At 49.9% G+C, this 135,608-nt stretch overlaps 1 protein-coding gene across 1 annotated transcript; it reads right to left on the reverse strand.

The window, feature by feature from the left end:
• Positions 1–12,692: 12,692 nt before the first annotated feature.
• ARHGAP18 (Rho GTPase activating protein 18) lies at positions 12,693–93,171 on the reverse strand. The gene is made up of 15 exons (XM_054393104.1): positions 93,092–93,171; positions 60,775–60,968; positions 56,800–57,035; positions 51,380–51,452; positions 42,653–42,822; positions 38,779–38,944; positions 35,113–35,204; positions 33,137–33,214; positions 31,499–31,658; positions 30,045–30,127; positions 27,474–27,680; positions 25,177–25,323; positions 16,879–17,003; positions 14,654–14,715; positions 12,693–12,811 (listed from the first exon to the last, which is right to left on the reverse strand). Exons 1-15 carry the CDS (start codon positions 93,169–93,171, stop codon positions 12,720–12,722), a joined length of 1,965 nt encoding a protein of 654 aa, XP_054249079.1. The 3' UTR covers positions 12,693–12,719.
• Between the last annotated feature and the right edge of the window lie 42,437 nt (positions 93,172–135,608).

Below are 135,608 nucleotides of genomic sequence, written 5' to 3' on the forward strand. Positions count from 1 at the left end.
TCCAGGGGATCTGTTCACCTCCTCCCCCACTCCTTCCCTCCTTCCGTCTACCTCACACAGTAGTCAAAACAGAGATCCCCTGGCAAGGCCATGGGAGAGAGAGAGAAGTTGCAAGCAGAAGCAACAGGAGAAGAGAACTGTTTATGCCTCTGCTCTCTGTCCCAAGAACTCCCAAGGAGTTCTACTGACCTTAGCATTATTCTCCTTTTGTATCCAAAGGTCATTTCCTTTCAGGCTTTGCAGTCAGGGACCAGGCTAAAGTTCCCTTTCCAACTGTACCACTGCCCTTGTCCCCATCCCTGGAGATGTTCAAGAAGGGTGTGGCCATGACACTTTGGGACATGGATGATGGCCATGGTAGTGCTGGGGTGATGGTTGGACTCTGTGATTGTTGAGGGCTTTTCCAACCCAAACAACTCCAGGGTTCCATGAATGAATGTCTCACAACACAGAGGCCAGCCCAGCTGCTCAGCCCCTTCCACCCCCAGGCATCACCCGGTTGAGAGAAGTGTTTCCCAGCCTCTGGGCTCTGTTCAGTGTGTTGGAGCCTTCTGTAGCCCAGGCGTGCTGGCAAAGGGGTGATGAGGGTTTGGGGTTCTTTGGGATTGCAGACTCTAGGGAAATTCAGACAATGGCTCTGAGTTAATCCCACACCTTGCCTCAGAGGCAGGAAATGCCCTCTGCTCTGCTCAGCACTGCTCTCTGCTCAACACTGCCCAGCTCAGCACTGCTCTCTGCTCAGCACTGCTCTGCTCTGCTCAGCACTGCTCTCTGCTCAGCACTGCTCTCTGCTCAGCACTGCTCTGCTCAGCACTGCTCTCTGCTCAGCACTGCTCTGCTCTGCTCAGCACTGCTCTCTGCTCCAGCACTGCTCTGCTCCTCCAGCACTGCTCTGCTCCTCCACACTGCTCTGCTCCTCCAGCACTGCTCTGCTCCTCCAGCACTGCTCTGCTCCTCCAGCACTGCTCTGCTCCTCCAGCACTGCTCTGCTCCTCCACACTGCTCTGCTCCCCCCAGCACTGCTCTGCTCCTCCACACTGCTCTGCTCAGCACTGCTCTGCTCCCCCCAGCACTGCTCTGCTCAGCACTGCTCTGCTCCTCCAGCACTGCTCTGCTCGCTCAGCACTGCTCTGCTCCTCAGCACTGCTCTGCTCCAGCACTGCTCTCTGCTCAGCACTGCTCTGCTCTGCTCAGCACTGCTCTCTGCTCAGCACTGCCCTGCTCAGCACTGCTCTGCTGCTCAGCACTGCTCTCTGCTCAGCACTGCTCTGCTCACACTGCTCTGCTCAGCACTGCTCTCTGCTCACACTGCCGCTCAGCACTGCTCTGCTCCCCCAGCACTGCTCTGCTCCCCCCAGCACTGCTCTGCTCCTCCACACTGCTCTGCTCCTCCACACTGCTCTGCTCCTCCAGCACTGCTCTGCTCCCCCAGCACTGCTCTGCTCAGCACTGCCCTCAGCACTGCTCTGCTCCTCAGCACTGCTCTGCTCGCTCAGCACTGCTCTGCTCAGCACTGCTCTCTGCTCAGCACTGCTCTCTGCTCAGCACTGCTCTCTGCTCAGCACTGCTCTGCTCTGCTCAGCACTGCTCTGCTCAGCACTGCTCTGCTCTGCTCAGCACTGCCCTGCTCAGCACTGCTCTGCTCAGCACTGCTCTGCTCTCGCTCAGCACTGCTCTGCTCCAGCACTGCTCTGCTCCCAGCACTGCTCTGCTCCTCAGCACTGCTCTGCTCCTCCACACTGCTCTGCTCCCCCCAGCACTGCTCTGCTCCCCCACACTGCTCTGCTCCCCCACACTGCTCTGCTCCTCCAGCACTGCTCTCTGCTCAGACTGCCTGCTCAGCACTGCTCTCTGCTCCAGCACTGCTCTGCTCTGCTCAGCACTGCTCTGCTCCTCAGCACTGCTCTCTGCTCAGCACTGCTCTGCTCTGCTCAGCACTGCTCTGCTCAGCACTGCTCTGCTCAGCACTGCTCTGCTCAGCTCTGCTCTGCTCAGCACTGCTCTCTGCTCAGCACTGCTCTGCTCAGCACTGCTCTCTGCTCAGCACTGCTCTGCTCTGCTCAGCACTGCTCTGCTCAGCACTGCTCTCTGCTCAGCACTGCTCTCTGCTCAGCACTGCTCTGCTCAGCACTGCTCTCTGCTCAGCACTGCCCTGCTCAGCACTGCCCTGCTCAGCACTGCCCTGCTCAGCACTGCTCTGCTCAGCACTGCTCTGCTCAGCACTGCTCAGCTCAGCACTGCCCTGCTCAGCACTGCTCTCTGCTCAGCACTGATCTGCTCTGCTCAGCACTGCTCTCTGCTCAGCACTGCTCTGCTCTGCTCAGCACTGCTCTCTGCTCAGCACTGCTCTCTGCTCAGCACTGCTCTCTGCTCAGCACTGCTCTCTGCTCAACACTGCCAAGCTCAGCACTGCTCTCTGCTCAGCACTGCTCTGCTCAGCACTGCTCTCTGCTCAGCACTGCTCTCTGCTCAGCACTGCTCAGCTCAGCACTGCCCTGCTCAGCACTGCTCTCTGCTCAGCACTGATCTGCTCTGCTCAGCACTGCTCTGCTCCTCAGCACTGCTCTGCTCCTCCAGCACTGCTCTGCTCGCCTCCAGCACTGCCCTGCTCAGCACTGCTCTCTGCTCAGCACTGCTCTGCTCCTCAGCACTGCTCTCTGCTCCAGCACTGCTCTGCTCCTCAGCACTGCTCTGCTCCTCAGCACTGCTCTGCTCGCTCAGCACTGCTCTCTGCTCAGCACTGCTCTGCTCTGCTCAGCACTGCCCTGCTCAGCACTGCTCTCTGCTCAGCACTGCTCTCTGCTCAGCACTGCCCTGCTCAGCACTGCTCTCTGCTCAGCACTGCTCTGCTCAGCACTGCTCTCTGCTCAGCACTGCTCTCTGCTCAGCACTGCTCTCTGCTCAGCACTGCTCAGCTCAGCACTGCTCTGCTCAGCACTGCCCTGCTCAGCACTGCCCTGCTCAGCACTGCTCTGCTCAGCACTGCTCAGCTCAGCACTGCTCTGCTCAGCACTGCTCTGCTCAGCACTGCTCTCTGCTCAGCACTGCTCAGCTCAGCACTGCTCTGCTCAGCACTGCTCTGCTCAGCACTGCTCTGCTCTGCTCAGCACTGCTCAGCTCAGCACTGCTCTGCTCAGCACTGCTCTGCTCAGCACTGTTCTCTGTTCAGCACTGCTCAGCTCAGCACTGCTCTGCTCAGCACTGCCCACCTCAGCACTGCTCTGCTCTGCTCAGCACTGCACTCTGCTCAGCACTGCTCAGCTCAGCACTGCTCTGCTCAGCTCAGCACTGCTCTCTGCTCAGCACTGCCCACCTCAGCACTGCTCTGCTCAGCTCAGCACTGCACTCTGCTCAGCACTGCTCTGCTCAGCACTGCTCTGCTCAGCTCAGCACTGCACTCTGCTCAGCACTGCTCAGCTCAGCACTGCTCTGCTCTGCTCAGCACTGCACTCTGCTCAGCACTGCTCAGCTCAGCACTGCTCTGCTCAGCTCTGCCCACCTCAGCACTGCTCTGCTCAGCTCAGCACTGCTCTGCTCAGCTCTGCCCACCTCAGCACTGCTCTGCTCAGCTCAGCACTGCTCTGCTCAGCTCTGCCCACCTCAGCACTGCTCTGCTCTGCTCAGCACTGCTCAGCTCAGCACTGCTCTTCTCTGCTTTGCTCAGCTCAGCACTGCTTTGCTTAGCTCAGCACTGCTCAGCTCAGCACTGCTCTGCTCTGCTTTGCTCAGCTCAGCACTGCTTTGCTTAGCTCAGCACTGCTCTGCTCTGCTTTGCTCAGCTCAGCACTGCTTTGCTTAGCTCAGCACTGCTCTGCTTAGCTCATCACTGCTCTGCTCAGCACTGCTCTGCTCTGCTCTGCTTTGCTCAGCTCAGCACTGCTTTGCTCTGCTCAGCACTGTCCTGCTCAGCTCAGCTCCTTCACACAAAGATGTCTGCACTCAAATGCTGGAATTTCTGCATAAATGAAATGGAAAGAAAACAAAAATAGAGAGGCCTTTATGTTCTTTGCTCTGCTGAGTTATTTTGTGGCCTTGCAGGAATGTGTGGGGTAGAGCTACAACAATGACACAATGCACATTGCTGCAATGCTTGAACTTCTGGGGGGAGGAAGAGTCAACCAACTACTGTCCTGTGCTAAAGGAAATAATTTCTGTAGGCTGAGACAGCAGTTGCCTCCCACTCAACTCTGCTCTAATAAGGCCTCATCTGAAGTATTGTGTCTAGTTCTGGGCTCTCCAGCTCAAGGGGGACAGGGATATACTGGAGAGAGTCCAGTGGAGGCTATGAGAATGCTGAAGGGCCTGGAACATCTGTGTGAGGAGGAAAGGCTGAGAGCCCTGAGGCTGTTTAGTCTGGAGAAGAGAAGGCTGAGAGGGGGATCTGATCAATAGTTACAAATATCTGAGGGCTGGGGCACAAGAAGGGGCCAGGCTCTGTTCAGTGGTGTCCTGGGATGGGGACAAGGAGCAATGGACACAAACTGGAACCCAGGAAGTTCCACCTCAACATGAGGAGAAAATTCCTTGGTGTGAGGGTGCTGGAGCCTGGAGCAGGCTGCCCAGAGAGGTTGTGGAGTCTCCTTCTCTGGAGAGTTTGCAAACCTGCCTGGATGTGCTCTGTGTGACCTGCCCTGGGTGACCCTGCTCTGGCAGGGGGGTTGGACTGGATGATCTCCAGAGGTCCTCTCCAGCCCCTGCAGTCCTGTGATTCTGTGTCTCTATGGTACAGCCAAGCTAAAAGGGAACAAACCTGCTTGCTTTGTTCTGGTAGATCAGTGAATGGATGCACCAAGAACCGTTGGTGAAACCTTCTGCCTCTGGGGAGTCAGAGAGCTTCTGTGAAAGCTGACAGCTGCCTTTTGCCATACAACAGCTCCATCAATTTCTAGACAACAGATAAAGACCAAATCTGCCTGAATCTAGCAGGCTGTGACCCCCAGGGCCATCTGCAAACAGCTGGAGGTGATGTCACTGGTGGCTGTGCCAGGACTGAGGTCAGATCTTCCACCTTCAAGACTGCCAACCAGTACAGATATACAGCACAGGAGTGTTCAAATCCTTATTTCAGGGGAACTTTGCATGCAGAAAGTGGAGGATTTTGCACAGCAATAAATACTCTGTTGCTAAACTTCAAAAGTGAAGCCATCACATCCAGGGGGGGTTAAAAATGTGTTTAAGATTGACCCTGTTGGCTGAGGTCACTTTTAGGGCAGTTATGACAAACACTCACTCTGGACAGGACAAATCCCTCTTCACCTCTATCACAGGACCACAGAGTTATTGAGGCTGGAAAAGACCTCTGAGATCTTCCAGCCCAGCCTATGACCTAACACCACCACATCAGCTACACCCTGCCACCAAGTGCCACATCCAAGCTTTTCTTAAACACCTCCAGGGATGGTGACTCCACCACCTCCCTGGGCAGTCCATCCCAGTGCCTGATTGCCCTTTCCATGAGGAATTGCTTCCTAACAGCCAACCTAACCCTCCCCTGGCACAGCCTCAGGCCCTGTCACAAGTTGCCTGGGAGCAGAGCCTGACCCCCACCTGACTACAACTTCCTTTTAGGTAGTTGTAGAGAGTGATAAGGTCCCCCCTAAGTCTCCTCTTCTCCAGGCCGAATACCCCCAGCTCCCTCAGCCTTTTCTCATCAGACTTTCCCTGCAGCCCCCTCCCCAGTCTCATCACTAGGCAAATAAACACCAGTGGATTTGGTTTAAAGTACAACCAAGTTTCAGCTCAGACTCTTTGTGCTCTCATTGGCAATCCATATTTCATAGAACTTTCTCAAGGGGAAGCATTTAGCAGGCTTAGTATTTTCCTTTAGAGGGTACAAGAAAAACTTAAAATGCTTGAAAATCCAAAGCAGTTTACCTGCCTCTGTCTTTTAACATAGAAACCAACAGCAATGTAGGTTCCACACTTCCCTTGTTCAGCTCTGGGGCTGCTTCTAGGAGATCTCTAGGAGCTGTTGTGGTTTAAGCTTTTCCCAGAGTCCAGAAGCCTAAATGGAACAGGTTTAGGTTGCCTCCCCTCTCCCTTTCTTCCTGGTAGGGAAAAGCAAATTAGACAGGAAGAGAAAAGAGAGGTAAAATTACAAAAGTCTTGAATTGATTTAAAAGTAAAAAAGGTAAGTTTAACAAAATATAAAAGGCATTTGAGCAAAAGGAAGGTTACGCAGGTGTAAGGAAAAAAGGTAAATAAAAATAGATACAAACACCAGGCACAGCTGGCAAAGGATTCCCTGGGTGCAATGTGGCTTCTCTTTATCTGCAGTCCTTAGGAGTCTGCAGCAGCATGGAGCAGGCCCCACCATGTGGTCACAGCAGCAGCAGGGAGCAGCAAGAGGTCTGTCAGGGAGGTGAGGGCAGGAGCAAGAGCCAGGAACTGGCTCCCCTTAAAAAGGGCTGTGGGCAGGAAGTGGGAATGGAATAGACTTTGACCAGAGGACACCTCCCCCTGGGAGGGGGGACCAAGTCTCTCTGCCCACCTGGGTCAGGTTTCTTTGTCCACCTGGGGCTGGGTTCTTTTCAGCCCACCCCTTCCTGGGCTGGGCATAGCCTGGCACAGATGCTAATGAAGGGTGTCTCGGGGAGTGCAAGCAGAGTGTTTCACTGACCTGGTTCTGGCCAACCAGAGAACTGTGTGCCACCTCCTCCACAGAGATCCCTACCCCCCCACACACACAGCAGCTTCTGGACCTTTGCAGAAGATCCTGCAGTTTGAATGGTTAGCCTCAGTGATCTCAGAGGTCTTTTTCAGCTGAAACACTTCAATGATGCTGTGATTGCTGAGCTGTCCAGGATTTTATGAAAGCCTATAAAACCCTTCAGAAAATCTCCCATGCAGTGACAAATGTTCTTTTTGGAGCAATTGAAGGAGATACCATGGCTAGACCACTGGATGTTTAACCTAGGATTTACTTTCATTTTCTCTATTTGTCTTTCCTAATGCCAAAACCCTACCAGTTCTACAGCCACCCACCCAGGCCTACAGCTACATAGCAGCACAGATCCAGGCTGGGTGAGGATGGCTCAAGAGCAGCCTGCAGGAGAAGGACTTGGGGCTGTCAGCTTGGGGTGGGTTGAAACTACCACACAGCTGATGACAAATTCCCCATGAGGCAGCAATGATGAGTGGATGCCCCCTCCCTGGAGGTGTTCAGGGCCAGGTGGGATGACACCTCCCACCAGCCCAGGTTGCACAAGGCCTCATCCAACCTGGCCTTGAACACCTCCAGGGAAGGGGCATCCACAGCCTCCCTGGGCAACCTGTTCATGAGGATGAGCAGAGGGCTGGAGCTGCTCTGCTCTGGAGACAGACTGAGAGAGTTGGGGTTGTGCAGTCTGGAGAAGAGAAGGCTCCCAGGAGACCTTCTTGTGGCCTTCCAGTGTCTGAAGGGGGCTCCAAGAAAGCTGGGGAGGGACTTTTGAGGGTGTCATGGAGTGATAGGACTGGGGGGGATGGAACAAAACTAGAAGTGGGGAGATTCAGATTGGATGGTAGGAAGTTCTTCCCTATGAGGGTGGTGAGAGACTGGCACAGGTTGCCCAGAGAGGCTGTGGATGCCTCATCCCTGAAGGCTTTTAAGGCCAGGCTGGATGAGGCCTTGAGCAACCTGGGCTGGTGGGAGGTGTCCCTGCCATGGGCTTGGAACTGGATGATCTGGAAGGTTCCTTCCAACCTAAACCATTCCATGGTGCTATGAATCTATGATTATTACAAATTCCCTCTGGAGCCACATCCATACCCACACAGACCTTAGGGCAACACTGATTAGACGGAGGGGAAAAACAAAGAACCTGAACGCTGTGGAGCCTTCTTACTGCTTTTGCCTTACAGACACAATTAACTCTAAGGAATTCCACTTAATATCCTACCAAAGCATCCTTCTCTGAGATGTTTCATGGTCGACTTCCAGCTCAGTGGCAGCAGGTTAGCACCTCCATAGGAACTATCCATCTGCTCTGTCCCTGCTGCACATCAAGGCACCTCAGATGCAGAATTCAAGGCTAGTGCAGCTTTCATCTCTTCAGAGAAGTGGCAAATCCCTCTGTGAATAAGTTCCAAATACTGGAACAGGAATATTTTGTTCTTACCTTTCCACCTTTGGTTTTCTTATTCCTAAGGAGCTGAGAGGGCCCCAAAAGGTGCAGGGCTGGCAGGCATTGGTGGATTCTGTATCCATGAGGGAAACGTTAACAGCCTGAATAAATGCAGCTCTGGGACCCTTCTGGAGTTACTTCCTAAGCAAGCTGATGGTTGGGAATATCTTTGCAGAAGGAAGCTTTCCCTTTCCACCTGCATCTGAGCTCTTCCACCAGCTCTGAACAAAGAGCTGTAACTCAACCCCCCCGCCTGAACTGCAGCCCAGCAAGACCACTGCTAGAAAGGGTTCTTGAAGGCATGCTCTGGGTTCTGGCTGCTGCAGGCACTCTCCTGGTGAAGGTGTGCAACAAAGCACAGTGCAGCCTGCATTGCAAATATCTCCCTTCTTTCAGCCTCACACATGGAGAAGCAAAACCTGACTGATTAGGAAGGCCACCAGCAGCCTGGCCTGGGTCAGCAATGGTGTGGGCAGCAGGAGCAGGGCAGTGATGGTGCTCCTGTGCTGGGCACTGCTGAGGCCACACCTTGAGTACTGGGTTCAGTTTTGGGCTCCTCACGTCAAGAAGGAGGAGCTGGAGAAGGTCCAGAGAAGGGCAACAAAGCTGGGGAAGGGTCTGGAGAACAGGGCTGGGGAGGAGCAGCTGAGGGAGCTGGGGGTGTTCAGTGTGGAGAAGAGGAGGCCGAGGGAGACCTCATTGCTCTCTACAGCTCCCTGAGAGGAGGTTGCAGTGAGGTGGGGGTTGGGCTCTGCTCCCCAGTTTCAGGTGAGGAGAGGAAATAGCCTGAAATTGTGCCAGGTGAGGGTCAGGTTGGAGATTAGGGAAAATTTCTTTGGTGCAAGAGCAGTCAGGGATTGGAAGAGGCTGCCCAGGGAGGTGGTGGAGTCACCAACCCTGAAGGTAAGAAAGATGTGGCCATGGCACCTGGGGCCATGGTTTGATGGCCATGGTGGGGTTGGGTTGATGATTGGACTGGATGATCTTAGAGGCCTTCTCCAACTAAACCAGCTCTATGATTCCCTGACAAATAATTCACTAAATGCAAGGAAAAAAAAAAAAAAAAAGAAAAAAGAAAGCAAAGTTGCTATTTTCTCTGAGCTCATTGCAACAGAGATTAATTCCATTACTAAGCTGCCCACCAGTCTCTCCCTGTTTAGGTGTCTCTGGGGAAAACTGGGAAGAACCACACAGTCAGAAACAAGTTTCCAGTCTAAGACATGCAGGGTAAGGAAGGCAGCACATCACAGACTGGTAGAAGGTTGGAGCACCTCTGCTGTGGGGACAGGCTGAGACAGCTGGGGCTGGTCAGCCTGGAGCAGCTCTGGAGAGACCTTAGAGCTGCATTTCAATATCTGAAGGAGACCTACAGGCAGGCTGGGGAGGGACTGTTCAGAAGGGCCTGTGGGGATAGGATGAAAAACAATAGTTTGAAACTGGAGCAGGGCAGAGTCAGGTTGGACATCAGGAGGAAGTTCTGCACAATGAGGCTGGTGAGACACTGGAACAGGCTGCCCAGAGGGGTGTTGGAGGCTCCATCCCTGGAGACATTCAAAGTCAAACTTGATGTAGCCCTGAGCAACCTGCTGCAGCTGGAGGTGTCCCTCCTGCCTGCAAGGTCCCTTCCCACCTGATGCATTCTGTGATTTTATGATCTACAAAATGCTGTCAAGAAAGCAGAGCTCCTCCTGCCTTGGTTTACATAAGCGCAGCTTCAAACCATCCCAGCTGCTGCAGTGTCAGAGGCTGCCACTTTTTCCTGACATGAATTCCAGGAGAAAATGGATTTGCTTTTGTGAAGGGAGACCTGCTGCAGCCAGGAGTCCAACTGAGACTGTCTGCCAAGCTTCAAAGAGCAATGTTTAAAAGGGAAAGAAAAGGACAGCTGCCTACAGGTGGCAATGGCATCCTTTGAGCAGGGCAGGGGAGGGGTTAGAAGGGAGCAGGACGCTTTGAGAGCTGCACTGATGGGGCTGAAGCAAAAACTGCAGAGACTGCAAAATTTCCTTACAGATAGGGAAGCACTGAAAGGCAAACTCCCTGCAGTGCTCTGTGCTGTAAGAGTGCAAAGGAGCACGCCAGCACTGCTGACCCCACAAACAATACCCACAGTGCTGGCTGAAGCAGCAGCCTCAAAGCACACCCTCTGTGCACTGCAGCTGGGAGAAGACAGACAAGCAGCTGGGGCACAGCTCAGTGAGCTACAGACACAGGGAGATACAGAGAGTGAAATGCAATGCTCATCACAGCCTGGTGTCTGTGCTGGATAATTACCTGTGCAGGTTCTACACACAAACATAAGCATTCCAATGAGAAAAGGAGTCAGAAAAATACCCATTTAATTATAAAAGAGATTTTTCAATTAAAAAAAAAAAAAAAAGGCAATGGCACTACACCACAGACAAAGTTATTGAAGGAGCTCACAGCAGCAGGGCTGCGGTGATGTTGTGCTGGAACTCCACAGCTGCTGCCATCACCTGCTTCCCATTCAAACACCAGCCAGAGTTCCAGTAAGGAGTAACCTCTGAGAGAGCTAGGAACACACACAGCATTCTTGTCTTGCATGGCCAAAAAAAAGCCTTCTCTTTATTACCCCAGAGCCATCAGTGTTACCTAAGCACTGCAGTGGCTCTGCACTCTGCTCCTAGCAGGGGAAGAACAGGGGGTGGGGTTTGTTCTGCTGCCCCAGGTGATGTCTCACAGGGCTCTCCCACCGTGGCATGGCACAACACCACCGAGGGGCTCCCAGCCAGGAGGAGCATGGAGGGCAGGACAGTCACATTCAAATAATCTCCTGGTTTACTCATCCTGCTGTTGAGAACCTTTCAGTGCTCTCTTTCCATGTGAAGCCAGCCTCTGACTTGACAAAAGCAATAAATACTTACAACCCCAAATTGCTGTGGATCCCTCAGCAGTAGATGTCTAATGGTTCTGACCTTTCAGAGTTCTGTTTATATACAGAGAGGAGAGTTCCAGTGGTTACTCTGGGGACACCACAGTCAGGACCTGTATCCAAAGCCCTTTATTCCTTTAATCAGCTTTGATCATGTCAAAAAGAAGGTAGTTCAGTCCTTGATTGAGTGGAGAGTATTAGCTATGAGGTCACTACAATGGTGTGTGTGCTGCCCAAGGGAGAGTTTCACAGGGGTTCCTCCAGGTAGCCACACACAGGTGTGAGCACTTCAGCACTGCTGAGCTGCCTCACAGAGCAGTCAGGGAGCCCAAAGCTTGCCCTGGGGCTGAGGCTCTGGGGCTCCATTTGGGCCACAAGAAGCCACCTTAGTCTAGAACTCAGTACTTAGTCTATCATTCATCAGTGAATTCCACAGGGAGCTTTCAGCCCTTCCCTGCCAGGAAAAGGATCTGCAAGACTACACCATCTGACTTCATTTTGGGATGGTTTAGCCAGCATCTATCAGCACAAGGAAACCAGAACTTGGGTCTCCAGCCTCATCCAGCACAGAGCAGATGCAGAGCTGCTGGCAGACACCATCCCCAAAGCCTGGCTGAACCCCACAGTGGCCTTTGATACTGCTTTGGAGTGAAAAGCTTGGTGGCTTTGCTACCTAGAAGACCTAGATTCCAGTTTCCCTCCATGGCTATTTTTATTCTTCCTGAAAGCTTTTGCTCCTGCTGGCAATTGGCAGGGCTTTGGCAGCTCACAAAATGCAACCCAGCAGATGTCCACACAAATGGGAGAGCAGCAGAGCACTGCTGGCAAACCTGAAGGCCTTTCTAGTGCACCACAACACTCCAGAAAGGACACTGCCATGAGTGGGGGAGCTTTAACAATGCCTCACCTTGTTGCACAGTTCCTTTTGTTTGTTTTTTTCCTTTCTTTTTCTGTGGTTTTTTTCTTTTTTTTTTCCCCTCTCTTTAAATAATCTCAAGAATTAAATCAACTGGAATAAAAATAAAAAAATACCTCAAAGATCTAGTAAAACCAAAACAAAACAGAACAAGCTGCATAGGAAGCATTTTCACAGTTGTTTCTAAATAGTTTTTTTTTCATCCAACTAGAAATCATTACCTAGAAAATGACCCAGAGTAGGCCTTTCAAAGACAAAACTTATTGCATTGCATCTTTTTCTGTTTGGTTGTTTGTTTTCTTTCCTTCCCTGTGAATTCCACATGCAGTTGGGAATTTCCTATGACTGCTTTTAGGTGTTTTTAATACTGTACCACTCAGAAGTGCTGATCAGGATTTGCTCCTCCAGTGTCCTAGCACTGGAAGGACCTACATGAACACACAACCCTACACACACAGACTGGGGACCTCTCCTAGGAAGAGGCTCAACATCTGTTTGCAAAATAAACTCCTCTGAAACAAGACCTACCAGGAGGGAGGTAGCTTAGTGCCAGTCAAATGTTTAAGGTACTTATTTCAAACCTCAGTGGGAAAACTGCTAGCTCCAAAGGTTGTTTTTTTTTCTGCTGCAAGTCAAACTCAAAAGTTACTACAAATCACTGCTGGGTTTCCAGCACTTCTGCTTTAAAATCTGGGCAAGGTTCTATGTCTCTGTTGAGCTCAGGTGGATGCTGCAAGGACACACTACCCCTCTGAAACATTAAGAAGGAAGTCCACAGTTTCTTCTTTTGCCATTAGCTGTGACCTTAGCTCTGCTTAGATTTTATAACCCACTCAGCATTTGGGTTGAGCTGGTAGAGGTCCTTCATGTAGGTGTCATCATCAAGGCAGCGTTCTCCTGGAGATAGAAGAGAGAAAGGTGGTTACAGCAGTGCCAAGAAAGAAAGCACACAGCTCCCCAGGTCCCTCTCACTGTCCTACTCCATTCAAGCTTTCAAGCCTTCTCTTGGTATCAAACAAAGGACAAGGCAGCTAAACCCTAGAAGTGCTCCTACCCTTCCCATGTGTCCTCAAGGATCATCCAGTTCCAGCTCCCCTGCCATGGGCAGGGACACCTCCCACCAGCCCAGCTTGCTCAAGGCCTCATCCAGCCTGGCTGCAAAAACCTCCAGGGATGAGGCTTCCACCACCTCCCTGGGCAACCTGTGCCAGTCTCTCACCACCCTCACAGGGAAGAACTTCTTCCTAACATCCAATCTGAATCTACCCATTTCTACTTTTGTTCCATCCCCTCCAGTCCTATCACTCCCTGACACCCTCAAAAGTCCCTCCCCAGCTTTCTTGGAGCCCCCTTCAGATACTGGAAGGCCACAGGAAGGTCTCCTCAGAGCCTTCTCCTCTCCAGACTGCACAACCCCAACTCTCTCAGTCTGTCTCCAGAGCAGAGCAGCTCCAGCCCTCTGCTCATCTTCCTGGCCCTTCTCTGGACACCTTCCAGCACGTTCCTTACCAATTAGCATTTGTAAGGGATGATTAGAGTTGAAATTGTCTGGAAATAAACCACTCAGGGGAACATCTAAGCTCCTCTCCTGTTCCAAACCTGCCACTAGCCATTGCTTTCTCTCCCAGAGACAGTCTGTGACACCTCTGAAGGATAGCAGAGGCTGTTCTGGTGTCCCTGCAGTGCTGTTACAAAGCCTTTTTCCTACAACCATTACACCTCTCTCCCATAACCAAGATGCTCCTCTCCTTCCACAAAAGCCTTGCATCTGGGATCACAACCTGCTTCAACAGGCACAGCAGATCTTTGGACCTGCTGGATATGCAAGAGAACACAGAATCCAGCAACCTGGCATCCAGGTATCTCAGGAACCTCTTTTGGCCATCAGACTTAGTTAAAACTCTGAACATGTCTCTTGCAGGGAATGTTGGAAAGTGTTAGTTTTCATTCACTGTAAGATTTGTTTGGTCCAGGCACAGCAAATAAACAGAAATGATTTAAAATTGTGATTGGCTCCAAAGGAAAGCTGCTAGGAGTGGCAATTCCCATGCAGGATTTGAACTTGCAGAGCATCACAGTACTGGGCACTCCTGGAATTTTACAACTTCACATAGATTTATTAGGTCATAGTTAGTAAGGAAAAAGCAAATGTAAATCCAATCCAATACTGTTTGCCAGTTTGGGTTGGTTTTCATTGAGCATGGGATTAGAAACTGACTCCCAAAGCAAAAACCTTTCTGCATTCAGCAGAGGAAATTCCAGACCTGTTCAGAACTACCCACTGGGGCTGACTGCTGCTCTGCTATGGGCTTTAATCAAAGGGGCTGGAACACAGGGAAGGAAAGACTGATGCTGGAAAACTATCACTAATTACATTGCTCTGGCTGAGCAACTCTTCCTCCCCCTCAAAGAAAAAGGAACCTACAAGTGACACTGAAATGCAGAGCATGAAGGTCTATGAGTTCAGTTTTTGTGCCTCACTACAAAGAGATGAACTTCAGGCACCTTCCTGGCCATCCTCTCTGTGGTTCTTCACTGCACACAGAGATCAGAACATCTGGGACAGCTGCTGCATCCCCCTGGAAGGATGCTAACATGATGATCACACCAAGAGCTCTGCTTCCTTCTGCCCAAGGCTAACTGTCTTAGTGTCAGGGACAACTAGGAACAGCAATAAACCTGCAACCACAGTGGAGCCCATGGACAGCATGGCAAGGGATGTTCAGAAGCCATTCTTACCAATATTTCCTCCTATTTCATAGAGAAAGACCTCTTCTTTCTTGAGTGTTTGGACACTTCCACTGTCAGGAACAAAAAACCAAAGCATAACTGGATTGGAAAGAGCTTGTCCGTCCCGTGTCCAGGAGGTGATCAGCAGGGTACCTGTCCTACACCCTCAGGGCTGACTCATTACTGCAGCACAAAGTGAACACCACCCTTGCACACCAACCCTGCAGGGGAGCAAGACAGAACCACAGAATGCATCAGGTGGGAAGGGACCCTCTGAGGGCATCTTGTCCAACCCCCTGCACTCAGCAGGGACATCTCCAACTAGAGCAGGTTGCTCAGGGCCATATCAAGCTTGTCCTTGAACATCTCCAGGGATGGGGCTTCCACCACCTCTCTGAGCAGCCTGTTCCAGTATTTCACCCCTCTCATTGTGAAGAACTTTCTCCTGATGCCCAACCTAACTCTGCCCTGCTCCAGTTTCAAACCACTGCCTCTCATCCTATCCCCAGAGGCCCTTCTGAACAGTCCCTCCCCAGCCTTCCTGGAGGTCCCCTGCAGATATTGAAATGCAGCTCTAAGGTCTTCCTGCAGCCTTCTACTCTCCAGGCTGAACAGATCCAACTACCTCAGCCTGGCCCCACAGGAGAGGTGCTCCTGCCCTCTAATCATCTTTGAGGCTCCCTTTTGAACCTGCTCCATCAGGTCCAGGTCCTTCCTGTATTGAGGGTTCCAGAGCTGGACCCAGCCCTGCAGGTGAGGTCTCCCCAGAGCAGAGCAGAGGGGCAGGATCTCCTCTCTCCATCTCTGACCACACTGCTTTGGATGCAGCCCAGGCTGCCACTGGCCTTCTGTGCTGCCAGTGCCCATTGCTGGCTCCTGTCCAGCTTCTCCCCCACCAGCACCCCCAAGTACTTCTCTGCAGGGCTGCTCTCCATCTCCTCATCCCCCAGCCTGGATTCATAGTGGGGTTTGCCCCGACCCAGGTGCAATTGCCCTGGCCCTAAGGTAAAACAAGACAGACATGAGGAAACTGGGGGGTTTGGAAAAGAATTCCAGTTAGCAGCTAGCCTGATATTCAACCCCCTCCAACCCTCCCAGTTCTCTTTCACTGCTGCTGCAAAACTAAGCATTCCCTTCAAACATTTCATATGTCTCAACAAAAGCCTTATGGTTGGGTGGGAGAAACCACATCCTGGCTGGTTTCAATTTGGTTGCAACTAAAAGAATTAAAAAAAAAAACAAACCAGGCAGTGGAAGAATGAAGTCCCTGTCTTACAAAAGGATCCTATTCTTCTCCCCCTGTAACTGTGCTAATGTGTGCTAAGGCACAGACAGAAAATAACTGTCTGCCAAAAGTGTAATCCCCTAAACCCAGCATTTAGGCAAAAGCAGCTCCTTAATCCCAGCCAGTGTAGCACAGCACTGCTTGGGCAAGATTCAGCTCTTTATGATGCACAGGGGTCAGATACTTACTTGAATGCTTTATTGCTAAGCCCATTCTGATCTCTTATTTTGCTTGTGCATATAGAAAACAGATGTAAAAGTTTGATTAAAAATTCTCCCACTTGAACTGCTTGTGGATGGCTCACATGTAGCCTTCCCCTCCCATGGATGATATCTCACATGTTTATATCCCAGCTCCTACTCTCTGGCCATAGAGAAATGCTTGGGTTTATAAAATAGTTCACTTCTCTTTCCTTCATTCCTTTGTTTCCTAGACTTATTTTCTTGGGAGTTCCCTTCCTTGTTTCCAGAAATCATACAATCACAGAATGGTTTGGGTTGGAAAGGAGTTTGAAGTTCAGACAGTTCCAACCCCCCTCCCATGAGCAGGGACACCTCCCACCAGCACAGCTTGCTCAAGGCCTCATCCAGCCTGGCCTTGAACACCTCCAGGGAGGAGGCAGCCACAGCCTCCCTGGGCAACCTGTGCCAGTGTCTCACCACCCTCACTGGAAAGAATTTCTTCCTCATCTCCAGTCTCCATCTCCCCTCTCCCAGCTCAAAGCCATTGTTCCTCATCCTGTCACTCCCAGCCCTTGTCCAAAGTCCCTCCCCAGCTCTCCTGGAGCCCCTTCAGGTACTGGAAGGTTGCTCTAAGGTCTCCCTGGAGCCTTCTCTTGTCCAGGCTGAACAGCCCCAACTCTCCCCACAGGGGAGGTTCTCCAGCCCTCACTTGGACTTCACTTTGCTTGCTGTACCATCTGAAAAGCCAAAGGAGGATGTGTTTGTACCTTTTCTGGCTGAGGAACCTGGCTACCACATCACCTGCTTTCAGTTCTTCTGTCAGCTGGATTGCCATGGAAACTTTGGAAAGATGAGGAGCTTGCACCCGTATCACTCCCTGAGGAACATCAGCCTGCAAAGCAATAATGGGCTTGGAACAAAGCTGCCAGCAGCTGGCTTTGAGGAGCTTCTCAAACACAGCAAGGAACTTCACACAGTGCTCTGCACTAAACTCCTGCCTGCTCCCCAGCACTGCAGCAGCTCACTGAGTGACATCAGACCTTCCACTCTTTTCAGCAGCAGGGAGGGCTTTAGAGCAAAGGGACAGTAGTGGTTAATTATTTTTCAGAGGTGGTTAAGAATAACAACAGCAACCTCTGCTGTGCTCAGAACACTCTGGTGTGATGCAAGCACATCACAGAACCACAGAATGCTAGGGCTTGGGAGGGACCTCCAGAGAAGGCAAGCCCCTGAACCACCCCTCTGCTAAAACCTCCAGAAGAAGCCTTCCCAGCTTCATTTCATCTGAAATTCCTGCCAAAAAAAAAGGAGAAAAATCACAAAGTATTCATGGCTCAGCCTACTTGAAGGGAATCAAATATAATTTCATTCTGAAACAGATATTCACTGCTGCAGCTTTTTCTCCCCAGTTTTTATTTTAGTCTAATGGATGCAGTGAGTCAACCTGCAGGGCTGACTACAGAATGGATTTGTATTGATTTCTACCCAAAATTCCTTGGTGATGAGTATCAGTCACATGAGTTACAGAGAAGGGGGGGTTCCAAAGGACAGTTTGCCTGTTCAGCTTACAGTACATGACATCTGAAGCTACAAAAAGGCATCATGTATTTGTGAATAAGGTCCTAATGCCTGTTCCTGGAAACCTGGAAGTAATTTTTCTATTCATCTTACATTGTCCTTTACCTAAATGTGCTCATTTTGATAAGAAAAGAAATGTAGGAGCCTCTACAGTCAGGGTGGATGATGAGGACAAATCATTCTCTGCTTCTGCCCAGGGAGGAGGCATCCACAAACTCTCTCAGCAACCTGTTCCAGTGTCTCCTCACCCTCACTCTCAACAATTTTTTCCTAATCTCCAGTCTCAATCTGCCTCTTCCAGCTCACAGCCATTGCCCTTCTCCTATAGACAAGGAGGAGCTATGCTAAGTTTCACCAAATATTCCTTCTCCTTCTCTAAATCTGGCCCATCATAGAATCACAGAATGGTTTGGGTTGGAAGGGACCTTAAAGAATAGATTGAGTTGGAAGAGACCTTAAAGAATAGATGGAGTTGGAAGGGACCTTAAAAAATAAATGGAGTTGGAAGGGATCTTAAAGAATAGATGGAGTTGGAAGAGACCTGAAAGAATAGATGGAGTTGGAAAGGATCTTAAAGAATAGATGGAGTTGGAAGGGACCTTAAAGAATAGATGGAGTTGGAAGGGACCTTAAAAAATAGATTAAGTGGGAAGGGTCCTTAAAGAATAGATGGAGTTGGAAGAGACCTTAAAGAATAGATGGAGTTGGAAGGGACCTTAAAGAATAGATGAAGTTGGAAGAGACCTGAAAGAATAGATGGAGTTGGAAAGGATCTTAAAGAATAGATGGAGTTGGAAGGGACCTTAAAAAATAGATTAAGTGGGAAGGGTCCTTAAAGAATAGATGGAGTTGGAAGGGACCTTAAAAAATAGATTAAGTGGGAAGGGTCCTTAAAGAATAGATGGAGTTGGAAGAGAACTTAAAGAATAGATGGAGTTGGAAGGGACCTTAAAGAATAGATGAAGTTGGAAGAGACCTGAAAGAATAGATGGAGTTGGAAAGGATCTTAAAGAATAGATGGAGTTGGAAGGGACCTTAAAAAATAGATTAAGTGGGAAGGGTCCTTAAAGAATAGATGGAGTTGGAAGAGACCTTAAAGAATAGATAGAGTCTAATCCCCCTGCCATGCACCTCCCACCAGCCCAGGTTGCTCAAGGCCTCATCCAACCTGACCTTGAACACCTCCAGGGAGAGGGCATCCACAATCTGTTCTTTAAGGTCTCCAGCTCTGGACACAGTGGTTGCAGCCATCTGCTGGTAAGTTAACTCCTGCTTAAAGTCCTGCTTTCCAAACTGCTGGCATCTTGGCAAAAGGAGGGGAAACTCTGAGGGATGAGAGGGTTATTTACAGATGTCCTTAACCAGTCTCTCATCAAATCCAGCATGGTAAATTTGAGCTGCTTTTGAGTTTTGTACACCATTCTGCTTCATTTTGGCTCAGTTTTTCCAGCCTTCAGCTGGATAACAGGTGGGGGTTTTGCTATACAGCAGGCACATGACAAATGAATTTAAAACCTGCCTGGATTGAGTACAGGAGAGAAAAAACAAGAGATGGCCACAGAGCTGTAACATTGTGGCCAAACAGAATAATTACCGTTTATTCAGACAAACTCATCATTAGCTCAGCTAATGAATGCATGATGCCACTCTCCCCACCTGCCTGTACAAGAGAACTGATGCTCAGCTGTACAACCTATTCATGGTGCCCAAGTACAGAGAGAACAGACACTGAGACTCCTCTGCAAGCTGGTGGGGAGGAAAATGTGGCCATAAAACACCTGGGAGCAAAGTCACAGCAGGAGCTGTTCTCTGCACAGCACAGCTCAAAGCATCCAGGCCAGGGCCCCATGTCACAACATAGAAGCAAGCACCTGTCAGTGACTGACAACTTACTGATGGCTGAGCCACCTACACTGTTTACTTTGGGAGTCCCCTCTCCTGCCTCCCAGGGTCTCTCAGGATGAGGTTTACAAGGCTGAAACCTCTGGCTGAGTTTAAAAGCCTGAGGAGATGCTTCCTTAGCTGATGGAAATAGAGTGGCCTACACCATTCAGCCTGCAGCAGGCACAGCAGGCACCTGTGAGCACTCAGCTGCCTTCAAACCCTCCCTTTTCAGAGGGACTTCCACCTAGATCATTTGTAGAGTCATTCTGGTTGAAAAGCTCTTTAAGGTCACCCAGTCCAACCACTCTTTTCCTCTGCCAATGCTGGTGCTAACCCATGTCCCTCAGCACCACAGTTCTGCCTCTGTGAAACACCTCCAGGGATGGGGATTCAGCCACCTCCCTGGGCAGCCTGTGCCAGTCTTTGAGAACCCTTCCAGGGAAGAAGTTTCCTCTAATGCCCAACCTAAACTTCCCCTGGTGAAACTTGAAGGCCATTTCCTCTCATCCTGTCACTTCTTAGTGGACAGAAGAGATATTACAAAAGAACCACAGCTGCTTGGCTAGAGGATTCTATTCCAGACTTAAATATTCATCAAGCCAGACGAAGAGAGGGAAGAAGTGACTGTGTAGTACTGACAGAGAATCCTAGAATGGTTTGAGTTGGAAGGGACCTCCAAGACCATCCAGCTCCAACCCCCTGCCATGGGAAGAGATCTTCCATCAGCCCAGGTTGCTCAAGGTCTCATCCAACCTGTTCTTAAACAATTCCAGGGATGAGGCACCCACAACTTCTTCAAGCAACCTGTTCCAGTGTCTCACTACCACCACTCTAAAGAATTTCTTCCTCATCTCCAGCCTAAATCTCCCCTGCTCAAATTTCAAACCATTGTCTCTTATCCTATCCCTACAACCCTGTTGTCAAAAGTCCCTCCCCAGCTCTCCTGGAGCCCCTTCAGGTACTGGAAGGCTGTCTGAGGTCTCCCTGGGGCCGTCTCTTCTCCAGGCTGAACAACCTCAACCCTCTTAGCCTGTCTTCAACACCCTGGGGGTGTTCAAGGCCACGATCTTGAGCAATCTGGTCTAAGCAGGAGGTTTCTTTGCCCATGGCAGGGGGGTTGAATCCAGATGTCCTTTAAGGTCCCTTCCAACCCAAACCATTTTATGAATCTATGAACAAATGTCAGTGTCTGAGCAGCTTTACTTTCAAATTTGAGTCCTCATTCTGTGTACAGATTCCTTCATCCATTCAGAAATGACAGTAAAGCAAAATCATGCCTGGGGGATGGGGTGGGGGGTGGGTGATTCCTTGTGGACATTAAGAGATGTGTCAAATGTGGTATAAAATAGTGAGGGAGGCAGACTGCAACAGGACTCTCCAGCAGATACTGGATGCAGTTATCCAAAGGATCCAGCTCCTTGCAAGTGAAAAATAACAAAAAAGGCATTGCAAGATAGAGCAGGCAGACTTGGGGGACTTCACAGCATATTCATTGGCCATTCTCTGGGCTGTTTTTTTTTTTTTTTTGGCTAAATAGTTTTTTAAAAAGCCTTTATTAGAATATGACAAGCTCTTTCTTTTTTGGGGAGAGTTTACCACACACACACTCGCCGAGGCAAAGCCAGGCCACTCAGAGCAGTGCACTTTGAGAAGCTACCACCAGATGTCTCTACCTCACCACAATCCCAGCAGGACTCCAGGGCTCTCGAACACCTCTGCCTGACGTGGGCAGTGGCACTGAGTGCACCCTCAGCAGGTCTGCTGCTGACACCAAGCTGTGTGGTGCAGGGCAGTCACCTGAGGGCAGGGATGGCATCCAGAAGGAGCTTGACAGGCTTGACAAGTGGGCCAGTACCAGCTGAAGGAGGTTCAAAAATCAAACTGAAAGCTGCTGCAGCTGGGTCAGGCCAATCCCAGGCACAAATCCAGGCTGGGAGCAGCCTGGGTTTTAAAGCAGCCCCGAAGAAAGAGACTTGGGGGTGTTGGTAGCTGAGCAGCTCCCCAGGAGCCAGCAGTGCCCTCCTGCAGCCCAGCAGGCAGCTGTGTGCTGGGCTGCAGCCAGAGCAGTGTGGGCAGCAGGGCAGGAGAGCAGGAGAGAGGATTCTGCCCCTTGGCTCTGCTCTGCTCTGCTGAGACCTCACCTCCAATCCTGCCTCCAGTTCTGGGGTCCCCAGCATGAGAAGGACACATTGCTGCTGGAGTGAGTCCAGAGGAGGCCACAAAGATGATCCAAGGGCTGGAACTTTGTAGCTGCCTTCCAGTACCTGAAGGGATCCTGCAGGAAGGCTGCGGAGGGACTTTTCATAAGGGTGTCTGGAGACAGGACAAGGGAGAATTGTTTGAAGCTGAGGGAGAGCAGGGTTAGACTGGAGCTGAGGAAGAACCTCTTCAGTATGAGGGTGATGAACAGGTTGCCCAGAATGGTTCTGGATGCCTCCTGCCTGGAGGTGTTCAAGGCCAGGATGAATGAGGCCTTGGGCAGCTGAGTCTAGTTGTGAGGGGGGTTTCTGAGGTCCCTTCCAACCTAAGCCACTGATTTCCATGCTGATTAAGTCTGCCATAGAGTGGCTGTGCTCTCAGGATTCTCCTCTGGTGTTACCTCTTTGTGTATTTCAAAGAACTTTCCCTGAGACACCACCATGTGTAAGCTGATGGACCTCCAAGCCCTGCAATTACTAGCTGCACTGAAACCACAAACAAGAAGTAACTTCAAGGTGCATTTTGCAGAAGTTTTGATGTGAGTGGTAAGAGGTCAGATAAAATATTTCTACAAGACAGGAAAAAATAATAGTGAAATGCAACAGGCTTAGAATTTATCATTAAAAGAATGTGTCAGGAGTGTTACACTGAAACAAGTCTGGACATCAGTGAGGGGCCTGGCAGAAGTCAGCTGCCCAAGGGAGAGCTGCTGAACTGCAGCTTGCACCCACAGGGACACACTGGGAGGAGACACCAGCTGGATGAGAAGCACCTTCTCAGGCTTTGTTTAATATTTGTTTCATTTTTTCAGGGTTCTTGGGTGGGCAGATTATGCATGCCTCAGAATGCTGCACTTTTATAGAATCATAGAATTGTTTTGCTTGGAAGAAACCTCAAAGATCATTGAGTCCAACTGTAAACCCAACATCACCATGGCCACCAAACCATGGCCCCAGGTGCCATGGCCACAGGTTTCTTGAACACCTCCAGGGATGGGGACTCCACCACCTCCCTGGGCAGCCTGTTCCAGTTCCTGACCACTCTTGCAGCAAAGAAATTTTTCCTAATCTCCAACCTAACCTTCCCCTGGCACAATTTCAGGCTCTTCTCATCCTCTCACCTGAGACTAGAGAGAAGAGCCTAATCCCCACCTCACTGCAGCCTCCTCTCAGGGAGCTGTAGAGAGCAATGAGGTCTCCCTCAGCCTCCTCTTCTCCACTCTAAACACCCCCAGCTCCCTCAGCTGCTCCTCCCCAGCCCTGTTCTCCAGACCCTTCCCCAGCTTTGTTGCCCTTCTCTGGACATATTCCAGTACCTCAATGTCCTTCTTGGAGTGAGGGCCCCAAAGCTGAACCCAGCACTCAAGGTGTGGCCTCACCATGCCCAGCACAGAGGGACAATCACTGCCCTGCTCCTGCTGGCCACACCATTCCTCTTCCAGGCCAGGCTGCTGGTGGCCTTCTTGGCCACCTGGGCACACTGGTGGCTAGTCTTCAGCTGCTGTCAACCAGCATCCCCAGGTTCTGTTCTGTCAGGCAACTTTCCAGCCACCCTATCCCAAGCCTGGAGTGTTCCTTCAAAGGGAGCAGTTAAAGACTCATTGAGGCAAAGAGCTCAGTGGTGCAGGAACTCCAGTAGAAGGGCAGAAGGACTAAATGCTACCTTTGTTCAGCAGAATCACAGAATGGCAGGGGTTGGAAGGGACCTCCACAGCTCATCCTATCATATCCTATGATGCCAGAGCAGCATCACCCAGGGCAGGTCACACAGGAACACAACCAGGCAGGTTTGGAATGTCTCCAGAGATGGAGACTCCACCACCTCTCTGGGCAGTCTGCTCAGTGCTGTTCCCCTTCCATTAAAGAAGTATCTCCTCATGTTTAGATGAGACCTCTTATGTTCTAGTTTGCTCCCAAACACTGTCTGCACTGCAAAGAAATATTTATTTCAGTAAACTCATGCCCTGCTGTGCCTTCCATTGGGCAGCAGTGCACCTAACTGGGGGTCTGATGATACTGAGTGCTGCCATGGCACTTGCCCCACTCTGCAGCTGCAGACCTGATGATGCACTTTTGTTTCTGGTGCCTCAGTGGAACCAACCTGTGGAGCTCAGTGTTGAGAACAGAAATATTTTGAAAAAAAAACCTGGGGAAGCAGACACACAGACAGGCAGGCAGACAGACAAGCTGACAGACAAGCAGGTAGACAGACAACAGACAAAAAGACAGGCAGATGGACCGACAGACAGACAGGCAGACAAACAGGCAGCAGACAGACAGCAGACAAACAAATGGGCAGACAAACAAGCAGACAGGCAGACAGACAAGCAGACAAAAAGATGGACAAACAAACAGACAGACAAAAAGACAGACAGACAGACAACCAGATGGACAGACAACCAGACAGACAAACAGAAAGACAGACGAAAAGACAAGACAGACAAACAGACAAAACATGGACAAACAACCAGACAGACAGACAAACCAGATGGACAAACAGACAACCAGACAGACAAGCAGACAAAAAGACAGACAGACAAGCAGACAAAAAGATGGACAAACAAACAAACAGACAAAAAGACAGACAGATAACCAGCCAAAAAGATGGACAAACAAACAAACAGACAAAAAGACAGACAACCAGACAAAAAGATGGACAAACAAACAAACAGACAAAAAGACAGACAAACAGACAAGCAGACAAAAAGACAGACAGATAACCAGCCAAAAAGATGGACAAACAAACAAACAGACAAAAAGACAGACAACCAGACAAAAAGACAGACTACCAGCCAAAAAGATGGACAAACAAACAAAACGACAAAAAGACAAACAGACAAAAAGATGGACAAACAAACAAAAAGACAAAAAGACAGACAAACAGACAAGCAGACAAAAAGACAGATAACCAGCCAAAAAGATGGACAAACAAACAAACAGACAGACAAAAAGACAGACAGACAACCAGACAAAAAGATGGAAAAACAGACAGACAACCAGACAGACAGACAAACAGACAGACAACCAGATGGACAGACAGACAACCAGACAGACAAAAAGACAGACAGACAACCAGATGGGCAAACAGACAACCAGACAGACAGACAACCAGACAAGCAGACAAAAAGACAGACAGACAACCAGACAAAAAGATGGACAAACAAACAGACAGACAGACAAACAGACAGACAACCAGATGGGCAAACAGACAACCAGACAGACAGACAACCAGTCAGCCCGACCCTCTAAATGTGTCCTGCTGGTAACCCCAAAGCTCTGACCCTCTCTGGTGCCTAGGGAAACGCTCAGGTTAAACACAAGCAGCTGTCCCCTCTGCTCTGTCCTCCTTTCCCCCACCCCTGACAGCCTCTCAGTCCCAAGCCCTCCAGCTCTCTGTGTCCTTACATCATTAGTGCTCCTCTCCAGCTTCTCGTGCTTTTCCCGGTCATATGCCATCTTCTTCAGAAGTTTCTTCATGGCTTTGTCCTTTTTCTCCTTCCTCTGCTTCTCAACGTTTTGTTTTCTCACTTGGTTAACAATGAACTTGGGGATCTAGGTGAACACAGACAGTGAGCATGAAGGGCTGCATCGTTTCCTTAAGGAAGTAACCTGACAAAGCCATCTCAATGGACTTGGAAACAAACAAAAAAAAAGCATTTATTTCCAGCAATAATTAAACATTCAAATAATGTGAAGCTGTGGAACCATTTAAAACCCACCCAAGTTGTGAGGTTATAGCCCCCCCAGTAAGCTCTCAGGCCAAGAGAGGTGGAATCATGCAGTGGTTTTACTGCACAGTGGTGGTGACAACTTTCCCTCACATGCAGCAAAGAGCAAAACTGTTCAAAGGTGCTGATGGACAACAAAGCCCAAACTGCTCCAGGTTATCTAAGTCAGAACTTGGCATGAGACCAGGACACAACTTCAGGATTTCCCAAAAAGGAAATGGACTCCAAGACTCCAGACTCAAAAAGCCTGGAGAGGAGAGGATTGAGAGGGGATCTGATCAGTGTCTATCAATATCTGAGGGTTGGGTGTCAGGGAGGAAGGGACAGGGACAGGCTCTGCTCACTTGTGCCCTGGGACAGGACAAGGGGCAATGGATGGAAACTGCAGCAGAGGAGGTTCCACCTCAACATGAGGAGGAACTTCTTCACTGGGAAGATCACAGAGCCCTGGAGCAGGCTGCTCAGAGAGGTTGTGGAGTCTCCTTCTCTGGAGACTTTCCAGCTCTCTCTGGATGTATTCCTGTGTGACCTGCACTGGATTCCATGGTCCTGCTCTGTCAGGGGGTTGGACTGGAAGATCTCTAGAGGTCCCTTCCAACCCCTAACATCCTGTTCCAGTGTTCTCTTACCCTCACAGTGAAATAATTCTCCTCCTGTTTCCATGGAACTTCCTATGCCTCAGCTTCCACCACTGCCCCTTGTGCTGTCATTGGGCATCCCCCAGCAGAGCCTGGCTCCAGCCCAGAGGGCACTCCCCCTGCACATCTTTATCACCAGCAATGAGGTCACCCTCAGGCTCCTCCTCTCCAAGCTCCAGAGCCCTCAGCTCTCTCTTCTCATGAGGAAGATCTTCCACTCCCTTCATCATTTTCATGGCTCTGCACTGGGCTCTCTCAAGCAGTTCCCTGAGGTCCTTCCTCAAGTGAGGGGCCCAGAACTGGACACAATATTCCAGATATGACCTCAGCAGGGCAGAGTAGAGAGGGAGAAGAACCTCTCTCACCCTACTGACCACAGCTCTTCCAATCCACCCAAGGATGCCCTTGGCCTTCTTGGCCTCAAGAGCACATTGCTGGCTCATGGTCAATCTCCCATCCACCAGGACCCCCAGGTCCCTTCCCCCTTCACTGCTCTCCAGCAGGTCAGTCCCCAACCTATCCTGGTCCATGGGGTCTTTCCTAGGTGCAATATTCAACACTTGCCATTGTTGAACTTCATTAAATTTCTCCCTGCCCAGCCCTCAGCCTGTCCAAGTCTGGCTGAATGGCAGCACAACCCTCCTGTGTCAGACACTCCACCCAGCTTGGTATCTGTGTCAGTGTGAGCTGAAATTCCCCCACACCAACAATACCCAGGCTAGCTCAGTCTGGAAGCGAATGCAAGCTGTATTTACAAGCAGATCTACAATCTAGGATGAAATGCAATGAATATGTACAAACAGACACAATTCACAACATTTACAAATATATACAATCAACAGAAAAGCACAACCAAGCTCCCTTTGCTTCCCACAAAGGAGATTTCCCCAGGGACCTTCCCCCAGACCCCCCTGGCAGAAAGCAGAGTTAGGTAAAAGCAAAGAGGTTGTTAACTTAGCTCACCAAGGTCAGTGTGTTATCCCCAGCCAGAAGAGAAGAAGGAACAGCAGCCAGACACCCCAGCAAGTTGCCCTGACTGTGCCTACCTTGTTTTGAGTAGTAGTTCTTAAACATTTCTATCTATCCAATGGAAGTGTTTAGAACAATCATTATTTTGCTTTCTTACACCCAATAGTGACTTATTTACCCTCTTTAGCTTTCTCTACTTGAACTCTGAGAAGAAAAAATTAAAGAGGCAGTTTCAAACCATCACAGCATCATCAGCAAACCTGCTGATCTTCCCCTAAATGCTGGAAATGCTGGAAATGCAGGTTGCTTGTGCAGATGCCTTGCCTGCAGAATTCCTGCTCCCCCCTTCCCTCCAGAAGATACTCACTGTCCAGAGCAGGTCTTGGTACTGAATCATGGAGCGCATGACATTTGCTGTCCCAGCTGCCATGACGAACTCGCTCTGCTCAAGAGCCTTGGAGCCAAACCCATGGAAGGTGAAGAGGTTTGGGGCCATCACCATGGCAACGTTCTTCAGTGTCATTTTATTTTTGTCTCGATGGTCAATGACCCTTTGGAGGAACTCAAGCAGTACCTGAAACAAGAGCAGAACTTACATCTCAGCTCTGCACAAGAGAAAGCCCTGAGTGAAACACATTGGTACAGACTTCTGGGAGAAGCTTTGCAGTCCCGATAAAACCTCACTGAAACCTATCAGCAAGAGAGACCAAGAGCCCTGGGGCTGTTTAGCCTGGAGAAGGCTGAGAAGGGATCTGATCAATGTCAACAAATATCCAAAGGGTGGGTGTTAAGAAGGGGCCAAGATTTTTGCAGTGGTGCCCAGAGATAGGAGAAGGAACAATGGCTACAAGCTGGGACAGAGGAGGTTCCACCTCAAGATGAAAAGGAACTTCTTTGGTGTGAGGGTGCCAGAACCCTGGAGCAGGCTGCCCAGAGAGGTTGTGGAGTCTCCTGCTGTGGAGACTTCCAAGACCCATCTGGATGTGTTCCTGTGTGACTTGCCCTGGGTGATCCTGCTCTGGCAGGGGCTTGGACTGGATGACCTCCGGAGGTCCTTTCCAACCCCTAGCATTCTGTGGCTCTGTGAAAGGTGAGTTGTTCACAGGACTGCAATGCAAGTTTTGTTTCCTTTAAGTAATGAAGTAAATCATTAGGTGTACAAAGCTGTCAGTACCCCAAAACACTGACATGATGAAGACTCATATAGGGAAGAAGTTCTTCAGTATGAGGGTGGTGAGACACTGGAACAGGTTGCCCAGGGAAGCTGTGGATACCTCCTCCCTGGAAATGTTCAAGGCCAGGCTGGATGAGGCCTTGAGCAAAGGGCTGGTGGGAGGTGTCCCTGCCCATGGCAGTGGGGTTGGAACTGGATGGTGTTTAAGGTCCCTTCAACCCAAACCAGGCTATGATCATTTTTGTGGATAACATTCCCCAAACCATTCAAGTGTCTTTGAATCTCTGCCCAAGAAGAGTTTTTTCCACAACTCTCATTATGTGAGAGCAGAAGCAGCATGCCAGGGATGTGAAAACATCCCTGTTGGCTCTGCTTAAATTGAAAGCAAAGGCTGCAGTGGCAGCTGTCATGGTTACAGACACAGAGAGTGGCTGATTGTGTAAGGTAAGAGACTGGTGAGCAGAGCACTGCAGAGGGAGTGACAGGCAGGCAGTTAGAGACTGATAATCCTCCATTCATTCCCTTCCAGATGTTTGTAGCTCAGCTCAGGAGCTCTCCTCATTAATCCCACACCATAAATAAGACTCAAAAAGAAAGTATTGTTTAAACAACAAAACCTGAAAGAGCCTTAAGAGGAAAAATTTTTCATAATGCAAACAAATCATCCATTGGAATAATCTCCCCAGGGAAGCAGTGGAGTCCCCAGCACAGGACACAGATGGAACTGGACAGAGTGCTGGGCCATCTGAGCTAGACTGGGCTTTTCCCAAGAAAGGGTGGACTGGATGATCCTTGGGCTTCCTTCCAACCTGGTATTCTATGATTCTATCATTCTTTTTGCCTGGAAGAGATGTTCTGCATCCTGAAAGGGGTTTGTGAGAAAGCTGGGGAGGGACTTTTGACAAGGGCTGGGAGTGACAGGACAAGGGACAATGGCTTTGAGCTGGGAGAGCAGAGATTGAGACTGACAATCAGGAAGAAATTCTTGGCAGTGAGGGTGGTGAGACACTGGCACAGGTTGTCCAGGGAGGCTGTGGCTGCCTCTTCCCCAGAGGTGCTCAAAGCCAGGCAGGATGAAGCCTTGAGCAACCTGGGCTGGTGGGAGGTGTCTCTGCCCATGGCAGGGGGGTTGGAACTGGATGATCTTGAAGGTCTCTTCGAAAACACACCATTCCATAAATGTATGAACCCCTACTCAGATCCTGAAAATTCATTTTTGATTGTAGAAACTCTAACAGTTAAGCACATTCTGAAAAAGCTGCACAGCTCTGCTATAAAAGACCAGGCCCAAACTGGAACACTGCAGGTAACATGCTGCAAAGACCAAGAGGAAGAGGAAATTTCTAGTTTAATGAGAGCAGGAACAAACAGCACAGAGAAAAGGGAGGAACAAAAACGAAGCTAAGGCCATTTCAAAAAAGCAAACTCTGAAACTGTTTATTTTTTGCATTGGAAATAATGACAGCTGGGGGAGGAAAAAAAAAAAGAAAAACAGAAAGGAAGACAAATTCTAAGAGAAACGGTATCTCAAGGTCTCTCACTGGGAGATTATTATTGCAATCTCCTGGAAAAAGCTCAAGTCACATTCTTAAAGTCATTTGGGAAGAATTAGTGTCCTAAGGGCTTTTTTTTTCTGAAGGTCTGTGAAATATGAAAAGAGAAAGATTCACCAAGTTCAGCACTAAGTGGCAACTGAAAAATACCATTATTAAAAGATAGACAAAATATTTGTGCAGGAAAAAAAAATGTATCAGCAGCTCTAACCTTCAGAGTGTCTCTGTTTGCTTCAGGTAGAAGGAGAACCAAAAGATTCAAAGCTTGCAGTTGCTGTTTCCTCGTTGGAAGATCTGCCAAGTGAAGCACAGGAACCTCAGTATTTTAAGTTGTCTTTTATCCTCCCTCAAAGCACCACCTCCATGTGGGAGCCTCTCACAGAATGCTGAATAGGTGCACACAGATGATTGCCAGAGGATGACAAAGGGCTGGCAGATCCTTGTTTTCTCACTCATTCCCAGCTCCTCTCTTGGGCTTTGCTGGATGACTCAGCAGCCTCCTGGCACTGTTTTCTAGCTGCCTTGTGATTCTTTGTTTTGCAGTGTTACAAGACCCAGGCAGCTAAGGGTCCCTCCCTTTCTGAGCCTGTGCCCCACCACGTGACAGGGATGTTTGAAGCTGCTCTCACAGCTCCTCTGACTGCCTCAGCAGTTGTGTGGTCTCCAGGTCACCCATGAAGAATGAATGGAGCCCACGTGTTGCTGAGGAAGGCAGGTCTCCATGGCAGCTGCAGTGGCAGTGGGGACAAAGCCAGGAGCAGGGAAGCTTGGCACATTCCTACAGCAGTGAGCACCACCTGGAACGTGGCAAACTGCAATTACAGAGAGGTGACATCAGCTCTGCCTTTTCCCCACGTGCTCTCTGATGTGCCAGCCACCCAAGGTGCAGGATCAGGGCATCCCCACACTCCTCCACCTCCTAGAAGAGTTCTGGCAGTGTAGAGCAACAGCAAGCAACAGCTCTGTGCAATAAACTTCCTCCTGTCATGCTCTAGAGGACATGCTCTGACAAGTCTTCTCTTGACAAGACTCCTAATGAACCAGGCCACAGTCAGACATTCTTGACAGTGAGGGTGGTGAGACACTGGCACAGATTGCCCAGGGAGGCTGTGGATGCCTCCTCCCTGGAGGTGTTCAAGGCCAGGCTGGATGAGGCTTTGAGCAAGCTGTGCTGGTGGGAGGTGTCCCTGCCTATGGTAGGGGGTTGGAACTGGATGAACTTTGAAGTCCCTTCCAACCCAAACCATTCTATGACTCAATGATTAACTTTTCCTGGTATAAATGGATAAAATACCCTAAAGGAACATTTGCTAGATTTCCTGCAGAACTGCTAGATCTTTGCTCTTGATTTCTTTGGAGGCAAATACAGTTTATGAACTGATACCATCACACAATTTCTTTATAATCCATGCATACCCCCTAAGGACCAACAGAAACATCTTACCAGCAAGAGGCCGTGTGGCTTTCATTTGATTTGTAAACTACTAAAACAGGTGGAAAAAGCTCTTTGTACAGTAGCAAAACCACATCCAGCCTTTAGAAGTCAGATTGTTATCCAGTTTGTATCTGAGTTTCACATATTATTAATGAAAATGCTGCTCTGGCAGAGGCCCTCCTCTGCACTAGTATCCCTTCCTTGCAGCTGAGACAAAGGACACTACTCACTCTGTACATCTTGGAAAGCTTTGAGATATTCCACAGTGAGGAGGGGCTGAGGCAGTTCCCGGATGAAGAGCTTCAGCAGACTTGCTGCATCATGTTGCTTTACATTTTCCCAGTTGAATGTCCCATCATAAAATTTTGCTTCCAGCTCTTGGCAAAGACTCTGAAAGGCAGCAGAGAGAGAGAGCATCAATAACACTTGGCTGCTGGCAGCCATGCATTATACACGCAGCAGGTACTGTCCATACACCGAGAGAGGAAAAAAAGGGAGAGCTGACGTATCATTAACTCCAGCTGCTGCTGAGAGAGGGGATTCTGCCTCTCTGCTCTGCTGAGACCTCATCTGGAGCACTGTGTCCTGCTCTGGGGCCCTCAACACAAGGAGGATATGGACCTGCTGGAGAGGGATCCAAGGGAGGCCATGAACATGATCAGGGAGCTGGAGCACCTCCCCTGTAGGGACAGGCTGGTAGAGCTGGTAGGGCTGTTCAGCCTCGAGAAGACAAGGCTCCAGGCAGACCTTAGAGCAGCCTTCCAGTACCTGAAGGGACTACAGGAGAGCTGGGGAGGGACTTTTGACAAGGGCTGGGAGTGACAGGATGAGGGGCAGTGGCTTTGAGCTAGAAGAGGAGAGATTGAGACTGGAGATTAGGAAGAAATTCTTGACAGGCAGGGTGGGGAGACAATGGAACAGGTTGCCCAGGGAGGCTGTGGATGCCCTCTCCCTGGAGGTGTTCAAGGCCAGGCTGGATGAGGCCTTGAGCAGCCTGGGCTGGTGGGAGGGGGGTTGGAAGTGTCTGATCTTTAAGGTGCCTTCCAACCCAAACCATTCTATGAATCTATGAAAACTGCAAAAAAGCAGTAGCCAGTGGTAACTAAACAAACCCAACTTCCACAATCTTCCCTTCTTTCAGCTGTTTCTACTGTAGCAGCTGCTGGACCCAGGGCTACCCAGCAGATGCTGGCAGATGTCTTCAGACAGCTGAATCCACTTCAGTGGTCTTTTCTGTTCAGAATTTAAGGCCAGCTCAGACCATCTTTTTAACACACTGCCTCTTGGCATGACTCATAGCCTGTGGTTAGTTTCCTGGATGCAGGCAAAAGCCAGGGCAGAGCCTTTTTGTAGCTGGCACTCACTGCCAAGCATCGGTGTGCAGGGAGGTGCAGCGAGCTGAGGAGTTCTGCTGCTACTCATAAACATCAGGGTGAGAGGTGCTGCAGTGCATGCTGCTGCCTTGCCCTAAACACAGGGTAAGGCTATCAAAACAGGCTCACAATGCCTGGGAAAAGCTTCCTCCTGAGGGGTAAAGACTGTGGATGAAGTGTTGCCCGAACTGGGTGATGGTTCATGGAAAAAGCAAAAGCTCCTGCCAAGAATTAATGAGAGTTTGGCACAACTGAACTTAAAGCAGAGCCTTGACTCTTCTTCAGACTTGCACTCCAGTCTTCTCCCCAAAACTCCAGAGTGAAACCATCACCTTTCTAGCTGATACAACTCAGATATCTTTGTGAAGAGATTTTGCTCTCTGTTTTTGAGGGTTTTTGTAACAGCCTGGTGTTAAAATTTATTTGTATGGCAACCCAAACTCAGCAAACACAGAGAAGTGTTGGGGGGTGTTGAGAGCCTGTGCAGTGTTTCACCTTTATCCTTGTTGCAGCTCCTGGTATTCTAAGAAGTCCTTCTGTCTCCAGAGTTGCTTCCTCTATCTGGGTGATCAGCTGTCAAAGACAAATCAAACTGAATGAACAAGGATGCCAATTAAAAAGGTTAGTGGATAGCTCTGAGTAGTGGAGCCCTGACCTGCATCTGGGGCTGTGAGCATCTTGTGCCTGCACACTGCTGACAAGCAGACAGACAAACACTTTACAAATGGATTGCAGTTGTAGGTGCAGGACAAAACCTTCAAGATGGCTCTTACCTGGTTTATGAGCATTATTAAAGAAGAGGTTGTCTATTTCATTACAAAAGAAAACTGCATCTTTTATAGCTCCCTCAAGTCTCCTCCAAAGACAGAAGCAGTGAGAAGTAGTTGGGGATGTCCCTGCTGACTGCAGTCAGGGTTGGATTGGATGACCTTCAGAGGACCCTTCCAACCCAGACCATTCTATGATTCTGTGATTTTCCAAAATCACTCTGGCTTCAAAAATAAATCCCAGTTCTTACCCCTGTTAAAGTGTCTCTGAATCAAACAAACTGGAGTAACACTAGAGAAGCACTAAGTAACCTTCTCACAAATACTCTTCTTTAGGACTTTACTAAAGAAGAACTAAGTAAAAGCCTTGGGAGTGTTGGGTGCTGAGCAGCTCCCCAGCTGTGGAGGAGGAGCCCTCCTGCAGCCCAGCAGGCAGTTGTGTGCTGGGCTGGAGCCAGAGGAGTGTGGGCAGCAGGGCAGGAGAGAGCAGCTCTGCTGTGAGGCCAGGGTGAGGGAGCTGGGGGTGTGCAGCCTGGAGAGGAGAAGGCTCAGGGGGGACCTTAGAGCTGCCTGCCAGGACCTGAAGGGATCCTAGAGGAAGGCTGCAGAGGGACTTTTCCTGAGGGTGTGCAGGAACAGGGCAAAGGGGGAATGATGTGAAAATGAGGAAGAATAGGTTTAGACTGGATCTTAGGAAGAAGTTCTTCAGTATGAGGGTGGTGAGACTCTGGAACAGGTTGCCCAGGGAGGCTGTGAATGTCCTGGAGGTGTTCAAGGCCAGGTTGGATGAGGCCTTGAACAGCTGAGTCTACTTGAGAAATGTCCCTGCTCATGGCAGGGAGGTTGGAGCAGATGATCTCTGAGGTTCCTTCCAACCTAAGCCATTCTATGATTGTATCATTCTAACTTCAGGCTTTAAAGAAGCCCCAGTTTAGCAAATGCTGGCACTTTCCAAACAAACTCAACAGTCTGCAATTCTGCACGTGGCTCAGTTAGTAGCAATGATGTAAATTTCCTTCAAACACTTAGGAATCCTAAGTATTGTTTCTCTGAAAGATATGAAGGATGGATCTAAGAGCATTTATCCAAACCAAATCTGTAAATGCCAAGAGCTGCTGACATCATTTTAGCACCAATTGTTCTCACACTGTTTAACTAGGGCAGTGCCTTGGTTAAATATCATCCTGGCCCAGCTCTCCAGTCAGAAAATTGAGGCAACCCAGTGGTGTTTTCTCCAGTTACAGATACTAAAGAGTGTTCACCTACCACTGATTTCTGGAATTGATGAATGCCATGAAAACCAGCAGACAGAAAAAGCCACAACAGCACTAAAGGTGCTCCTCTGGTGTATTTTCCTTGTTTAAAAGAAAACCAAGTGGCTGCATCCAGCTCTCACTGTACCCAGCTACAATCAGAGCAGTGGCTGTCACCCCCACCTGCTGCACACAGAGGTGCTGGGGATTAAGGATATTTATTCTTTTATTTATTAAATAAGCAGCATTCCTGTTGGCTTCATTTGCTTCATTTCAGTGCTAAACAAGATACATTTTAAAAGCACAGAAAAGTCCTTGCTTGCACTTCTGTAAAGGTTTTGCTGGAGAGAAAAGTAAAAGGAATGGGAAACTTTTGGGTTGTAGTGGGAGCAGTGCTGTTCAGTATCTTCATCAATGATAGAGACAGCAAGGCTCCCTTGTGCACATTTACCTTTTGAAAAATCAGTGGAATCCTGGTTCCTGGCACCTTCTTCTGGTCCTGTTCCAGTAAAACTGACAGTGGGACACCAAACAAGCCAGAGTCTGAAGAACAAAGCAAAAGAAACAGAGATATTATCCCCACCTGTGATGATGGCAGAACCCCCACAGCTCTGCAGAGCTAAGCCTGTTCAGTGCACTCAGAGCTTCTGTTCACAGTGTTTGAATGCCTTTGCCAATCAAGTTACTGCACAAAGCATTCTGGCTACAAGGTTCATTCATCTTTTCCTGCAGCCATAAACCAGGAGTCTTCTGGTTTGACTTCAAACTGCCAGCCCCATGTCCTGCAGCACAGTTACAGGCTGCAGACTGGGGGTGATGCTGATCACTCTGCTCTGCAGAGCTGGAGATCACTCACTGCACATTATTGCAATTAACAGGCAAATGGCAGGAGGAAATTATCTAGAAACTTGGCTACCAAAATGAAACAGATGTAATGCTGGAGTGGGTCCAGAGGAGGCCATGAAGATGATCGGAGGCTGTAGCACCTCCCTTGTGGGGACAGGCTGGGAGAGTTGGGGCTGTTCAGCCTGGAGAAGAGAAAGCTCCAGGGAGACCTTAGAGCAATCTTCCAGGGGGCTACAGGAGAGATGGGCAGGGTCTTTTGACAAGGGCTGGGAGTGACAGGACAAGGAACAATGGCTTTGAGCTGGAAGAGGAGAGATTGAGAGTGGAGATGAAGAAGAAATTCTTTGCAGTGAGGGTGGGGAGACACTGGAACAGGTTGCCCAGGGAGGCTGTGAATGCCCCATCCCTGGAGGTGTTCAAGGCCAGGCTGATGAGGCCTTGAGCAACCTGGGCTGGTGGGAGGTGTCCCTGCCCATGGCAGGGGGTTGGAACTGGATGAGCTTTAAAGTCCTTTCCAACCTAAAGCATTGTATGGATCTATGAATCACCCAGCAGTTCCTCTCTGAGGGTTTGGAAAGAAGAGCTTTCCCACATTTGTGTTTTTGCACTACCCACCAGCAGCAGGACAGCAAGATCACCATCTTGCTAAAGGGGTTCTGTCTGCTCTTTTATTGAAATAAAAGTACAGTTAAGCCATGGTCAGAAAACAGCCTCTACAGCAGTGCTAAGGCAGGGCAAGCTCTTAGAAGTGGAATGTAGGCTGAGTGAACCTGACCTTGATGGAAAGTTGGCTTCAAGTAGATGGGACTTGATGTGTTTATGGCCCAGCCAAACACAAGTGAATGAGCACTGGCAAGTAGTGCCCAGAGCCTGCTGACACAGAACTGCTCTCAGGAGCACTGATAATTGCTGTCTGTGCACTCCTCCTGCAACAGCACTGCACAGAGCTAAAAACTGCTCTTGGGGTGATGCTGTGCCAAGGCTGAGCACAGAACAGCTGTAGTGACTAAAAGCTGTCAGCCCTTGAGGGACTCTGGTATTTGTCAAAGAAACAGCAGCTCCAGTGCCAAAGCAGGGAGTTCTGCATCACTATTAGCATAGCAAGTCTGCCTATAAAATAGGAAGGGAGTTCACACACAGTCAACATCCACACCCCACACTTTCATCACCTTGAAGATCTTGTCAATCAGAAAAGTTTCCACTGAGATAAAGTTGCAGAAACAAGGGGTAGGAGGTCAGCAGAAAGGCAGGGCTGGGCACTAAGCACTAAGGAGAATTCTGGTTTCATTGTCTCCACACACTCAAGCACAGAGGGGAACAGCCAACAGATCAGAGAATCATAGATTTGATTTGGTTGGATAAGCCTCTAAGTCCACCAAGTCCAACCATCAACCCAACACCATCATGACCACTAAACCATGCCCCCAAGTGCCATGTCCAGATGTTTATTCATTAAAAAAATTGGAGCTGGTGTATTTTGCTTTGTAGACCTGATGCTTCATACAGTTTGTTGGGTTGGGTGCTTGCAGCTCAGCTCTTTTGCAGACCACTCAAATTAGCAGTGCAGAACAGCAATTCCCTGTCACTTTGTCTCTCTTAACCAGCCACCTGCAGCCTTTCCCCTGCTTCAAAGCCAAATGTTGCTGTCCCTGGGACAGTTCCCTGGGAACAGGAGCTATGAGCACAGCTACTGCAGACCATCCACAGCTTTCCCACAGTGGTATAAAGAAACTACTCTATGGTGTTACACAATATTCTCACAGCAAAGCATGGGCACTGCTCCTGTTTCTCCTCAAGCCACATCCATCTCATACAATCACAGAGTGGCTTGAGTTGGAAGGGACTTTAAAGACCCACACCATATCCTGGTCTCCAAACTGGTGACACATGGGTTTGATGGGTGGACCACCAGATGGATAAAGAACTGGCTTGATGGGTGCACCCAAAGAGTGGCTGTCAATGGCTCCATGTCCCAATGGAGGCCAGGGACAAGTGGAGTCCCTCAGGGACCAGTCCTGGGACCAGTCTTGTTCAACATCTTTGTTGGTGCCATGGACAGAGGCATTGAGTGCACCCTCAGCAAGTTTGCTGATGACACCAAGCTGTGTGGTGCAGCTGACAGGCTGGAGGGAAGGGATCCATCCAGAGGGACCTGGACAGGCTGGAGAGGTGAGCACAAGCCAACCTCAGGAGGTTCAACAAGACCAAGTGCAGGGTCCTGCAGCTGGGTTGGGCAGGGACTGGCTGGAGAGCAGCCCTGAGGAGAGGGACTTGGGGGTGCTGGGGGATGAGAAGCTCAACAGGAGCCAGCAGGGAGCACTTGCAGCCCAGAGAGCCAAGCAGAGCCTGGGCTGCAGCAAGAGAAGTGTGGCCAGCAGGGCCAGGGAGGGGATTCTCCTCCTCTGCTCCACTCTGTGGAGACCACACCTGGAGTACTGCATCCAGTTCTGGAGCCTCTGTTCCAAGAGGGCTATGGACATGCTGGAAGGTGTCCAGAGAAGGGCCACCAGGATGAGCAGAGGGCTGGAGCTGCTCTGCTATGAGGATAGACTGAAAGAGTTGGGGCTGTTCAGTCTGGAGAAGAGAAGGCTCCAAGGAGACCTTCTTGTGGCCTTCCAGGATCTGAAGGGGGTTCCAAGAAAGCTGGGGAGGGACTTTTGAGGATGTCAGGGAGTGATAGGACTGGGGGGAATGGAATAAAGCTGGAAGTGGGGAGATTCAGACTGGATGTGAGGAAGAAGTTCTTCCTCATGAGAGTGGTGAGAGCCTGGAATGGGTTGTCCAGGGAGGTGGTTGAGGCCCCATCCCTGGAGGTGTTTAAGGCCAGGCTGGATGAGGCTCTGGCCAGCCTGCTGTAGTGTGAGGTGTCCCTGCCCATGGCAGGGGGGTTGGAACTGGATGATCCTTGTGGTCCCTTCCAACCCTGACTGATTCTGTGATTCTGATTTAGTTGCAACCCCCCTGCCATGGACAGGGACTAGACCTCTTCCAGTCTGGTGGAAGTGATTCCACCATGGCCATTAAACCACATCCCAAAGTTCCATGTCCAGACATTTCTTGAACACCTCCAGGGATGGGGACTCCACCACCTCCCTGGGCAGCCTGATCACTCTTTCATTCATCACTGCACAGAGCTAAATGCTGCTCAGGAATGGTTACTGTTCATTCATTAATGTAAGTATTCTGCTGGAAAATCATAAAGAAGCAGATGCCTTTGCTTTATGGGATGAAACCAGACCCATATGGTTCAGAGCATGAAACACCAACTCACCTTTGGTTTTGATTTTTACAGCTTTTTGCTGCTTGAGTTCTGTCCCAAGTACGTCATAGAGAGCAGTTAATTCAATCAGTGCTAAGGAATAGACTTTCTTCATGTCCTGAGGGGCCAGGTCACCAATCTTGGTGGTACCTGTTTTGTCCTTCGGCACCCTGTAATTCTAGAAGCAGAGATTGCAGCAGAGTGAAGAATCCATCCCACCACAAACCACTGAGCCCCCTTCAGGGCACAGCCTTTCATCACAGAGCCTGCTGGCACTGACTACATCACCAGACACCCCCCCAGACAGGCTGAAAGGCAGATCAGCCTAAAATCATAGGAGGATTTAGGTTCCTGCTCACTTCTGGAGGTCATCTAATTCAACTGTCTCTTCAAAGCAAGGCTAAACTCAAAGTCTGATCAGGTTACTGTTGTGCTGTCCAACTGGACTTTGAAGATCTGGACAGGCTGAGAGCTGGGTGCAGCCAAACCTCATGAAGTTCAGTAAGGACAAGTGAAGGGTCCTGCACCTGGGGAGGTGTGATGGTTTGAAACTGTCTTTTTAATTTTTCCTTGCAAAGTTCAGAACAGAGAAAGTGAAAGAATGTAAATAAGTCACTATTGGGTGTAAGAAAGCAAAATAACAATTGTTCTAAACACTTCCATTGGATAGATAGAAATGTTTAAGAACTATTACCCAAAACAAAGTAGGCACTCTGCACATTCTGTGTTCGGCAGTGGGGGCAGTTGCTGGGCTGTCTGGCTGCTGTTTCTTCTTCTCTTCTGGCTGAAGATAACACACTGACCTTGGCAGCTAAGTTAACAACTTTCTGCTTAACTAACTCTGCTTCTCTGTCCAGGGGGGTCTGGGGGGAAGCTCCTGGGAGAGAGAGAGGCCCCTTTGGGAGGGTCCCCTTGGGGGAAGCAAAGGGAGCTTGGTTGTGCTTTTTTTCTGTTGATTGTATATATTTGTAAATGTTGTGAATTTTGTATATTTGTACATATTCATTGCATTTCTGTGCTTGTAAATACAGCTTTCATTTGCTTCCAGACTGGGCTAGCCTGGTTATTGTCGGTGGGGGGGGGGAATTTCAGCTCACACCGACACAGGAGGAATAACAGCAGGCACCAGGACAGGTCAGAGATAGCCCTGCTGGAAAGCAGCTCCATGGAGAAGGACCTTGGAATCCTGCTGGACAGCAAGTTCTGCATGGGACAGCAATGTGCCCTTGTGGCCAAGAGAGAGGATTCTGGGCTGTAGCAAGAAGAGTGTGGCCAGCAGGGCTAGGGAGGTTCTGCTCCCCCTCTGCTCTGCCCTGCTGAGACCACAGCTGCAATCCTGTGTCCAGTTTGGGGCTCCCCAGGTCAAGAGAGACAGAGACCTGCTGGAGAGACTCCAAGGGAGAGCCATGAGGATGATTAGGGAACTTGAGCATCTCCCTGTGAAGAGAGACTGAGAGCCCTGGGGCTGTTTAGTCTGGAGAAGAGAAGGCTGAGAGGGATCTGATCAATGTCTATCAGTAGGTGAGGGGTGGGTGCCAAGTGGAGGGGGCCAGGCTCTTTGGGGTGGTGCACAGTGATAAGACAAGGAATAGTGGAGAGAGAAGGTTTCACCTCAACATGAGGAGAAACTTCTTTTTAGTGAGGGTGCTGGAGGCCTGGAGCAGGCTGCCCAGAGAGGTTGTGGAGTCTCCTTCTCTGGAGAATTTGAAACCCCACCTGGATGCATTCCTGTGCAGACTACCCTGGGTGCTCCTGCTCTGGCAGGGGGGGTTGGACTGGATGGTCTCTGGAGGTCCCTTCCAACCTCTAATGTACTGTGGTACTGTGAAGCTCCCTCTAACCCCTGTGGGTACCTGTTCCAGTGCTTCATGCTCTCATGGGGACTTCTGCTTTGCATAACACCACTTCCTCTGTGGTCAGCCAGTCATAGACTGGTATGAGTTGGAAGGGACCTTCAAGATCTTCTAGTTCCAGGGACACCTCGTACCAGACCAGCTTGCTTTAAGGCCACATCCAACCCGGTTTTCAACACTTCCAGGCTTGGAGCCTCCACAACTTCTCTGAGCAACCTGTTCCAGTGCCTCACCACCCTGATGGGGAAGAATTCCCTCCTAATGTCTCATCCAAATCCAGCTTCTTGTAGTTTGAAGCCATTGCCCCTTGTCTTCTTGTCCTTTTGCTGTGCACCTCCAAGAAGCCTGGCTTTGTCCTGCTTGTAACCACCTCCCACCACAACTCACACTCTTCTACATCCTTCTGCAATCACCCCTGGTGGAAATGGCTGTCATGAACAACTGCACTCAGGCACACAGAACAGCAACTTGGCTGCCACAGAAATCATACCCAAGGGGCTCCCTTCTTAGAGGAGGATCCTTCATTATGGTTCATTTCTCCTGCACTGCACTCAGCTGCAGTCAGAGACCAATGTAAGGAACTGAGCTGAGAGAGCAAGGGAGAGGGATTTGTGCTGCTGAGGCCTCACTTGGCGTACTGTGTCCAGTTCTGGGCACCCCAGCTCAAGAACTACAGGGAGAGTCCAGTGCAGGGCCACTGTGTCAGGGGACTGGAACATCTCTCATGTGAGGAAAGCCTGAGAGAACTGGGGCTTTGTAGCCTGGAGAAGAGCAGTCCAGCTGAAACTCCAGCTACTGTATGCAGGATGCATATCACCTGAGGTAAACCAGAGCACAGCTAGCACCTCCTTGGTACAGGCTTGTGCTAGAGAAACATCTCCCAAGGCCTTTGGAAGCCATTTGTAAATCTCCATTAGTGTCAGGCTGTTGATATTCAAACTAGGATGCATGGGGCACGAAGAGCTGCAGCTGTCCTTTTCTACAGAAGTGTCTGCAGAGCTGGGAAATAGGATGGCTTCAGCCTGGGTTTGCTCAGACAGCTTTGCATACACTGTCAGAGGGAAAAAAACCAAAACCAAACAAAACTGTTTTTCACACCAGCTTACAGGTCAGAAGTTGGTGCATGTTCAGGAACTGTTAGATAGAGAGAGATCCTGAGGATCAACAACAAAATGCTTTAGAGGTTCTTCTTGTGAATTTGTTTGCATTAATCAGGGGAGATTTAGGTTGGACATCAGGAGGAAGTTCTTCACAATGAGGTGGTGAAATACTGGAACAGGCTGCCCAGAGAGGTGGTGGAGAGCCCATCTCTGGAGACATTCGAGGTCATCCTGCCACCTACATGCAAAATTTCCTGAGAGAAATGCAAGTGCAAACCAGACAAATGTAAATCCTGTCTATAAGGATGTGGCAACCACCTCTGACAGCAGCCTGGCTTCTTCCCCCTGACACTGCCCTGCACGTCTTTATCTCCAGCAATGAGGGCAGCCCTCAGGCTCCTCTGCTCCAAGCTCCAAGCCCCAGCCTGGCCTCACAGGAGATGTTCCACTGCCTGCAGCAGCTTCATGGCTCTGCACTGGACTCTCTCAAGCAGTTCCCTGAGGTCTTTCTTGATCTGAGGGGCCCAGAACTGGACACAATATTCCAGATGTGGCCTCACCAGGGCAGAGCAGAGGGCAGGAGAACCTCTCTTGACCTACTAACCAGAGCCCTTCTAATCCACCCCAGGGTGCCCTTGGCCACAAGGCCACAAGGGCACATTGCTGGCTCACGGCCATCCTGTTGTCCACCAGCACTCCCAGGTCCTTTTCCCAACAGCTCACTCCCCAGCCTATGCTGGTCCATGGGGTTGTTCCTTCCTAGATGCAAGATTCTATACTTGGCCTTGCTGGACTCCCAAAAATGAGCTATCTTGGGCAGCTCTGTCTTCACAAAGCTGCATCTGACAACATTCTTCTCAATCTAATTCCCTCACTAGCAGATAAACCCCAGCCAGCAGCCCCAAGAAAGAGCCAGAAACAGGCAGCACCTACCGGGAGCAGAGTGTCCCCAGCTCCACCCCTGCAGATTTTGCCTCCTGAGAGGTCTTTGAGATTAGCTGCCTGTTCTGCAAATGATATCTCCAGGTTGATGTCAGTGTCTGAAGATGGCACATCTTCCAGAGGGCTCTTCTCTTCATCTGCTCCCAGACTGAACTTTGTACCTGAAAATAGAGGAAAAAAACATCATTACATCATTTTTTCTTTTTACCTAGCAGCATAATTAAGCTGCTAAGCATAACCACTCAGTGCATGAGAGTCACTTTAAAGCCAAGCAGAAGTTAATGGTGAGCCAGGGATGGGTTCTCTGCTTGCAAATGCACTAATTTCTTCTTTTTTAAATGGCTGTTGAAAATTTAGCTTCTTACAAGGGTCCCTCTTTTGTTGTTTTTCTGGAATAATTCTGCCAAGCCATAGAATCTTAGAAAGGTCTGGGTTGGACCTTCAAAGCTCATCTAATCCAACCCCCCTGCAGTCAGCAGGGACATCCTCAACTAGATCAGGCTGCCCAGAACCCAGGTGAGCATCACCTTGAATATCTCCAGGGATGGGACCTCAACTCCATCTCCCTGGGCAACCTATTGCAGTGTTTCACCCCCCTCACGGTGCAGAACTTGTTCCTGACACCCAATCTAAATCTCAGTCAGCTCTCATTTCAAACCATTGCCCCTGATCCTGTCACTGCAGGCCCTTGGGAACAATCCCTCTGCAGCGTCCTTGTAGCCCCTTCAGGTCCTGGCAGGCTGCTATTAGGTCCCCCTGGAGCCTTCTCATCTCCAGGCTGAACACCCCCAGCTCCCTCAGCCTGGCCTCATAGCAGAGGTTCTCCAGCCCCCTCAGCATTTTCATGACCCTCCTCAGGACCTGCTCCATCAGGTCCAGGTCCTTCCTGTACTGAGGGCTCCAGAGCCAGACCCAGCCCTGCAGGTGAGGTGTGAGCAGAGCAGAGGGGCAGGATCTCCTCTCTCCATCTCTGGCCACACTGCTTTGGATGCAGCCCAGGCTGCCCTTGGCCTTCTGTGCTGCCAGGGCCCATTGCTGGCTCCTGTCCAGCTTCTCCCCCAGCAGCACCCCCAAGTCCTTTTCCTCAGGACTGCTTTCTATCACCTCACCCCCCAGTCTGTATATCCAGTGAGGATTGTTCATGAGGCTTTCTCCTATTTCCCTGTTATGAAAAGATACAGCAGCCCATCTCACACCCCAGCAGACTCCCAGAACCTTCCAGAGCCAAACAGCTTTGGCTTCCTGACTCAAACACCTTCCAGCCTCAAAGACTGTTACATGCTGCAACCACACCAGCAATTCCTTCTGCTGCTAAAGATTCCAAAGCAAAAGAGCTTGTTTGCTCTGGGATCCAGAGCTCTCCCAGTTGAGAACAATTTACAGTACACCAATAATGTCTTTGTCCCAACATTTCTGTCCTTGTCTCATGAAGAGCCTAATCCATTCCTGACAGTCTGAACATGTTTCCGTGAGGTGGGGAAATTGAGACTGGAGATGAGGAAGAAATGAGTGAGAGCCAAGCAGAGCCTGGGCTGCAGCAAGAGAAGTGTGGCCAGCAGGGCCAGGGAGGGGATTCTCCCCCTCTGCTCCACTCTGCTCAGACCACACCTGGAGCTCTGGGTCCAGTTCTGGAGCCTCTGTTCTAGGAAGGATCTGGAGGTGCTGGAAGGTGTCCAGAGAAGGGCCATGAGGATGAGCAGAGGGCTGGAGCTGCTCTGCTATGGAGACAGACTGAGAGAGTTGGGGTTGTGCAGGCTGGAGAGGAGAAGGCTCTGAGGAGACCTTCTTGTGGCCTTCCAGGATCTGAAGGGGGCTGCAAGAAAGCTGGGGAGGGACTTTTGAGGGTGTCAGGGAGTGACAGGACTGGGGGGGATGGAGCAGAACTAGAAATGGGGAGATTCAGATTGGATGTCAGGAAGAAGTTCTTCCCCGTGAGGGTGGTGAGAGACTGGCACAGGTTGCCCAGGGAGGTGGTGGAAGCCTCATCCCTGGAGGTTTTTGCAGCCAGGCTGGATGTGGCTGTGAGCAACCTGCTGTAGTGTGAGGTGTCCCTGCCCATGGCAGGGGGGTTGGAACTGGATGAGCCTTGAGGTCCCTTCCAACCCTGACAACTCTGTGATTCTATAATCTTCAAGGCCTCTTTGACCCAACCCACTCTATGATACAACATACTGCAATGGCCTAACTTCTCTTTCTTTGTTCCTTAAAGGAATCAAACACTACACAAATATACAACATTTTTTTTGTTGAAAAAAAACCCAACCAACACAACAGAAGGAAAACCAGGGAGAAACAGTTCTGCTTTTCAACAAAGTCTAATTTCATAGCAAATCAACCATTGCTTTGCAGTCTGACATTAAAATATATCAAGAAAGAAACAAGAGGGAAAGGAGATTGTAAATAATATTTTAGAGAAAGTATCAAAAGTTATTTAGTCAGAAAAAGATTTTGATCTCTCCACTGTCTCTTCAAACTAGAGAAGAGCAGATCTGGATTGGATGTTAGGAACAAGTTCTGTACCATGAGGGTGGTGGAACACTGGAGCAGGTTGCCCAGGGAGGTGGTTGAGGCTCCATCCCTGGAGATATTCAAACTGAGGCTGGACAGGGCTCCGGGCAACCTGATCTAGTGGAGGATGTCCCTGCTGCCTGCAGGCGGGTTGCACTTTGGAGGTCTCTTCCAACCCAGACCATTCTATGATTCTATGATGTGGTATTTTTAAAGGATCCATCCAGGTCTAGGTTCCTTGTAGAAGACTTTGCAGCTGCTTGTGACGAAATTCAGACTTTCTTAACACCAGGGTAAACCTAAACCTAGCAACCTCCTCATTTCAGCAGGAGCATGACTCTGCCACTGGATCCTGCTCACTGGAAACCTCCAGGGAACTGTAGCCTGTTGAAAGCTCAGGTACCAGAAGAGCCAGAAAGGTGGCATGGAGTATCTGGAAGTGTTTAACACCAGGCTAGATGGGGCCTTGAACAACCTGGGCTTAGTGTGAAGTGTCCCTGCCTGTGGCAGAGGGCTTGGAACTGGATGATCTTCAAGGCCTCTTTCTAACTGAAGCCACTCTAGGAATCTATGAAATGGATGTGGCTGGAAGAGAACCATGAGGAGCAGCTGAAGGAACTGGGGATGTTTAGTCTGGAAAAGAGGAGGCAGAGGGGAGACCTCATTGCTGTCTACAGCTCCCTGAAAAGAGGTTGCAGTGAGGTGGGGTTGGTGTCTTCTCCCTGTAGAAGAAATGGCCTGAAATTGTGCCAGGGGAGGTTTAAATTGGAGATTAGGAAAAATGTCTTTGCTCCAGAGTCATCAGGCACTGAACAGGCTGCCCAAGGAGGTGGTTGAGCCACCATCTCTGGAGGTGTTCAAGAATGGTGTGGCCATGGCACTTGGGGCCATGGTTTAGTGGTCATGGTCGTGTTGGGTTGATGGTTAGACTGGGTGAGCTGAGAGGACTTTTCCAGCCCAAACAATTCTATGATTCTGTGAATCCTTATCTGTGTCCAACTGAAAGACACCAACCCAAGGCTCTGATGTTCTTTACAGTGAGTCCTGACAATGGTCTAAGTCTGTTGAGGTCAATCTCAGGGGATGTCACAGACAGGCCACCAGCTGCAGCCACCACAGCCACTCTCTGGCAGGGCACAGGGCTGTACACAACTGCTCCCAGGTCAGTGTAATGGATCTAAGCTCAGGCTTCCAGGGAGAGAAGGTGGATTTGAGTGAACAATTTGACTCTCCTTAAAACCAAGCAATTCACAGATTCACAGATTGCACTGGGTTGGGAGGGACCCTCAAAGGTCATCATGTCCAAATACCTCTGCACTCAGCAGGGACATCTCCAACTCCAGGCTGCCCAGGGCCACATTCAAGTCTGACTTTGTCTCCAGGGATGGAGCCTCCACCACATCCCTGGGCAACCTGTTCCAGTCTCTCACCAGCCTGATTGTGCAGAACTTCCTCCTGATGTCCAACCTAACTCTGCCCTGCTCCAGTTTCAAACCACTGTCCTATCCCCACAGGTCCTTCTCAACCGTCCCTCCCCAGCCTGCCTGTAGGTGCCCTTCAGATACTGAAATGCTGCTCTAAGGTCTCCCCACAGCCTTCTCTTCTCCAGGCTCAACAGCCCCAATTCTTTCAGCCTGTCCTCACTGGAATACTCTAAGAAGTAGAATAAAACACTTCCAAAACGTTGTGTAGGTTGCTCACTACTTGCTCTTTCCAGAGTGGCTTCTGCTCTCTTTCCATGACCTTGAAAGATGCCTGAGGCATACACTAAAGATTAAGCTGATCCTGAAACCAGAGCTTCTCCTTTGGGTACAGAGATACATGAGACCTCAGCAACCAAACATAGGCAAGGTTAAATTCATCCTTGGCTTCCAGCTTTGGCCTCCTCCTGTGTTTATCTGTATGGCTCATGTAAACTATTTAATGCATCTGAGATGGAGGAAGGCAGGTCCAGGCCTCCTCCAGACTTCTGTCATGCTAATGTAGCCTATACCTGACCTACATCCTTCCTGCCAGGCTGCAGGGATCTGGTGTTAACAAACAATAAAGCACTGGCTCCTGTTTCACTCCTCTGGTCACATGAAGGTGCTGTGTGAAGCAGATGTCTAGGGAATGCTGTGCACAGCTGAAAGGTCTGGAAATGCTGCTGCTAGGGGAGTTTCTTCTCAGTGGTAGAGCCCTGCTGCTATTCTTGTGCATTCAGGAACTAGGAAGCAGCTGTGAGAGGAAGCAGCTTTGGTGTTCTGCCAACCTGCCACCAACATGCAAAATTTCATGAGCAAAATGCAAGTGCAAAGCAGAAAAATGTAAATCCTGTCTGTAAGGATGGGGAAAGCATCTCTGACAGCACTCCTGTGCCTTGTCCTTAGGTCACAAGGCAATTGAGAGATGGCAGAGAGTGGAGAGAACTCTTCAGGAGTGCAGTGGGAAACAGGTTTTGGATATGGAAATATTGCAAGTGTCAACCTTGCTATTTCTTAGTCTGGCTAAAGAACCTAGAGCATGTAGGAGCAGATCTCCTAAAAAGAGAGCCTGGGAGAGTTGGGGCTGTTCTGCCTGGAGAAGAGAAGGCTCCAGGCACACCCTAGAGCTGCATTTCAATATCTGAAGGGGACCTACAGGAAGGGGGGGGAGGGACTTTTCAGAAGGACCTGTGGGGATAGGACAAGGGGCAATGGTTTGAAACTGGAGCAGGGCAGAGTTAGGTTGGACATCAGGAGGAAGTTCTGCACAGTGAAGATGGTGAGACACTGGAACAGGTTGCCCAGAGATATGGTGAGGGCCCCATGCCTGGAGACATGCAAAAACAGATTTAACATGGCCCTGGGCAGCCTGCTCTAGTTGTAGATGCCCCTGCTGACTGCAGGGGGGGTGGACAAGATGACCTTTGAGTCCCTTCTAACCCAATGCAATCTGTGAACCTGTGAAAACTAAACAAGACCAAAAATACTCCCACAAAAACTAACCAAGAAAAAAAAAATAATCTTAGAAACTGCTGAACTGCTCTGTTTGAGGAGGGTGAGGCAGAAAACAATGAGAACTTCAGGGTTTCACATTATTCCCTGAGCTTGCTGACACTGTTTATGTAAGCAACAAGGTGTGCTGGACTGGCAAAGAAAGGAGGAGTGAGCACAGGTTGCTTTATGGGCAAACCAGAGTCATCCTTCACCCTGCCAGAAGCACTTTGGAATGCAGCATTCAAATGAGCAACAGAGTCATCACCTTTGGATAAGGGCCAAAGAGAGTCATTCATGGTAACAGTCAGAAGACAGAGAACCAGAGAGGCACAAAGGTTGGAGAGGACCTCTAAGGTCATCCAGTCCGACCTTCTACCCCACAACTCCAAAACCACTAAACCATGGCCCCAGGTGCTATGGCCACACATTTCTGGAACACCTCCAGGGATGGGGACTCCACCACCTCCCTGGGCAGCCTGTTCCAGTCCCTGACCACTCTTGCACCAAAGAAATTTTTCCTCATCTCCAACTTAACCCTCCCCTGGCCCAGCAACTCAGTTTAAGCTTTGGATTACCTTTTTTCCCTAATGCCTGAGGTGATATTCATTTCGGGGGGTTTGGGGGGGGGGGGAAGGGGGGTAAAAGTTGTACAATTTCCCTGTCAAAGAGGGTTTCTATTTTAAAATACTGTCTTTGGACTTGGATTTCATCAATTTTTAGTATGTCTGAACTACTGGGCAACAAAGCTGGGGAAGGGTCTGGAGAATAAGGAGCAGCTGAGGGAGCTGGGGGTGTTTAGTGTGCAGAAGAGGAGGCTGAGGGGAGACCTCATTGCTCTCTACAGCTCCCTGAAAGGAGGTTGCAGTGAGGTGGGAGTTGGTCTCTTCTGCTTAGTGTCAGGTGGTAGGACAAGAGGAAATGGCCTGAAATTGTGCCAGGGGAGATTTAGGTTGGAGATTAGGGGAAATTTCTTTGTTTCAATAGTGGTCAGGGATTGGCAGAGGCTGCCCAGGGAGGTGGTGGAGTCCCCATCCCTGGAGGTGTTCAAGAAATGTGTGGCCATGGTGCTGGGTTGCTGGTTGGACTGGATGATCTTAGAGAGGTTTTCCAACTCAAACAATTCTCTGATTCCGTCAGGCACTGTTTACTTTGTCTGCCCTCCCTGTTTGTATAACACTGATTTGCTCATCTTTGTGGAGAAAAGTTCACAGCACAGCACTGAAACAGGTGTGGTGTTGTTGACATCACTCCACCTGTGTGGTTTGGCTGCAAATTGAGCTGATTTTCTTGTTCCTGCTGCAATCCTGGGAGCAGAGCCCACTGGAGCAAGCTGACAGGAGCAGAAGTGCAGCAGGATGTAAGCAGGCTTTCCATGCAGGCTGTGCTGTGGAGAGCTAGCATCTGGGATTTGCCTTTCAGAACTTCCCATTCCTGAAGGGTTCATCAGGGCCAATGGCAAAAAAAAAAAAAAAAGAGAACCAGATGTGATAAAAACTCTGCCATAATTGCTTGGGAATGTTCCAGCTCTGAAGCCTGCAGTGCAGTTTACTGATAGAAGCAGCAGGCATCTCTTCCTTCCCTTGTGCTGAACCAGCACTCTGGCAGCTCTCCCAATTTTTTTCCTGTTCTTACTGGAGTGAGGTTTGCTGAGAGGGAGGGGAGGAAGCACACAGGTTGGGTGTTCTTCAGGGCTGCTTTGTATTCATCTCTCTCATTTCAGCTTTCATCCACATCCTGTGCTGTTTTCTAAGTCTAACCCCAAGGCACCAATTTTTGCAGAAGCCTGCTGCTGAGCATGGAACTGGAGCACAATTTTAGTGCTGGCTCAATTACAGATCAGTTGCTGGAGGTAGGGAACTCGATCTGCCTGCTTGACTACGTAAGTGGCTACAGGGTTCAGTGTAACACCTCTGGGGGGGTGTAAGAGCCTTGGGGCAGCCCTGCTCCAAAGACACTTAAGGGTGCAGGGAAAGCCATCCTTTTACTACTGGGTATGAAAAGCAGCAGAATCAGAATGGTTTGGGTTAGAAGGGACCTTCAAGATTATCCAGTTCCAACCACCCTGCCATGGGCAGGGACACCTCCCACTACTCCAGCTAGCTCAAGGCATGGTCAGCCTGGCCTTGGAACACCTCCAGGGAGGGGGCATCCACAACCTCCCTGGGCAACCTGTTCCAGTGTCTCCCCACCCTCACTCTAAAGAATTTCTTCCTAATCTCCACTCTCAATCTCCCCTCTTCCAGCTCAAAGCCATTGCCCCTTGTCCTGCCACTCCAAGCCCTTGTCAAAAGCCAGATATCCTGGAGCCCCTGGAAGGCTGCTCTAAGGTCTCCCTGGAGCCTTCTCTTCTTCAGGCTGAACAACCCCAACTCCCTTAACTTCTCCTCATAGCAGAGGTTCTCCAGCCCTCTGATCATCTTCATGGCCTCCTCTGGACCCTCTCCAGCAGTTCCACATCCTTCTTGTGTTGGGGGCATCAGAACTGGACACAGTGCTCTAGGTGAGGTCTCTCTCAATCACCTCCCTGGGCAGTCTGCTCCAATCCCTGACCACTCCTGCAACAAAGACATTTTTCCTAATCTCCAACCTAACCCTTCCCTGGCACAATTTCAGGCCATGTCCTCTTGTCCTACCACCTGATATTAAGCAGAAGAAACCAACCCCCACCTCACTGCAGCCTCCTTTCAGGGAGCTGTAGAGAGCAATGAGCTCTCCCCTCAGCCTCCTCTTCTCCAGACTAAACAATCTCCAGACCCTTCCCCGGCTTTGCTGCCCTTCTTTGGACACTCTCCAGCACCTCAGTATCCTTTTTGGAGTGAGGGACCCTAAACTAGACACAAGGTTTGAGGTGCAAAACCAAACAAACCAGATGAGCTAAATTAAGGCTCAGAAAGACCTTAGCACAGCTCTGAGAGGAGACTTCTCCAGATGACTTGATTGTGAGACGATCACTGGTAACAAACAAGCTTTCCCAGATGGCTTGAAGTCATACTCACACTCAACAATTTTATACTGCAACAACACAGGCCAGAGCAGGTTTCTCCTAAGATTTCCATTTTGTTGTGATCAAAGTCACAGAATCACAGAGTGTCAGCTTGGAAGGGACCCCAAGGATCACCTGGGTTCAACCTTTCTAGTTGAAACGAGCTGCCCCCCTTAGCTGGGCCTATGTAGAGCTTGTGTAGTTGAAAGCCTACAGATTAAAAGGGAAGAAAAAGAAGAAAGAAAAAGGCAGGCAGCTGTTTGGCATTACCTTCTGTTCCATCCTGTGCTTCAGTTTTGTTTTCACTTGCTGGCACAGCTGAGGGGTCACTTCCATCACAGACCTAAGAAAGGAACAACAAAGCAGCATGTCTGTAAAACCCAAGTGCAGGTTGTGGGAAACTCCTTTGACTCTGTGGAGGATTCAGATGAGTCCTCCTGTAAAACCCAAGTGCTGAGGGAGCTGGGGGTGTTTAGCCTGGAGAAGAGGAGGCTCAGGGGAGACCTCATTGCTCTCTACAACTACCTGAAGGGAGGTTGTAGCCAGGTGGGGGTTGGTCTCTTCTCCCAGGCACCAGTGACAGAAGGAGAGGACACAGTCGCAAGCTGTGCCAGGGGAGGTTTGAAGTGATGTTAGGAAGAAATTCTTCACAGACAGAGAGATTGGCCATTGGGATGTGCTGCCCAGGGAGGTGGTGGGGTCACCATCCCTGGAAGTGTTTAAAAAGAGACTGAACGAGGCCCTTGGTGCCATGGTTTAGTTGATTAGATGGTGCTGGGTGATAGGTTGGACTTGATCATCTCAAAGGTCTTTTCCAACCTGGTTAATTCTGTGATTTTGTGAAACTCCTCTGACTCTGGTACAGGACTCAAATGTGGTCTCCTGCAATTCAGGGGCATGCAAAAGCACAGCTCTGTGTTTCAGAAGAGAGGGCTACAAGGAGACCTTCTTGTGGCCTTCCAGTAACTGAAGGGAGCTACAGGAAAGCTGGGGAGGGACTTCTGAGAGTGTCAGGCAGTGATAGGACTCGGGGGAATGGAGCAAAACTAGAAATGAGGAGATTCAGATTGGATGTCAGGAAGAAATTCTTCCCCATGAGGGTGGTGAGAGACTGGCACAGGTTGCCCAGGGAGGTGGTGGAAGCCTCATCCCTGGAGGTTTTTGCAGCCAGGCTGGATGTGGCTGTGAGCAACCTGCTGTAGTGTGAGGTGTCCCTGGCCATGGCAGGGGGTTGGAACTGGCTGAGCCTTGAGGCCCCTTCCAGCCCTGACAGTTCTGTGATTCTACGATTCAGCAGTAAACCCTGCACCAAAGCCTAAGGGGATCTGAAATCTAGGTAGTTAAAACAGAAATAATTAAGTCTATTCCCCCTCTTCCTAACAGGCCAGGTGGGTGTAAGACTTCATTTTCCTGAGCTGTAAAGAATAAGAAAATGCAGTCTGTGACCTGAACACAGTTGGCACTGGGAAGAATACAGAAAGGGGATCTGGAGGAGGCATTTTGACTGCCTCAGTCCAAATCCCTTCTTCCTGCAAAATCTGACATGGTTGCTATGCTTAAAATTTTACATGTGAACAAGAGTTAGACCCTTCCAGAGAATTCAGTTAAGGGGCTGGATAAATCTTTTCTAAGAGGCTAAGCAAAAGTAAATAGTGATAAATTTATTCCATTTCATTGGCTCTGCACATTCCTAGATAGTTTGGGAACACAAGTTTTCTTTCTCTTTTCTCTCTGCAGCTTCTTGCTTGCTTGGCTGCCTCATCTCCCTTCGGACCTTCTGAACTGACTTCTGGTGTGTCTGCGAGGTACAGGGAAGGGGTGGGGGGAAAAGAAGCAAAACAGTCTCCCTCTGGGCTGCCCAGGGCAGGGTGAATATGCCCAGGGGGTTACTTCTGATTGTTATTGAGCTGTAAATACATTTTGCACATGTCTTATTACCTTTTCTAATTTCATATTTAGTCCATTTTTGTAAATAAAACTTCACTTTTGCTTTCAAGTCCTGAGTTTGTCTCTCTGGTGATCCACTCCAGGGGTAAATCTCCATTCTGGGAGTGAACCTCCAATTTGTTAGGGTCCAAATCCAACCCAAAACAGCTGCCATCCCCAAAGAGCAATCCTATCCTTTTGGCAGGGAGGCCTGACATCAGGATCTGTGCTCACAGCTTGGGTTCCCAACAGCAAAACTCAGACATTTCGAAGAGGCAACCAAACAGGGAACTATTGGAACAATTCTCTCCCTTCTGCCCAGGCTCCAGACCTCTCCCATTCTAGGAACTGACACAAATCTGTGTATTTCCTTTTATAAAACCAGGGATTGTGAGAGGTGGAAAAAGACAACACAACTGCCCAGAAAATTACTCCTGTTGCACAGAGCAGCAGAAGCAGACTGGGAAGCTGTCAAGACTAGCTTGTCCTTGGGAATGTGGCAGGAAACTTAGGAGAAACAGAACACAACTGCTGTGTTGATGAGAAACATCAACCCCATTGTTTGACCTTTCCTCCTGCTTTCCTGCAGGTGAAGGGAGCTTACAGGATTTTAAAGGCTATTATTAACCTGGAAAGACTTCAATACAGCTGCAGATGGCTTCAGTCCTCCTTTGTTACATAGAAAGCTGTGTAATGATGGGAGAGCAGCAAAGCACTGAGACAAGTTATAGAGGGAAGCTGTAGAAGCTCCTTCATCACAGACTTTCTGTGACAGAGGAGGGGAATAAGCACTGGGTTTGCTGAAGGCTAGAGAGAGTCCAAAGGAGGCTATGAGAGTGCTGAAGGGCCTGGAACATCTGTATGATGAGGAAAGGCTGAGAGCCCTGGGGGTGTTCAGCCTGGAGAAGAGAAGGCTGAGAGGGGATCTGATCAATAGTTACAAATATCTGAGGGGTGGGGGGCAAGAAGGGGCCAGGCACTGCTCAGTGGTGTCCTGGGATAGGACAAGGGGCAGTGGACACAAACTGGAAGCCAGGAAGTTCCACCTAAACATGAAAAGAAACTTTGGTGTGAGGGTGCTGGAGGCCTGGAACAGGCTGCCCAGAGAGATTGTGGAGTCTCCTTCTCTGGAGACTTCCAAGACCCACCTGGATGTGTTCCTGTGTGACCTACCCTGGGTGATCCTGCTCTGGCAGGGGGTTGGACTTGATCTCTGGAGGTTGCTTCCAAGCCCTACCATTCTGTGATTCTGTGATCTTGCTTTAGAAAAAGGGATGCAAGGACAGATTTGAGAGCCTGCACTGGTATTATTTTACTTCAGTCATGAAGACGGGTTTAGAAAGATTTTTTTTTTTCTCCAGTTATTTCTATATTTAATACATATTGTAACCTCCTGGTTTATAAATCTTAAATGCCTACAGTCTGCTCGCATTACTTCTCACTGATGTCATCAGTATCAACACATGCAGTTTAAGATATACAGAATCACAGAATGGTAGGGGTTGGAAGGACCTCTGGAGTCCAACCCCCCTGCCAGAGCTGGGTCACTCAGGCCAGGTCACACAGGAACACAGGAGAGTTTTCAAAGTCTGCAGAGATAAAGACTCCACCACCTCTCTGGGCAGCCTGTTCCAGTCACCCTTAAATTAAAGAAGTTTCTCCTCATGCTTAGACGGAACTTCTTTTGCTCAGGTTTGTGCCTGTTACCCCTTGTCCTGTCACTGGGCACCACTGAGAAAAGCCTGGTCCTATCCTCCTGACTCTCACTTTTTAAGTATTGATCAGCAGTGATAAGATCCCCCTCAGGCTGCCCTTTTCCAGACTAAACAGCTCCAATTCTCTCAGTCTTTCCTCACAAAAGAGATGTTCCAGTCCCCTCAGCATCTTTGTAGCCCTTTGATGTACCCCCTCCAGCAGGTCCCTGCCCTTGAACTGGAGAGCCCAGAACTGGACATGGCATTCCAGAAGTCCACTGAAGCCTGTGCCATGATTTTCAAACATTCCCATGTGTAATTTCAATCCAAGGGCAGGAGTATTGGCTGTGCCTCCCTGTACTGATAAGCCTGGAAGGGGCAATCTTGCTGCTTGAGGCTCTGCTACCTGACCTCTATGGCTCTGCAATCTTGTGGCTTTTAGCTTTTATGGAGCTCAGCACTTGTGCAACCACATGCAAAGCAGAACAGTGAAAGGGAAGCTGTGCCTCCAGAACACACTTCTGAGCTTACAAATTCCACCCCCTACATTTCCTCTCCACTGAATTGGAAAGGAAGCTGGTGGGGGAAAGGAGGAAGTTAAATCCCCTCCAAGTCTGCTGTGCTTTCCACCACCACTACCACTGCTCTGGTGAGGAGGGATGGGGCTGAGGGCAGCTAAGCTGGCTGTGCACCTCCACCAGCTCAGTCTTCTCATGGCTGAGGAGCTCGTGGCTTTGGGGGGAGCAGACAGGACACACACTTCTCCACAGAAGAGAGATGCTACTCAGTCTCCATCTCCCTCCTTCCTCTTTCCTGCACAGAAGGGAGGAACCATCCCATTCAACACCCCATGAGAGTAAACTGGGACCCTTCAGGACCCACCAAAGCAACTTCCCACACACAGTTTAATGACACATACAGGCCCTGGGAGGTAGCATGAGCTCTAAGTCCCCAGAAAGATCTAGACAGAATAAAGCAGGTCAGGCTGGTGTCCCTCTGAGCTGCGTCAGGAGGGCAGCAGGGCAGTACCACCCAAAGGTCAAAGTAGGCTTTTGGCAGCTCTTTGGGTGATTGCTGGCATGAGTTTTGCATTGGAGTTAAAATTAATTCAGATTTGTATCTTGACCATGGAGTGGTTGTTTTAGTCACCACCTTTAAGTAACCTGAGGCCAGTACACATGCTTCTTTCTACCTACCAAAACTGCTTAATGCAATGTCAAGTCTAGACCCACACTGTTACCAGAAAGTCAGTTAAAAACCCCCTTGGAAACCAGGGAAAAGTTAGACACAAATCTGGGAATATTCCTTTTGTGCCTGTGTGTCCTTCTGTACCCAACCCCTGTGTGTTCCTCTCTTCTCCCCATCAGGATCAAAACCATACAATCACAGCATCACCTGACTGGGAAAGGCCTTAAGGTCATAAAAAGGACACAGAGCTGCTGGAGTGAGTCCCAATGAGGACCACAAAGATGATCCAAGGGCTGGAGCAGCTCTGCTGTGAGGCCAGGCTGAGGGAGCTGGGGGTGTGCAGCCTGGAGAAGAGAAGGCTCCAGGGGCACCTTAGAGCTGCCTGCCAGGACCTGAAGGGATCCTACAGGAAGGCTGCAGAGAGACTTTTCATGAAGGTGTCTAGAGACAGGCCAAGGGGGAATGGTTTGAAGCTGAGGCAGAGCAGGGTTAGACTGGAGCTGAGGAAGAAGTTAGGAAGAGTGGTGGGAGACTGGCTGCCTGGGGAGGCTGTGGCTGCCTCCTCCCTGGGGCTGTTCAAGGCCAGGTTGGATGAGGCCTTGGGCAGCCAAGTCTAGTTGAGAGGGTCCAAGCCCCAGGCAGGGAGTTGGAGTAGATGATCTCTGGGGTCCCTTCCAACCTAAGCCATACTATGATCAATCACCAAGTCCAACCATAACCTAATATCTCCCTGTACATAACTCTTAGACCATGGCCCTAAGCTCCTCATCCAAACATCATTGAAACCCCTCCAGGGATGGTGACTCCACCACCTCCCTGGGCAGCCTGACCCAGTGCCTGATGACTCTTTTGGTGAAGAAATGATGATGGATAAGAACTTACTTTTCCCTTTGAGTCATTTTGTAGCCTGAAGATATCTCTGACATCAGGAATGTGGTGCTGTTTGTTTTTTTTCCTCATGGTCTGGGTGACAGTTTCCACTCTTTTTTCCACTGCTGCCTTCTGGGTTCTGGTGAGGGTGGACAGGAACACCATGCTTTCCAGGGAGTCACCAGAGCTCTCAGCAAACAGATTTGACAGACCTGCCTCCTTCAGCCATTCTTCTTCCAGTTCTCCCTCTGAGCAAAGCAAAGTGAAAAAAAAGGCATAAATGTTGGCCTTTGGGTACTGTTAATCACGCTGGATGCTCACAACATGGGGTTGTTAATGCAGTTCACAGGGAAAGTACAAAGGGGATCCAGAATTACACAGAATGGGAGGGGTTGGAAGGATCCAGAGATCATCCTAATCCAAACCCCCTGCCAGAAGAGGATCACCCAGGGCAGGTCACACAGGAACATGGCCAGACAGGTATGGAATGTCTCCAGAGGTGAAGACACCACCTCTCTGGGCAGTCTGCTCCAGTGCACCATCACCCTTAAATGAAAGAAGTTCCTCCTCATGTTCAGATGGAACTTCTGATGTTCCAGTCTGTGCCTGTCACCCCTTGTCCTGTCACTGGGCACCACTGAACAAAGCCTGGCCCCATCCTCCTGACAGCCACCCTTTCAGTATTGATCAGCAGTGATGAGATCCCCCTCAGGCTGCTGTTTTCCAGACTAAACAGCCACAATTCTCTCAGCCCTGCCTCACCAGAAAGATGTTCCAGTGCCCTCAGCATCTCTGTAGCCTTTTGCTGTTCCCTCTCCAGCAAGTCTCTGCCCTTGAACTGAGGACACAATATTCCAGATGGACCTCACCAGGGCAGAGTAGAAGGGGAGAAGAACCTCCCTTGACCTGCTGGCCAACTCTTCTCAGTGTACCCCAGGATGCCCTTGGCCTTCCTGGCCACAAGGACAGGTTGCTGGCTCATGGCCATCCTGTTGCCCATCAGCACTCCCAGGGCTTTTTCCCCAGAGCTGCTCTCCAACAGCTCAGTCCCCAGGCTGAACAAGAACAATGACTTAGACTACCATGACATGGAAAAAGCTGTTGTTTCTACAGAGCTTCCAAAGGGTCAACATGATACCAAAGCTTTTAAAGTAGTTAGTTCAGTAGAGACAGCTGTGGAGCAAGCTTTATAATAATCTACAGCACTTCTGTTAAACCATCAGCCACTTTGTACATGCACCTAGACAGAAATGTGCCTGGGGGAGTCTGAAAGCCTCTGATCATTGCTGCTTCATTGATTTTCAATTCTCAATCTCTTTAGCTCCCTCACCTTACATGCTTCTGCCCATTCTTGATACAGTGATCCCACAGCCCTTCATTAGCTCCATTTAATGAAGGACAAACCAGGCTGCCGGAGTCACCTTAATGCCATTTTTTAATCAGTTCTTATGTCATGGTTTCCAGCACGCTGCCAGCCCACAGAACAATTGTTGCTTTAGTTTAGAGCTGATAAGGTTTCCTTTATTGACAGACCACAGCACATGACAGAGGAGAAAGCTATCAAATCCCCTTACTGATGCCAACATTTCTGCTTCTGAACTCAGTACCCCTCTCCTGACACCAAGTCCTGTCTTGTGGTGACTGCCAGTAACCCTCTCAACCATTCAAGCCACACTTCCATTTATCAGATATCTAACAGCACCCATGGCAGCTTCACTACTGACTGCAGCTGCCCACCATGCCCATTGAACATCCAAGTGGGCATCTGAATACTAACAGCTCTCAGAAAACAGACACAAAATTGTACTAAAAGCTAAACCCTGAGCTTCTCACAAAGCTCTCTTTGATTCTGTCACTGGGGCTGGAAAGAAAGGCTGCACCCATTCACCAGAGCAGATCACAGAACACAGACTGGCTTGGGTTGGAAGGGACCTCAGGATCATCCAGTTCCTCCCACCAGCCCAGGTTGCTCAAGATCTCATCCAACCTGGCCTTGGAACACCTCCAGGAAGGGGCTTCCATGACTTCCCTGGGCAACCTGTTCCAGTGTCTCACCACCCTCACTCTAAAAGAACTTCTTCCTCATCTCTAGTCTCAATCTCTCCTCTCCCAGCTCAAAGCCATTGTCCCTCATCCTGTCACTACAAGCCCCTGTAAAAAGTCCCTCCCCAGCTCTCCTGTAGCCCCCTTTAGCTGTGACTAAGGTATCTCTCACCTCTCTCCTTCCTTGCCTCTCGTGGCCCTGTCTCAGGTAAAGCCCCACTCAGGCAGGCCCAGCAGCCAGGTGCAGTGTTCCATACATTCAGGTGTGCTCCACAGCCACGTGAGGGGGAAGGGCAATCAGACACTGGGATGGGCTGCCCAGGGAGGTGGTGGAGTCCCTGGAGGTGTTTAAGGAAAGATTGGATGTGGCACTTGGTGCCATGCTCAGGTCAAGGTGGTGGTGTTAGGTCATAGGCTGGGCTGGATGATCTCAGAGCTCCATTCCAGGCTCAGTAACAATTCTGTGATTCTGTGTGGGGCAGAGCAACATCTGCTCCAGCTGGCCAGCAGCTCAACTGTGCTGACTCCCTTGGGCTTCACAGCAGGGCTGGATTAGTGACTAGGGGAAGAAGGCTACCCACAAATAACCAAAGGAAAAGGAGTGTCTTGGAGTGCAGAGCCTGAGGGCACAGCAGCATGGGTGAGCAGGGGAAGAGCAGAGGCTCCCAGCCTGAAGGAAGCTCTGCTGCTCTGGAGCTCTGTCAGATGCCATGATCCCAGGGCACCTGGGCTTGCAGCCTTCATGTTTCTTCAGGGGCCCCATTGCTCTTCAAAGCCCAGGGGGGCAGAAGTGCAAATCCCTTTGCAAGCAAATGGAGCACATTGTTCTGATCAAGCAGAGGCCATCCAAAATGCAAATCTCATCACTTCAACTTACTGAGCCTGTGGGACCCTTGCAAGAAAGGGAGAGAGGCAGGCACTGCACTGTTAGAGGCAGGTGTGAGAAAAAGCTTTGTTTACTGGAATTAAGGACATGATTTTTCTTGTCCTATCAGACAGCAGAGGAGTAAAGAAAGCACTCAAGATTCTAAAATCATGCCCTCAGGGTGCTTCTGAGAAACAAAACTAACACACCTGAACAGTCACAACACATACAAGCCTAGAAAGTTACTCACTAAACTCAACCCAGTTAAACATTAGCTTCTCTTCTAGAGCATGAGGTTCCTATCCACAACAGCTACCATAATGAACAACAAGCACAAAAACTAAGTCAGTTTAACAGAAAACTGCAAAGAAAGCTCCAATTGCTGGGGTTTGCTAGCACAGCCACCTTTCTCATCTTCTGCAAACACCATTTAAAGGAAACCCAGCCTTTTCCTCAGCTCTGGTCCAGCTCTTTTTCAGGGCCCTGCCTGTTTCTGGTGATACCATCAGAGGCAACAGAAATGGATGTTCAGCAGTGACCTCCTATGTGATTTAAGTATGTTTCATAGATTCATAAAATGCTTTGGGTTGGAGGGAACCTTACAGATAATCCAATTCCAAGCCCCTGCCATGGGCAGGGACACCTCACTCAAGGCCTCATCCAACCTGGCCTTCAACACCTCCAGGCAAGAGGCATCCACAGCCTCCCTGGGCAACCTGTTCCAGTGTCTCACCACCCTCACTGGAAGGAATTTCTTCCTCATCTCCAGTCTCAATCTCCCCTCTCCCAGCTCAAAGCCATTGTCCCTCATCCTGTCTCTCACAAGCCTTTGTCAAAAGTCCCTTCCCAGCTTTCTTACGGCTCCCTTGAGATACTGGAAGGCTGCTCTAAAGTCTCCCTGAAACCTTCTGTTCTCCAGGCAAAACAACCCCAACTCTCTCAGCCTGCCCCCACAGGGGAGGTGCTCCAGCCCTCACTTGGACTCCATGTATTTGAAACCTTTTTGCTTGCTGTAACATCTGCAAAGCCACCTCCCCCCAGATGCCTGCTGGGTGCACTGCCAGCAATGGACTCATTACCATCTGGCTCTTTCACTACTACTCGCTCCTCGTGATTAGTGCCTCTGGTTTCGTGGATGTTCTCAAGCTCTTTCCAGTAGTCGTCCATGGACAGCTCATCCAGGGAGTCCTGGGATCCGGAGCGGTCAAAGGATGCTCCATCAGGGGTCTTCCTGAAGTGCTCATGGTTCATTGTATACTGGCCAGACCGCCGGCTGCAGGCACAAACCAAAGGGCAAGGCTTGGTTAGCTTTCTGAGGTGCAGGAGAGATTAGTGTCTGTGAAGGCAGCTACTGATGGATCCTGCCAAAGGGTCAGAGAAAATTATTGTCCACAAGTCAAGCAGGATATTAAAAAAAATCCTATCTGGGATGTACTGATATTTAACATTGCTGCTATAAGCACCTCCCAGCCTGGACTGGCACAGGAACCTGTACAAAGGAGGAAATAATGAACCCAAGCTCTACTAATCTGAGTCACACCAAACCTCTAATTCAACTTGCAACAGTCACAGGTTCACAGATTGCATCGGGTTGGGAGAGTGAACCCTCAAAGGTCATCTTGTCCAACCCCCCTGCAGTCAGCAGGGACACCTCCAGCTACCGCAGGCTGCCCAGAGCCACATCAAGTCTCACCTTGAATGTCTACAGGGATGGAGCCTCCACCACATGTCTGGGCAGCCTGCTCCAGTGTCTCACCAGCCTCATTGTGCAGAACTTCCTCCTGATACCCAACCTTAATCTCCCCTGCTCCAGTTTCAAACCACTGCTCCTCCTGCTATCCCCACAGGCCCTTCTGAACAGTCCCTCCCCAGCCTTCCTGGAGGTCCCCTGCAGATATTGAAATGCAGCTCTAAGGTCTCCCTGGAGCCTTCTCTCCAGGCTGAACAGCCCCAACTCTCCCAGCCTGTCCTCATAGCAGAGGTACTCCAACCTTCTGATCATCTTCATGGCCTTCTCTGGACTCTCTCTCCATCAGGTCCTTGTGTTGGGGGCCCCAGAGCCAGACCCAGCCCTGCAGGTGAGGTGTGAGCAGAGCAGAGGGGCAGGATCTCCTCTCTCCATCTCTGATCACACTGCTTTGGATGCAGCCCAGGCTGCCCTTGGCCTTCTGTGCTGCCAGTGCCCATTGCTGGCTCCTGTCCAGCTTCTCCCCCACCAGTACCCCCAAGTCACTTCCACAACCTTCATCTTACATCTCTTCCTAGCATTACCATTCATAAAGAGCTTTTCCAAAGTGCCTTTCTGCCAGACTAAATTCATAGAGCTTGGCAGTATTCCTACTTTTTTATCCTTTGCTATTCTTTTAGTTTTAATTAATGTTTAGTCTGGTAGCTATGACCTTATCACAAGGACAAAGTAGAATTCCTGAGCTCGTGAACTAAAGGGGTGAGTCCTAATGTTTAATAAAGGCCGTATCTGTTCCTGTCCTGCCTTCTCTTCGACTCAAAGCTTACTGCTTTTATAGTTTGATGTTCAAGCATTTCACTCACCCTGCCAAATGGAAGTTGCTAAGGCTTTCAGAAGAGATCCTTCATCTTAAACACAGCTGTGACTAAAGAAACCAACAAGCTGAAGCCTTGAGGTCTCATCTTGACCTCGTGACGTCACTGGCAAAAATCACCACTGCCCTAGGAAAGACCTCCTCTGAACAAGTGCAAAGGTTCCAATGATGTCACTGAAGTTGCAGGTCATCCTTACCAGCAAGGAGACCAAACAAACAGCCACAAACTGATTCTGAGCATCAGTGGATCATGAGCAGCAGCCTGATCTGACTTCAGAGTTGGCCCTACCTTGACTGGGGAGTAGATCAGACAAGATGATTCTTAGTGGTCCATTCTAAACTAGGCTACTCTCCTGTTATGACAGTATATTAAAAAAAAAAATCTTCCTTGCATTAAAAAACAGTGAAGTTGTTAACACCTCAGGAAGAGCTTCAGATGTCTTTTATGTCTGAAATTGTCTCCAGAGCCTAAAAAAGAAGGCATGGTTTGGGGTTAAGTAATAAATATTCATGGTTCCTTGAATGGTTTGGGTTGGAAAGGACCTTCAGGATCATGTAGTTCCAACCCCCCTGCCACAGGCAAGGGACACCTCTCACTAGAACAGGTTGCTCAAAGCCTGCTTGGGCCACACTCAGCACCTGTGCTGGCTGCTGGAGATGGTTCTGGTGCAGCTGCATGAACATCTTCCTGCAGTGATTAGCACTGGATTCACAAGCAGCACAGCTCACACAGGGGACACACCTTCCAGAAGCTTAACAGCTGAGGTAGCTACACAGACAAAATGCATTTATTTGGCAAAGAATCATAGAATCTTTTCAGTTGGAAAAGACCTCTAAGATCGTTGAGTCCAACCATCAACCTAAGACCACCATGGCCATTAAACCATGTCCCCAAGTGCCATGACCACAGGTTTCTTGAACACCTCCAGGGAAGGAGCCCATCCACAACCTCCCTGGGCAACCTGTTCCAGTGTCTCACTACCCTCACTCTCAAGAATTTCTTCCTAACTCCCAGCCTAAATGTCTCCTCCTCAAGCTATCACTTATTCTGGGAGAAAGCTGTAGCAGATAGCAAGCACTGTGGATTTATTACAAGGCAAGCACAGAATCACAGAAAACATCTGATTGGAAGAGCCCTCCAAGCTCACCCAGTCCAACCTTTTACGCAGCACTGAAGGGTCAGCACCAAACCACGTCCCTAAGCACCAGGTCCATGCTGCTTGAACACCTCCAGGGCTGGTGACTCCAGCACTGCCCTGGGCAGCCTGTTCCAACACCTACCTTGACAGCTGGCTGACTTTGCAGCTTTATCCAGAATGAAAACAAGAGGCCCCCGTCCTTTGCATTTTCCCTTGGCCCCAGTGCCACTTGCTAGCTGCCCCCAAGTCACTAGAGCCATACCTTTCTCTCTGCAGATAAGTCCCTTGTGTGGCCAGGTCACAAATCCTTTCACACCATATGTGCTTGATTCTCTGATAAGAAATACCAAAGCTGTGGACTTTGCCTTTAAAGGTAAAGAGCGTTATGGAAGGACTGGGAGTTTCCACCCTTCCTGCCTCTCTGCTCCAGGTGCAAGTTAATAAATGACAGTGAATTACCCAGCTGATATGCACCCCAACATCATCCCTTAACCTGCCCTTACTTGAAAGCAAGGAAAGGAGGGGGGAAAAAAGTAGATATAAAGGAGGATTTGGCTTCTGCATCAGCAGCAATAACTACACCTTGCTAGGAGTGGAAATAGAGAAGAGGAGACTGAGGGGAGACCTCACTGCTCTCTACAGCTCCCTGAAAGGAGGCTGCAGTGAGGTGGGGGTTGGGCTCTTCTCTTTAGTATCAGGTGATAGAAGGAGAGGAATTGAGCCAGGGAGGGTTTAGGTTGGAGATTAGAAAAAATTTCTTTGCTGCAAGAGTGGTCAGGGATTGGAACAGGCTGCCCAGGGAGGTGGTGGACAGCCCCTTTCCTGAAGGTGTTCAAGAAACCTGTGGACATGGCACTTGGGGACATGGTTTAATGGCCATGGTTTTCTTAGGTTGATGGTTGGACTCAACGATCTTAAGAGGTCTTTTCCAACCAGAACAATTCTATGATTCTGTACCAAATAAATGCATTTTGTCTGTGTAGCTACCTCAGCTGTTAAGCTTCTGGAAGGTGTGTCCCCTGTGTGAGCTGTGCTGCTTGTGAATCCAGTGCTAATCACTGCAGGAAGATGTTCACGCAGCTGCACCAGAACCATCTCCAGCAGCCAGCACAGGTGCTGAGTGTGGCCCAAGCCAGTTGGGCTTCCCAGCCCCTGCCCAGGCTTTGCTTCTCCTGCAGGTGGAGGTGCTCAGGGCAGCCTGGGCCCATCTCAAGCAGCCTCTGCACAGGAACTGCAGGCTGAGCCAGGGCAGATTTCACCTTATCACCCCCCAGCAGTTCTCTGGTGGCCTTTCACCTTTGAAACAACCTGCTCTGACTGACCCACCTCAGCTGAAGTTTAACCACCACAGCACACCACCACAGGAGAAAACCAACAGATTGAATACGCTGAAAGCTTGCCCTGCTAGGGCCTCTGGCAGGATGAGGGGGGACACCCTGCAGCAGGATAAGGGGGGGACACCCTGCAGCAGGATGAGGGGGGGACACCCTGCAGCAGGATGAGGGAGGGACACCCTGCAGCAGGATGAGGGGGGGACACCCTGCAGCAGGATAAGGGGGGACACCCTGCAGCAGGATAAAGGGGGGACACCCTGCAGCAGGATGAGGGGGGGACACCCTGCAGCAGGCTATGGGAGGGACACCCTGCAGCAGGCTGTGGCTCTGTGCCACACTTCAGGGGGCTGCTCCTCCTCACCTTCCAGGCTCAGTACTCTCCCCAGACTGAGCTTTGGCTCAGAGAACTCTTCAGGCTGTTTAGCCTGGAGAAGAGGAGACTGAGGTGGGGATCCGCTCAGTGCTGACTAAAATCTAAAGGGTGAGTGTCAGGAGGATGGAGCCAGACTCCTCTCAGTGGTGTCCAGCATCAGGACAAGGAGCAATGGACTCAAACTGGAATACAGGGAAAAATTCTTCCCTTTGTGGGTGGCAGAGCACTGGAGCAGGCTGCTCAGAGAGGTTGTGAAGTCTCCTTCTCTGGAGGCATTCCAGGCCTGCTTGGACATGTTCCTGTGTGATTTCCTCTGGGGGATCCTGCTCTAGCAGGGAGGGTGGACTGGGTGATCTTCAAAGGTCCCTTCCAAGCCCTCCCTTTCCATCACCTTGTCAAATCTTTGTCCTGAAATGCACAGCTGACTCTCAGCATGGAGCACTTAAGGCCATTTTCAGGGTCCTGTGAGCATTTGCTGTGCATTAAAACCACTCCATTAACCCCCAGAGACTTCGCCCTCCCCTTCAATCCCCAGCCACAGGCCTGCTCTGCTTACAATCATAAAATCCTGGAATGGTTTGGGCTGGGAAGCACTGGTTGCATACCACACAATAAAAACACACAGGTGGCAATGAGATAAGGCCAAGAACAAAATAAAAACCAAAACAGAGAGAAGGGTGAAATCAATCAATCAATCAATCAATCAATCTTGGTGACAACAGAACCTTAGGACCACAGAACTGTTCTAATTGGAAGAGAGCTTTCAGATCTTCAAGCACTCCCCCAGAGCTCACAGCCCCAGCCCTGCTGCTGAGCCACTGCCACTGCCCCATGTCCCTCAGCACCACATCCATGCAGCTGTGAAACCCCTCCAGGGATGGGGACTGCAGCACCTCCCTGGGCAGCCTGGGACAGTGCCTGAGAACCCTTGCTGGGAAGAGATTGTTCCTAATCTCCAACCTGAACCTCCCCTGGCACAGCTTGAGGCTGTTTCCTCTTGTCCTGTCACTGTATGTGAGAAGAGACCAACCCCCAGCTGGCTCCAACCTCTCAGGGAGCTGTACAGAGCAATGAGCTCTCCCCTCAGCCTCCTCCTCTGAAGACTAAACATCCCCAGGTCCCTCAGCTCCTCCTCACCAGCCCTATTCTCCAGACCTTTGTTGCTCTTCTCTGGACCTACTCCAGCACCTCAATGTCCCTCTTGGAGAGAGGGACCCAAAACTAAACCAAATATTCAAGGTGAGGCCTCCCCAATGCAGAGCAGAGGTGAAGGATCGCATCTGTAGGCTGCTGGCAGGTCTGTAAAATATCATAAGGAATCTGGAAGAGAGATATATTTTTAAAAATAAGAATTCCCACATTCCAGACTCATTCAAAAACCAAACAAGCAAAAGTTCTTTTACAGGCCTTTCAAACGCCTGTGTGACAAGCTTTACAGTCGTGTAGGAGATTGCTTTGCAGAACAACTACTGGCAGGAAACAAGGAGGTTTCATTACAAGGAAAGCTGTTCCTGGGCTTGCAGATAAGAGGTTACTTTTGCAGCACATTCTAAACTTTTCATAGAATCACAGAAGGGGTTAGGTTGGAAGGGACCTTCAAGATTATCCAGTTCCAACTCCCCTGCCATGAGCAGGGACACCTCCCACCAGCACAGCTTGCTCAAGGCCTCATCCAGCCTGGCCTGGAACACCTCCAGGGAGGAGGCAGCCACAGCCTCCCTGGGCAACCTGTGCCAGTGTCTCACCACCCTCACTCAAGAATTTCTTTCTAATCTCCAGTCTCAATCTGCCCTCTCCCAGCTCAAAGCCATTGTTACTCATCCTGTCACTCCCAGCCCTTGTCAAATGTCCCTCCCCAGCTCTCCTGGAGCCCCCTGGAAGGCTGCTCTAAGGTCTCCCTGGAGCCTTCTCCAGCCTGAACATCTCCAAGTCTCCCAGACTGTCCCCACAGGGGACACTTTGAGAAAACGCCAGCTCCTCCTAACCTCCACAGCCACCTAAAGTCATGTTCAAGCCTTATCCCTGCAGCATTTCAGATTACTGTGCAGTAAGTTTCCTCTCCAGTCCTCAGAAAACTTGCATTTCCACTAAGGTCTTCACTAACACACCCTCAAACTCTCTTTAGGTCTTATTAATGTCTATTTCCAGTCACCAGTAAGCAGTTTACTCTTCCAATAGCTTTACAAGGAGCAGTGCAATACTCTCATTTCCAGTTCTGACCCCAGCTACTCAGACACCTGCCCTTTGCAGCTGATGAGTGTTGCCTATCTCTGTACAGATCTGAGCCCCAAGGTGTAGAACTTACTCCTCAACCTAATTACTGCAAGTGTCTTACCAGAGCTAATCCTCTTGCCCCTCCCCCCCCCCACCACCAGAGACACATTTATTTACTAGAAACACCAAGGATGTAAGAAGCAGCACTCCAGAGTGACCAGAGGGGAGCCATTGAAAGCAGTTCCTGTAAGGAACAGCATTTGTTATGGTTACAAGGAAAGACATCAGATTTGGGGTACTTCACTGAGCACTGGACAACTTCACAATGTCCAACCTAACCCTCCCCTGGCACAATTTCAGGCCATTCCCTCTCCTTCTAAGCCTGAGGCCAGGGAGCAGAGCCCAACCCCCACCTCACTGCAACCTCCTCTCAGGGAGCTGTAGAGAGCAATGAGGTCTCCTCTCAGTCTCCTCTTCTCCACACTAAACACCCCCAGGTCCTTCAACTGCTCCTCACCAGCCCTGTTCTCCAGACCCTTCTCCAGCTTGGTTGCCCTTCTCCAGACACACTCCTTCTGCCACTGGATCTCTGGGCATTAACAATTCAGGTCTGATCCATGCAAACTGCAAGGCAGATAAAAGGAAGCTCTGCTGATCATAGAATCATAGAATTGTTAGGGTTGGAAGGGACCTCAAGGATCATCCTGTTCCAACTCCCCTGCCATGGCCAGGGACACCTCACACTACAGCAGGTTGCTCACAGCCACATCCAGCCTGGCTGCAAAAACCTCCAGGGATGAGGCTTCCACCACCTCCCTAGGCAACCTGTGCCAGTGTCTCACCACCCTCATGGGGAAGAACTTCTTCCTAACATCCTGATGTGGGTTTGTGACAGACTCCAGCTCTATGACTCTAAATAAGTGGCACTCTCAAAACAGAATTATCCTGTTGACACAGGAGTTACAAAGGCTAACCAGATTTAAACAACCAAAGGATGCCTTTGTGGCTCATTTTGGAATCTACTCCCTGAGCAATCCCATGCCTGAAGTGCTGTGCTCTGAAACAAAAACTCAGGACTTCCCAAATCCCTTCAAATCTAAACAATTTACAAAGATATGGACAGGGAAACAATGTGGTCTCCTGTCCTGCTTTTCATCCTGAAGGCTGAGCTACAGCAGTGTGGGAATAAGTAAAGCTCCTAAGCCCAAAGCTGCCCCCATGCCTCCCCTCCTTTCAAGGAGCCAAGCACCACCACAAGGTCCAAAGAGTTCTTAGCTGAATTAGCCAAGCAGGCTCCAGTGTAATGGCTGCAGCAGCTGCCTGGCTTGAGCTCAGTGTTCTTGGCTGGGACACTGGATGGGGAAATGATTGCCAGACCTTCCTGTTACCACAGTGCCTACCAGAAAGGCATCCTAATCATGGGGTCATAGAATGGCTTGGGCTGGAAGAGACCTCAGAGATCATCTACTCTAGTCCCCTGCAATGGGCAGGGACACCTCACACCAGCCCAGGTTGCTCCAGGCCTCATCCAACCTGGCCTTGAACACCCCCAGGGATAGGGCATCCACAACTTCCCAGGCCAACCTGTTCCAGTGCCACACTCCCACTAAAGAACTTCTTCTTAAGATCTAGTCTAAATTTACTCTCCCTCAGCTTAATGATGGACATTTTAGTGTCCAGAACAACATAAACATGTCTCTCACCCCTTATAAAGTTCTTTGTAACTTTTAGAGGGCATTAGATAAACTTTAGCCTGGGCTTGGACTTCTGCTTTTCATCCCAGCTCCTAGATCTTGTCACCATGAAACAACTGCATCCTTTCCTTACTACCTTTCCTTTTCTTTCTTCTCTCCGTGACTGTCTACAAACTTTTTCTGCAACTCAGTCTTTTCAAGAGAGTCAAACAGGATAAGCAAAGGGGACAGAATCCTAGATCCATAGAATGATTTGTGTTGGAAGGGACCTTAAAGCTCATCCAGTTCCAACTTCATTGCCATGGGCAGGGACACCTCCCACCAGCACAGCTTGCTCAAGGACTCATCCAGCCTGGCCTTGAACACCTCCAGGGAGGAGGCAGCCAGAGCCTCCCTGGGCAACCTGTGCCAGTGTCTCACCACCCTCATACTGAAGAACTTCTTCCCTACATGAATCTACATCATGTCAGTGTTTTGGGGAACTGACTTAAAGAGCTTTTTCTGGCTGCTCTGTGACCTCATGGGACATTTTGAATGTCAATTGCAATCAAACTTGCCCAAATCCTCCTTAAGCTCCAAAGAAAAGCCAGAGAAGTGGGAACTGAGGCAAAGCTCTGTTCTCCTTCCCACAACAGAGCACAAAGTGAGTGCAGAGAGGGTATGAACCAGCACCCACTTGCTAAATGAGCATGAAAAAGGCTGAGCAGAGAGAATCAGGTCTCTTAAGGATTGTTTTGTAATACCATCAGCTGCTCTTAATACCTGCTCAAAACTGCTCTGGAGATTAAAACAAAGGGAGAAAAACACAAAACCAAACCAACCCAACCCCAAAACCCCAGAATCCCCCACAAAGTGGCATTTTAAAGCCCTCCACTAATAACAAATGCACAGCAGCCTAATGTTATGGCAGGGAAGGTTGAGCAGATGATCTCTAAGGTCCCTTCCAAGCTAAGCCATTCTGTCATATATGCACTGTCCTGCTTCCAGCCACATCCTCAGCATTAGTTATGTCAGATTTGATTTTTCACCTCAGAGAACATAACCTTCCTCTTTTGCCAACCCCAGCCTGCCACTGAAGAGAACAGGAAGGAAATCAAGGCAATGACACAGACTGCACTGAATATTCTAATCCACTGCACAAGAAACAGGGAGATTCCAGACACCATGCCAAAACTTAATTTGCCTGAGCTATATGCAGCACTGCTAAGAAGATTAAAATATTTCATGCCATTTCCTTCACTAGGGCCTCATGTTCCTACACTGCCATTTGGATCCTATTTCATCCTTCTGATTAGATGAATTATGGTGAACTACACATACACACCCTGTCTAAAATGATGGTACAGAGCACAGAATGGTTTGGGTTGAAAGGGACCTCCTCCAAAGCAGGGACAACAGGGACAGGTTGCTCAAGGCCATATCTAGCCTGGCTTTGAACACCTCCAGGGAGGGGCATCCACAACCTTGCTGGGCAACATATTCCAGTGTCTCACCACCCTCACTGGAAACAATTTCTTTTCCTTTTCCAGCTCAAAACCATTGCACCTCATCCCGTCACTGCCAGCCCTTGTCGAAAGTCCCTCCCCAGCTCTCCTGTAACCACACTCAGGCAGTGAAAGGCTGCTCTAAGGTCTCCCTGGAGCCTTCTCCAGGCCAAACAGCCCCAACTCTGTCAGCCTGTCCCCACAGGAAAGGATGCTCCTGCCCTCTGAGCATAGATTCATTAAACAGTTTGGGCTGGAAGGGACTTTAAAGATCATCTTGGTGGTCTCCTCTGGAAGGGTGTTGGCCCCTGTGCATGCCTGATGATGTGAACAAATTTCTCATCAAAAAAGCAATTAGAACTATAACAAGTCCAGTGCAGAAGAGCAGCAAGAAGATTGCTTTCTGCTATTCCACCCCAGGTTGTTTCAGATTAAACCTGATGGAGTTCCACTCCACACAATACCAGAAAGAATGCAGGGCTGCCAGCTGCAGCCACAAAACCTGCCCCCCACAAAGGAGTGCCCCAGCTGCTTCCTTGGGTTTGCAGGGACTGCTGCATTCCAGCCTCTGAGCTGCTCAGTTCAAGACTTCAGCTTTTTTCTCCAACAATGGAATACACAGAATCAGAGAATGGTCCAGGCCGGATGGGACCTCCGAAGCTCATCCAGTCCAACCCCCTCTGCAGTCAGCAGGGACATCCCCAGCTAGATCAGGTTGCCCAGAGCCCTGCCCAGCCTCACCTTGAATATCTCCAGGGATGGGGCCCCAACCACCTCCCTGGGCAACCTGTTCCAGTCTTCCACAACCCTCATGGTGCAGAACTTGCTCCTAACATCCAATCTCAATCTGCTCTTCTCCAGTCTGAAGCCATTGCCCCTTGTCCTGTCCCTGCAGGCCTTTGCAAACAGTCCCTCTTCATCCTTCCTGTAGCCCCCTTCAGGTCCTGGCAGGCTGCTCTTCTCCTGGAGCCTTCTCTTCTCCAGGCTGAACACCCCCAGCTCCCTCAGCCTGGCCTTGTAGCAGAGGTGCTCCAACCCCCTGAGCATTCTCATGGCCCTCCTCTGGACCCTCTCCATCAGCTCCATGTCCTTCCTATAGTGAGGGCTCCAGACCTGCACAAAGCACTCCAGGTGAGGTCTCCTCAGAGCAGAGCAAAGTGGCAGCATCACCTCTCTGGCTCTGCTGGCAATGCTGCTTTGGATGCAGCCCAGGATGGGATTTGCCTTCTGTGCTGCAAGCTCACACTGCCTGCTCCTGGCCAGCTTCTCATCCATCAGCACCCCCAAGTCCTTTTCCACAGGGCTGCTTTCTAACACCTCATCCCCAGTGTGTGTTGATAGAGAATATAGAAGCCTGCTTCTTTCCTTTAATGAGAGGTGAGTCTCACAGACCCACAGCCTTTCAACTGAACATCTGGCATTGTCAGACTTGCAATAAAATTATCACACTTAGCAAAACTGAGAAGGAACAGAAGACATCAGCTTTAATTTTGTGTTGAAAAAACGAAGTAGGCTATGCTGTCCCAGGTCCTGCCATCCTGATCTTTTTAATTGTCATCCCACTTGAATGAAGACTCTCAAAGGCTCTGCAAAAACATTCCTGTTTTTTACCCATACACAGAAGTTTCTGTGTCAAACACAGACATAGAGAGACAAAAAAGAGAAATAGTTTGGGAGGGCAAAACACACCAGAAAGGAAAACAAGGGGACAAGGGAAGCTGAGTGACCTGCATGCGTACAATCACACAGGTGGCACTGTCTTAGAAGCAGGTTTGCAGCTTGTGCAAAGCTTCTCTAAGTCCCATCTAAGTACGAAGATGCTGAGGAGATTGAAACATCTCTCTGAGAGAATTAGGACTTTTTAGCCTGGAGAGGAGCAGCCTGAGGGGGATCTCATCACTGCTGAGCAATACTGAAAGGGTGGGTGTCAGGAGGATGGGGCCAGGCTAAGTTCAGTGGTGCCCAGTGACAGGACAAGGGGTGACAGGCACAGACTGGAACATCAGAAGTTCCATCTGAACATGAGGAGGAACTTCTTTCATTTAAGGGTGATGGAGCACTGGGGCAGGCTGCCCAGAGAGGTAGTGGAGTCTTCATCTCTGGAGACATTCCAGACCTGTCTGGCCATGTTCCTGTGTGATCCTGCCTTGGCAGGGGAGCTGGACTTAATGTTCTAAGGAGGTCCCTTCCAACCCCTCCCATTCCGTGATTCTGTAAAATAGAAAGGAGTGTCCAAACTGAACAGACACCCAGCAGATTTCCCTTACACACAGCCCTAATTGTGTTTATAGCTCGAATTTTAAAGAAAACGTGTTGTTCACAGCTAGGAAAAGAATGGCCTCGGTTCAGCCTTCCCTTGCCACAGCTCTGGCTCTGACCCATGGCCAGTTGGTCTTTCTCATTTCATAGATTCACAGAATGGGTTGGGTTGGAAAGGACCTTAAAGATCACCCAGTTGACCCTCCTGCCATGGGCAGGGACACCTTCCACTAGCCCAGGTTGCTCAAGGCCTCATCCATCCCTTCCAAATGCCTTCTACATCACCTGGCTTCACATGCAGACAGAAGTTTCCCTCTGCAGTTTTGAGTCTTTTCATTCTCTGCTATCCATATCAATTACAACAATGGATGCAAAGTATCTACTCAGTAACAGCTCTCATGCTGCTTACTGCAAAAACATTCCAACAGGCCATTACAATTTTTTTTAACTAACACTTTTTGTGTAATTTTCTAAGAGAAACACTGGAACTAATCTTCTCCCAAAGAAGAGAATAAAGCCTGAGCGAGATTACTTCAGGCTCCACAGATATCAAAGAGAATAAAGCAGGAAGTGAAACAGATACACTATTTGTAATTCCATTATAGAGAGGCACAGGGAGGAAAGATTTAAATAATTTAGTTTTCTTTTCTCAATGGAAAAAAAAATATAAGCATGGCAGCAAAGCCTGATTGAAGCTCCCTGGGCAAATACCAGCACCCTCTAGTAAAGGAAACTTGCAGCCATGAAATGGGACTGGAGGCTCTTTTGTGCCTCTAAAAGCATCAGCTCTTACCATCCTAACCAGGATTTGAGGGGTGGCCTCAGCAGTGTGGAGTACAGAGGCACAATCCCTGCCCTGTTCCTGCTGCCCACACACCATTGCTGATCCAGGCCAGGATGTTGGTGGCCTTCTTGGCCACCTGGGCACACCCTGGCTCATCTTCAGCTGCTGTCAACCAGCACCCCCTTTCCTCCTCACAGAGCTGCTCCAGTCCCATCAGCATCTTTGTAGCCTCCACTGGACTCTGTCAAAAGTTCCCTGTCTCTCTTGAACTGGGGAGCTCAGAACTGGACCCAGTACTCCAGATCCCCTCTCAGTCTTCTCCTCTCTAGACTAAACACCCCCAGGGCTCTCAGCCTCTCCTCACCAGGCAGTGCTCCAGTCCCTTCAGCATCCTTGTAGCCCTCTGTTGGGCTCTCTCCAGCAGATCCCTGTCCCTTTGGAACTTGGGAGCCCAGAACTGGAAGCAGTATTCCAGGTGAGGTCTCACCAGGGCAGAGTAGAGGGAAAGGAGAAGCTCCCTTGACCTGCTGTCACACTCTTCTTCCTGCACCCCGGGAGACCAACCACTTGGCCTTCTCTGCCATGAGGGCACATGGCTGGCTCCTGGTGAACTCAGATGTACTCCTCTGTGTAAAGAGGGTAACAATAGCACTGACTGGTAGCACCAAGCAGCTGTGATTGCAGAGCCCAGGGATAATCAAGGAAAAGGAAACACCACACAACACATTCAACCTGAAATAAGACACAAGCCATAAGCAGATGCTTCCATAAATACAAATCCACTTTTTCCTTTGCTGCAGGTGCACAAACCACGTACAGGATAGAAAGAGCAAGGTTATGCACCTCCCTGGGCAGCACATCCCATGGCCAATTACTCTTTCTGGGAAGAACTTTCTCCTCACCTCCAGCCTGAACTTCCCCTGGCACAACCTGAGACTGAGTCCTCTTGTTCTGGTGCTGGTGCCTGGGAGAAGAGCCCAACCCCCACCTGGCTACAACCTCCCTTCAGGTAGTTGTAGTCAGCAATGAGGTCTGCCCTGAGCCTTCTCTTCTCCAGGCTAAACACCCCCAGCTCCCTCAGCCTCTCCTCACAGGGCTGTGCTCCAGACCCCTCCCCAGCCTTGTTGCCCTTCTCTGGACACATTCCAGTATCTCAGTGTCCTTCTTAAACTGAGGAGCCCAGAACCGGACACAGTATTCAAGGTGTGATCTCAGAGAATAAAAAACAATTCCCATGCCAAAGTAAGGCTGCTGAACAAAGTCTTCCATTTCCAGAGAGTAGACAAGTTGTGAGAGTGGCACAGAAATGGAAACACACGCTTGTCCCCATCAAAAAGGGTTTGAAACCTACAGTGGAAGCCAACAGAGCACAGCAAAGGAAGGAGGAACTCTGTTACAGAAAATGTACAACACACTTGCACACAAAGGTGGGAAGGAGCCTTCAAAGCCAGACAAATGCCCATTTAGCTCTCTAAAAGCAAAGCCACCGTGTCTAGGTTACAGCCTCTGCCACCCTGCTGGGTGTGTTCAGCAGAGCTGCTCAGATCCCTGCAGGCAGGAAGGTGCAGTGAGGACTTGAGGGATATTTTCACTGACCACATTTTCCCCTTCTTACTGTTTCATAGCACCTCCTTGGGAAGCAAACCAGTTGTACACCTCTGAATAAAGATGACTTTTTATTACAAGCATTTATGTTACTGGTTTAAAAGAGGTCATACACTGAAGCAGCTTCTTCCACACCACTGCCCCCAAGCAATGCCCTTTGGCTCCCAGTGCTTTGGCTTCACATCAATGCAACCTCAGAATGTCCCAGGGTAATGCCCCCAGGGGAAACACCTCAAGGCCACCACACCCTTTAGAACTTGCAAGAGGCAGACACCACCCTTTTGAGCACCCTTCTCAGAGCAGCCTTAATCCACACCCGAAAACAACCATGTGTCAGACCTTGGGCATCCCATCCTTACAGGCAGACCCTTGGAGGGCACAAGCAAGAAGGCAGCCAGCCTGTCATACCCCCAGTGCAGCAGAAAGGGAAGGGCATCCCTGTTTGCCAGGAGAACACATGGAAACTTTTCAGCTGCCAGGCCTGTCACAGGACTGTATGCCTTATCCCTGGATGTGTTTAAGACCAGACTGGATGAGGCCTTGAGCATCCTGGGCTAGTGGGAGGTGTCCCTGCCCATGGCAGGGGGTTGGAACCAGATGATCTTTAAAGTCCCTTCCAACTCAAGCCATCCTATGACTCTATGAACATTTAGAGCCAATGAGATGCATGATTCAGGCAGGCCACCAGCCCAATGCAAATCACCACCCATTGCAGCCACAGCAGAAAGAAACTCTTTGTTCAGAAACAGCAATGGGACTACATCCATGGGAAGGGCACCAGCATCATCTCAGCACTGCACCTCTAGCCAACAGCCAGGCTTTCCTCTGCTGGAGGTCACCAGCAGACATGCAAAGTACCACAGCCACCCTTCAAACAGCTGAGCCACTCCCCACAAACGAGCCCCAGTGCCATGGCTTTGGGTTCGTACTGCTCATCCCACCTGACACAGCAGAAGCCTTGGATTCCCAGAACTCTACAAAGGACTCAGATTGGCCCTTGTCATCTAGCTCTTCCTCAGTCCTAGAGGGACACAGTGAGATGCTGGACACCTGCAAGGTTCACCCACCTGCCCATCAGTCAGCCCACCACCAGCCTGCCCCAGCTTCACATGCCAAACACCCTGCCCTTCTTCCAAGCTAGCAAGTCAGACAATCAGGAGCAGACCTGGGTGTACCTAGCAGAAGGAACACACAAGACATCTTGCTCATAGCACAGAGTGACTACGGCTGGAAAAGCCATCAAGTCCAACCATTATCTAACTCTGCCAGGGCCACTACTGCACCATATCCTTGAGCATCACATCTGGACGGCTTTTAAACACATCCAGGGATGGGGATTTAACCACTTCCCTGGGCAGCCTGCTCCAGTCTTTGCAAACCCTTTGGGTACAGAAGTTTTTCCTAATGTTTAACCTAAACCTGCCCTGGTGCAACTTGATGCCATTTCTTCTTGTCCTATCAGTTGTGACTTGTGAGAAGAGCCCAACCCCCACCTCATTGCACCTTCCTCTCAGAGAGTTTGTGGTGGTTTTAAGGCTATGCCTTTAATTTTTTTTTCACAGAGCCTGAGCAGAAAAGTAAAAGAATGTAAATAAATCACAATTGGGTGTGAGAATGACAAATAATGATTATTCTAAATACTTCCATTGGAGAGAGAGAAACCCTTAAGATTCAGTTCTCAAAACAAAGGTCAGTTCTCTCTGCAGCATTCTAGCAGGGTGTTTCTGCTCTTCTCTTCTGGCTTTGCTGCTTTGCACACCAGCTATTGACCTTGAAACACTAAGTCCTAACACCCTCTCTGCTTCTTGTCTTTCTCCTTCTGCCAGGGGGACCTGGGGAAGGCAAGGAAGGGGGAGGCAAGGGGGCAGCTTCCCTGGCTTTGGCCAGGAGGGGTTTGTGCTGTTTCTGTTAATTGTACATATCTGTAAATACTGTAAATCTTGTGTATTTGTACACATTCATTGCATCCCACTGCAGACTGTAGTTTTTGCTTGTAAATACAGCTTCCTTTGCTTCCAGACTGAGTTAGTCTGGTGTGGTTAATGTGGGAGGGAAATTTCAGCCCACCACACTACAACAGAGTTGTAGAGAGCCATGAGGTCTCCCTTCAGCCTCCTCCAGACTAACCAATCCCAGCTCACTCAGCTGTTCCTCACCAGACCTGTTCTCAAGATCCTTCACCATCTGAGGTGCCCTTTATGAGATTCTCCTCATATCCTCAACAATGTCCTCAGTGTTATGGAGAGCTCACTCAGACAGAGAGCAGGCAAACTCCCACTTGCCTAGCAGCAGCAGGTTGGTTATGACCAAAGCAGGTACTGCTAGCACAGCAAAACCTGCGGCATGGGAGACCTTCAGGGATGGAAAAAGACAAAGAAAAAGCAATACCCTCTGCTGCTTGTAAAGGTCAAAGGTGTCCTCCTTAGGAACCAAAATGCTTAAGGACAGTCATAGAATAGTAGAATGGTTTGGGTTAGAAAGGACTTTAAAGATCATCTCTTTCCAACTCCCCTACCATGGGCAGGGACACCTCCCACCAGCCCAGTTTGCTCAAGGCCTCATCCAGCCTGGCCTTGAACACCTCCAGGGAGGAGGCAGCCACAGCCTCCCTGGGCAACCTGTGCCAGTGTCTCCCCACCCTCATTGTAGAGAATTTCTTCCTCATCTCCAGTCTCAATCTCCCCTCTTCCAGCTCAAAGCCATTACCCTTTGTCCTGTCATTCCAAGCCCTTGCCAAAAGTCCTTCTCCAACCTTCTTGTAGGCACTCTTCAGGTACTGGAAGGCTCATACAAGGTCTCCCTGAAGCTTTGCCTTCTCCTTTGAGCAGACTGACCCAGCTGACTGCCACATCACCCCTCCCTGCAAGAGTACTTTCCCACACTTGTCAGATGGAAACAAGTTGGAAGCAGGTTGGATGGCACATGGAGCTTCAAGACCTTTAAGGAGGTCTTGAACTTGCTGAGGTAAAGTTGCCGAGCTTCTGTTTGAAAAAAAAAAAAAACAACAAAAAAACCCCACAACCTGGAGGACAAATATCACTGATGTATACTCTGGGATCAGAATGCAGGGCTAGGAAACATCCTCTGCACCCCCAAGGCTAGAGGCCAACCACAAGGCAGCTCACATACCAATAAATGAACGTTCTGCTCTTGATCTGGAAGATGACATGACCCTCTGGGAGCCACTGGAAGTCATTTCCTTGATTAAAGTACCAGAAATGGCTTCTTGTGACAGCAGAAGCCTGAAATGGGACAAAGGCTCATCTCTGATAGCTCAAAACAAGCTGCAGAGCCAAAGTTACAGAGTTAATTAAAAATCCCAGCTTTAAACCACTGCAGTTCCCTCTGTGGTTACTGGAAGCTGCTTGCAGAAGAATTTCATGCTTTCAGGACATGTTTCCCTGAACAGCTTTATTTTTCCAGCTTAAATCAAACCCATCTGACTTCCCACTAACATTTTGACTCAGAGAAATCTCACCAGCCTGCAGAAAAACCTTGCTGTAACTTAAACTACAGGTAAGTGCAGTAAAGGTTCTTGGAACCAGACAGAAATCATTCAGTAATGATGTGAAGAGTGGATTGGCATAAACATGGCTTTCAATTAAAAATGGGGAATGCATCTTAAATATAAAACAAAGGATAAGTACAAAATAGTGTAGCCAGGTGGCCGAGAAGGTCACCAGCATCCTGGCCTGCATCAGCAATGCTGTGGCCAGCAGGAGCAGGGAGGCAATCATGCCCCTGTACTCAGCAATGGTGAGGCCACCCCTTAAGTCCGGGGTTCAGTTTTGGGCCACTCACTCCAAGAAGGACACTGAGGGGCTGAAGCATGGCCAGAGAAGGGCAACAATGCTGGTGAAGTGTCTGGAGAACAGGGCTGGTGAGGAGCAGCTGTGGGAACTGGGGTTGCTCAGTCTGGAGAAGAGGAGGCTGAGGGGAGGCTCTCTACAGCGCCCTGGAAGGAGGTGGTGGAGTCACCTTCCCAGGTGCTGGACAAGATGACCTCTGAGGGTCCCTTCAGACCTGATGCAATCTGTGTGTCTGTGAACCCTGTCCCATGCTGCCCTGTCCCCAGCCCCACTTCTCACTGGCATGGCCCCATGGAGAGGTGCTGGCCCACAGCCTGCCTCCAGCTGCACTCACCTCAGCTAACTGCTGGCTGCTAGCTCCCTCCTGCTAACTACCTGCATCTCCTTCAGCACCTGCTCCAGAAGTACACAGCAAAGCCTGAACCTGTGCTTTAACCATACTTAGGAGTGAAATGCATGCACAGCCTAAAGATGAAACTTCTGAAGAGTCTAACAACCTGCTCTGAGGTGAGACCAGCACCAAACGCTGCAGCCAATGGGCAGGGAGTGCAAACCTGTCAGTGAATGTTTCCTTTACACTCCCTGTGACCAGATGATTAAACTTCCTTTAACCATCACTTCAAAAGCCCAGGCAAGGCCCCAAAACCAAACCACTGTGCCATACCACACAGATTATAACACCATACATCTTCATTAGCTGCTTTCTGCTTTGAAACACAATCTGCCAAACACCAACTTTCACAGCATGAAGCTCATAAAGTTCCCTATAAACTTTCACGAGCTGCTCCTGCTTACCAGGAGAAAAGAAAGAAATCATGGTTTAGTTTGTTCTTGCATGCACTATGCACAGAAGAAGCTGGAAAAAAAATCAGCCTTTATCCTAGCTTTCACCTCAAAGAACAAGTACCAGAGGGTAAACACCCCCCCCCCCCAGCCCTGGAGGTGTTTCAAAGAGGCAGAGATGTGGTGCTGAGGGACATGGTTTAGCCCTAGCCTTGGTAGAGTTAGAAAACAGTTAGACTGGATGAGCTTAAAAGGCTTCCCCAACTAAAATGACTCCAGGATTCTCTGAAAGGAGAAGGCAAGCAGAATGTGAGTCAGTGGTTAGATGCTTAGACAATTTCATTAGCACATATAATGACCACAGAATGTTTGGGTTGGAAGAGACCTTAAAAATCATCAGCTCCAACCCCTGGAAAGAGTGGTCATGAACTGGAACAGGTTGCCTATGGAGGTGGTGAAGGTGGTGGCCCCTGGAGGTGTTCAAGAAATGTGTGGCCATGGCACTTTGGGACATGGTTTAATAGTGGCCTTAGATTGAAGATAGGGCTCCATGATTTTGGAGGTCTTTTCCAGCCAAACAACTCTATGGGCAGGGACAATGATCAGGGGGTGCTGATGGATGAGAAGCTGGCCAGGAGCAGGCAGTGTGAGCTTGCAGCACAGGAGGCCAATCCCATCCTGGGCTGCATCCAAAGCAGCATTGCCAGCAGAGCCAGAGAGGTGATGCTGCCACTTTGCTCTGCTCTGAGGAGACCTCACCTGGAGTGCTGTGTGCAGGTCTGGAGCCCTCAATAGAGGAAGGACATGGAGCTGATGGAGAGGGTCCAGAGGAGGGCCATGAAAATGCTCAGGGGGTTGGAGCAGCTCTGCTACAAGGCCAGGCTGAGGGAGCTGGGGGTGCTCAGCCTGGAGAAGAGAAGGCTCCAGGGAGACCTAAGAGCAGCCTGCCAGGACTTGAAGGGGGCTACAGGAAGGCTGCAGAGAGGCTGTTTGAAAAAGCCTGCAGTGACAGGACCAGGGGCAATGGCTTCAAACCAGAGAAGAGCAGATTGAGATTGGATGTTAGGAGCAAGTTCTGCACCATGAGGGTGGTGGAAGACTGGAACAGGTTGCCCAGGGAGGTGGTTGGGGCCCCATCCCTGGAGATATTCAAGGTGAGGCTGGGCAGGGCTCTGGGCAACCTGATCTAGTTGAGGATGACCCTGCTGACTGCAGAGGGGGTTGGACTGGATGACCTTCAGAGGTCCCTTCCAACCCAAACCCCTCTATCATTCTCTGATTCTCTGATTTCCAGAGCATTCCGTCCAACAGGACTCTGCAGCGTCACTCACAGTGAGAACTTCGCGGTGCTTCTGGCCTCTGTTCAGCCACAGGACTCTGAGTCAGAAAAAGAAAGTGTACACTCAGTAACTGCAGTTAAAAAGCTCTAACAGTGGAGCAGGGTGCTGGCATTGCAAATGTCACCAGAACACCCAGGGGTAGCCTTTGAAGCCCGATCAGCTCCAGCCCCATAGTAACAGTAATGAAACGAGCACAACACGGCAAGGGCAGCAGATTAAAGCAGTCCTGAGCCCAGGGCCAGCAGCAGACTGAGGATGCCAACAGTCTTACTGGAAAACAAGTGCAACAGTGCTGCTCTACAAAGGAAAAGACCTGGAGAAACACTCCAGAGACTTTCAAGGCTCGCCTGGACATGTTCCTGTGTGACCTCCTTTAGGTGGTCCTGCTCTGGCAGGGGGGCTGGACCTGAGATCTTCAGAGGTCCTTTCCAGCCACTACCATTCTGAGTGATTGGCAATCCCAAGCACCAATATAGGCTGGGCAGGGATTAGCTTGAGAGCAGGCCTGAGGAGAGGGACTTCGGGGTGCTGGTGGATAGAAGCTCACCAGGAGCCAGCAGTGAGCACTTGCAGCCCAGAGAGCCAAGCAGAGCCTGGGCTGCAGCAAGAGAAGTGTGGCGAGCAGGGCCAGGGAGGGGATTCTCCCTCTCTGCTCCACTCTGCTGAGACCACACCTGGAGCTCTGGGTCCAGTTCTGGAGCCTCTGTTACAGGAATGATCTGGAAGTCCTGGACAGTGTCCAGAGAAGGGCCATGAGGATGAGCAGAGGGCTGGAGCTGCTCTGCTCTGGAGACAGACTGAGAGAGTTGGGGTTGTGCAGTCTGGAGAAGAGAAGGCTCTGAGGAGACCTTCTTGTGGCCTTCCAATATCTGAAGAGGGCTACAAGAAAGCTGGGGAGGGACTTTTGAGGATGTCAGGGAGTGATAGGACTGGGGGGAATGGAGCAAAACTAGAAATGGGGAGATTCAGATTGGATGTTAGGAAGAAGTTCTTCCCCATGAGGGTGGTGAGAGACTGGCACAGGTTGCCCAGGGAGGTGGTGGAAGCCTCATCCCTGGAGGTTTTTGCAGCCAGGCTGGATGTGGCTGTGAGCAACTTGCTCTAGTGTGAGGTGTCCCTGCCCATGGCAGGGGGCTTGGAACTGGCTGATCCTTGAGGTGTCTTCCAACTCTAACAATTCTGTGATTCTATGGGATCACAGAATTGTTTTGGTTGGAAAGCCCTCTGAGATCATTGAGTCCAACCATCAACCCAGCACCACCATGGCCCATTAAACTATGTCCCAAAGTGCCATGGCCTCAGGTTTCTGGAACACCTCCAGGGATGGGGACTCCACCACCTCCCTGGGCAGCCTGTTCCAATCCCTTACCACTCTTGCATCAAAGAAATTTCTCCTGATCTCCAACCTAAAACTTCCCTGGCTCAATTTCAGTTCCATTCCAGCTGTGCATGACGTCTCCATGCTCACACCAACAATCCACTGTATTACCATGGAATCCACTAGATTTGTCCACACTCACAGGAGAAAGAGGAAGCCCATAATTAAAATGTTCAAAAGGGCTTTATGCTTCACATTCCTTGCAGCCAGACAAGCATGAGAACTCACTCTCTGTGCCATTCAAATGAAAAGAAAAAGACAGCCTACGTGCAGAGGGCCCTGCTTTTCCTTTCTGCTATCTCTCTCCACTGAATCAGCAGTGATTCGCATTCTGTACCTGCTGGAGGGCCTGACTCAGAGCAGAACTGCACAGATTGTTTGCACTGATAGTTGAAGGGCATTCAATCAAAGCTACAGCCACAATGTGGAATAATCTGGGTCACCCAGTGAACTGGCTTTGCTGAATTAATGGTGTTTAATCATCGTGGCAGATGTTAAATGGGGGTCTAAGTGCAAGCAGCAGTGCCTGTGTCTGTGCAATTAGGACTGCACTGCTTCAGCAGATCTAGGGCAATTCACAGTGAGCTTCACTAGACACTGAGAAAAGCAAGATGGCTCAACTGCAGCATAGACAGCAGGCTCTGGTGACAATCCATACACTCACAGATTCATAGAAAGGTTTGGGTTGGCAGGGACCTCAAAGATCATCCAGTCCCCTGCCATGGCCAAGGACACCTTCCCACCAGCCCAGGCTACTCAAGGCCCAAAGCCTTGAACACCTCCAGGGAAGAGACATCCACAGCCTCCCTGGGCAACCTGTTCCAGTGTCTCACCAGCCTCACTCTAAAGAATTTCTTCCTAATCTGCAGTCCCAATCTCCCCTCTTCCAGATCAAAGCCATTGCCCCTCATCCTAGCACTACAAGCCCTTGTCAAAAGTCCTTCCCCAGCTTTCCTGCAGCCCCCTTCAGGTACTGGCTGGAGGGAAGGAAACAGCATGGAAGTGATTCTACCTGTGCAGGTAGCACTCATGAGACTGACACTTAAGTACTGTTTGTAATTCAGGCTGGGATTGAAGGAGGCCTCGAACACAAGCCCTATGAGGAGAGGCTGAGGGAGCTGGGGGTGTTTAGCCTGGAGAAGAGGAGGCTCAGGGGAGACCTCATTGCTCTCTACAACTACCTGAAGGGAGGTTGTAGCCAGGAGGGGGTTGGGCTCTTCTTCCAGGCAATCAGCACCAGAACAAGAGGACACAGTCTCAAGCTGTGCCAGGGGAGGTTTAGGCTGGAGGTGAGGAGAAAGTTCTTCATGGAGAGAGTTGTTAGATGTTGGATGTGCTGCCCAGGGAGGTGGTGGAGTCACCATCCCTGGAGGTGTTCAAGAGGGGGTTGGACATGGCACTTGATGACATGGTTTAGTAGTCATGAGGGCTTGGGTGACAGGTTGGACTTGATGATCCTTGAGGTCTTTTCCAACCTTATTGATTCTGTGAGAAGCAAAGCAGCAGGGCAGGGCAAGTGTAAAGAAGGATGCTGAAAACGCTGAAGGGTCACAAAAAGGATTTTCAGACTGAAAAAAACCAAGATAATTATTTGCTCCTTGCTCCATCTACCAAGATAAAACTGAGCAGCAAGTTGCCAAGAGGTACCAGGCACTGGTGGGGGTGATCAATAGATCTGAAAGATACAGCAAGAACCAAAGGCAGGAGCAAGGCAAATTCAAACAAGAAGTAAGATGCAAGCTGGGGGAAGGAGGAACCCCACGGAGCAGGGATCAGGAATGAAAGAAGCAGGAAGTGCTGGGTTACCACATCTTGCTGTCAATAGATCAAGTTACTGGGATTACAGCAGTAAGGAAGCAACACATGAAAGGTCTGCAGTATGCTGTGCATTAACACCTGCAGGAACTGCAGAAGACACAAAAGCAACTCTAAAGAAAGCAATTCATGCATTGCTGCCCATCAGCTCTGCCTGAAGATGGTGGCAGACATCAGACAGCAAATGCTGTTCAAATCAGAAGGCAAATCCAAGGCAGGAAAGGTTTTTCTCATCTATGTCAGATACAGATTGTGCTCATGCAGAGCCTGCAAGCTTAGAAGATAAGACAAAAGGGCTGGGAGTGACAGGATGAGGGGCAATGGCTTTGAGTTGGAAGAGGAGAGACTGAGACTGGAGATGATGAAGAAATTCTCAACAGTGAGCATGGGGAGACAGTGGCACAGGTTGCCCAGGGAGGTTGTGGATGCCTCCTCCCTGGAGGTGTTCAAGGCCAAGCTGGATGAGGCCTTGAGTAACCCGGGCTGGTGGGAGGTGTCCCTGCCCATGGCAGGAGTTGGATCTTTAAGGTCCCTTCCAACCCAAACCATTCTATGATTGCTATGATTCTGTAAATTCAGCCCCAGCACGACAGATCTTGCTTTGCAGAGGTGAAGCAACAGGTGGAAGGTACTCTACTGAGCCATCCATACCAGCACCACAAAAGAGAGGTTAAAAGGGTTAGGGACAACAAATGCTGTGATGATATGGAGAACCTGAAAGCTGTGCTGTGCCAGCAGGTTGCAAATGAAGCTGCAGAAGGCTCCAGCAACCCAAGCCAGTTGTGACTAAGCAGCATGTGAGCTTGCTGCTCTGCTGCTTGTACACAGAGCTTGTACACATATATCTGCCAGTGCTGCAGCCCTGCATAATGGGTTTCACTGGATTTCTGTTCTGAGAGTGAGTCACTGGTGGGAAAAGAGAGGAAAAGGAAGAGCTTTTCTCTCTGAAAGAGTGGAGATGGAAACTGCCCTTGAAATAAGGCATCAATTCATGCTTACTACTAAATTCCTTCTTGGTTTCAGATGCAAACTACTGAGTCTTCAGATTAAACTGAGCAAATGTTTGAACAAAGAATGAGGCAGGTTATTGTGGTAAGGAAAGAATAAATCCCTCTTGTTTGTGTGATTTGTAATGTGGTCAGCATCTGAAAAAAAACATATTTTGTGGGGAACTCAGAGCAGCAGACTTTGTCATTCTCCCATGCTCAAAGGTCATCTGTCATCTGGTTTCTTTCTCAGGGAGATCAAACCATGAGTGCTTCAGACCACAGCTGCCTGTAGAAAGTACCAAGTATTTTATGTCCCTCACTTGTCACCATCCCCAGAGAGAACACAGAAGCTACCACTGCTAACTTACTAGAGCCCATATTGACAAAGATAGAGAAAAATGAGTACTTTGGTTTATGCAGACTTACACAGCAACCCACAGAAAAGGGCACTTCCCTACAACAAACCCAACCTGTCACAGAATGACAGAATGTCTGGGGTTGGAAGGGACCTCAAAAGCTCATCCAGTCCAACCCCCTGCCAGAGCAGGGTCACCTAGAGCAGGTCACACAGGAACACACCCAGGTGGGGTTTGAATATCTCCAGAGAAGGAGACCCTACAACTCCCCTGGGCAGCCTGTTCCAGTGTTCCACCACCCTCACAGGGAAAAAATTTTTCCTAATGTCCTAGACTCTATGAAAAGCTGGAGTCCTTCTTAACAAGTCGTTAGCAATATGAGGAGCCAGCAGTGCACGGTGACAAAGAGGCAGTGGCTTGCAAAGCTTCAAAACTCAAACTGCTCCTTTGATGGAAGGTAAAGAGGTGCACATGGAGTGTCAACCAAGGAGCACAAGCTGGCTGCTGGCGAGCGAGCAGTGACTCACTGGGAGCAGGCACGGGACGCTGTGACTCACACCACAACCTGCTGCAGCACAGGGGAGAGAGCACAGAACAGCACCTCCCAGGCAGGAAAAAGGTATGGAGAGAAAAGCAAAAACAGCCTCCAGTGCCCACCCCTTCTAAAATCATTTAGCTACTACCTGGTTTGCATTTGAGGCTCCTGAAAACACTCAGTGGCAGAAGCTTCTTTGCCTCATGCCCTGGGACCCCCCCCATTAGTGATTCAGTTGGACCCATAAGTGACCCCCAAACTGCCCCACAACCATGACATGCAGAGGTACTTTGCACGCAGTCATTTGTGGTTTTGCTGTAGCCTGTTCCTCAGCCACTGGATGCTCCACACTCGGACCCTGACCACATGTGTAAACTACTTCCTACAGATTCTATCCACATGCACATCATATCTATAGGCAGTACACACAGACTGACCACTCTGCAGGGCAGAGGAATGCTTGGGTTGGAAAAGATCTTTCAGATCACCCGGTCCAACCATTCTCTAACTCTACCAAGGCTCTACCCATGCCCCTCAGCACCACATCTCTGCTTCTTTGAAACACCTCCAGGGATGGGGATCCACCTCCCTGGACAGCCTGTTCTAGTGGTTGAGAATCCAGAGAGGTTGCAATCTGTGGAGGACTCTGAATGGTATTTTGTGAGGAAAAACTTCTTCCCAGCAAGGGTTCTCAGGCACTGTCCCAGGCTGCCCAGGGAGGTGCTGCAGTCCCCATCCCTGGAGGGGTTTCACAGCTGCATGGATGTGGTGCTGAGGGACATGGGGCAGTGGCAGTGGCTCAGCAGCAGGGGTGGGGTTGTGAGCTCTAGGTGAGTGCTTGGACTTGATCTCAAAGGTCTCTTCCATCCCCAGCAGTTCTGTGATTCTATGGTTCTCTGACTGCCCACAAAGCCACATGAGGAAATGACCAATACCTGAAACTTGGCTGGCAAACAAGCTCCAGGCCCTGCCACGGCAGATGGAGTCACGTTCCCCAGGAAGAAAGCTAGAAGGCACTGGAATTCTGTGCTTAAGGGTGAGGATTTCACATGGATGAGTGTGATCTGTCTACAGCGCCCTGGACTGAAGCCTATCTGATTCACTCTTAGTTTCCACAGTTCATTTAACAACAAATGGTTTCATGCAAAAAATGAGAAGAAATTATTTGAAAGTGGCCTTCCAGTACCTGAAGGGGCTACAGGAGAGTTGGGGAGGGAATTTTGACAAGGGCCTGTGGTGATAGGATGAGAAGCAATGCCTTTGAGCTGGAAGAGGGCAGACTGTGACTGGAGATCAGGAGGAAATTCTTTAGAGTGAGGGTAGGGAGACACTGGCACAGGTTGCCCAGGGAGGCTGTGGATGCCCCATCACTGGAGGTGTTCAAGGCCAGGCTGGATGAGGCCTTGAGCAAGCTGGGCTGGTGGGAGGTGTCCCTGCCCATGGCAGGGGGTTGGAACTGGATGATCTTGAAGGTCCCTTCCAACCCAAACCATTCTATTACTCTATGAAAAGCTTGTGCACGGACATCATAGAGAAAAGCAGATGACACCAAAATGCAAGTGGCATGCAGCCAATAGAGCGTTAATGCATTACAACTGGGAAGTGAGAAAACTGAAGCAATACAGATTAAAAAAAAAAAAAAAAGCTATTAAATTTGAGTTTGATACTGGGCTATCTGCTTTGGTGATTCCTCTAAGGAATTCTTGGATAAACACTTCAGGTATACTACAGAACTCACCCACAATCAACAGCCACAGAAGCTGTTCCTTTAACCACTACTTTAAAATGTCAAATAAATTTCCCTCTGGCACAGATGACAGCTCTGATGTTCTTCTGTGCATCACCACTGCCAAGGCAATACTCCTAAACTGTCAAACTTGGAAGGAATCACACTGAAGCTGTTCTAGATTTAGCCTAGTGAACCAAAGGTAAGGGAAGGTAAAGGAAGGTAAAGGAAACGTCACAGCCTCACTGTGCCTTGAAAGGGGAAACAAAAAAGCAAAACAAAAAAAAAAGAGAACACAAAAGTAGCTCAACAAACTATTAGATCAGTAAAACTCTTAAGTCTTAGGGAGCAAGACTTCTTGTATGCCTAAAGAAAAAAACAAATAAATGGTTAGGAAGTCTAGTCCTCCCCTAGGATGCCACTCTGCCTGGAGCACAGCCAGTGTATTGCTTTTCCCAGGATGTACCAGCGCCATGCTTCCCCAGCCCTTCAAAGCCATCTCTGGCATGCATTAATTTCAATGCCTGTGAAAAAATATTAGTAATTCAGCACAGATTACAGAATCACAGAATGGTTTGGCTTGGAAGGGACCTCAAATTTCAGCCAGTTCCAACCCCCTGCCATGGGGAGGGATACCTCCCACCAGCCCAGGTTGCTCAAGGCCTCATCCAGCCTGGCCTTGAATACCTCCAGGGAGGGGACATCTACAGCCTCCCTGGGCAACCTGTGCCAGTGTCTCACCACCCTCACTGGAAGGAATTTCTTCCTCATCTCCAGTCTCAGGCTCCCAGCTTAAAGCCATTGTCCCTTGTCCTGTCACACCCAGCCCTTGTCCAAAGTCCCTCCCCAGCTCCCCTGGAGCCCCTTCAGGTACTGGAAGGCTGCTCTAAGGTCTCCCTGGAGCCTTCTCTTCTCCAGGCTGAACAGCCCCAACTCTCTCAGCCTGTCCCCACAGGGGAGGTTCTCCAGCCCTCTGATCATCTTCATGGCCTCCTCTGGACCCTCTCCAACAGCTCCAGGTCCTTCTTGTGCTGAGGGTAGCAGAACTGGAGGCAGTGGTGCAGGTGGGATCTCACCAGAATCACCTCTCTTGACCTGCTGGTCACACTGCTTTTGATGCAGCCCAGGATAAGCTTTCCAAAAGGGCTGTTGCATTACAGCTGGCACTGTACTGCACTGCCTTTCCACTATTTTGATCCTTGGCAAAAACTACAAAGTTTTCAAGTTGGCAGAGTGATGCTAACCTAGATGCTGAAAGCTGTTCTTACTGTGGTATTTTTAAAAAGGCAAAGGAAGTTCCAACTTCACAGCAGTAATAAAACACAGAATCTGGAAGGCAGAACTGGTACATTACACACTGTGCAGAGCATAATGGAAGACTGCATCTCCAGAAGATATTTCAGAACTACACAGCTCTGGGAGTCTGCTCTGTTATTACCATGCAGCACTGCACTATCTTGGGAATGATGATGATGAAGGGAAGTAGTTAGAAAAGCGGCAAACAAAAAACCAATCCCACAGGAATATTACAATGTTTCAGAAAAGTTTTTGTTTGCATTTCAACAGACCAAACAATAACAAGAGGTCTTTCCTTCCCCTCCCTTCCCCCATCAAAATAATATTCCCAATCTCTCCCGCTTCAGAAGTAGGAATACCCTGGGGAGCCAGAGCAGGAGGGAGCAGATGGATCACAACCATGGAGCTGGGATCACAGAATCACAGAATGCTAGGGGCTGGAAGGGATCTCTAGAGATCATCAAGTCCACTCCCACTGCCAAGGCAAGTTCATCCAGGGCAGGTCGCACAGGAACATGTCCAAGAAGGTTTTGAATGTCCCCAGAGATGGAGAGTCCACCACCTCCCTGGCCAGCCTGCTCCAGGACTCCATCACTCTTAAATTAAAGATGTTCCTCCTCATGTTCAGATGGAATTTCTGATTTTTGTTTGTGCCTGTTGCCTCTTGTCCTGTCACCGAGCACCACTGGAAAAAAAAGCCTGGTCCCATCCTCCTGACACCCACCCTTGAAGTATTGATCAGCAGTGATGAGATCCCCCTCAGTTTGTTCTTTTGCAGACTAAACAGCCCCAATTCTCAGTCTTTCCTTACAAGAAAGATGTTCCAGTCTCCTCAGCATCTCTGCAGCCCTTTGCTGTACCCTCTCCAGCAATTCTCTGTCCTTCTGGAACTGGAGAGCCCAGAACTAGACACAGTATTCCAGATATGGCCTCACCAGGGCAGAGTAGAGAGTCAGGAGAACCTCCCTCAACCTGCTGGCCACAGCCTTTTCTGATGCACCCCAGGATGCCATTTGCCTTCTTGGCCAAAAAGGCAATTGCTGGCTCATGGCCATCCTGTTGTTCACCAGGACAACAAGATCCTGATTAATGAAGACAGAGGAAACAGAACTGAGGTTCAGAGTTAGAGTGGCACAGCAGAAGGGCAGAGAAGAGTCCTTCAGGACCTCAGTTCAATGAGCTAAATGGCAAATGTGCACAGCCTGGAAAGTAGCAGCAGTGCTGGGTGGAACTGAGGCCAATTCACCGTAGGGATCTCCTGTGGTGTGCAGCTTTAACATACACATTGATATGCTATAATTTTTCACATTCCTTCCCCCTTGCACTCCCTTCACCCCCCATCAGCACAGCTTGTGGAGTTTTCACATTCCTTCCCCCTTGCACTCCCTTCACCCCCCATCAGCACAGCGTGTGGAGGATCACCATTACTCACATAGCAATGTCCCAAGTTTACCCAGGAAGCAGTCCCCAGCAGCAGCTGCAGAGGAGTGGGAACCTGATGAGATCACTGCTCCTAACAGCACGGCTTCAGCACAGGAGACATGTTTCCAGGACACAGAGGGGCCCTCAGGACTGTGTTCATGCATCTGCCTCTGGGGGCTAGGAGCAATTGCAGCTTAGAGCTATGTACCCAGGCAGCCCAGCACTGAAAGGGAGAACTGACCCCTTTCAGAGACACAGATTATTCAGAAGGCATCCCAAGGAGCAGGCAGAGTGGTGTTCATCTAGAAATTTGAGGAGAGGGGTGAGAGGCAAAAAGACCACAAACAACAACAGAGAAGGTGGTGGATTTTGTGATTTCTTGCCAAAAATGCCCTCATTTTGCATTCAATAGTAAGCAGCTGGATCTGCAGTGCTCTTACCCATGGAGCTAAGGTGACATCTGGACTTAAAGCCAGGATGATAAGCAACATTACTGAGGGAGAAGGAAGTACCTCAATAAAAAGAGAGGCTGTACTTCAGTTCAGGTCTTGCCTTTGGCACAGGCTCCTGGTGTGACAGTTATCTTCCATCCAGGGTGACACACTGTACTTCCCTTTATCTTCTGCTAATCAGACTCTGATCTCTCTGATCAGACACAGGCTTCCTGTGGACTCATGGAAACAAGTGTGCCAGTTTTGACACCTTCCCAGTTTCAGCAGGCTTCTCAGCCTCCATCAAAGTCTCATTTTTATCAGTGGGACATTTCACAGAATCACAGAATGTTAGGGGCTGGAAGGGACTCCGAGAGATCGTGTGTGAGGTGTCCCTGCCCATGGCAGGGGGGTTGGAACTGGATGCTCCTTGAAGTCCCTTCCAACTCCAACCCTAACAATTCTATGATTCTATGAAGTCCAAACCCCCTGCCAGAACAGCATCACCTAGAGCAGATCACACAGGGACACATCCAGATGAGTCTTGAGTATCTGTAGAGAGGGAGACTCCACAATGCCCCTGGGCAGCCCATTTCATTTGTTGGCAGTTTGAGCAAGGAAAAGATGAGACTGAATGGGCCATGAAGAGGAAACTCTCCTCTCCATGCAGCAGTCTCTCTGGTCACAGCTATGGAAAAGCCAGCACTGCCCCTGCCTCTGTTAAACCGAGCAGCCTGAGAGGGGATCTTGTCAATGATGATCAATACCTAAAGGGTGGAGGTTATGAGGATGGGGCCAGGCTCTTCTCGGTGGTGCCCAGTGATAGGACAAGGGACAACAGGGACAAACTGGAACATAGGAGGTTTCACTTGAGCTTAAAGAAACACACTGTGAGGCACTGAGAGCTCCACAGCCCTGAGGGGAGTGGGCTGCTTTGTCCAGCTTTTAAGGAAAATGACAAATGCTCTACAAAGTTTACCCTGTCACTACCTGCACCTTCCTTCCATTTATCTCAGTAAAACAACAACAATAACGCAAAGTACAAAGCAGTAAAACACAGAGGTGACATGAAAACCACTGAGCTCTTTCAGTTGGAAAAGCCTCTAAGATCATCCACTCTAACCATCAACCCAACACCACCAAGGCCATCAAACCATGTCCCCAGGTGCTATGGCCACACATTTGAACACCTCCAGGGATGGGGACTCCACCACCTCCCTGGGCAGCCTGTGCCAATCCCTGAATACTTTCGCAACAAAGAAATTTTTCCTAATCTGCAACCTAAACCTCCCTTGGCACAACTTGAGGCCATTTCATCTTGTCCTATCACTTGTTACTAGAGAGACCAGCCCCCACCTCACTGCAACCACCTTTCAGGGAGCTGTTAGAGAGCAATGAGGTCTCCCCTCAGCCTCCTCTTCTCCACACTGAACACCCCTCAGCTGCTCCTTCCCAGCCCTGTTCTCCAGACCCTTCACCAGCTTCGTTGCCCTTCGCTGGCCACACTCCAGCACCTCAATATCCTTGTAGCGAGAGATTCAATCTTCACCCCACGCACCGCCTCACCTGAGGCCTCAGGGGTCGGTCCAACTCCCGCCGAAGTCACCGGGCAGCACCCACCCCCCGCAGCCTGCAGACCCTCCCAAGCGCAGCCCGGCACGGAGTAGCACGCTGCGGGATTCGCTCCACGCCGCGCCCGGGCGACCGGGGCTCTTCTCAGCTACCAACACCTTGACCACAGCCGGCGCCCGCCGCTGCCGCTCACCCCTCGCAGCCAGGCAAACGCCTGGGATTTGCACTGGAGGAAGAGGGGAAATCCCCACAGGAAAGCTCTTCTGAGAGGACGCGGACCGAAGAGTGGCGAAGGGAAAACCGCACCGTCCCCTGAGGCCCCACAAACACCTTCTCCCCGCGCAACAGCTTCCCCAGGAGCCGGCTCCGCTCCTCCTCGGCGGCACAGCCGCGGTTCGGCGGCCCCCGGGCGCACCTGCCGAGCCGGGCAGGGCCAAGCCCAGCCGGGCAGCACCCACCGCCCCCACCGGCCCGCTCTCCCCTTGCCCCACACTCACCCTCCGGGGCCGTCGCCGCCGCCCCCGCTGTGGTGGTAGGCGGTGAGGACCACGCCGCGGGAGCCGGATCGCCAGTTCATGGCGTGCGCCGCCGCATCCCTTCTGGCTACGCTGAGGCGGAGCGGGGCGGCCCGGGCCCGGCCCGGCGCGGCCAAGCCCAGCCCAGCCTCCCAGCGGCGGTACAGCGGGGCAGGGCCGGCTGACGGCAGCGCTTCCTGCGGCCCGCCAGGGCCGTGCCTCTGCGCCCGCCCCGGGCACTCGCGGCCGAGGGCGACAAGAGCCGGCGGCAGCGCCCACGGCCAGCGGCTTCCGGGGGCCTGCGGCGCACCGGCTACTGCCGGCTCGGACCGGGCTGCGCTCCGCTCCCGGCCGCTCTGGCGTCCCGCCCGCTGCCATGCCCCGGGTGGTGCTGGAGAGCTACCTCGGCCGGGCCGCAGTTCGGTTTGAGGTACAGAGAAACTGAGTGAAATGGAGCAACGCTGGTGCAGTGCCAGCTGCAGGTGCTGCTGCCACACCGGCCTGACGGGGTGGATAAGGAATGTGCCCCTGAAAAACTGAGTGAAATGGAGCAAAGCTGGTGCAGTGCCAGCTGCAGGTGCTGCTGCCACACCGGCCTGACGGGGAGGATAAGCGATGTGCCCAGTGTTTGCTTTGTACCTTGACCTGTTCACGGGATCACAACGTTGTCCTGCGTTTGGTTCAACTTTTCACGTGAAAAAAAATGGTTGTTTTTATTTTTAATGCCAAGCTCTCGCTCTAAAGAGCAGGTGAGGGCAGCAGGCAAGGTGTCAGAGCTCCTGCCACCATTAGCTCCAAGGTCCTACTCTGCCAGCCAGCGGCAGCTGGAGCAGGGCAGCCTTGGGGTGCCCTTTGCATCAGGGACAAGCCTCTGCTGTGCCTCATGCAACCTCTCAGGAGATAGTGTTAGCTCTGAACTGGTCGGCAGGATCTGCATCACAACACTCAAATCTGCATTTTTCATTCATTGCAGCTATAGCCCCTTCCCTGAAAGGGTTCTCAGACCCTGGCACAGGCTTCCCAAGGAGGTGGTTGAATCTCCACACCTCGAGGTGTTTCAGAGAGGCAAAAATGTGGTGCTGAGGGATATGCTTAGCACCACACTTGGTAGAGTTAGAGAATGGTTGGGCTGGATGGTCTTAAAGGTCTTTTGCAACCAAAATGATTCTGTGTTTCTATAACATAGTCTGTAAGTGTCTCTGTTATAGACACTGCTTAGGTGTCTGGACACATTCCTGTGTGACCTGCCCTAGGTGATGCTGCTTTGGCGGGGGGGTTGGGCTCAATCTCCAGAGGTCCCTTCCAACCCCTACCATTCTGTGATTCTATGATTCCATGTCAAAATGCTTGAATTATAATCACTCTGGGCCCAAACTGAACAGATTGACTTCAGTATGAGTGTATCTTGCATTTGCTTTTTCCCTTAAAAACAAAAAGAATTGTGCAACTGCTCTGCTTGCAGTGAAAGAGCTGAAAAGCTCAGCAACAGGCTGTGAGGTGCCTTCACTTATTTAAACCCCTGAGGTGTCTTCACTTTTTTAAACCTCTGGTTCAGCTAAACTGGACAGCTGTGAATGGTTATGGACCCACCAGGTGTTCCTCTGCACAGCACACAGCTGCCAAGCACAGAAACCTCCACTGAGGTTTGCTGAGAAGTTGATCCCAGGGGAGAAGCAAGCAGGAAGAACTTCCCTTTGTGTGTGAGCAAGATCAGTTTGTCCTTCAGAGTCCTTGATGCTTGCAGCTGCAGCATTTCTAGAGTTCACAGGTGATAACCAGACATGTCTGAATTTTATCATTGACTTAAGCTGATAACTTCACCCAGGAGGTTTCCTTGTAAAGGAGTGGTCTTCAACACAGTGCCAAACAGGACATCCCCCATTGCTTTAGAAAGGGTAGTGTCACCATGGAATTTTGAGAAGAGTCCCAACATCACAAGCACAGGAAAGCTTGGCTGGTGGTCAGCAGACCAAGCATTACACACCTGGGCACTTCTTATACCACTGAAGGTCAACTGCTGCCTTAGCTTTAAGTCCATGTAAAGAATGGAGGGTAGGGGTGGGTTTTCATAAAGCCTGCCTCTTAGACAGCTTTGAGTGGGAAAGGACCTTCCAAGCTCATCTAGTCCAACCCCCTGCAGTAAGCAGGGACATCTGCAACTAGGTCAGGTTGTTCAGAGCCCCATTCAACCTGACCTGGAATGTTTCCAGGAATGAGGCATCTATCACATACTTGGGTATGTAGCACGTGCCTTAATAGTATCACAGAATCACAGCAGCCTGACATAGAATCACAGAATTGTTTTGGTTGGAAAAGACCTTTAAGATCACCCACCCCAACCATCAACCCAGCACCACCATGGCCACCAAACCATGGCCCCAAGCACCATGGCCACAGGTTTCCACCTCCCTGAGGACTCCACCACATCCCTGGGCAGCCTCTTCCAGTCCCTGACCGCTCTTGCAGGGAATAAATTTTCCCTAATCTCCAACCTAACCCTCCCCTGGCACAATTTCAGGCCATTTCCTCTCCTTCTATCCCCTGATACTAGGGAGAAGAGACCAACCCCCACCTCACTGCAACCTCCTTGCAGGGAGTTATAGAAACCAAGGAGGTCTCCCCTCAGGCAAGAACTGCCCAAACCTCTCCCATAAGCACAGGGAGGAGACTCACCTGCTGGCACTGCTCATGTCCGAAGCACAGCAGCCTGAGCTGAGCCAACAGCCTCTCAGTGTGTGTCAGGACAACTATCTGCTGGTGCCTGTAGCTCCCTCTTTGAATGCTCACCTGATGAACTGTCACAAAGCCAGTGCAGAATGAAACACAGTATTTTCTAAAGGACTCGACTTTTTTCCTTTAAACTAAACCAAGCAAACTAAACATGGGAACACCAGGGGGCTTAGGACCTGGCCAGTCCTCTCACTTAACCTAACTCTTTGCATGCCAAATGCTCCACTTAATTATGAAACCCCTTGTAAAGAACAGCTGGAAAATAGCAGAGAGACAATTAAAACCATCCAAAGCATTCTGTGTTTGATGAGTGTTTTCCAAAGGGGTTGGTGCTGGGACCAGGACTATTCAATATATTCATCAGAGCAGGTTTGCTGATGACACCAAACTGGGAGCTGACACCCCCTCAGGCTGTGCCACCATTCAGCCAGACCTGGACAGGCTGGAGAGCTGAGCAGGGAGAAACTGAATGAAATCCAACAAGGACAAGGTTAGAGTCCTGCAACTGGAGAAGAACGACCTCATGGAGCAGTACAGGTTGGGGACTGAGCTGTTGGAGAGCAGCTCTGGGGAAAAGGACCTGGCAGTGCTGGTGGACAGCAGGATGGCCATGAGCCAGCAATGTGCCCTGGTGGCCAAGAAGGCCAAAGGCATCCTGGGGTGGGTTAGAAGGGCTGTGGTGAGTAGGTTGAGGAAGGTTCTCCTCCCCTTCTACTCTGCCCTGCTGAGGCCACATCTGGAATATTGTGTCCAGTTTTGGGCCCCTCAGCTCAAGAAGGACCTCAGGGAACTGCTTGAGAGAGTCCATCCCAGAGCCACAGAGCTGCTGCAGGCAGTGGAACATCTCCTGTGAGGCCAGGCTGAGGGAGCTCTGGGGCTTGGAGCTTGGAGCAGAGGAGCCTGAGAGCTGCCCTCAGTGCTGGGGACAAAGATGTGCAGGGCTGGAGCCAGGCTCTGCTCAGGGATGTCCAAGGACAGCACAAGGAGCACTGGGGGCAAGCTGGAGCAGAGGAGGTGCCAGGGGAACAGAAGGGAAAACTTTGTCCCTGTGAGGGTGCTGGAGCCTGGAGCAGGCTGCCCAGAGAGGTTGTGGAGTCTCCTGCTCTGGAGACTTTCCAGCCCCACCCGGATGTGTTCTGTGGGACCTGCTCTGGGTGACCCTGCTCTGAGAGGGGGGTTGAAATCGATCTTTTGAGGTCCCTTCCAACCCCTAACAGTCTGTGATTCTGTGAAAGCCCTCTGCCCAAACTAAACATACAACAGGTGCTATGAGAACAAAAACATGAACTCCTTTTTCTTTGATGCACTGTAATTAAGGCAGAACATTGCATGCTGCCCTGCTGCTGGAAAAGAAGCAAGCAGAAGCAAGATGTAGCCAGTGTGGTTAGCAGGCACTGCCCAGAGGACATTTACTGCATGTGGAGAGGGGGAAGAAGCTGCCTTGTTCCCAGGGAGGGGGTGGGTCAAGAATGGCAAAACCCAGAGTTGGAGAGCAAGCGAACTTTTGCAAGTGTGTCACAAGGGGGGTGGAAAAGGTAGCTAGAAAGATGTAAATTCAATTCAGAAAGGAGAATAGGGATTAAAATGCTGATAAAACAACCAGAGATATTTACTCCCCTCTTAAATCTGTCTTTAATAAAAACCATTGCAAACAGGGAAGAGGATTTAAGGGCTTAAGTCTAGGCACACTTTTCCCTTTGCTATGTTTGACACCTTGATGGGACCAAACCCTGTCCTCTTCTGACAGCATCACACCACTGTAGTTTTTTTTTTCTGGAGTTACTCCTCATTTACAGTGGGGCCAGCTCCACAGCTATGTTACTGCTGTAACCTGACATGAACATGGCCATGCTGTCACCAGTGTTCTGCTGCCCAAAACAGCTTCAACAAGGCCAGGTCCTACACCTGGGTCACAACAGCCCCATGAACGCTCCAGGCTTGGGGCACAGTGGCTGGAAACTACCCAGCAGCCAAAGACCTGGGGGTGCTGGGTGACAGCCAGCTGAAAATGAGCCAGGGTGTGCCCAGGTAGCCAAGAAGGCCACCAGCATCCTGGCCTGGATCACCAATGGTGCGGCCAGCAGGAGCAGGGGAGTGATTGTGGCCCTATACTGGGCACTGCTGAGGCCACGCCTTGAATACTGGGTTCAGTTTTGGGTCTGTCACTGAAAGATGAACACTGAGGTGCTGCAGCAGGTCCAGAGAAGGTCAATGAAGCTGGTGAAGGGTCTGGAGAACAGGGCTGGTGAAGAGCAGCTGAGGGAGCTGGGGGTGTTCAGTCCAGAGAAAGGAGGCTGAGGGGAGACCTCCTTGCTCTCTACAACCCCAGCCCCTTGAAAGGAGACTGCAGTGAGATAAAGGTTTGTCTCTTCTTCCAAGTAACAAAAGATAGAACAAGAGGAATGGCTTCAAGCTGCACCAGGAAACATTTAGCTGGACATTAGGAAAACTTTTTTCACCAAAGGGGTCATCAGACACTGGACCAGGTGGCCCAGGGAGGTTTAAAACCTTGTAGATGTGGGGGATATGGCTTAGTGGTAACCTTTAGGTAGAGTAGGGTTAATGGTTGGACTTGATGGTCTTGAAGGTCTTTTGCAACCTAACCAATCCCATGATTCTATGCTGCTGTGATTCCTGTACTGCTGCACCCCACCACACAAGGAACCACATACAACTGCAGTGTTCTGCAGCTATTACTGAGGAGGAGGAATGTGAAGAAGAACATCACAGGTCACATGGCCAGGGCCTGATTTCTTTGTATCTCCACCCATCCAAGAGATTTTGCACTCCACTGGATGAAAGAGGGTAAAATGCTCTGCCCTGTGCCAGCTCTCCACTTTAGGGCAGGGAAGAACCACACTCTAGAACTGTTTCTTTATTTCCATTGACTGGAAAGGTTGACCACATGAGTGGTCCACATGAAAATGTCCACATCTGTCAGATAAGCTCCACCTTTAATATTTTTATGTTGCCCTTCAAAATATGAAGACTCAAGGTTCAGTCCCCAAGTGCAGCCTGTGGCACAGGCAGTGTGAAGCAGGCAGGATCCTGCACTGTGCAGTACTGATGTGTGGAGGTGATTCAGATCCACTTACATGGCCCTGAGTATCAGAGCTGAGGATGAAGGCACATGGAGAGAGATGATTCTACCCCACCTGGAGTACTCCATCCAGCTCTGGAGTCCTCAACACAGGAATGACATGGAGCTGTTGGAGTGGGTCCAGAAGAGGTCACAAAGATAATCAGTAGGCTGGAGAGCCTTTCTGTCATGGTTTGAGCTGAAAACACCTCTGGACTAAGGAGCTACAACACTCTCCTATGGGGGCAGGCTGGGAGAGTTGGGGCTGTTCATCCTTGAGAAGAGCAGGCTCCATGGAAAACCTAGAGCTGCATTTCAATATCTGAAGGAGACCTACAGGCAGGCTGTGGAGGGACTGTTCAGAAGGTCCTGTGGGGATAGGACAAGGGGCAATGGTTTGAAACTGGAGCAGGGCAGAGTTAGGTTGGACATCAGGAAGGAGTTCTGCACAATGAGGGTGGGGAGACACTGGAACAGGCTGCCCACAGATACAGTTGAAGTCCCATCCCTGAAGGCATTCAAGGTCAAACTTGAGGGTGCCCTGATCAGTATCTATTTGGAGATGTCCCTGCTGACTGCAGGGGGGTTGGACAAGATGACCTTAAAGGGTCCCTTCCAAACCAATGCCTTCTCTGACTCTGGTCACACACACACATGGACATGGGAAGCAGGCAGTCAGCAGCATGTTTGCTAGCCAGCATGTTGTCAGTGCTGCTTATGGCCTGACCCTGCAAGTTGGAGTGTATCCTGCCATCAAGTTTGCATAGGATTTTTCATGAGAAAAAAATAACAATCCAGCATCTCAGTAGGTGAGAGAATTCAGCAAGCAGGCACAGGGCAACCAGAAGGACATGGGCACAGGTAAGAGAAGTGACACCCTCCAAGCCTTCTGAAAGCTTTCACCTTCTCCTCCACTCGTAATAATTAAACAGCTGATTAATTTCTGTCAGCAGAAAGATGAAAAAGGAGGGAAAAAAGAGGGACAGTCCCTCCTCCTGCCTTGCAAGTGGCTATAAAATGTATCTGGTGCACTCTGGTGGCTGCTTTGGCAATTCTGAATTTGGTGACTGCAAAAGCAGCTCCCAGCACTGAGTTTGGGATCATCCATACACAACCCAAGGAGCACCTGAGATTGTGCTCCTTTATCTGGTTTGATGTGTCCTGGATGCACCCCCTGGAGAACTCAGATCCTGCCCAGGACAGTCCATCTGCTTACCCTACATAAAGCACAGGGTAAGGGGGTTGAGGTTCTTATCTCCTCTGCTTTATGGATTTGCTGATGATCAGACAGCTGCAGAATTTCACCCAGAGGTGTAGCAGTTTCTGTAGGGCTAATTCAGCCCTGGTTATCTGTAGTGTGACCTTGCACAAGCCCTCATATCAATTCTTGCTCCCCCTTCCCTCTCCATACAACAGGGCTAATAATATCCAGCTGTTGATGAGGATTGTTCACCATATGTTCAGCCACACTGAAAGGTATCAAAAGACACAGCATGCTCCTGCCCAGGACATCAGGAGGTTCACCTGTGGTGCATTATTTAATAGGGATAAAGTGACACAGATATCACAGAATGGTTTGGGTTGGAAGGGACCTAAAGATCAGCCAGTTCCAACCCCCTGCTATGGGCAGAGACACCTCCCACTAGCCCAGGTTGCTCAAAGTCTCATCCAGCCTAGTCTTAAACACTTCCAGGGATTGAGGTGTCCACAACCTCCCTGGGCAACCTGTTCCAGTGTCTCACCACCCTCGTTGTGAAGAACTTCTTCCTAATGTCCAATCTAGAATCTACCCTGCTGTAGTTCCAAACCATTGCCCCACAACAGGAAAGCAGTGCTGGGGAGCAGAGTGGTCAGCAAGCCCTGGAGAGGAGCAAGGACATCTCAGTTCTTCTTCACTCCCCCAAGGCGTCACCCAGGTGTGGATACACTCTACTAGCATATGAACATGAAAGAAACATCAAAGAAAAACTCTGGAGCAGGCTGTCTCATGTTGCTGCTCAGTCCTGGCTTCCATTTATACCTGGCAGCTGGCTGTATAGCCTTCAGAAAGGGTTTCTCTGGGTTAGGCACTCTGCATGCTTTTGGTTTTCTTTCAAGGAGAGTTCTACTGTCCTTCTGACCATCCTTGTTGACTCTTTCTGCATCTGTTCACATTTTATTTCATCTTCCATGAGCATGAGGGCCCTGAACTCTGCAGAGGAACTGAGACTTTGTACACCACCACAAACATTCTCCTGACTACATCCCAGATACAGTATGTAGAGAACAGAAGCTTTTCCCACAGCTGCTTCTCACCTTGGTGCTTCTAGTCCTCCTATGACTGATTTGAACATAGAATCACAGAATGTTGGAGTTTGGAAGGGACCTCTAGAGATCATCCACAGTCCAACCCCCCTGCCAGAGCAGGTCATAGAGAGATGCATCCAGAGAAGGAGACTCCACAACCTTTCTGGGCCGTCTGCTCCAGGGCTGCAGCAGCTTCACAGTGAAAAAGTTTTTCCTTCTGTTCCCATGGCACCTCCTCTGCTCCCTCACAGCACCCTCACAGCAAAGCAGTTTCTCCTCATGTTGAGCTGGAACTTCTTGGGTTCCAGTGCATGTATGACACAGTTTGAACAGGTTTCCTGATCACTTTGCACACTGAAGCATTCTTAGGATGCTCATTCTGCAGCTTCTTATGAGGGATATGTACAGAGTGGTAGAGGACATTCACTTTGTGGTTGTGAGGGTGCCACAAATCCTGGCTTTGTCCCTTCTATTGGGCATTGCAACCAACACCAAACCCACTGGAGAGGCAGAAGCAAAGGGAATTCCTGTAACTCACAACTCCAGCTCTCCTCTCCTTTAAGACAGGAAAGAGATCCCTACATCCAGCATCTGGTGTGGAGATGAAGGGATGAGGTGACCAGCTGGTGAGATGGAGATGGTGCTGGCTCAAAAGCAAACCTGTGATGTGCTGCTTTAAAGGACAGCCTGCATCCATCCCCAGGTTCACAGCCTGTGGCAGCTACTCCCCCCCTGCTTTAGATCAGGTTTGAGTAGGGGCTGGCATAGTTTTGACAGCTTGCATCTGCCTAGTATGTCAGAATGCTGGAATGGTTTGGGTTGGAAGGGACTTTATAAAGATCATCTAGATCATAAAATGGCTTAGGCTGGAAGGGACCTCAGAGATCACCAGCTCCAACTCCCTGCCATGGGCAGGGACACCTCCCACCAGCCAAGGTTGCTCAAGACCACATCCAACCTGGCCTTGAACACCTCCAAGGAAGGGACATCCACAGCCTCCCTGGGCAACCTGTTCCAGTCTCTCCTCAGCCTCACTCTAAAGAATTTCCTCCTCATCTCCAGTCTCAATCTCCCCTCTCCCAGCTCAAAGCCATGGTCCCTTGTCCTGTCACTCTCAGCCCTTGTCAAGTCCAGACTCTTCTCTCTCTCACACCTTCACTAAGTCAGGCAGCAAACTGCCTGGCAGCTCTTCATCAGCCTTTTCATTTTGCCTTTGCCTGCAGATTTGGACACAGCTGAACTGGCAAGGCAAAGACATTTGCTGAGGTAGAACACAGAGCAGCCACAAAGGCCAAGGGTTTGTTCTGAGCTGAGTCAGACAGAAAAGCTGCTGAAGATGGTGACACTCCCAAAGTGAGCAAGCCAGAGCTATCCAGAGATGTTGCTCTGAGCAGAGGACAAATGCTTCAGAACAAAGAAAGGAACAATGGCATGAGTCATGGGCGGCAAGAAAGAATCCCACTTCTCTGGGAGGGCTTTGAAACTGAGCATTACCCAGGAAAATGTCAAGGGAGCACAAAGTCAAAATATTCTTAGCTCTTTTTTATTGACAAAAAATCCCAAAATATTCATTTTGCATCATTCTTTTTTATCCCAAACAAATCATAGCAAAATGTTTCCTCCTCTCACATTTTCTACTCTGCAATTAAATTCAGCCACACTTGTTAGGAGATATTTTAAGATCTCATCTTTTTTTGTTTGTTTTGGTTTGTTTTTTCTCTTTTGAATTGAAAGAATCTTCTGAATTCAACATGAATTAAAAAAAAAAATAGAAGGGCATTTTCTAGAAATTTAACTAAATCCCAAAGAAAAGCAGAATACTTTAACCAGGTGTGAAATCCTGACTGCACTTTGGGAAGTGTAACCTTAATGGGACAATGTCTCCTAAGACTGTGTCTGTCAGTGTCACAGACAAGTCAGAAAGGAGGAACAGGAGTCCCACATTCTTAGAGGATCACAGAATTGTTTGGGTTGGAAAAGACTCTAAGAGCATCCACCCCAACCATCCACCCAGCACCACCATGGCCACCAAACTATGGCCCCAGATGCCATGGCCACACCTTTCTTGAACACCTTCAGGAATGGGGACTCCACCACCTCGCTGGGCAGCCTGTTCCAATCCCTGACCACTCTTAGGAAGAAATTTTTTTTCTGGAGATTAGGGAAGAAATTTTCCCTAATCTCCAACCTAACCCTCCCCTGGCACAATTTCAGGCCATTTCCTCTCCTTCTATCCCCTGATACTAGGGAGAAGAGACCAACCCCCACCTCACTGCAACCTCCTTGCAGGGAGTTATAGAAACCAAGGAGGTCTCCCCTCAGGCAAGAACTGCCCAAACCTCTCCCATAAGCACAGGGAGGAGACTCACCTGCTGGCACTGCTCATGTCCGAAGCACAGCAGCCTGAGCTGAGCCAACAGCCTCTCAGTGTGTGTCAGGACAACTATCTGCTGGTGCCTGTAGCTCCCTCTTTGAATGCTCACCTGATGAACTGTCACAAAGCCAGTGCAGAATGAAACACAGTATTTTCTACAGGATTCAATGGCCACACCTTTCTGGAACACCTCCAGGGATGGGGACTCCACCACCTCCCTGGGCAGCCTCTGCCAATCCCTGACCGCTCTTGCAGCAAACAAATTTGTCCTCCTCTCCAACCTAACCCTCCCCTGGCACAATTTCAGGCCATTTCTACTCCTTCTATCACCTGAGACTAGGGAGCAGCCTTCCAGTACCTGAAGAGGGCTACAGGAGAGCTGGGGAGGGACTGTTTACAAGAGACTGTAAAGGTCATCGAGGAAGATACTGAACAAAACTGGACCTGGTACTGACTCCTGGAGAACAGCAGCAGCCAGAGGCCTCCAAGAAGACCATGCACCATTGATCACAACCCTCTGAGCTCTGTCAGTCAGCCAGCTCTCAACCCACCTCAATGTCCACTCATCTAACCCACACTGCCTAAGCTTACCAAGGAGGTCATTATGTGAGACAGTGTCAAAAGCCTTTCTCACCTGTTGCATTTATTTATTCATCTTTGACTGCAGAAGAATTGTGATCAAACCTGCAGAGGGTTGGAGAGCCAAGCTCAGACAAAGCTGCAGAAGCACAAGGCAGGAGTCTCCTGCCACTGCTGTGTGCTTTGGAAGCAGTGGCTGGTGGTACAGAAGGACAAACTCGAATGTTTGCCTACAGCAGGATATCATCTCTGGAGTTCCTGCAGGGAAAACATAACATTTGCACTGCACTTGGAAGATTTTCACCCAAAGCCATGGTATTTATGGCAGGGCAGCTGGATTTGAAGAATCACAGAATTAACCAGGTTGGAAAAGACCTCTGAGATCACCAAGTCCAACCTATCACCCAACAACATCTAATAACTGAACCATGGCAGCCAGAGCCTCATCCAGTCTCTTTTTAAACACTTCCAGGGATGGTGACTCCACCACCTCCCTGGGCAGCACATCCCAATGGCCAATCTCTCTTTCTGGGAAGAATTTCTTCCTAACATCAGCCTAAAACAACCCTGGGGCAGCTTGAGACTGTGTCTTCTCCTTCTGCCACTGTTGCCTGGGAGAAGAGCCCAACCCCCACCTGGCTACAACCTCCCTTCAGGTAGTTGTAGACAGCAATGAGGTCTCCCCTGAGCCTCCTCTTCTCCAGGCTGAACACCCCCAGCTCCCTCAGCCTCTCCTCACAGGGCTGTGCTCCAGACCCCTCCTCAGTCTCCTTGCCCTTCTTTGGACACATTCAAGTCTCTCAATGTCCTTCTTAAACTGAGGGGCCCAGACCTGGACACAGCACTCAAGGTGTGGTCTAACCAGTGCTGAGCACAGGGCAGGATGACTTCCCTGCTCCTGCTGGCCACACTATTCCTGATGCAGGCCAGGATACCATTGGCCTTCTTGGCCACCTGGGCACACTGCTGGCTCCTGTTCAGCTGCTGTCACCCAGCACCCCCAGGTTCTTTTCTGTCAGGCAACTTTCCAGCCACCCTCACCCAAGCCTGGAGTGTTCAGAGTGGTAGGGGTTGGGAGGGACCTCCAGAGATCATCAGGTCCAGCCCCCTGCCAGAGCAGGGTCACCCAGGGCAGGTCACACAGGAACACATCCAGGTAGGTCTTGGAAGTCTCCAGAGCAGGAGACTCCACAACCTCTCTGGGCAGCCTGCATCAGGGCTCCAGGACCCTCACACCAAAGAATTTTCTCCTCATGTTGAGGTGGAACTTCCTGGGTTCCAGTTTTTCCCTGTTGTTCCCTGTCCTATTACTGGGCACCACCAAAAAGAGACATCTCATGTAACATGTCATTATGCAACAGAATTGCTTGCCACAGGATGCTGGGGGAGCTAAAATCTTACAGGTTCTCAGCGAGACCAGATGTGTTTGCAGAAAAGAAATCCAGGGATTATTATTGTATCCAGAGAAAGAACATCTGGCTCAGGAATGGCCTGGCAGCATATGGCTGCAAACTGGTGACAGCACTGGCACTGGCAGCCCTGCTTTAGGGTCATAGAACTGTTCTGGTTGGAAGAGACTTCTCAGATCATTGAGTCCAACTGTCAAACTATGACCACCATGGTCACCAAACCCTGGCCCCAAGTGCCATGGCCACACATTTCTGGAATGTGTGGGGACTCCACCACCTCCCTGGGCAGCCTGTGCCAACCTCTGACCACTCTTGCAACAAACAAATTTTTCCTCCTCTCCAACCTAACCCTCCCCTGGCACAATTTCAGGCCATTTCCTCCTCTCACCTGAGCCTAGGGAGCAGAGCCCAACCCCCACCTCACTGCAACCTCCTCTCAGGGAGCAGTAGAGAGCAATGAGGTCTCTCTTCAGCCTCTTCCTCTCCACACTAAACAACCCCAGGTCCCTCAGCTGCTCCTCAGCTGACCTTTTCCCCAGATCCTTTACCAGCTTCATTGCTCTTCTCTGGACATGCCTCAACCATTCCCTAACTCTCCCATGTCTGGTGCTAAGCCATGTCCCTCAGCACCACATCTCTGCCTCTTTGAAACACCCCCAGGGATAGGGATTCAGACACCTCCCTGGGCAGCCTGGGCCAGGGCTCAGATTGCATTGGCATTCAAAATAACTTCTTTAAGAAGTGGCACATCCTGTTCACATTAAGATTTCAATTGCTTCAGCTTCCTGCAGATACAATGTTCTGGTCAGGTTTACAGGCACCACCATTCAGGGACAGCTGGGTCACTACTGATGTGCTGTGCTCACAACCAACCAATTCACAGAGTCACAGATTGCACTGAGTCATCCTGTCCAACCCCCTGCAGTCAGCAGGGACACCCCCAGCTAGATCAGGCTGCACAGGGCCACATCAAGTCTAATCCTGAATGTCTCCAGGGATGGGACCTCAACCACATCTCTGGGCAGCCTGTTCAGTATTTCACCACCCTCACAGTGAGGAACTCCTTCCTTAGGTCTCACTCTCAGGCACTCAGTCCCAGCCCTGGATCTTGTGATCACAGTGTGCTTGCTGCTGCTTTGCAGAAATGAAGCTGGAGCAGGTCCAGAGGAGAGGGACCAGACTGGGGAGGGGGCTGCAGGGAAAGCCTGATGAGGAGAGGCTGAAGGGGCTGGGGGTGTTCAGCCTGGAGAAGAGGAGACTTAGGGGGGACCTTATCACTCTCTACAGCTACCCAAAAGGAAGTTGTAGTCAGGTGGGGGTCAGGCTCTTGTGGGGGGTCAGGGCAGCTTGTGACAGGACAAGAGGGCATGGCCTGAGGCTGTGCCAGGGGAGGGTTGGATGTTAGGAAGCAATTCCTCATGGAAAGGTCAATCAGGCACTGGGATGGACTGCCCAGGGAGGTGGTGGAGTCACCATCCCTGAAGGTGTTTAAGAAAAGCTTGGATGTGGCACTTGGTGGCAGGGTGTAGCTGATGTGGTGGTGTTAGGTCATAGGCTGGGCTGGATGATCTCAGAGGTCTTTGCCAGCCTCAATAACTCCGTGATCCTGTGATTCAACTCTAACTCCTGTAGCTAAAACATTTTAAATGCAGAATAACCCTGACATACAGGTTGGAAGAGAAAGACTTTGCAGTGTCAGTTGATGTGCCAGCACTGGTCCCTGGCAGCCCAGCAGGCAGCTGTGTGCTGAGCTGCATCCAGAGCAGGGAGAGCAGCAGCACAGGGAGGGGATTCTGCCCCTCTGCTCTGCTCTGCTCAGACCCCACCTGCAGCACTGCCTCCAGCTCTGGGGCCCCCAGCACAAGAAGGACCTGGAGCTGCTGGAGAGGGTCCAGAGGAGACCACAAAGATGATCAGAGTGCTGGAGAACCTCTGCTATGGGGACAGGCTGGGAGAGTTGGGGCTGTTCAGCCTGGAGAAGAGAAGGCTCCAGGGAGACCTTAGAGCAACCTTCCAGTATGTGAAGGGGCTCCAGGAGAGCTGGGGAGGGACTTTGGACAAGGGCTGGGAGTGACAGGATGAGGGACAATGGCTTTGAGCTGGGAGAGGGGAAATTGAGACTGAAGATGAGGAAGAAATTCCTTCCAGTGAGGGTGGTGAGACACTGGAACAGGTTGCCCAAGGAAGTTGTGGACATCTCCTCCCTGGAGGTGTTCAAGGCCAGGCTGGATGAGGCCTTGAGCAACCAGGGCTGGTGGGAGGTGTCCCTGCCCATGGCAGAGGTTTGGAACTCGATGACCTTGAAGGTCCCTTCCAACCCAAACCATTCTAGGATTCCACAGAGTATATAATATCTGTGTACATTTATTGTGCTAATGATCCATGTTTACTAGGACATGTGATGGAGCAAACAACAATCCACCACAATGGCTTTCCATCAGATTAAGGAGCCAACAGCTGTTGTCAGATGGCAGCAGGATGCCAGCTGTTGAACAGGATGGATTACAGCATCCAAGTCATCTTAATCCTAGTGCAGAAGAATTAACAGAGGCTTTTCTTTCATCAGAAATGCCTAATGTAGCTAAGCTCTGACACTGGCCCAGACTCCTGACTTGCTGAGGAAATCTGGCTGCTGTTGCTAGCAGTGTCAGAGCTGAGGTAAGGTCTCCTTTAGCAAAGACATCATGAAGGCTGCACCCATCTGATGCAAACCATTCAGTGGAGAGCAACACAATGCCTAAAACCTTCCACTGTTGTCTCTGCATTACAGATTCATAGAATCACAGAATGGTTTGGGTTGGAAGGGACCTCTGAGCTCATCCAGTTCCAACCCCCTGCCATGGGCAGGGACACCTCCCACCAGCCCAGCTTGCTCAAGGCCTCATCCAGCCTGGCCTTGAACACCTCCAGGGAGGAGGCAGCCACAGCCTCCCTGGGCAACCTGTGCCAGTGTCTCACCACCCTCACTCTAAATAATATTTTCCTCAACTCCATTCTCAATCTCCCCTCTCCCAGCTCAAAGCCATTGTCCCTCATCCTGTCACTCCCAGCCCTTGTCCAAAGTCCCTCCCCAGCTCTCCTGGAGCCCCTCCAGGCACTGGAAGGCTGCTCTAAGGTCTCCCTGGAGCCTTCTCTTCTCCAGGCTGAGCAACCCCAACTCACTCAGCCTGTGCCCATAGGGAGGGGCATCCACAACCTCCCTGGGCAACCTGTTGCAGGTTTGTATTATTATCATCTGTGTTTTGCTTTTCCTGCTGCTGTTGCTATTCTGATAGCAGCAGTTTTCCAGTTCTTTGGATTGAGTCTCTCTCAGTGTTTATTGTCCACGCTGAGCACATCACTCACTGCTGAGAGCCACTGTGGGGAATGAGAGCTAAGGGCAGATTGGTTGCTGCAGGCAGTTCAAAGGATTTATCACACAGCCCAGTCCTTAAATTGTATTAGAAATCGATCCCTTAACTGAATTAAGCATCCACAGCAGGTTTTTATCCAAATTAAGTTTCCTTCTTAAGGTTGTCTCGAGGCAGATGGTAGTCTTTAAAGATTATTGGGGAAATAAACCATCCTGTCTCCTACCTGTGATTAGAAACCATCAGGTTGGTGGAGAACAGGTACTTCTGTCTGGCTAGAGAATCTTTTGTCTCATTATGCCCAGGTTTAATTGCATTTACAGTCATGAGAGCAAAATTTATCTGAGCTCTTCATCTGTTGCTAGTGCTGGCCACCAAATACAGCACTGTGTGGTTCTCTACTGTGAAGGGCAGAGAGGACCAAAATTCTTTCAACTGGATGAAAATTGCCTACTGGACAAATACAATGGCGGATGAGTTCTCCTCTCACACCCACCCTTCCACGTAGCCATCCCACACCAGCAGTGTGCAGGGGCAAAGGTCCCATAGATCACCTCTGGGGGGACTAAGTTTAGTCATAGAATCACAGCATGGTTTGTGCTGGAAAGGACCTCCAAGACCATCCAGTTCCAAGCCCCCTGCCATGGGCAGGGACACCTCCCACCAGCCCAGCTTGCTCATCCAGCCTGGCCTTGAACACCTCCAGAGAGGGAGCATCCACAACCTGCAGTCTTTCTGCTGCCTTTCTGTTCATGTACTGTCATTTGCACATATGGACCATGGACCTTGGGTGAGTGAGAGCCTCCAACAGAGTCCTTTTCTCCCAGAGGGTAAGGCTCATGAGGTACCAAATAATGCCTATTACTTTCTCTTTAGACAGCTAATTTCCTACTCCCAGCAATCAGCAGCAGTAAAGAATGCTGGGATTCTGCTCTTCCTTCACTGCTCTGACACATCTACCACTCACACTAAGCACTGAGCCACCAGGTCCAAGACAAAGAGGACAGCAAATGTATTCCTGCAACTGCAGGCATTTGCTTTATAAGCCTTCTTTAGAAGCAGTCTAGCCTGCTTAACGCTGAATAGAAGGACATGGATCTGTTGGAGAGGGTCCAGAGGCATCCACAAAGATGATCAGAGGGCTGGAGAACCTCCCCTGTGGGGACAGGCTGGGAGAGTTGGGGCTGTTCAGCCTGGAGAAGAGAATTCTGCAGGGAGATCTAAGAGCAGCCTTCCAGTACCTAAAGGGAGCTACAAGAGAGCTGGGGAGGGACTTTTGATAAGGCCTGGGAGTGCCAGGATGAGGGATAAGGGGTTTGAGCTGGGAGAGGGGAGATTGAGACTGGAGATGAGGAAGAAATTCTTTCCAGTGAGGGTGGTGAGACACTGGCACAGGTTGCCCAAGGAACTTGTGGACATGTCATCCCTAGAGGTGTTCAAGGCCAGGCTGAATGAGGCCTTGAGTAACCTGGGCTGGTGGGAGGTGTCCCTGCCCATGACAGGGGACTTGGGACTGGATGGTCTTGAAGGTCCCTTCCCACTCAAGCCATTCTAGGACTCTATGCTGGTCCTATGAAGGTGAGTGATTGTCCCAACCATGTAACCAGCTGGGATGGCTGGGTGCTTCACTGGCCTAGAATGCCCAAAGACTGGTGGGCAAACGAGTTGAGGATGTCTCTGCTTCCTGCAGAGGGGGTTGGACTAGATGACCTTTGAAGGTCCCTTCCAACCCAAATCATCCTCTGGTTCTGTGATTCTAAGTCCAGCTGGTGGCTGGTTACAAGCGGTGCTCCCCAGGCCTTGGTGCTTGTGTCAGTGTGAGCTGAAATTCCCCCACACCAACAATACCCAGGCTAGCTCAGTCTGGCAGCAAATGCAAGCTGTATTTACAAGCAGATCTACAATCTAGGATGAAATGCAATGAATATGTACAAATACACACAATTCACAACATTTACAAATATATACAATCAACAGAAAAGCACAACCAAGCTCCCTTTGCTTCCCACAAAGGAGATTTCCCCAGGGACCTTCCCCCAGACCCCCCTGGCAGAAAGCAGAGTTAGGTAAAAGCAAAGAGGTTGTTAACTTAGCTCACCAAGGTCAGTGTGTTATCCCCAGCCAGAAGAGAAGAAGGAACAGCAGCCAGACACCCCAGCAAGTTGCCCTGACTGTGCCTACCTTGTTTTGAGTAGTAGTTCTTAAACATTTCTATCTATCCAATGGAAGTGTTTAGAACAATCATTATTTTGCTTTCTTACACCCAATAGTGACTTATTTACCCTCTTTAGCTTTCTCTGCTTGAACTTTGAGAAGAAAAATTAAAGAGACAGTTTCAAACCATCACAGTGCTGGGACCACTTCTCTTTAGTGCCTTTGTTAATGGTCTGGGTGGCATGAAGCTGGGTGGGAGTCCTGATCTGCTGGAGGGTAGGAAGGTTCTAATGAGAGACCTGGACAGGTTGGATTGAAGTGCTGAGCTCAATGGGATGAGGTTCAACAAGGCCAGCTGTTGGGTCCTCCATGTGGGTTACAACAACCCTATGAATGCTCCAGGCTTGGAGCAGAAAAGGACCTGGGGGTGCTGGTTGACAGGCAGCTAGAGATGAGCCAGTATGTGCCCAGGTGGCCAAGAAGGTCACCACCATCCTGGCCTGGATCAGTAATAACGTGGCCATCAGGATCAGGGAAGTGACTGTCCCTCTGTACTGGGCACTGGTGAGGCCACATCTTAATTCCTGGGTTCAGTTTTGGGCTCCTCACTCCAAGAAGGACATTGAGGTCCTGGATTATGTCCAGAGAAAGGCAACCAAGCTGGAGAAGGGTCTGGTGAACAGGGCTGGTGAGGAGCAGCTGTGGGACCTGGGGGTGTTTAGTGTGGAGAAGAGGAGGCTGAGGGAGACCTCATTGCTCTCTACAGCTCCCTGAGAGGAGGTTGCAGTGAGGTGGGGGTTGGGCTCTGCTCCCTAGGAACAAGTGATAGGACAAGAGGAAATCGCCTCAAGCTGCACATTTCCATGGAACTTCCTCTGGCTCAGCTTCCACCACTGCCCCTTGTGCTGGCACTGGGCATCCCCCAGCAGAGCCTGGCTCCAGCCTCTGGGCACTCCCCCTGCACATCTTTAGCAACAGCAATGAGGTCACCCTCAGGCTCCTCCTCTCCAAGCTCCAGAGCCCTCAGCTCCCTCAGGCTCTCCTCCTAAGGAAGATTTTCCACTCCCCTAATCATCTTTGTAGCTCTGTGCTGGACTCTCTCAAGCAGTTCCCTGAGCTCCTTCTTGACCTGAGGGGCCCAGAACTGGACACAATATTCCAGATGTGTCCTCAGCAGGGCAGAGTAGAGTGGGAGGAGAACCTCTCTCACCCTACTAACCACAACCTTTCTAATGCACCCCAGGCTGCCCTTGGCCTTCTTGGCCACCAGAGCACATTGCTGGCTCATGGTCAACCTCCCATCCACCAGGACCCCCAGGTTCTTTTCCCCTTCACTGCTCTCTAACAGCTCAGTCCCCAACGTATCCTGCTCCATGGGGTTGTCCTTTCCCAGGTGCAAGACTTTCCCCTTGCCCTTGTTGGATTTCATTAAATTTCTCCCTGCCTCTCCAGGTCTAAGACCTTGAGTTGTCTGTTGTACAGTCCTGGATCACAGAATCACAGAATTAACCAGGTTGGAAAATACCTCTGAGATCATCAAGCCCAACCTATCACCCAGCACCATCTAATCAACTAAACCATGGCACCAAGGGCCTCATCCTTTAAAAAGTCTCTTTTTAAACACTTCCAGGGATGGTGACTCCACCACCTCCCCAGGCAGCACATCCCAATGGCCAATCTCTCTTTCTGGGAAGAATTTCTTCCTAACATCAGCCTAAACCTCCCCTGGGGCAGCCTGAGACTGTGTCCTTTCCATCTGTCACTGTTGCCTGGGAGAAGAGACCAACCCCCACCTGGCTACAACCTCCCTTCAGGTAGTTTTAGACAGCAATGAGGTCTCCCCTGAGCCTCCTCTTCTCCAGGCTGAACACCCCCAGCTCCCTCAGCCTCTCCTCACAGGGCTTGTGCTAGTCCAGCATCCTCAGAAGAAAAAGAGTTGGCAGCTCCACGAAGATAACTGACAACTGTGCAGCATCTTTAGTTGAAAAAATAAATGGATTTATCCAAACACTGTCTAAAGTGTGAGCAAAAAGCTTCCTAGAAAGGATGGGATGGGAAGGGACAGTGAGTGATAAGAAAACGGCCTCATGGGTCAAAAAGTATAGGGATAAAATGGGAATTGCCCAAAGTCAAGCTGAGTCCTGAGACCTGACAATCTAAATAAAAATCAAGGTACCTATTCTTTGACAGCAGAGAGAAAAAGAGAAATGAATTCCCAGAGTTGAGCTCAGAGATGCTGCTGGCATGGCCACCCCAAAGCTCGCTCTGTCCTGATCTTCTGTAAGGAGAATGGCAGCAAAAGCCAGACAAGCACTGCAGATGTGTGAGCAACACTGAACTGCATCTGAGACACAATAAAAGTTCTTAAAAAGTGGTGAAAGTAAGCCAGGCAGAGAGAGAATCTCCTGCCCCAAATACTGAAACACTCCATTTATGAATTCCCTGGCTCCAGCCATGCTTCATCACCAGAGGATCACAGAACCACAGAACAGTTCAGGTTGGAAGGGACCTCAGAGATCATCCACTCCACCCCCCCTGCCAAGAAATTATTAGAAACTTTCCATTGGCAGCTGCAGGGTGGAAATCAGAAATCCATTTCTAAACATCACCAGGAGCAAGGTCCCAGCACCCCCATCCAGAAGGATAAAGAACCTAAACTTTAAAACAGCTCAGTGTGGCTGGGAAATGGATTAGAGATGGGAGCAAGGTAGCACCCAGCGAGCCAGCAAGTCCTTCCCACCCTGGCATCCTCCTGCTGCATTCCTGCACTAAGGGAGAAGCAGCAACAGAGAGCAGCTACACTAAACTGTTTGTTTGAATCTTGTGTTAAAGATACTTCAAACTTCTAAAAGAAAATGAACTCAGGACCTTCAGAATTCAACATCAACACTTCAGGTCTGTGGCCCACGGTGTTTCAGTCTTTAATTTAACAAATGAAGCAAAATTCTGTACAAGTACCACCTTTGGCTTTGAGGGGGCAGGAGGGCTCGGGAGGAATCAAAGCACTGGTCCCATGCAGACCATTTCTGAGCTAGTGCAAGGGCTCAAGAGGCAGTAAAACAACCTGTGCTGTATGACCTCACCTGCAGCACTCTGCAGAGCCCAGCATCACAGCATCACACAATGGTGGAGTTGGAAGGGACCTCCAGAGATCTTTGAGTCCAACCCCCCCTGCCAAAGCAGGGTCACCCAGGGCAGGTCACACAGGAACACATCCAGATGGGTTTTGAAATTCTCCAGAGAAGGAGACTCCACAACCTCTGTGTGCAGCCTGCTCCAGGGCTGCAGCACCCTCACACCAAAGAAGTTTTTCCTCACCTCAAGGTGGAAATTCTGTGATTGAGTTTGCATCCACTGCCTCTCATCCTGTCTCTGGGTGTCACTGAAGACAGCCTGGCTCCTGCTTCTTGCCCCCCACCCCTCAGATATTTGTAACCATTGATCAGATCCCCTCTCAGCCTTCTCTTCTCAAAGCTAAACAGCCCCAGGGCTCTCAGCCTTTCCTCCTCACACATGTTCCAGGCCCTTCAGCATCCTTGCAGGCTCCATTGAACAGTATTTTGCTGTCTCTCTGAAACTGGAGAGCCCGGAACTGGAGATGATATTCCAGATATGGTCTAACTAAGGCAGAGTAGAGGGTAAGGAGAACCTCTCTCAACCTGCTGGAGGTATCCACTCGTTGCCCATCAGAGATGGCCACCAAGCCCCCTGAAGACTGGATATCAGGACACTCAGCTGGACTCAGGAATCATGATAGTTCCCTATGGGAGGTTATAAGAGGGACATGGAACTTCTGAAAAGAAGTTTCACAGGGAAACACTTTGTGTGAGCAAGACCAGCAGCTCTGGTGGACCTCTAAGCAGAAAGAAGTCTATTTCCTGATTCTCTCTCTCCCATCTGCTCCCTCAAGCTAACCATGCACAGCCACTGCTTAAGTGTTGGGGCAGTGGTACAGTGAATACTTCAAACTTCTTGCTTCCAGGCTCCTTTTAAAAAGCTTCCAGGTCAGCTAGAAACCTTCCTCAGGGAGGATTCAGTCCATCAGCCACATCTTGAACCACACCTACCTAGCCTACAGATTTTTAAGCAGCAGATGCTGAAGTCCATGCTCAAACCGTGCTGCTCCACTGCACAATCTTGCTGCATTTCATGTGCCCACTTTCAGAGGAGGGTTATAAGAACAGATTCATAAAAGCCACAGCATGGGTAGGGTTGGAAGGGACCTCAAAGACCATCCAGTTCTAACCCCCTGCCATGGGCAGGGACACCTCCCACCAGCCCAGCTTGCTCAAAGCCTCATCCAGCCTGGCCTTGAACATGTCCAGGGAGGAGGCATTCACAACCTCCCTGGGTAACCTGTTCCAGTGTCTCACCATCCTTACTCTCAAGAATTCCTTCCTCATCTCCAGTCTCCATCTCCCCTCTCCCAGCTCAAAGCCATTGTCCCTTGTTCTGTCACTCCCAGCCCTTGTCCAAAGTCCCTCCCCAGCTCTCCTGGAGCCCCTTCAGCTACTGGAAGGTTACTCTATGGTCTCCCTGGAGCCTTCTCTTCTCCAGGCTGCACAGCCCCAACTCTCTCAGCCTGTCCCCACAGAGGGGCTCCTCCAGCCCTCTGACCATCTTTGTGGCCTCCTCTGGACCCTCTCCAACAGTTCCAAGTCCTTCTTGTGTTGGGAGCCCCAGAACTGGAGGCAGTGCTGCAGTTGGGGTCTCAGCAGAGCAGAGGGGAAGAAACCTCTCCCCATCCTGGTGGTCACACTGCTTTCCATGCAGCCCAGGATACTACATCATCATCATTATCGTTGTTGCTGCTGCTACTGTTGTAATTATTTTATATATCTTACATATTAACCATAATAATGTACTAATAATAATAAATTATATTTAATAATAATGCTAATAATGTTAATAGTTATTATCATCATCATCGCTATAGAATACAATTAATTTGTGACAAACACTGAAGCACCCAAGCAGCTCTTCAAGCCTGAGGCTGCTCTTTTCCACCTGCCTGGCTTAATCATTTCATTCCCTAAAATGAGGCAGTCCCACAGCTATGCTTCAAATCAAATCTCTGCACTCTGATTTCCAGTTTGAACCTCCCTGGTGGCATCAAACCTTCATTCCCCTGGTGAATGCCTCACATTCAGAAGTCCACATCTTTGTCTTCAGTCTGCTTGTGCTGCCTGGTGCTGTCGTTGGGAGCTGCTCTGTCTGCTCCCATCTCCTTTGTCCCTTGTTCTCATGAGTTCATCTCATTTCCCCTGTGTGCTGCTCTGCTTTCACGTGGTGCACGATCTTTAATTAGAGATAATTACCCCAAGTATATTTATATGAAAACATCTTGCCTTGCTGAGAAGGTAATTTAGTATTTTTGTAATTATTTCCTTGGCTGATCCATCCCCATTCAGTGAGCTTGCTTTTGTCTGACTTGAAGCTAATCATTAGTTAATGACCCAGCTGAATGGGATTTAAATGGGCACACAACCATCCTCTGCGAGGGCTAATTAGCTGAGGCAAGTGTAAGAGACCGAGTACTGCTACATGATTTCTTCTGGCAAGTCTGAGTGCTGGATTTCACTGTGCTTTAGACATGAAGAGGAAGTTCTCTACAGTCAGAGTGGTAAAATACTGGCACAGGTCGCCCAGGGATGTGGTAGTGGCCCCTCCCTGGAGGCATTCAAGATCGGACTTGATGTGGCCCTGGGCAGCCTGATCTAGTTGGAGATGCCCCTGCTGACTGCAGGGGCTTTGGACAACTTGACCTGGGAGGCTCCCTTCCAACCTGATGCAATCTGTGAATTTACTTCTGATTTGCAGATTTTAGAACAGTTGTATAATGTTCCAGGCTGTAATACTATTTCTGTAGCTTCAGTATCCTGTGTTTTGCAAGGCATCAAATTCAGAGGTAAGATGTCCACATGCCTGCTCACTGTGCAAGTCATTGAATTAATTACATGCTTCACAGTAAGGACTGAATGAAGGGCATAATGATAATGCTCCAAGGATCTGATTATAGTAATTGTTTGGGCTTCCTGGGGTACTATCTTACTAGCACAGTCTAATCTTGTCACAAACTGTCCTTAGGAACTCACTAAGTACATTTTATTTTTTGCATTCAAGTATCTTTTTCTGATGCCATCTTACCACAGCAGTTACTCACTGGACTGTGGCAGAACCTTCAAATCCAGTTCATGGACTTCTGGTTAAGAACTTAAACAAGATGAGGATGGCAGCTGACCCTCAGCATTTCATAGATCACAGGATACTAGCGGTTGGAAAGGACCTCTGGAGATCTTCCAGTCCAACCCCCTGCCAGAGCAGGACCAGAGAATCCAGCACAGGGCACACAGGAACACATCCAGACAGGGCTGGAAAGGCTCCAGAGAAGGAGACTCCACAACCTCTCTGGGCAGCCTGCTCCAGGGCTCTGGGACCCTCACAGTGAAGAAGTTCCTCCTCATGTTGAGGTGGAACCTCCTGTGCTGGAGTTTCCATCCATTGCCTCTTGTCCTATACCAGGGTGCAACTGAGCAGAGCCTGTCCCTGTCCCCTCCCTCTTGGCCCCCACCCCTTAGATATCGATACACATTGATCAGATCCCCTCTCAGTCTTCTCCTCTCCAGACTAAACAAACAGCCCCAGGGCTCTCAGCCTCTCCTCACCAGGCAGTGCTGCAGTCCCTTCAGCATCCTTGTAGATTCCCTTGGAGTCTCTCCAGCAGATCCCTGTCCCTCCTGAAATGGGGAGCCCAGAACTGGATGCAATATTCCAGGTGAGGTCTCACCAGGGCAGAGTAGAGGGGGAGGAGAACCTCCCTGGCTCTGCTGGACACACTCCTCCTAATGCCCCCCAGGACCCCATTGGCCTTCATGGCCAGCAGGGCACATTGCTGTCCCATGCAGAACTTGTTCTCCACCAGCACTCCCAGGTCCTTCTTGTAGTAGTTTTAGGCTATGCCTTTAAAATTGTTTTACACATCTTGAACAGAAAGAGGTAAAATGTAAATAAATCACTATTGGGTGTAAAAAGGAAAATAATGATAGTTCTAAACAATCCTATTGGAGAGTTATCTACCTATTTAGATAGGTAGTTATCCAGATATAGATACTTCTATATGGACATAGAGATACACAGTTATCTAGATAGAGACACTTCTCCAGGGGGCTGCTCTCCAGCAGATCCCCTCCCAGCCTGTCCTGCTGCAGTTTATTCTTCCTCGCCAGGTGCAGGACTCTGCTCTTATCCTTGCTGACCCTCATTGGGTTCCTCTCTGCCCAGCTCTGAGCCTGTCCAAGTCTCTGAATGGCCTCACAGCCTTCAGGTGTCTCAGACAAGCCTCCCAGTTTGGTATCATCAGCAAACTTGCTGAGCAGACTCTGTCTGTCTGTCTGTCCCCTCATCAATGTCATTGATGAAGATGTTGAACAGAACCAGAGCCAGCACTGATCCCTGGGGGACTCCACTGGTTACAGCTCCCCAGCTGGACTTGGCACCTGTGTGCTGCACCCAGGGAAGCAAAAGGCTCAGTGCTGATGGCTAAGCATTCTCCCCAGCACTCCAGCTCCCCAGCTATTCTTAGTCACACAGCTTATTTTTAGCTTCACTTGCTGTTAATTGGGATTGAACTGTTTCCATCCTTACCTGTAGCAAAAAAAACCAAACCAAACCAACAAAACAAAACCCCAAACGATTATTGCTGCATGGCTAGCCAGAAGCCTGCTGAAATGTCTTGATCAGAAATAGGCATTTCAAGAGCATGTCAGACAACTTCATCTGCATGCAGTCTCTTTTCTGCTGTTTTTTGTTGTTGCATTGCTGGCCACTTGCTAACACAGGTGGAGAACAAGCACAGGGTAATGTCCAAGAGCAGCTGCTCACACCTGGCTGGCATGGATGCAAACATTGATCAACTACCTGGCATGGTTTAGTGATTTCACAGAGACACAGAATCACAGAATTAACCAGGCTGGAAAAAACCTCTGAAATCACCAAGCCCAACCTATCACCCAGCACCATCTGAACAACTAAACCATGGCACCAAGGGCCTCATCCAGTCTCTTTTTAAACACTTCCAGGAATGGTGACTCCACCACCTCCCTGGGCAGCACATCCCAATGGTCAATCTCTCTTTCTGGGAAGAATTTCTTCCTAACATCACTTCAAACCTCCCCTGGCACAGCTTGAGACTGTGTCCTCTCCTTCTGTCACTGGTGCCTGGGAGAAGAGACCAACCCCCACCTGGCTACAACCTCCCTTCAGGTAGTTGTAGACAGCAATGAGGTCTGCCCTGAGCCTCCTCTTCTCCAGGCTGAACACCCCCAGCTCCCTCAGCCTCTCCTCACAGGGCTGTGCTCCAGACCCCTCCCCAGCTTTGTTGCCCTTCTCTGGACACATTCCAGCATCTCAACATATTTCTTGAATTGAAGGGCCCAGAACTGGACACATCACTCAAGGTGTGGGTGGACAAAAGCAGGATGTGATGTCACTAAACTCCAGCTGCACCTCTAGCCTAGAGGCTCCCTAAAGATGACCAAGTGCCCTGCTCTGCTCTGCCTGCAGACGAGCTCTGCCTCGCTCATCTGTCCTGTTTCTAGGGAACACCTCCTGTCAGGTACTGCCACTATCTACCACTCCAGCAACACTCAGTGAGGCATCTCTGCTCTTATTTAGCTCTGACAAACAGAATCCTGCCCTGTCTTATGTTCATTCAGGACCAGTTACACTCACTTCTCCACTGACTGGGTTTACTGAGTCTCTTTGCAGCCCCACCTCCAACAGCTTTGCTTCTCCTGTGAAAGCAAATAACTGGACCTTTAAAACTCTTCCCTAATTTTATTGACTTCTTTCACTCAGTGCTAAAATAATTGAATTCTGCCTCCAGCCAGGCCACTGACCATGCATTTATTACATTTTCAGATAGGCTTATCAGACTTGGTCTCAATACTGTGATGCTCACCTTGCATGAGCTGAGCTGCCTTTCAGTTCAGTGCACTTGTCAACCTCTTTGCATCTCTGGAAAACATTGACAGTGATCAGGCTGCTGCTGCTTCAAGAACATCACTGTGTCACTCTCCTGCAGTCCCCTGTCCGTCTGTACTGTCCACTCCTTCCTAATTCCCTTTATATTATAAAGTATTAAGACTGACTGATTTTGTTTCCATAACATTTTTTCGGTTGGATAAGAACTCCAAGATCATCCACTCCCACATCAACCCAACACCACCATGGCCATCAAACCAAGTCCCAGAGTGCCATGGCCACACATTTCTGGAACACCTCCAGGGATGGGGACTCCACCACCTCCCTGGGCAGCTTCTGCCAATCCCTGACCACTCTTGCAGCAAAGACATTTGTCCTCATCTCTAACCTAACCCTCCCCTGGCACAATTTCAGGCCATTTCCTCTCCTTCTATCACCTGAGACTATGAAGAAGAACCCAACCCCCACCTCACCGCAACCTCCTTCCAGTGAGTTGTAGAGAGCAATGAGGTCTCCCCTCAGCCTCTTCTTCTCCAGACTTTTGGTTTGATGTTTATAACACAAATAGTGCCACAAAGCTCTGGTTCCAAACCAGCAGCAATATACTCATAAAGAAATAACCACTGTCCAGAGCAGGACAGGAAAAGAGAGACAAGCATAAGGACTTGACAGGGATTTTCCTTCTTGACTTCTCTATTTGCCCAGCAAAGGAAGAGCAGCATAAACCCACAGACATTTACACAACAAGAGCTGGGATTTGGTTAGACTTGCAGAATCAGTTGAGCAGTTTTAGCAGTTAAAAGATCTTATTGAAAAAAATCAAAAAGAACAGGTTAAAGCCTGGTGACAATACCTGCTTGTCTTGTGTCATTCATACCAAAGTTTTATTTTAATAACTGTTTAAGAAAATATTTATAAACTGTAGTTATCCTAAGATTTTAGTCCTAAATCATATCTATCAAAATTTCAACTTCCACTGATTGCCCTTCCCCCCCCTTGCCCCCCCCCCCCCCCCCCCATTCATTGCTACAGCTCACCTGGAATAATTTAGCTGATGAACCAAGTTCCCAGACCTGGAGCAGAAAACGCTGCACAAAATTATCACTGCTTTCACCAATTGTATTCCTGGATCAATGAATGAGCTTCCCCTTGATGCATTTTCATGATGTTTTTGATCAAGGCTTTGGATGCACATTAAGTGTTTGTGTATGGGAGAAAAACTCTGATTCAACAAAACACCAGCAGAACATCACCAGGACTGCACAGGAGGCTGAGAGGAGACCTTCTCACTTCTACAGCTCCCTGAAAGAAGAGGTTGTAGCAGCTGGGTGTTGGTCTCTTCTCACATACAAGTGACAGAATAAGAGGAAACAGCCTCACGTTGCACCAGGGGAGGTTTAGGTTGAATATTAGCAGAAACTTCTCCCCTGAAAGGGATTTTAAAGACCACAACAGACTGCCCAAGGAGGTGGTTGAATCCTCACCCCTTGAAGTGTTTCAAAGAGGCAAAGATGTGGAGCTGAGGGACATAGTTCAGCACCAGACTTCGTAGAGTTAAAGAATGTTTGGTCTGATCTTAAAGGATTTTGCCATCCAAGCCAATTCTATGATTCAATGTTTTTTTTTTCTCCACTCTATGAACAACTATTTTTTACTTATTAAATTCTAATTAAAATAGATGATCCTGGGGGGGGGGGGAAGGAAATAGGCTCAGTAATGTATCCTACCAGAAGTCCTACCAAAAAAAAAACAAAAAAACAAAAAACAAACAGAACGAACAAGAAGAAGAAATATGCAATCTGTCTGACCCACACTTAACAATGATGCTTCCCAAGTACTGCCGCGACACCAACTTCTCACAGGCTGTCAGCCACCACCCGGCATTTCGCCGGGAGCGCCTTGAGCTGCTGTGCTGCCGGATACCCTCGGCAAAGGCTCCCTGCAGCCCCCCGCCGCAGGCAGCGCACATGGCCGTGGCGGGCTGGGGCGGCACAGAGGAGCGACCCCGCTGCTACCTGCCCCGCAGCCCCTGCTCTGCCGCCCGTTCCCGCTCCCACCTGCCCCGAAGCCCCCGCTCTGCTGCCTGTCCCTGCTCCTCATCGCACCCAACGAAGTTTCCCTCCCGTCCGCTGCCGGCGGGCACGGACAGCGCGGCCACCACGGCAGCGCCCGGCGGGAGTAGCGGGACGGTAGCAGCCCTTGCCCGTTCTTACCTCAGGTGCAGGTAGTGCACCAGCTTCGTCATCACAGTCACCATCTTCCCGGAGCACCTTCCCTGCCGCTGCCTCGCAGACAGGAGGAACGCACAGCGACAAGAAGGGCGATGGCTCTCCAAAGACTCCGCCCTCAGCACCTCTTCCCAGCGGATTCACCGTCCGGAGTCCCCTCGGGGCAGCCGCAGCTTAGTCTCCCGGAGGGACACGCCCTAGCAGAGGCGGGGCCAGCGCCCTTCCGCCGGGCAGCCCGACCTCTGCCCCACCCCCGCCCGCTCCTCCGACAGCGCCCGGGGCTCTACGGGGCCGTGGGCAGCGCTCCCGCGGCACTGCGGGGCTGGGGGCAGCCTGATCGCGTTCCTGCCTCAGCGTCCGGAGCGAGGGCAGACGCTGACCCCGTACCGCCTGCTGCTGTCGGATGCACCCCGTTCAAAGACTGGAGTCGGACGTTGCAGTGTCTCTGAGGAGCTCGACTTGGACGGGGGTGCCCTGGGGCAGCCCTCCCGCCAGCACCGCGCCTCGGGGTGAGGTGGGGAGCCAGGAAGGGTCTCGGCGTTCTCCTGAGGTGGCCGAAGCTCAGCTGAGAGCCCCGGCCGGGTTGTGTCAGCGCTGGGGGGGTGTGGGCCGGGGCCTGGGTCTCCGGCGCTCCTCGGGAGGGCACAGTCCGGAGGGTGTGGGAGCGGCAACTCCCCGAGGCAGAAGCAAGGACGGTCCCGTTCTGCGTGCGGTACGGCTGGGACCTGCTCCGAGCCGCTGCGCTCCAGCGAAGGCTACGCGGAGGAGAAGAGCTGAAAGAGCAGCTGGGGAATCGTGGCAGGTCCGTGCAGACTGCCCCGCGGTACCGAACCGGCGTACGCGCCCCGGTCGGCTCGGCAGAGCGCGGGGGCAGAACAGGTGATTCGCTCACGGCCTGCAGACAGCTGTGCAGGAGGCTCTGCGGTAGCAGAGAGCTCTCTAATTTATTAAGGACAGCGGAAGAAGCCAGGGACTGAAGCAGAAGCTGGACAGACTCAGTCTGGGAGCAGGGAAGCACCTGGTGTGTTACTGAAATGATCCGTGTGGAGCACTGCTGGACCTTGGATCTCTTGAGGTTTTAGCTCTGCTGGGTGCCTTCTCGTAATAAAACACATGTAAATAATCCCTGCATCTGTTTGATTGGGTTATGGAGAAAACTCTGTGGTCTTAGTTGCAGTGGAGATCCGCTTAGATGGCCAGAGAGCAGGTGATGAGAACTGTAACTCCAGATTGTCCAGATCTGTGAGTAGTGACTCAGTTTTTGATGCACTATAAATTGAGGATTTCCCTTCAGCCATGTTCTCCCTTTGTTGTGCATCCACTCTCCTCACTGAAAAAGCAGCACATTCTGAATGAAATTCAAACAAAATCATAGAAACACACAATCACCTGGTTGGAAAAGACCTCGAGGTCATGAGCTCCAACCATAACATCTTCCTATACACAATTGTTAGGCTATGTCCCTAAGCTCCTCATCTAAACACCGTTTAAACACCTTGAGGGATGGTGACTCCACCACTTCCCTGGGCAGCCTGTCCCAGTGCCTGATGACCCTTTGGAGAGGAAATTTTTTGTGGTCATAGAATCACAGAATAGTTTGGGACCTTGACGACTATCTCGTTCCAACCTCCCTGCTACTAGCCCAGGTTGCTCAAGGTTTCATCCAGCCTGGCCTTGAACACCTCCAGGGAGGTGTCCCTTTTCAGAAGAAGGCTATAAGAAGATATTCATAGAGCCATGGAATGGTTTTGAAGGGGCCACAAAGATCACCTAGTTCAAGCTTCCCTTGCCATGGGCAGGGACAGCTCCCACCAGCCCAGGTTGCTCAAGTCCTCATCCAGCCTGGCCTTGAACACCTCCAGGGAGGAGGCAGCCACAGCCTCCCTGGGCAACCTGTGCCAGTGTCTCACCCTCACTCTAAAGAATTTCTTCCTCATCCTCAGCTAAATCTCCTCTCTTCCAGCTCAAAGCCATTGCCCCTTGTCCTGTCACTCTCAGCCCTCATCAAAAGTCACTTCCCAGCTTTCTGTGGCTCCCTCCACATCCTGGAAGGCTGTTCTAAGGTCTCCCTGGACCCTTTAAACCTCCCCTGGTGCAGCTTGAGGCCAGGATGATCCTAACGGACACACCAAATTGTTTGAGGCAAAACTTCAGTATTTTCTGATAGTGAATGCTTGATTTACTGATTTATTCTAATGAAGCCTTTTGTGTGTTGATAGCATTCAAATTATTGAAACACAGAAATGAAGTACATTTCAAGTACTGTGAAAAGCCAATCACATCCTGGACTGCATCAAGACAAGCATAGCCAGCAGGGCCAGGGAGGGGATTCTCCCCCTCTACTCTGCTCTGGTGAGACCACACCTGGAACACAATTCTGGTGCCTCTATTACAGGAAGGATCTGTAGGTGCTGGAAGGTGTCCAGAGAAGGGCCACGAGGATGAGCAGAGGGCTGGAGCTGCTCTGCTCTGGAGACAGCCTGAGAGAGTTGGGGTTGTGCAGTCTGGAGAAGAGAAGGCTCTGAGGAGACCTTCTTGTGGCCTTCCAGTATCTGAAGAGGGCTACAAGAAAGCTGGGGAGGGACTTTTGAGGATGTCAGGGAGTGATAGGACTGGGGGGAATGGAGCAAAACTAGAAGTGGGGAGATTCAGATTGGATGTCAGGAAGAAGTTCTTCCCCATGAGGGTGGTGAGAGACTGGCACAGGTTGCCCAGGGAGGTGGTGGAAGCCTCATCCCTGGAGGTTTTTGCAGCCAGGCTGGATGTGGCTGTGAGCAACTTGCTCTAGTGTGAGGTGTCCCTGCCCATGGCAGGGGGGTTGGAACTGGCTGATCCTTGAGGTCCCTTCCAACTCTAACAATTCTGTGATTCTATGAATGTTTCCACTTCACCAGGAATTATTTGGGCACTGTAGGTAGCTTAGAAGTCCATAGTGCCAGAAATAAGCAGAAGTAAGTCGACACAACTTGAATATTTGATAGAATCATGGAATTGTTTCCACTGGAAAAGACCTCTGAGATCATTGAGTCCAACCAAAGGTTGCACCTGCATGTTGTTGTTCAGTCCCTGCACCTTTCTGGAGTAAGCTGCCTACTGGGAACTGTATTTCAGTTTTCCAAGATGATTGGAAATCCCCATAGACAGCAAGAGATTTTTACTCATCTTGGGGGTTTCTGTAGCCTCACATCCTTCTGTCTGCACGTTCTTGACAGTATCAGAGAAAGTGTGGTTAGTTTCTGTGGAACACAGATTCCGTAAGCATACAGCAGATGAAGTACCTCTTCACCAGTGGAGGAGAGGTAGAGTGGTTCACCTCTAGCAACTGCCTTCTTTTTTTGTATTGAAACATAGAATCACAGAATGGTGGGGATTGGAAGGGACCTCTGAAGATCATCTTGTCCAGCTCTGCTGCCAAGCATGATCACCTAGATCAGGTTGCACAGAAACATGTCCAAGTAAGTTCTGAACATCTCCACAGAATCACAGAATTATTGAGGCTGGAAAAGACCTCTGAGATCATCCAGCCCAGCCTATGGCCTAACACCACCACATCAGCTAAACCCTGCCACCAAATGCCACATCCAAGCTTTTCTTAAATACCTCCAGGGATGGTGACTCCACCACCTCCCTGGGCAGTCCAGCCCAGTGCCTTGCAGCCCAGTGCACTTGCAGGCCAGAAAGCCAACCAGATCCTGGGCTGCATCAGGAGAAGTGTGGCCAGCAGGTCAAGGGAGGTGATTCTCCCCCTCTACTCAGCTCTGGTGATACCCTACCTGGAGTACTGTGTCCAGTTCTGGAGCCTCTGTTCCAAGAGGGCTATGGACATGCTGGAAGGTGTCCAGAGAAGGGCCACCAGGATGAGCAGAGGGCTGGAGCTGCTCTGCTATGAGGAGAGCCTGAAAGAGTTGGGGCTGTTCAGTCTGGAGAAGAGAAGGCTCTGAGGTGACCTTCTTGTGGCCTTCCAGGATCTGAAGGGGGCTCCAAGAAAGCTGGGGAGGGACTTTTGAGGATCTCAGGTAGTGACAGGACTGGGGGGAATGGAATAAAGCTGGAAGTGGGGAGATTCAGACTGGACATGAGGAAGAAGTTCTTCCCCATGAGAGTGATGAGAGCCTGGAATGGGTTGTCCAGGGAGGTGGTTGAGGCCCCATCCCTGGAAGTGTTTAAGGCCAGGCTGGATGAGGCTCTGGCCAGCCTGATGTAGTGTGAGGTGTCCCTGAGCCTGATGTAGTGTGAGGTGTCCCTGGCCATGGCAGGGGGGTTGGAACTGGATGATCCTTGTGGTCCCTTCCAACCCCGACTGATTCTAGGATTCTATGATTCTAATCAGCCTCTCTGTAAGGAATTGCTTCCTAACATCCAACCTAACCCTCCCCTGGGACAGCTTCAGGCCATGCCCTCTTGTCCTGTCACAAGTGCCTGGGAGCAGAGCCTGACCCCCACCTGACTACAACTTCCTTTTAGGTAGTTGCAGAGAGTGATAAGGTCCCCCTAAGTCTCCTCTTCTCCAGGCTGAACACCCTGAGAGAAGGAGACTCCACGGCCCCTCGGGGCAGCCTGGTCCAGAGCTCTGGCACCCTCACAGCAAAGCAGCTTCTCCCCAAGAGTCAGTGAAAGCTCCTGTGTTCCAGTTTGTACCTCTTGTCCTGTCCTGTTACTGGCCACCACTGAAAAGAGTCCAGCCCCATCCCCATGACCTCCACCCTTTAGCTACTGATAAACCTTTATAAGCTCGCCCCTCAGCCCTCTCTAGGCTAACCAGCCGAGGTCTCTCAGCCTCCCCTTGTGAGAGAGAGGAATGATCTCCCTATTTGTATTTCTCCTTAAAAACATCATTATTTCTTGTTAGCATTCCTTGACTACTCTTTACTTGATAGTTCTGTGCTGGTATTAATTCATCTGCCAAATCTCTTCACAAAAAAAAAGATTAAGAAGTTGATGTAGCTGTGAGCTAGCAACACTGCTGTAATTCTGAGTTCCACAAAACAAATGAATTCTCTTACTGGACTTAAAATTTTTATCACAGAATCATAGAGGGTTTTTTTGGTTGGAAAAGCCCTCCAAGTTCATCCAGTCCAACCAGCAACCCAACACCACCATGGCCACCAAACCATGGCCACAAATGCCATGGCCACAGGTTTCTTGAACACCTCCCTGGGCAGACTGCTCCAATCCCTGACCTCTCTTGCAGCAAAGAAATTTTTCCTAATCTCCAACCTAACCCTCCCCTGCCACAATTTCAGGCCATTTCCTCTCCTATCACCTGAGAGTAGGTAGAAGAGCCCAACCCCCACTGCACTGCACCCTCCTCTCAGGAGCTGCAGAGAGCAATGAGGTCTCCCTCAGCCTCCTCTTCTCCACACTGAACACCCCCAGCTCCCTCAGCTGCTCCTCTCCAGCCCTGTTCTCCAGACCCTTCTCCAGCTTGGCTGACACTTTTTTTTCCCCTCTCCTAGCAAGAATTTAGGCTTCCCATGAACCAAAAATTCTGACAAGTCTGCTTTACAGTTTCTAGCAGGACCTGTCCAAGTGTTTGCCACACAGCACACACTGTAGGAGGTTTGTTTCACTATCTCCTTGCTGTATTCCATTGACTTTGATTTTTGTTCCACCATGTTCTGGTGCATTTCACACCAATATTTCAGGATGCTCTGTTTTGATTACATTCTGTCAATAAACTTCCACCCTACAAATGTTTCTCCTTGCAAGTTTCAGATCTTCTGTCATCAGCATTTTGTAGCAGGAGGTCACTCAGCAGGAGGTTGTAAATCATTCCAAGGACTGAACTATTTAGCTCAATATTTTCACCCTGCTAAGGAGTCACCAAAGCTTTTCAGGAGGGGGCATTTGGTCACACAGAGTGGACAAGTGCAGCATAAGCTGCTGGAAGGGGGAAATTAATTCCTAATCCTCTTAGTTAATAGGTGGCTTACTCCCAGCTGTAGCATCATATGTTCTTGTTGCAGCTGATTTAATACAGCTCTTGTTGGTCACATTCTAACATCTTCATCCTGCAACCCCCTCTGGGATGAATACAGATCAGCAATGGACTGCAGCAAGAAGAGTGTGGCCAGCAGGGCCAGGGAGGGGATTCTCCCCCTCTGCTCCACTCTGCTCAGACCACAGCTGGAGCTCTGGGTCCAGTTCTGGAGCCTCTGTTCCAGAAAGGATCTGGAGGTGCTGGAAGGTGTCCAGAGAAGGGCCATGAGGATGAGCAGAGGGCTGGAGCTGCTCTGCTCTGGAGACAGACTGAGAGAGTTGGGGTTGTGCAGTCTGGAGAGGAGAAGGCTCTGAGGAGACCTTCTTGTGGCCTTCCAGTATCTGAAGGGGGCTCCAAGAAAGCTGGGGAGGGACTTTTGAGGGTGTCAGGGAGTGATAGGACTGGAGGGAATGGAGCAAAACTAGAAAAGGGGAGATTCAGATTGGGTGTTAGGAAGTTATTCCCCATGAAGGTGGTGAGAGACTGGCAGAGGTTGCCCAGGGAAGAGGTGGTGGAAGCCTCATCCCTGGAGGTTTTTGCAGCCAGGCTGGATGTGGCTGTGAGCAACCTGCTGTAGTGTGAGGTGTCCCTGCCCATGGCAGGGGGGTTGGAACTGGCTGAGCCTTGAGGTCCCTTCCAACCCTGACAGTTCTGTGATTCTATGACTCTAAATAGCAGCATGTCAGAACAGCCTGCTGGGGTAGTGAGCTTGAAACAGAGGAAGCCCAGGTGTGATTATGGGCAAAGAATCTGAGGAAGAGCTGCAGTCCCTACAAGCACAGACTCCATCAAAATGCACTTGGAGTGTTCATAGATCACAGGATGTTAGGGGTTGGAAGGGACCTCTGGAGATCTTCCAGTCCAACCCCCTGCCAGAGCAGGACCACAGATTCCAGCAAAGGTCACATAGAAACACATCCAGATGGGGCTTGAAAGTCCCCAGAGAAGGAGACTCCACAACCTCTCTGGGCAGCCTGCTCCAGGCCTCTGGGACCCTTCCAGTGAAGAAGTTCCTCCTCATGTTGAGGTGGAACCTCTTGTGCTGGAGTTTATATCCATTGCCTCTTGTCCTATTCCAGGGTGCCACTGACTCTCAGATGGATCAGGTGGTTATGGGGAAGTGTCAGCAGAGTATTGGAGCACTCAGATGTTTTGAGCATATTGTGTTCAAATAGGAGAAAGCATCCAGGTCCAGCCAGAGAATGAAGAATTTGGAATTTAACACACTCACAGAATCACAGAATGGCTTGGGATGGAAGGGACCTCAGTGATCATCCACTCCAACCTCTCTGCCATGGGCAAGGATACCTCTCAACTAGACTCAGATGCTCAAGCCTTGGCCTTGAACATCACCAGGGGGGAGGCAGCCACAACCTTCCTGGACAACCTGTTCCAGTGTCTCATCACTCTCATACTGAAGAACTTCTTCCTCAGCTCCAGTCTAACCCTGCTTTCCCTCAGCTTCAAACCATTCCCCCTTGGTCTGTCTCTAGACAGACCCTCAGGAAAAGTCTCTCTGCAGCCTTCCTGTAGGATCCCTTCAGGTACTGGCAGGCAGATCTGAGGCCCTCTGGAATCTTCTCCTCTCCAGGCTGCACACCCCCAGCTCCCTCAGCCTGGCCTCACTGCAGAGCTGCTCCAGCCCTTGGATCATCTCTGTGGCCTCCTCTGGACTCACTCCAGCAGCTCTGTGTCCTTCTTCTGCTGGGGACACCAGAGCTGGAGGCAGGATTGGAGGTGAGGTCTGAGCAGAGCAGAGTCAAGGGGCAGAATCCACCCTCTTGCCCTGCTGGCCACTTGATTTCACACTTTTTGTGTTGTGTTGTATAATGCAAAGTCAACATCAAATCATAGAATCACAGAATTGTTTGGGCTGGAAAAGCCCTCTGGGATCCTTCAGTCCAAACAGCAACCCTACACCACCATGGCCACTAAACCATGTCCCCAAGTGCCATGGCCACAGGTTTCTTGACCACCTCCAGGGATGGGGACTCCACCACCTTCCTGGGCAGCCTGTGCCAATCCCTGACCACTCTTGCACCAAAGAAATGTTTCCTCATCTCCAACCTAACCCTCCCCTGGCACAATTTCAGGCCTTTTCCACATCCCTCAGCACCACATCCATGCAGGTTTGACATCCCTCCAGGGATGGTGACTCCACCACCTCCCTGGGCAGCCTGTGCCAATGCCTGACTCAGCTGCTCTGTATCATAGACATTTACTCATAAACAATACTTAGTAGGTGCTTTATCATTTACTCTCCTTAGCTAAGCCACAATGTATTTCCAAGTTAAAGATATTTGCCTCTCAAACATTCCCACCAGCTGCCCAGGTATGTGAGCCCCTGAGGTGCTGAGGGCACTGGGACATCTGCCTTAGGAGGAGAGGCTGAGACCTGGGGCTGCCTAGCCTGGAGAAGAGCAGACTAAGAGGGGACCTGATCGGTGCTGATCAGCAGCTAAAGGACAAGTGTCAGGGGCATGGAGCCAGATTCTTTTCAGTGGTGCCCAGTGACAGAAGAAGGGGCAGTGGACACAAATTGGAAGCCAGGAGGTTCTGTGTCAACATAAATATAAACTTCTTCCCTTTGAGGATGGCAGAGCCCTGGAGCAGGCTGTCCAGAGACGTTGTAGAGTCTCCATCTCTTCCAAACCAGCCTGGATGTGTTCCTGTGGGATTTAGAATCACAGAATCATAGAACTGTCAGGGTTGGAAGAGACCTCAAGGCTCAGCCAGTTCCACCCCACCTCCCATGGGCAGGGACACCTCACACCACAGCAGGTTGCTCACAGCCACATCCAGCCTGGCCTTAAAAGCCTCCAGGGATGAGGCTTCCACCACCTCCCTGGGCAACCTGTGCCAGGGTCTGGATGCTCCTGCTCTGGCAGGGGGGACTTGATGATGATCTTCAGAAGCCCCTTCCCACCCCCAGCATGCTGTGATCCTGTGATAAATCAGCAATATATGGATCAACTTTTCCTATGGTGGTTTACCTTTTGCTCATCTGCTGTTAGCTGGTTGTCAAGTGGTGTTTCTGCCTTATTTACCTCCAAAGCCAACCTGAATCAGTAGTACAAAGAGGACACTTGAGCACCTAGCCATAGCAGTGATTTTCATGGGAAAAAGGCACTTTGTGTGGAGGGGGAAAGAAAGAAAGAAAGAAAGAAAGAAAGAAAGAAAGAAAGAAAGAAAGAAAGAAAGAAAGAAAGAAAGAAAGAAAGAAAGAAAGAAAGAAAGAAAGAAAGAAAGAAAGAAAGAAAGAAAGAAAGAAAGAAAGGAAGAAAGGAAGAAAGGAAGAAAGGAAGAAAGGAAGAAAGGAAGAAAGGAAGAAAGAAAGAAAGAAAGAAAGAAAGAAAGAAAGAAAGAAAGAAAGAAAGAGAAAGAAAGAAAGGAAAGAAAGAAAGAAAGAAGAAAGAAAGAAAGAATGCAAGCTAGAGAGAGAGAAAGTGAGAGAAAGAAAGAGAGAGAGAAAGAAAGAAAGAAAGAAAGAAAGAAAGAAAGAAAGAAAGAAAGAAAGAAAGAGAAAGCTAGAGAGAGAGAGAAAGAAAGAAACCTAGAGAGAGAGAAAGAAAGAGAAAGAAAGAAAGAAAGAGAAAGAAAGAAAGAAAGAAAGAAAGAAAGAAAGAAAGAAAGAAAGAAAGAGAAAGAAGAAGAGAAAGAAAGAAAGAAAGAGAAGAAAAGAGAGAAAGAAAGAAGAAAGAGAAAGAAAGAAAGAAAGAAAGAAAGAAAGAAAGAAAGAAAGAAAGAAAGAAAGAAAGAAAGAAAGAAAAGAAAGAAAGAAAGAAAGAAAGAAAGAAAGAAAGAAAGAAAGAAAGAAAGAAAGAGAAAGAAAGAAAGAAAGAAGAGAAAGAGAAAGAAGAAAGAAAGAAGAGAAAGAAAGAAAGAAAGAAAGAAAGAAAGAAAGAAAGAAAAGAAAGAAAGAAAAGAAAGAAAGAAGAGAAAGAAAGAAAGAAAGAAAGAAAGAGAAAGAAAGAAAGAAAGAAAGAAAGAAAGAAAGAAAAGAAAGAAAGAAAGAAAGAAAGAAAGAAAGAAGAAAGAAAGAAGAAGAAGAAAGAAAGAGAAGAGAGAAAGTGAGAGAAAGAGAGAGAGAAAGAGAAAGAAAGAAAGAAAGAAAGAAAGAAAGAAAGAAAGAAAGAAAGAAAGAAAGAAAGAAAGAAAGAAAGAAAGAAGAAAGAAAGAAAGAAAGGAAGGAAAGGAAGGAAGGAAGGAAGAAAGGAAGAAAGGAAGAAAGGAAGAAAGAAAGAAAGAAAGAAAGAAAGAAAGAAAGAAAGAAAGAAAGAAAGAAAGAAAGAGAAGAAGAAAGAAAGAAAGAAAAGAAAGAAAGAAAGAAAGAAAGAAAGAAAGAAAGAAAGAAAGAAAGAAAGAAAGAAAGAAAGAAAGAAAGAAAGAAAGAAAGAAAGAAAGAAAGAAAGAAAGAAAGAAAAAGAAAAAGACACAACTTCAAGGTAACAGCAAGACATCACTTCTGTGGCACTAAGTTAGTGTTTTACACAATAATCCTCTCCACTGCTCATTAAATAACAGAGTTGCCTCAGCAACTGCAGCAGCCTGCAAACCTTATCTAGTGAGACACAGCAGGTTCTAAAAATTCCTGCCACAAATAGGTAGGAAACAGGAGCTCTGGGCAAGAAAACTACTTCCCCCCCTCTCCCCCCCCCAATAAAAATACCTTCTGGGCTAAGCAGACTTGTGTGAAAAATACTCAGAGTAGTGCAGCTTGGGTCTTATCCAGGCTGGTTGAATTTGCTCAAAGCCTGGTGACCTGATGCTCTGTTTGCTGGCAGAGCTGGCAGAAGCTGCATTTTTTTCTTTAGGTATTACAATGGCAGATGTGTAGGAGATACCATTTCTTTCCCAAGGAAGGGTTGCATGCTGGAAAACAAAGCACAGTAAAAAACTGACCAAAGAATTTGATCTGAAGAGTTTACTGCTGAGATCAGCCCCTGCCCACTGCCATCACAGCCCTCTCCTCTTCCTGGTGGAACCCTTGAGAGTCTGACTGCAGCAGCTGGGGTCTGGTGGGACTGAAGGCACCAGGCACTGACACTCTCCACCTTTCTTCTTTTTCAAGCACAACTCAGTTAACTGTGTTCACAGCCAGAGCCCAGCTGTGCTCACAGAGGCTTGTGTCTGTGTTAAAACCATAGAATCACAGAATGGGTTGGATTGGAAGAGGCCTTAAAGATCATCCAGTTCCAGCTCCCACTGCAGGCACACCTCCCACCAGCCCAGGTTGCTCAAGGCCTCATCCAGCCTGGCCTTGAACACCTCCAGGGAGGAGGCATCCACAGCCTCCCTGGGCAACCTGTGCCAGTGTCTCACCACCTTAAACAATTTCTTCCTAATCTCCACTCTCAGTCTCCCCTCTCCCAGCTCAAAGCCATTGTCCTTCATCCTGTCACTCCTAGACCTTGTCCAGAGTCCCTCCCCAGCTTTCCTGGAGCCCCTTCAGGTATTGGAAGGTCTCCCTGGAGTCTTCTCCAGGCTGAACTATCCCAACTCTCCCATCGTGTCCCCACAGGGGAGGTTCTCCAGCCCTCTGATCATCTTTGTGGCTTCCTCTGGACTCTCTTCAACAGTTCCAGGTCCTTCTTGTCTTGGGGGCTCCAGAGCTGCACACAGTACCCAAGGTGAGGTCTCATCACAGCAGAGTAGTGGGGGCAGAATCCCCTCCCTTGTCCTGCTGCTCACACTGTTCTTGCTGCAGTCCAGGTCATGGGTGGCTTTTTGAGCTGCCAGTGCCCATTACTGGCTCATCCACCAGCACCCCCAAGTCCTTCTCTGCAGGGCTGCTCCCATCCACTCCTCACCCAGCCTGTATTTGGGCTTGGGGTTGCCCTGGAACCATGTACAGGCCCTTGCAGTTTACTAGGGGTAACCAACCTTGAGAGATTGGCCAAGACCTTTCCTCAGGTTTTAGTTGTCCACAGTTGGTGTCCCAGTGTCACTTCTCAGATCCTCAATCCAAGCTGATGCCATGGTATGGCTACACATCAGAATGCCATCCAAGCACTCAAATTTCCCTTCTTTCACCCTTGTTGGCAGAGGAAACCTGAATGTATGAACTGGGAGATGACATCCTGGCATCCTGGCCTGGATCAGGAATAGTGTGGCCAGCAGGAGCAGGGAAGTCATCCTGCCCTGTGCTCAGCACTGGTTAGACCACACCTTGAGTGCTGTGTCCAGGTCTGGGCTCCTCAATTCAAGAAAGATGTTGAGATGCTGGAAGGTGTCCAGAGAAGGGCAACAAAGCTGGGGAGGGGTCTGGAGCACAGCCCTGTGAGGAGAGGCTGAGGGAGCTGGGGGTGTTCAGCCTGGAGAAGAGGAGGCTCAGGGGAGACCTCATTGCTCTCTACAACTACCTGAAGGGAGGTTGTAGCCAGGTGGGGGTTGGGCTCTTCTCCCAGGCAACAGTGACAGAAGGAGAGGACACAGTCTCAAGCTGTGCAGGGAGAAGTTTAGGCTGATCTTAGAAAGAAGTTCTTCCCAGAAAGAGAGATTGGTCATTGGGATGTGCTGCCCACGGAGGGGGTGGAGTCAGCGTCCCTGGAGGTGTTTAAGAAGAGCCTGGATGAGGCAATTAGTGCCATGGTCTGGGTGATTAGTTAGGGCTGGGTGATTGGTTGGACTTGGTGATCTTGGAGGTCTCTTCCAACCTGGCTGATTCTGTTTTTCTGTGACTGCAAGGTACTGATGTGGTGAAGTGGAGCATGGCTGGAGCAAGATGTGAGTGCATGGCAGAGCATGCCTGCCTTACAGCATGGCCACAGTCACCCTGCTGCCTCTGAAGCAGGGCTCTGGAGGGCCCTTTGGAGCAGAGCAGAGCCTGGGACACGAGTCAGCATCTTCAAATCATAGCTCCACACTAAAACGTTTAAAGCCAATCATAAAGGCATTAATTCCACCATCAAATTTTATAACCATTGCCTGAGACCTTGATCCTCTCTGACATCTACCGAGGCAGTGCTGCTGTCTGGGGCTGTGATTAGCTCACAAGAGGCAGAGATTAGGGCATTAGCCACCACTGAGCAGATGGATCATTAGCCAGGATCTTAAGCCAAGTACCAAATATTCCAAGCAAGTCACATTCAGAAGATACAAAATATTTAAATAAAGCTTTAAATACCTATGGGGATTAGGCAGGATCTCCCTTCACAGTGTGACACCACACACAGCTGATGGAATGGAGAATGCGCAAGGCTTTGGCAGCTTCCTTCAGGTTTAAGGAAGCTCACTCAGTCCTGATGGCTGTTTCTGGACAGGAGACAACAGGCCACAGGAATCCTGCACAGAAACACCCAGGGCAGGAGTCTGCAGGCAGGTGTCTCATCTGCCCTGTGCTGGTGGT

This window comes from Indicator indicator, chromosome 27, assembly GCF_027791375.1.
Source record: "Indicator indicator isolate 239-I01 chromosome 27, UM_Iind_1.1, whole genome shotgun sequence".
NCBI lineage: Eukaryota > Metazoa > Chordata > Aves > Piciformes > Indicatoridae > Indicator > Indicator indicator.

Coding starts and splice junctions, on each gene's coding strand:
- ARHGAP18 (XM_054393104.1), bottom strand. CDS start 93,171: ATGAACTGGCGATCCGGCTCCCGCGGCGTGGTCCTCACCGCCTACCAC. Junction 33,215..35,112: donor TTCCACTGATTTTTCAAAAG/GTAAATGTGCAC, acceptor TGTCTTTGACAG/CTGATCACCCAGATAGAGGA. Junction 25,324..27,473: donor ACCAAGACCTGCTCTGGACA/GTGAGTATCTTC, acceptor GTGTTCACCTAG/ATCCCCAAGTTCATTGTTAA.